This window comes from Notamacropus eugenii, chromosome 2, assembly GCF_028372415.1.
Source record: "Notamacropus eugenii isolate mMacEug1 chromosome 2, mMacEug1.pri_v2, whole genome shotgun sequence".
In the NCBI taxonomy this organism is placed as follows: Eukaryota; Metazoa; Chordata; class Mammalia; order Diprotodontia; family Macropodidae; genus Notamacropus; species Notamacropus eugenii.
This window is the reverse complement of record NC_092873.1, coordinates 304,500,768-304,644,946: the sequence shown is the minus strand read 5'-3', so window position 1 is coordinate 304,644,946 and position 144,179 is coordinate 304,500,768. Positions and strand designations below refer to the sequence as shown.

Below are 144,179 nucleotides of genomic sequence, written 5' to 3'. Positions count from 1 at the left end.
TTCTGATTTCAAGCTGTTCCCGCTCCTTCCCTTTACACACATGTAAAAAGGGGACTCGACTGGGTGCATGGCTCCCAAGGGATAGGAAAATTTCCATGAAAAATTCCTAGTGTCATCAAATATAAACTACTGGATCAGCTTGTCTAGGAGGCCCTGTGCTTATACCCTCCCCTTTTCCTCCTCCCTCCATGATCCTCTCTGGAGCTCAGTCATTTAAGCCTTGCCACAAGCATGAAGAGAGGAAGGAAAAACCGTCCTGTTGTAGCCATCTGTACACACATATCATCCATGCTCAGCAGCCAATTAGAAGCACTGCCAATGGTCATAGAATACTTGCATATTCTCTGATGGGAAGAACAGGCCCTTCATTAATCTTTTCCAGTAGCCAGCAGATCATCAGCCACAGGCATATCAGACTAGGCTTATTCAAGGGACTAAGCTCTCTACTGGATAGTCCCTCATTAGACTAGTTCATCCAAATGGCTCAGGCCCTTCTCCAGTTGAGATTCTAATTTCCTTGCCAACTTTGCATGTCGCAAGAAGACTACTTCCTCCTAAGTAGACTAAATTCAAAGCAGCAGCTATGCTCCTGGATAGTGTGAGGAATCTCAATTCCCCCAGACTCTTCACTGCAGTAAAAATAAAAGCAGCACCACCAGCTTCAAAAGTTTGAAATCTCTGCTCCCCCAAGTCCAGTCTTTTGGCTGAGTATTTCCTAGATGGGCCAGCATAGTGTTAAGGGAAGCTTTCTCTAGGAAATAGCTTTCTAAGTTTTATAAAAGGAAGGAGAAAACCATCTCCCTTCTACCCTGTCCCTATAGTAACTGTTCTTAACTCCTAGCTGCCAGACCACCTTATCCTGCTGCCCTGGGGAATGCAGTTAGGTACAATGCCAGGCATATTTCCAAAGGCCTTCAGTGTGTGTCTCCAGCATTCTGGCCAATCAAGCTGTTAGGAATACAAGCAGCACTGTCCCAGACTCCTGAGAATCAGAGAATTCCCAAAGGTAGAGAAAGAGAAAAAAGTAAAGGGCTGCATCATGCTTTTAAAAGTTCTTACCTCAGTTCCTGTCATGACCCTGCCCTTTCACCCTCTATTAATTCCTAGCTCTGCCTACATCACCTTAGGCAAATCATTTACCTCTCTGTATCTCCATTTCCTCATATGCAAAATGAGGCTGTTGGAGGAGATGACATCTGAGGTTCCTTCCAATTCTAAATGCATGATTTATGGTCAGTAACTCAAATTAGCTTGTCTTTCCACTCACCTTTTCTGTTTCCTTGGTAGCTAACAGAAAATGAAGAGGGGAAAGGTGGAATACTAGGCACATGCTGCTTGAGAAGGATTGCCTCAATCATACATTCAGAAATCTGGAAAGACCTTTATGAAATAATGCAGGGAAAAAGGAGGAAAAGAACATGGTACACACCATGGTCCTATAACAGGAAAAATAAATGACAAGGAACAGGTAATTAAGAATCCTGTTAGAGATGGAATGATTAAAAACTTGATATTTTTACATCAAAATTAATTTAAATCAGTTACTAACCATGTTTAATTACTTACTTTAGTAAGTCTATTTAAAAACCACAGGTCAATGTTTCTGAGATGAAAACCAGCAGGATAATATGATTCATAGCTCTTAAGGAGATCTGGAGCTTAACAATGAATAGTTGTCTATCTTCCCTGTTCCAAAACAAGGGATGTTTTTTAAATGATTTTGGCTAAATAACTATAACCACATAATTTCAACATAGTAATGATAAGAAAAACAAGAAAAAAGTAAGAGAAATCTTATCTGTAAAGTCATTTACAAAAATACAGTTTTTCTTTGTATTTTTAATATCTCACTTTTTGACTTTGCAAATTATTATAAACACAAATCATAAAATCCATGTCAAAATCTTAATTAAGAGTCATTACATGATCACAATGGAGGGAAGGTTTTAGAAAAATGTGCCAATGACTTTAATTTTATGTGATTATGATTTTGGTTTTCTTTTCTTTCAGATTTATTATTTATTTTTAGCATTCTTTAAAAAAATTTTGAGTTCCAAATTCTTTCTCTCCTTCTAATACCTGCCCATTGAGAAGGCAAGGAATATGATATCAATTATACATGTGAAATCATGTCAAACATATTTTTATAATAGCCATGTCACAAAAATAAAGTAAAAAAATATAATTCAATTTACACTCAGAGTTCATCAGTTCTCTCTGGAGGTGGATAGGATTTTTCATCATGAGTCCTTCAGAATTGTGTTGGATAATTGCATTTATCAGAGTTAGCTTCCACAGTTGATAATCATTACAAGACTGCTGTTACTATATACAACGATCTCATTCTGTTCACTTCACTCTACATCAGTTCATATAGGTATTCCTGGGTTTTTCTGAAACCATCCCACTCATCATTTCTTATAACACAATATTAATCCATCACAATCATTTACCACAATTTGTTCAGCCATTCCCCAGTTGATGGGCAGTTCATCCATTTCTTTGCCATCACAGAAAGAGCTGTTATAAATATTTTTACAAACATAGATCCTTTTCCTTTTTCTTTGATCTCTTTGGGATACAGACTGAGTAGTGGTATTGCTGGGTCAAAGGTTCTTTGGGCCTAGTTCCAAATTGTTCTCCAGAATGGCTGGACCTGTTCACAACTTGACTAACAATGCATTAGTGTCCCAATTTTTTCACATTTTCTCCAGCATTTGTTATTTTCCTTTTCTGTCAGTCAATTTGATGGATGTAAGGTGGTACCTCAGAATTGTTTTATTTTACATTTCTCTAATCAATTATGATTTAGAACATTTTTTCATTTGACTATCCATAACTTTGCTTTCTTCTGAAAACTGCCTGTTCCTATCCTGAGGTCATTTATCATTTGGGGAATGGTTCTTATTTTTATAAGTTTGACTCATTTACCAATATACTTTAAAAATGACCCCTTTCTCATATAACTTTGCTGTAAAAATTTTTGATACTTCATTGTCTATGGCACTTTTTTGAAAAATGCACTTATTCTGATTACCTCTTTTAATTAGATATCTTTTTGCTCTTGCTTTGTCTGAGATCATGATTGCTACCCTATCTTTTATGTCAGCTGAAGCATAATAGATCTGCTTCAGCCCCATATTTTAACTGTGTGTGTCTTCTGTTTCAAGCATGTATCTTGTAAACAATATATTGTTGGATTCTGATTTCTAATTCATTCTGTTAATCTGCTACTATTTTATGGGTGAGTTTATCCCATTCACATTCATAGTTATGATTACCAACTGTGTATTTTCCTCCATCCTATTTTCTTGTTTATCCTTCTTTTTTTTAAATGTCCCTCTCCCAAAAAAAGTCTGTTTTGCTTCTGACCACCGCATTCCTTAATACACCCTACCCTTTATTACTCCCCCCCATTCTTTCTATTTTCCTCTTCCCCTCCTATTTCCAGGTTGGATAAGATAGATTTCGATATCCAACTGAGTATGGGTATAGAATATTCTTCCCTCTTTAAATGAATTCCAGTAAGAGCAAGGTTCATCCTTGTGCACCACCATTTCCATTTCCCCCTCTACTTGTAAAAGCTCTTCCTTGCATGCCTCTTTTATGAGATATAATTTTCCCCTCTCTTCCCTCATCCTTCTCTTTCTCACCTTTTTTTAAGATCATCCCAACACAAACAACTCATACTTGTGTCCCCTGTCTATATATATTCCTTCTAACTGCCCTTTGATAATGATAAAATCCTTTGGAGTTACATGTATCATCTTGCTATATAAGAATTTAAATAGTTTAACCTTGTTGAGAACCTTATTGTTTCTCTTTCATGTTTCTATTTTTACTCTTCTTTTGATTGTGTCTGAATGTCAAATTTTCTATTCAGCTCTTGTCTTTTCATTAGGAATGCTTGAAAGTCCTCTATTTCATTAAATATTCATTTCTCCCCCCTGAAGAATTATACTCAGTTTTGCTAGCTAGCTTATTTTCTGTTGTAATCCTATCTCCTTTGCTTCATAAATATCACATGCCAATTCTTTCACTCCTTTCAGGAAGAAGCTGCTAAATGTTGTGTGATCCTGACTGTGGGTCCATGATCTTTGAATTGTTTTTTTCTGGCTGCTTGCGATATTTTCTCTTTGACCTGAGAGCTCTGAAATTTAGCTGTATTATTACTGGGAGTTTTCATTTTGTGATCTCATTCAGAAGATATTGATAGATTCTTTTAATTTTTATTTTACCCTCTGGATCTAAGATATTGGAGCAGTTTTCCTTTATAATTTCTTGAACTATATCTACTAGGCTCTTTTTTTTTTATCATGACTTTCAGGTAGTCCAAACATTCTTAAATTATTTCTCCCTGATCTATTTTCCTGGACATTTGTTTTTTTGATGAGATATTTCATGTTTTCTTCTACTTTTTTCATTCTTTTGACTTTGTTTTATTGTTCTTGATGTTTCACGTTATCATTAGCTTCCACTTGTCCAGTTCTAATTTTTAAGGAATTTTTTCTTCAGTGAATTTTTGCACCTCTTTTACCATTAAGCCAATTTTGTTTTCTAAGGTGTTATTTTCTTCAGTATTCTTTTGTGCCTCTTTTACTGTCTGACCAATTCTGTTTTTTTAATGCCTTTTTTTACCAATGATTTTGGATTTCCAAACACTGATCAATAGAGATAAGTTATATAAATTTCAAGGGATCTGTATGTGGCATTTGAATAGAGGCCAACAAAAAGGTACACAAAAATTCATTGATCTGGATTCTTTGGTGGAAAGGTCCATTTAATCTATAAGAATCTATTATTATTATTTTTACTTTATGAGTTACTTTATACTCTATAAGTTAAATATAATACAGGATATTCCAAAGTTTTAAATTATTAAAGTTTCTCTTAAGCTTTATACTTAACTTTCAATAACTTAAAACTACATTAGCACAGTGCTTTTAGAACATCCTATATTGGTACAGCTATGAGTTAGTGTGCTAAATAAATAATACAAGTTGATATTTTAGAAATTGAATATGCAATGATGAGGATTAGAATAAAATAATGAACATAGTGAAGTTCAATTAATTAGGGATAGTTTCTTAGACTAGAAAAATTACATATAGTTTGATGAAGATTATGGGTAGGGTTTCTTATGCAAAAGCAAAGGACTGATGAACAAAGGCACAGACAGAGTTAGCAAGTCATTTCTTTCTCAGTCTGTTTTCTTATTTGTATGTAATGAGGGTGGTCAGGGGAAGCCTTGCCCCCATCTACCATGGTGCTAAATGCCTTGGCTACTTCCAGTTATATATGTGCACTGGCTGGGACACAGGTGAATTCCTTCCCTGCCTTGATAACTAGACAGAGTTGGAGAGTCAACTGGCAGGTGAACAGAAGCCTGAAAATCTGCAATTTGATGGGATAAAAAAAAATAAGGTGCTACTATAGATTCAGTTGAGCATCTAAGCAGCACAGTGGATAAGAGATCTGGGCCTGAAGTCAGGAAGACTCATCTTCCTGAGTTCAAATTCAGCCTCAAACACTAATTATCTGGGTGATCCTGAGCAAGTCCCTTAATCCTGCTTGCCTCAGTTTCCTCATCTATAAAATGAGCTAGAGAAGGAAATGGCAAACCATTACAGTATCTCTGCTAAGAAGACCCTAAACGGGGTCACAAAGAGTTGAACATGACTGATAATGACTGAACAACAGCAATAAATAGGTTCAATTATATGACAAAAGTTGTATTTGTCATGTAAAATAGTGTAGCTAGTGGACAGAACATTAGAGTTAAAGCTGGGGAAACTTAGTTCCAATTTTAACTCTCTTGCTAACTGTATAACCCTAGAAAAATCACAACTTCTTTGCATCTCAATTTCTTCAGTGAATGAAGGGGTTGGACTAAATGATCTTTTAAGATGCCTTTGAGTTCTCAATCTCAGGGCAGCCCAGTCCTTATGAGCTTGCTCACAGTGCTTGGCTGATGAAATCCTCAGGTCCACTTAGGAGCATAAGCCTACATTCTGTGAATGATCTTCATGCACTAATCATGGGGTAAGCCTTTGTGATTGGCTATGGAGATGGAAAAAGAATATATTTAAAAGGCCCTAGGTTAGCCAGAATGAGTCTGTTGATATGGGCTCCTCCTTGCTGGTTTAGAGAAGGTGGATGGCTCCTGGGGAGGTGGTGCAGGAAAGTGGTGGGGACAGGGCTTGGAATCTCTATTATGCAGAGCTTGCATGAAGTAGAGGGTTCATGGACTTGTTCTTGTTTCAATCTTCTGCATCTGTTCTTTGCTCCTTCTAAGGAGACTACAGATGGCTACTCTCTCGAAAACTTCAAAAGATCTGGAGAGTAAGCCACCACAAGTCTCAGTCAGTCAATAAACATTTTTTTAAAGTGCCTACTATATACCAGGCACTGTGATAAGTGCTGAGGATAAAAAAAAAAAGAGGCCAAAAAACCAAACCAAAACAAAATCTCTGCTCTCAAGCTCACAATCTAATGGGGATGATGACATATAAAAAATTATGTACAAACAACATATAAAAAATTATATGCAAACAAGCTATATAAAAGAAAAGTTGGGAATAATAGAGGAAAGGCAGTGGAATTAAATGAGATGAGGAAAGCCTTCTTGTAGATGGTGGGGTTTGAGCTGGGATTTGAAAGAAGCCAGGGAAGCCAGGAGGTGAGGTTAAGATATGGCATTCCAAGTATAGCAGCAGACAGAAAAAATTCTTGGAGTTGGGAGATTGAAGGTCTTGAGGAAGAAGCAATGAAGGAGGCTGGTATCCGTGGATTGCAGAGAATACGTGGGAGGGAGAGACACGAAGAGTAGGATGGAGCCAGATTGTGAAGGGTTTTAAAAGCCAAACATAGGACTTTCTATTTAATCCTGGAGGTAACAAGGCACCGCTGGAGTCTACTGAGTACTGGTCAGACCGGTGCTTTAAGAAGATCAATCTGACAGCTGAATGAAAGGCAAAAGGGTGTGGGGAGAAACCTGAGGCAGGGAAACGGGAGAGGTGATGAGAGAGTCTGCACCAAGATGTCTGGCAGTATCAGATGGGAGAAGGGCACACATACTAGCAATGTTACTGAAGAAAGAATTGAGAGGACGTGGCAACTGATTATTTTTTGTGAAGGGATGAGAGTGAGGAGTAGGTTGTGAGAGTCTGGGTGACTGTGAAGATAGTAGTATCTGCTGCAATAATAGAAAAATTAGGAAGAGGGAAAGCTTTGGGGGGAGGGGGGAAGATAATGAGTTCTGGGAGCTTGAGTCTATCATGCTTCTGTGACCTAGCTCAGCAGTAATAGTCATTAACTCCTCAGTCCATCAGTCATGTCTCATTTGGAAGTGAACTCAGAAATTGTGTTAATTGAGCCTGCTCTTTCTCCAGAGACCAAGGTGATGTAGGGGAGAGTGTGCCCATAGGTGTTGGGGGAAATTTGCTCCTTCTGTTCTTACTATATTTTCATAGTAAATATATTATCATGAAAGCTAATTGATGTTAATTGGTTAAATAAAACTGGGGCACTGTCACTGACAGTTTACAGTGAGGGAAATTCACTAGACTAGGAGCTCAAGTAGAAAACATTAGAAAAGAGATATCCCTAAGCCTTCAGGTATACCCCCTTGTCCCTGAGAGGGGAAATCTAGGTGCCCATGCTATGGGAGAATGATTCCAACATCATTACTACACTAAAATGGATTAGATAAGAAAGTTCAGATTTGAGTTGATGAAAACTTGGGCAGGGAAAGTGGCTGTGAAAATGGAAAGGAAGGAACACATCTAAGGAACTGCAGAGTAAAAACTAAGGAGTTTTTGTGATAGGAGGATGGTGTAAAAAAAAAGAGAGAGAGAATTTAAATATTATTCTAAGATTGGGATATCATGGACATGAAGGATGATGATGGAGAAATTAGGGAGGATTTTGCTAGTTTGGTGAGGATAAATGAGATGAGTTCCATTTTCAAAAAGCTCTATATCAGTAGAACATTCCAACAGATAGTCTATCATACTGTGATCCTCAGATATTTTTGTATTCTCTTACTAGTGAAATATTAGAGCTGAAAGGAATCTTTGGGATCATTTAGTCCACTCTCCTAATGTTACAGATGAATAAACTAAGGGCCCCAAAGGAGGAATAACTTCAAGATCAAATAGCTAATTGGTGACTGAGTGAGAATCTGAACCCAAGGCTCTTAACTTTGATTTCAAAATCATTTACAGCATATTACATCATCTACATATCAATAGATCAATAAATCTTGATTTTTACTATGAATTTCAACTTCTTTCTCCACACCAAAACTTTTACCAAAACCCTTTCCAAAGGCCAAACTGATTTTGGTCATATTTTCATTGTTATTACTGATCCACAAATCATATATGCAGATCCTGAACAAGCAAGAACTGGCTTTGCCATTTTACAGTTTTCACCAAACATTTTTTCAGATTTTAATAACTTAAAATTTTCTCAAGTTTCTTAAAATTTCTTAAAATTTCAAGGACACCTGCTTGTGGATCCTATAGTTTTTATCAATTTTGTGTTTTGTCTAATTTTTATGAAGAGATGGTTCCCTAGCCTAGGAGACAATGTAAATGGTGGTGACCTTGATAGAAAGAGTGAAGTCAGAAGGAGAAGCAGGTTCGATTCGACAACAAGCAATTGTTATATACCTACCACATGCAAGACATTGGGTTTAAATTGAGCATGTTAAAAAAAAAATGTGAAACAATACCTGTCCCTCCAGGAGTTTATATGAGGGGTGGGCTGAGGAAGGGGAGAAAGATATACATAGACAATAAATACAAGGTACTATAAGGTAGAAGAGAGAAGTAATTGAAAGGGTCTAGAAATGCTTTATGGAGGAGGAGGCAAAAAAAGCTTGGTTTTAGACACGTTGAGTATTTGGTACTAGTAGAGGCATCCAGAGAAAGATATAAAAAAAACAACAAAACTGATATATAAAAACAAAATATTAAGAATGTTATGGCCAATAACAAAAATAAAAGTGGGAAGGAAGGGTGCCTATCATACCAGATCTCAAACTATACTACAAAGTAATAATCACTAAAACAATTTGGTATTACTTAAAAAAACCTAGATCTTGATTAGTGGAATGTGTTAGGTATATAACATAAATAAGGAAACAAACATAGAGGTATGGTGTTCAGTAAACCCAATGACCAATTGCTACAATGAAGACTCATTATTTGACACGAACTGCTGGGACAACTGGAAGGCAATCTTGCAGAACTTATGTAGACCAATATCTCACATTGTATACTAAGAAAAATTGCAAATGGGTACATAATATAGACAGAAAATGTGACATCACAAGCAAGTTAAAGGAACAGGGAAGAAATCACTTTTCAGATGTTTGGATGAGGAAAGTTCATGACCAAACCAGAGATGGAGAGGATCAAAGAAGACAGCAAGAAACAAGACTACTTAAAAAATCCAACATCACCAAAGCAAATTGAACAAGCTATAAATGAACTCCCAAAGGAAAAAACTCCAGGACTTCATGGATTTACAAGTGAATTCTATCAAACATTCAAAGATAATTATTATTATTATTATTTAAACAGTTTACAATAATAGAAAAAGAAGAAATCTTTCCAGTCTCTTTCTATGGAACAAATATGGCCTTGATAGTTAAACCAGGGAGAGACAAAGCCTAGAAAGAAAAAACCAAACTATAGACCAATATCCTTAATGAACATGGACACAAAAATTTTTAATAAAATTGTTAGCAAAAATCTACAACATGGCTACAGTGAATGGCTACATCACACAATATAGATGTTGGATTTACATTAAGAATGCAAGGTTGATTCAGTATACGAAAGACCATGAACACAGTAAATCATATTAACAATATAAATAATAAAATAAGGTTGGTTATATCAGTAGGTACTAAAAATATTTTTGACAAAATCCAACAACTATTTTTGTTAAAAAACACTCAAAAGCACAAGAAGTGCTTTCCTCAATAGAGTAAGTGATACCTATTTAAAACCAAGTGCAAACATTATAGGTAAACAAACAACAGTCATGATCATAGAAATTAAAACGAATAATTTTGATTGCATAAAATTCAAAACTTTTGCATAACCAAAAGCAATGCAAGTAAAATTAAAAGAGAAACAGCTAGTTGGGGGAAATCTTTTTAGTAAGTTTCTTTGGTAAAGGTTTCATATCTAAGAAATATTAAGAAATTGATTCAAATTAATAAGATTAAGAGCTATTCTCTAGTAGATTCATGGTCAAAGGATATGAACACGCAGCTTTTAAAAGAAGAAACTATCAACAACTATGAATAAATACTTCAAATCACTAATAAAGAAATAAAAGTTAAAACAACTCAGAGAGTCTACCCCACATCTATCAAATTGGCAAAGATAACAAAAGAGGAAAATAAATGTTGCAAGTGTTGTGGGAAAACAAGGCATACCAATGCCACTTAGTGGCGTGAATTGGTCCAGCAATTTTACAAAGCAATTTTTAACTGTGCTCCAAAAGTGACTAAACTGTACATATCCCTTGACCCAGCCATACTACTAAGCTTCTACCCCAAAGATATCAGAGAAAGAAGAAAAAGACTCATATGTACAAACATATTTATAGCAACTCTATTTTGTAGTAGCCAAAAACTGGAAACTAAAGAAGTGCCTACCTATTTTCAGCCATTGGGGAATGGCTGAAAAAATTGTGGTACAAGAATGTAATAAGCATTTTTGAGCCACAATAAATAGTGAATCATAAACTGGGAAGAACTTTATGAATTTGTGTAGAATGACGTGAATAATCAAAACAATTCATACAAAACAACATTAGAAAGGGAAACAACCTTGAAAGGTTTTAAAACTCTGATTAATACAGTGATAAATTACAAGTCCACAGGACTAAAGGTAAAACACCTAGCTACCTACCTACTTAAAATAAGAAAGACACATATCTGTAGGCATGGCCAACATGGAAATTTATTTGATGAACTATGCGTAATTTTACTTTTCGAAACTGCAATTGGGGGGAGCTGTGGGAGAAGTGATAAATGTTTGTCAACAATCCAAAAAAAGAATATGTTAAGTGCCTACTGTTTGCCAAGCTCTGTGCTGAGTACTGGTAATACAAAGAAATGCAAAAAAGAAAAAAATGTTCTTGTTTTCAAGGAGGTAATAGTCTGATTGGGAGACAACATAAAGACAAGCTATATAATCAATAAATTGGAGATGATCAACAGAGGGGAAGCACTAGGATTAAGGGGTATCAAAAAGGTTTCTTGTAGAAGGTGGGTTTTTAACTGGGACCTGAATGAAGTCAGAGAAGCCAAGAAATGGAGATGAGAAGCGACAGGACTCCAGGCATAAGGGACACACACAGAGTTGGGAGATAGAGGGTCCTAAGTGAGGAACAAGCAAAGGGCCTGTCTCACCGGATTGCAGAATATGTGGGAGGGAGAGAGTAAAGTTAAAGGAGACTGGAAAAATAGAAAGGGGCCAGGTAGCGAAAGGCTTTAAAAATCAAACACAAGATTTTGTATTTAATCTTGGAGATAATAGGGAGCCACTAAAGGCTACTAAATGGAGATGGGCTGTGGGGAAGGAGGTGACATGATCAGTCCTGAGCTTTAAGAAGATTAATTTGACCCTATACCAAGATAAAGTCAAAATGGGTACACAATTTAGATATAAGCAAACTGGGAGAGCAAGGAATAGTTTACCTGTCAGATTTATGAAGAACAGAAGAATTTATGACTGAACAAGAGACAGAGAACATTATGAAGTGTAAAATGGATAATTTTGATTACATTAAATTGAAAGTTTTTGCACAAAGTCAATACAACTGAGATTAAGAAAGGAAACAGAAAGCTGGGAAACAATTTTTACAACCAGTGTCTCCGATAAAGGCTTCATTTCTAAAATATAAAGAGAACTGAGTCAATTTTATAAGAATACAAGTCATTGTCCAATTGACAAATGGTCAAAGGATATGAACAGACAGTTTTTTGATGAAATTAAGGTAATCTATAGTCATATAAAAAAATGCTCTCAGTCACCGCTGATTAGAAAGATGCAAATCAAAACAACTCTGAGATACCACATCACACCTATAAGATTGGCTAACATGACAAAACAGTGTGATAAATGTTGGAGAAGATGTGGGAAAAGTGGAACACTAATGCACTGTTGGTGGAGTTGTGAACTGATACAACCATTGTGGAGAGCAATTTGGAACTAAAAACTGTGCATACCCTTTGGCCCAGTAATACCACTTCTTGGTCTATAACCCAAAGAGATCATAAACATGGGGAAAGGACCCACATGTACAAAAATATTTTCAGCAACTCTTTTTGTAGTGGCCAAAAATTGGAAATTGAGGGGATACCCATCAATTGGGGAATGACTGAACAAGTTATGGTATATGAATGTAATGGAATGCTATACTATTATTCCATAACAAATGATGAGCAGGCAGCCTTCAGAAAAACCTGGAAAGACTTACATGAACTGATACTGAGTGAAATGAGCAGAACCAGGAGAACATTTTGTACAGTAACAGTCACATTGTGTGATGACATTAGAGCTCTGATTAATTTCAACTCCACAGAACATCAGGTCCTAGTCTGGGTGATCCTACTGGTGCCTCCCCCTCATCCCCACTATCAATTATCAACTTCTTTTTGTGGAGTGTCTTCCTTCATTAAATCATAATCTCCATGAAGGCCGTAGCTGTCTTTTTTTTTCTTATTTGTAACCCAAGTGCTTGGGCAGCTAGGTGGCACAGCCCATAGAGAGCCGAGCCTAGAGGCACTAGCTATGTGACCTTAGCACATAGTTGTTGTTTAGTCATGTCTGACTATTCATGACCACGTGGACCATAGCACTCCTTGCCCTTCTATATTCTATCATCTCTTGAAGTATATCCAAGTTCATGTTGATTATTTCCACAACACTATCTATCCTTTTCATCCTCTGCCATCCCCTTCTCTTTTTGCCTTCAATCTTTCCCAACATCAGGGTCTTTTCCAATGAGTTCTATCTTCTCATTATGTGGCCAAAGTATTTAAGCTTCAGTGTCAATATCTGACGTTCCAGTGAATACCCTGAATTAATTTAAGTATTGACTGACTTAATCTCCTTGCTGTCCAAGGGACTCTCAAAAGCCTGGATTTTGTGGAGTTCAGCTTTCCTTATGATCCAACTCTCACAGTCATACATTGTTACTGGGAAAACCATAGCTTTGATGATACGGACCTTTGTCAGCAATGTGATATCTCAGCTTTCTAGTATGCTGTCCAGATTTGCCATAGCTTTCCTTTCAAAGAGTAAGTATCTTTTAATTTCATGACTGCAGTTGCCATCTGCACTGATCTCTGAGCCCAGGGATATAAAAGCTGACACTGCTTCCTTTTCTTCTCCCTCTGTTTACTAGGAAGTGATGGGGGCAGTTGCCAAGATCTTAGCTTTTTTTTTTTTAATGTTAAACTTCAAGGCAGCTTTTACATTTTCCTCTTTTACCCTCATCAAGAGGCTTAACTCTTCTTCACCTTCTGCCATCAAAGTGGTATCATCCGCATATCTGAGATTGCTGATATTTCTCCTGGCAACCTTAATTTTGGCTTTTGATTTATCCAGTCTGGCATTTCACGTGATACGTTCTGTATGTAAGTTAAATAAATAAGCTTACACTATACAGCCTTCTTGTGCTACTCTTCCAATCAGTTTTTCCATGTTTGGTTCTAACTGTTCCTTCTTGACCACATACAGGCTCCTCAGGAGACATATAAGGTGATCTGTTACTCCCATCTCTTTGAGGACTTGCCACATTTTGTTGTGATTCACCCAATCAAATGCTTTGGTGTAGTCAATGGAGCAGAAGCACATCTCTCTTGCTTTCTCCATAGTCCAGTGAATGTTGGTGATTTGGTCTCTAGATCTTCTGCCTTTTTGAAAATCAGCCTGCTCTTCTGGTAATTTTTGATTCACATGTTGCTGAAGCCTAGCTTGCAGAATCTTAAGCATAACCTTGCTAGCATATGAAATGGGCACAATTGTTTGGTAATTTGAACATTCCTTGGGATTGTCTTTCTTTAGGATTGGGACACAAACTGATCTTTTCCAATCCATTGGCTACTATTAAGGTTTCCAAATTTGCTGGCACATTGAGGGCAGCACTTTAACAGAATTATCTTTTAGGATTTTGAATAGCTCAGTTGAAATTCTGTAACCACTATTACTCTCATTATTAGCAATACTTCCTAAGGTCCACTTGACTTCCTTCTCTAGGATGTCTGGCTCGAATCAGTAACCACACCAACAGTGACATTAAGTTCTTTTTTATATAGTTCTTCTGTATGCTAATACCACTTCTTAATCTCTTCTACTTCTGTTAAGTCCCTACCATCTGTATTTTTGTTTTATTGTGCCTACTTTTGCAGGCAATGTTCTCTTGATATCTCTAATTTTTTTGAGGAGATCTCTTGTCTTTCCCATTCTATTGTTTTCTTCTATTTCTTTGCATTGCTCTTTTAAAGAAAATCTTCTCTCTCCTTTCTGTTCTCCGGAATTCTGCATTCAGTTGGATAGAACTTTCCCTTTCTTTTCTCAGTTATTTATGAAGCCTCATTAGGCATTTTGTTTTCTTGCTCTTCTTTTTCCTTGGGCTGTTTTTTGTTGTTGTTGTTGTTGTTGCTGCCACCTGTACAATATTGTGAACCTCTGTCCATAGAATTCAGGCACTCTACCAGATCTAATCCCTTAAATCTGTTCATTACCTCCACTTCTTATTCATAAGGGAAGTTATTTAAGTCATACCTATATAATCTTTTCCCTACTTTATTCCATTTAAATCTAAATTTTGCAATTAGAAGCTCATGATCTGAGCCAAAGTCAGCTCCAGGTCTTGTTTTAATTGACTGTACAGAGAGTTTCCACTTTTGGTAGCAAAATATATAATCTTTTCTGATTTCAATTCACCTCTTGAGTGTTTGCTATGACCAGTAGGTTATCTTGACAAAACTCTGTTAGTCTATTCCATACTTCATTTCATACTCCAAGGCCAAATTTGCCTACTATACTTTATCATTCCAATGCCCTGTGATTAATCTTTTTCGGTGTTATTTCTAGATGTGACACTGAGCAGTTTGCCTTAGATTAAAAAAGACGTTCTTCTGTCATTTTTGAGATTGTTCTGCTTTTCTTATTCTTTTATTGACTACTTGGGCTGCTCCATTTCTGTGCAAACTTCTTCACCATGACAAGGAAGGGCTGGCACATAGTAGGTTCTTATAAACATTAACTGAATTGAATTTGGAAAAGAGAAATTTGGCAAAATTTGGGAGAAATTGAGGAAAATGTAAAAAAAAAATCTCTAAGTCTAGATACTAGTCCAGATTCTATTTTTGGGTTATAAAAGTGGCAGAATCACGAACAATTAAGGAGGATATATAAAGATTAAAGAGGATCAGGAAATAGAACCTAAAACTGCAGACTCAAGGAGGATAAGGTAAAGATAGTTGGTAAGATAAGGCAAGGTTAAGTAAGAAAAGAATAACTGGAATAACTGAACAGTTAAAAAAATTGATAGTGAGAGGGGATAGATTGGTGAAACAGATAAGAGGCTAATGCTGGGATGAAGGGCTGTTGAAACAAGGAAAAGAATTGAAAAAATTTTGAAAAAGTCATTCGCAAAAGTTTTAAACAGATGCTTATAACAGAGGTGTAAACACTTGCAAAGAAGAAAAATCTAAACCTCAAGGGAGAGTAGGGGAATTTGTGCAGTGACTTGCATTTAGTGAGCAGTGTTTCTATTTCTGCCACAGCCGAGTGGTTGTTATCCATGTTCCAAGTGTAGGCTGATCAATCTCCTTTCTGGAGGAGAAGGTGAAAGAATTTGAAAAAAAGATTTCTCTACACTCCAGGTTGTTAGGAAGAAAGAAGGATTTTGAAAGGAAATAGAAGTTTAGTTGACCTGGGAAATAAACGGCTCTGGGGTTGAGGGAGAATTGACCCTTACAAGTAAGAATGATGAAGAGTGAGATAGTGTTACACAGAAGAAGGGGAGGGGAAAAGGATAGCTAAACAATTAGAGCTTAACAACTTTTGAAACTCTTCCTAAAGAGAGGCCTAGGTATTCTAAAAAAAAAAAAAAAAAAAAAACTGTTTATCCTCCCAAGAATAATATAATAAAGCCACTGAAGCTATCAGAAGAGAGACCATCTACTATGCGTCAGAAAGAGAAGAGAAGCATAGTGGTGGTACTTAGTTATTCCCTGTTCAGCAGTACCAAGGCAGATGTTTGTACAGCTGATCACAAGAGAGCAATACCATTTAAGACAATTCCAAAACTCTCATGATAGAAAATAATATCCACATTCAGAGAAAGAACTATGGAATCTCAATGCAGATTGAAGCATACTATTTTCACCTTTTTTTGTTTTTTTCTTTCTCATGTTTTTTTTTCTTCCTTTTGTTCTCATTCTCCTTTCACAATATGACTAATGTGGAAATATGTTTGACGTGACTGTGTATAACCTGTATCAAATGGCTTGTTGTCTTGGGGAGGGGAAAGGGAAGGTATTTTGAACTCAAAATCTTACAAAAATGAATACTGAAAACTATCTTTACATGTAATTGGGAAAAAAATACTATTAAGTGCAAAAAGAATAAAAAAGTATGCTCATGTGAGGAAACGCAAGAAACAGAAAGGGAAGGCCTGATAGAGTGGGTATAAGTCAAAGGGACAAACAAAAGTTGGTTCCCCCCCACCTTCTTGGAGTGTACTGCAGAACACCTACACACAGAAAGAGGAACTAGATAGCTGGGAAAACAGATCCAAAGCCTGCCAAAGTGATAGTGGTGACAAGGGTTTTCAATTATCCTGACATCTGCTAGAGCTTTTCGTTCTTTCTTTCTGCCAAAATCCTAGCATCTAATAACTTCACTTAAGTTGGTGATAATTTCATCCTTCAAAAGGAGGAGAAACCAACAAGTATATCTGATTCTTGCTAACTGAGAGAAAGTGGTTGTTGGGATAAAAATGATGGGAAATTTAGGGGGGAGTGACCATTTAATTTTAGAGATTGTGACAGAGACAGAAAGGAAATCTGGCCATAGTCTGTTACGACCCTAGAATTTGGGAAAAGTAGATGTCAAAGAGTTTAGAGGAAAGACAGGTAGGATACCATGGAGTAAAGGGCTTCAGGGAAAGTTATCCCAGATGGGATGGCAGGTGTTCAGGAAAGAAATTCTGAAGAAACAAAAGGAAATAATTTCAATGAGGAAAAAAAATAGGATTTATCTGAAGAGATCAACACAGATACACAGGAAATTCAGCAACTTTTTAAAAAGTCGAACCAGAGGTTCAGCAGGGGATGTGCAATATTGCATTTCCTGGTCTTGGCTGAGCACATGTGAAAGCTCAGCATTTGGGAATTTTAAGTATGGCAAAATCTCTGGCCACTTCTGGTGACTCAGCACTGAAGGTTTGTTGGGGATGATGAATCCAGCTATCTTTAAAAAGGAAGTGGCTCCACCCTCTGCCTTTCTTTTTCTTTGGACTCTTCATATATATAGCAAGTAGCTCCTCTGCCACAGGTAGGTTGAGGGGTTATTCTTCTAGACACGCTGCAGAAATGGCTGCCATGGACACATGAGAGCTAAAGGCTACTTCTTGCTCATGTGATCTTGGTTCTTGTATTGGTCTTGTCCTTTCCTGATCTCAGGTGAATGAGTATGTATCCCAAAGTGGGCATGTTCAAGGGTGGAGCCACCTTGCAAATTTTAGAGGCGTGCTAGCCATGTATCCTTTAGTTAGAGTAGACCTGAAGCAAGGGGAAGAATCCTCATCCTCAGCATCTACCCTAATGCTTTTGTAGCATACGACCACCAAGAGAGGGACTAACCCAAGCCCTGACCCAGCTTGCCAGAAGACATCTACCATGAGAAGGAAAGAGAAGAGCTGACAGGCTGAAATGCTACATAAAGAAAGCTTTATGTTTAGAAGATGTTTAAATCTATTACTCCCAGCAAACTACAACAATAGCTAGCACTGCTTATTTTTATTTCTGTCACACGTGTTCTGTGGTTAGCATTTATTTTTTATGTAGGAAAGAAATACCTATCTCTTAATTTTTATTATATATTGAGTAGGTTTCTATTTTTCCCTTTGAGGAGAAACTAGATGAACTAAATTTTAATTAAATCATACTTAGGTTGTTGGGGTGGGATTTAACAAGCCCAAATGCCCCTCATTTGCAGCCAGATTTCCCCAGAATTGATCCTGGTTTATACCAACTATGTGGATCTAAAGTGGATGGGACCCTTAGTGGAAAGGGAAGGAGCATAGTGGCTGAGGCCCCTAGGTCCAGCAGCAGATCATATTGTTACAAAAGAAATGTATACAAAATAGAAGCAAAACCAAGTGGTAGAAGATGACTGCAAGATCATCATGTGGTCCCATAAAAATAGTATCAGGAGTGCTAAAGTTCAAAATGGACTGAGACCAGAGAGTCAAGTGAAGACTAATAAAGAAGGGTTGGCTTTTTTTGGTTTATTTACAGTGATTTAGATAAGGGCATGGATGGCATCCCTACAAAATTTGTAGATGACAATACCAAATGACAGCCACGATCCAAAAAGATTTTGACAGGTTAGGACACTGATTTTAGTCTTATTAATAAGGTAAAATTCAGTATACACGTAAAGTTTTACATTTGGGTACATTCATAAAATGAGGAGGCATGGTCAGATCATGATTTGTCTTAGAAAAGATGGGGGGGGGGCAGCAGGGAACGAGGCTACTGGACTGCAGCTTAATATGAGTCATATGGTAGCCAAGAGAGCTGATGCCATCTTGGGCTACATTAAAGAGAAGCATCAATCTCAAGAATGAGGATGTGATAGTTTCTCATGAAGATGCAATTTGGCAGTTATTCCTGCAGGGACTACAGACATCTATTTAAGACCCAGAAAGGAAAGTTTTTGTCACACAAGTGTTTGGTACTGTCAAATGTTTCAACATTAGAAACTGATATAATTTAATCAGTGGAAATGGCATTAAAGAACAGGCATTATCTTCTGCTTTTGAGCATACCCTAAGGACCATGGGACCTTTCTTACTTGTAGTGAAAAATCTTCCATATGTGCTGTTTTCCCTTAATTAGAATGAACTCTTTGAGAGAAGGAACTATCTTATTTTTCTATTTATATCCCCAGTGCATTGCACATAAATGCTTAATAAATGCTTTATTTATTCATCTATGTGTAAATATGCGCACGTGCGTGTGTGTGTGTGTGTGTGTGTGTGTGTACAGAAAGGCAAAAAAGTCACAAAAGAAACAAAATCATTTGCTCTCTGACTAGGCTAACTTATGACATGGCAGGAGAAACAGAAGGGAGCTACTCATGCAGCTCCTATTGAGGAACTGTATCTAATGTTATTTTGTACTTTTTGATGGGTAATTCAGTGCTAGGCAGATATTATTCTATTTGATTATTATTGTTACTAGGGTTGTATTTTATTGCTTTTTCCTCTTTGTTAAAAGCATTCTAAGCAAGTGATATTTTGCATTATATGAGCATCATATTTAACCTTATGGCAGATTTGATGTGTCCCCTCCAAAAAGATCATCAGAGCACTGAAAATTTTAGCAATGGAGAGAAATTCAACACTGACTTCAATAGCTTCTTTCCCAAAATCTATAGGTTCTGTTACTGTGTCTTTGAGTTTATAGAACCTTGAAATAACTGTTCAACTGCCATTCCCAGGGCAGAAATCTGTGAAGACTCTTCCTGTTCTAATAGAAAAGGACTGTGCCAGGTGCAGAGAAAGAGGATGAAAAGAACTCTTTTTCTTTCTTTAGAGGATTCTAATGGGGGGGGGGGGGGAGGGATTGTGCTAATAAAAGTGAGAAGCTGGTGTGATGGTCAAGGGGGCCGTAATCTTTCTCACAGATTCAACATTGGCAATAATGCTTTATCTTGCTTGGTTTTTATTTTTTCCCGGGTTGCCCTGTTAATAAATAGCATAGCCAGTAACTTTAACGTTCATTTAAGCCTAAGAGATCAGGGATTCTGATAGAGATATGAACATTTTCCTATGAGAAAATAAGTTTCTTCAGTTTGTTAAATGAATAATATTTAATAAACTGAGGTGGGGGACTCTGAACTCTTTCAATCAAACGAAATTTAAAAAGCATTTCTTAATCAATAGGCATTTATTATTAAACCATTAGTATGTGCTAGGCACTGTGCTAAGTATACAAAGGAAGGTAAACAGTCTTTGCCCTCAAGGAGCTCATATCTGAGGGATGCAACATATAACACACTAGGTACACACACACACACACACACACACACACGCCACCTCAAACCTCAGAGGTGAAATCATTAGCAGCTGGTGGAATTTGAATTGAAACTTGAAGAAAGCTAAGAGATGGAGATGAGGAGGGAAGAGCAATAGAGGCATAGTGGCAGCCAGTAAAAGGCACCTACTGAGACAGTTAGGTGGCACTGAGACTCCAGATCTCTGGGCTTGGAGTCAGGAAACCGGGAGTTCAAATCCAGACTCTGACGTTCTAGTTGTGTGGTCTTGGGCAAATCACAACCTTCACCTCATTTCCTTAACTGTAAGATGGGGATAACAGCACCTATCTCCCACTTGGCACACTGCTTTATTATTAGTTGGTATTATTAAGTGTCATGTTCAAATAAGCTTGTCTAGCTGGATTATAATGTGTGTTTTAGAAGAGTAAATCATAAAAATACTGGAAAGGCAGGAAGAGGCCAGCTTATGAAGGACTTTAAGTGAAAACAGAGGATTTTACATTTGACCCTGAGGATAATAGGAAGCCATTGTTTACTGAGTAAGAGGGTAACATATACTTATGCTTTAAGAAAATCCCTTTGACAGCTGAATGGGGTATGGCTTAGAGAGAAGAAAGACTTGAGAGGGAAAGAACTATTAAAAGAATATTGCAATAGTTTAGTTGGGAGGTAAGGAAGGCCTGCATTATGATGGGGGTTGTGTGGATAGAGAGAAAGAGGAAAACAAAAGTTATTTTGTGTTTGTATTGCCAGCATCTATCCCAGCAACCTACACATAATGGGCATTTTAATAAATGCTTGTTGGATTAATTTTTATTCAGTGCCTAGTACATTTTTACATTCTCTTATTAAATTACTCATTTGTAAACAATATCCATATATCATTTAACAACTCATTGTAAATTCTGTATGGTCTTGCTACATATGAATATATATCATATGTACATATATCTCTATGTATATATAAAAGCATAGAAATATATGTGTATTGTATACAAACATGCATATATTTAGCTGAAAACCCCATCCTGTGATTCTGTGATTGATGGATCCCGTGCTATTTTTAAATTCTAGTAATTCAGTATATATCCAATGGAATAGCAAATTGAAACACAATTTTTCTTGGGAACTCTAGATATTACTTCCCATTTCAGTGTCATTTACTGAAATAGAAATGAGAAAAACTTTTATTTATGATTACCTTTATAATCATCAGTTTGTTTTGAACTGATACTCAAAGCTATACCTAGATATGTGTATAAAGACAAAAATCAACAATGCAAGTATCATAGAAAGGAAACTGGAAAGGGTGGCAGCAAAGACCTGAGTTCAAATCCTAAATCTGTCACCTGTAAGACCCTTAGAAAGTCATTTAACCTCTCAGTCTTAGTTCCCTCCTCCATAAGATGGGTTTACCTCATAGGACTGCTGCAAAGAAAGTATTTTGTAAACTTTAATAAACAATTGCTAATGGAATATAAAGGGGAATAACCTGCTTTTTCTTCTAACATTGCTGAAACACAGTATAATGTCATCAGATTTAATTAAATATGTAAAAATACAAAAACACATACACTTGCATAAGCTTATTTCTTCAGTTACCAAAATGTTAGCTTACAAAAGAGTACACTTGGAAATATAATTACTGCCTCTGAATATTTGAAAAACTCATCTGGAATAGGGATTAAACTTAATCTGTCTAGTTGTAGAGGGCAGAATTAGAAAGTAAGTGAAAATTATAAGGAGGCAAGAGAAAGGACTTTATTACAATTAAAACTATCCAAAATTAAATGAGCGTCCTTTTAGGTAGTGAATTTCCTATCACCTGCACTTCAAGCAAAGTTCAAATTATCTATCATGGTTTTTGCAGAGAGGGAAAGACAATGATCTCTTTTAAAGTTTTATTGCTACTATGTTTTCGTATACCTCCGTTGTTTCCTTTTTTATACCTTTCATACCCCAGTGAATCCTCCCTAATAATTGCAAAAAACAGTTAAGCAAAACTGATAAAGCAACTGTGTGAGACAGCATATGCCACATTCTATATTTGTAATCCCATACCTTTCCAAAAGGAACAGAGAAATATGTTTCATCATGTTATTCAGAACCAAAATTGATTATTGCACTTAATCTGCATGCTTTGTAGTGGCATTTAAAAAATATTATTGCAGTCATTGTATATATTGTCCCTCAGTTCTATTTCCTTTACTAAGCAACAGTTCATAAAAGTCTTCTCGTATTTCTTCTATGTTCACATACCAGTTTGTTAAATCATTCTCCAAATCAGACTTGCTTTTTCACTTTTTACTACCACGAAAAGTGATGCTCTCAATATTTTTTGTCATATATATCTTTGTCTTTGAATCACACAACTGACAGGTCAAACGATTTGAATTATTTAGTGGCTTTTCTCACATAATTTTACATTTCCCTCAGCTTCCCAGAATGGTACCAACAATGCCTGTCTTCCCAAACATCCTCCAGCTACTTTTTCCATCTTTTATAAACACCATCAGTTTGATGACTGGGTTGAAACCAAGCATTGCTTTCATTTGTATTTTATTACTAGGACTACAAGCATTTTCATATGGTTATTGATAGTTTATACTTCTTTTGAAAACTATTCATATCTTTTTTGATTGAGTATCTTTTGGAAAAGAGTTCTTCAGCTCACATATTTATGCCAAACTCCCATACATCTTGGTATCAGAATTTTATCAGAAATATTTCATGCAAAGATTTTTTTCCCATGTGAATTTTCTCTTATTCTATATATATTTTGATTTTGTTCAAGTGAAAGCTTAATTTTAAGTAACCAAAGTTTTCATTTTATTTTAAATAGCCTCTATCTCTTGCTTAGTTGAAGACTTAGTTCCTAATCATAGATCTAAAAGGTAGCTTTTTCTTCTCCTTTAGTGTTTAAATGTGATTTTTTTAATATTTAGATCATATATCCATGTAGAATTTATTGTGGCATAGGCCAGTGTAAACGTAAAGTTACTTTCTGAAAAACTGCTATTTTTTTTTTTTCAAAAGTTCTCATACTAAAAGGTTTGACCTCTCCAATTTCTAGGACACTGATAACATTTTCTTTCAGTCTTTAGGTTTTCATGACAGCTTTCTATCATTATTATCCAAGTCAGAAGAAATGAAACTAAAGGCAGTATCTTGGCCCAGACACAGAATAGCTTGTTTGCTATTTTAATATTACTTCTGACTGTTCTGTTGACAAATATATTTTATGCTGATCATTTTAAATGAGGAAATCCAATACTAAACACTCTAGTTCTTCCTTTTTCCACTGAAGGAAACACAATACTAAGGACTCAACTCTTTTCCTTTTAAAAAGTGTGGAAGTTCACACCACATTTTATAAGAAATAATCGTTTACTCATCTTAACTAAAAAACTATACAGTTAAGAAACCACATTATATATTCTGAGAGAGAGATAAGGGAGGAGCAAGTAATGAAGAAAATCAACTTGAGATGGGAAAATTGATTGATCATCTTTCTCATATTTAAAGCCTGATAACTGATTATCTTTCTAAGTTGACACGGATGACTATCGCTAGAAAAAGGCGTTCAATGGCGTTGAATTACTTGGGGGAAAAAAGTACGTAATAGGCATTTACTACCTATGTGAACAGTACTGGGCTAAACTCTGAGGCTTCAAACAGAAAAAGCCAGCCAGCCACTGCTCCCAAGGAGCTCACACTAACTGGGAGAGACGACATATAAATGGTGCAAAATTCGTTTTAAAAGAAAAACAGTCCTAACGTGCAGACGCCAGCCACCACTGACCGCTTTGGGCGCATCCTTTGCCCCCTCGATCAGCCGGGGCAGAACAGCACAGACGGGATATACCCGAGCTCCAGAAGATGGAGCAGCGACGGGAGCCCTCGACGGGGCGTCCCCGAGTCCCCCAGAGCCGCGGGAAGCGGACGGAGAAGCGCGTTGGGGCCGATAGGCCAAGTCGCGCCTCACCAGAGAAACGGCTCAGAGCAATGGCGGAACTTCCCCCGGCAAGAAGATGACTACGCGACGTTTTCCCGGCAGGCAGCGGGCTGGGTTCATCGGAAGGGAAAGCGGCCTCGGGATTGGCCCCAGTCCACGCGCTCTGGGCGTTAACCGCTGGGGGAGGGGCCTGACGTAGTTGGGCGCCTGCGCAGTGCGCAGAACCCGCCATCGCCAGAGAAGTTGTCGTCGTTCGTCGCGAGGCTGCTTCCCAGGCATTCTGTAAATTATATATTTACCCCGCTGTTTCCCAACCTCCAGTTACCTGGACTATTCGGGTCTTGGCCGGAATGTCCAGATATGTAGCAAACAACGAAATGGGCGTATGAAAAGTGTTTGCAGATTCAGGTTGTGGCCTAGCTGTAGACCGCCGAAAAAGGCAAATGGAGGCCGCCCAAATGTGCGCCCGGGCGCTGGTTATCCGGGCTCTGGTTATGCGGGCGCGGCTGCAGTAAAACTTAATAAAAGCCACAAGCCTTACGAAATTACAGAAGATTTGCTAAAAAATACCAGGACACTTAAAAAATGCATGTGCTTTGCTTCACTTTGCTGGCCTTGAGGAAATCCCTATAGTCAAATGTGGTCCAGTGTGGTGTTATTTCCGGTAAAGGAAGAATATCCGTCTGTTGTTTTTAACTGCAAACTGAGAGGATAAATGATGGGAAGTGAAATAGTTTTTTGGGCAGGGAGGGCATGAGGGGGTAGCGGGGTGATAACTTTTATTAATAGTATTTATTGAGGAATTTGCCAGTACCAAGTAGACCAAAAAAAAGAATGCGTAGATAAGAAACAACAGGCAATATGTATCTAATTTCACAAACTGTTGAATTTGGCTTTTTACTTTCCCTTATAGGACCAGTCTTGCTAGTCAAAAGCAAGAATAAAAAATGAGAAAATTCTTGAAAGAAGGATTTTTAAAAAGTTATTTAAATTTTGGTGTTTGAATTTTCCATGTGTTGGTCGCTTTTTTCTTAGAAATTCTTATCTGGTGTGTATAGAGACGAGAATTTTGAATAGTAAAGATAAGAATAAAATCTGGAGTTAAAAATTTTTTTTTTTCACAAGATTGGAATACATTGGATACGTTTTGTGAGGAAAAATGGCCACTGCTCAGATGCACAGGAATTATATGGTATGACTCCCGTTATATGAATATTACACTTTACTACCAGAAATAAACCAAGAAGTCAGTGTGGCCGACTGAGCTCCAATCACTTAATAATGAATTTATACATTTATAAAATAATTGGAATGAAATGTTTTGTGTTTGGGCCTTTTATTATGTAAATAAATTGTTTCCAAGAAATAATGATCAATTAGCAAGTGCTTGACATGTTGAGAAGACATTAAAAATGCATTTTAAAAATATTTTAGGAGCTTTTGCTTAAGTTGTTAATTCAAGTTCATTCTGTACTGGTTCTTACTGAAAGTTGCACTGACTTTAAGAAATATAAGTTTGTCAGCTTCAGTCCATCTTTCTGGAAAAGGTGGTCCTTCCCACAAAGACACATACATGTCAGTGGTTTTCTTCTAAGTGTTGTTTGTTATTCTAAGTGTAGAAGCTGTTGTTTCTATCTAAATAGTGACAAAAAAAGAATATTACCTGGTATTAATGATAAATATACTTGCATACAATTGTTCTGCTACCAAATTAATGTTAGATGATATGTATTAAGTGGTGGAAATTTCAGTTATAAAAAAGGCTTCCTCCTTTATTTAGCACGGAATGCCCCAAAACATGTTTTATCGTCAGGGACTTCCTCCTTTCCAGGGTTCTTAATCACTTAAAAGACTAGTAAGGGGAAGTAGATAAACTTATTCAAAATTATTGTTGCATTATTTTTATCATCTTCAGTTTTTACAATGACTTGGAAAATGTTTTAATTCTTCTTAAATTTCAGAGTACAGTGCTATTTCCTAATAAGATTTCAACTGAGCAACAGTCCTTGGTGTTGGTGAAGAGACTCCTAGCTGTTTCTGTATCCTGTATAACATACTTAAGAGGAATATTTCCAGAATGTGCCTATGGAACAAGATATTTAGATGGTAACATAATTTTTATGAACACTTTTTTAAAGGATGTGCCATATTAATTCTTTTCTATTTTAAAATTCTAATTTAGCTTTGATTTACTGAGATTTTGATTTTTAACCTTTTAAAATATACATTGTCCCCTCTGTTTCACCCTTTGAAGGGCAATGAAGACTGTTCAATTTTTGCCTGGTTTGAATTATTTCTATCTGCCACTATACACTAATAGTGCCGTGGACAAAAGTAGTACATTGTAGAGCTTTGTGCAGTAGTAGTATCTGTTCTTGTGCTAATTTAAATAAATTAATTAAAATAATGTGGACATGGTATACTATGCTCATTGACCTTTTTAAAACAGTTAATTTTTTTGAAACCACGTTATATTTTGCTGATGACTTATTATTAAATATTTTGATCAAGGTAATAGAGTATATTTTTTCTCATATTTTAGATTGCACAGTAATCCTCATAATGCCATGTTGTAACAGTGTTAATAATACAGTGTGTTCACATTTTTTCTTTTTAAAAATACATAACAATGTTCATTAACTGAAAATTCACCGCTAAAGATCAACAGTAATATAAATTTAACCCTTCTTGGGGGACAGCTCAGTGGTACAGTAGATAAAGTGCTAAGCCTGTGGTCAGCAAGATTCATTTTCTTGAGTTCAAATCTGGCCTCATATATGTACTAGCTATGTGATTCTGGGCAACTCACTGAAACCTGTTTCCCTCAGTTTCCTCATCTGTAAAATGAATTGAAGAAGAAAATGGCAAATCCCTCCATTAACTTTGCCAAGAAAACCCCAAATGGGGTCAACAAAGAGTCAGACATTGCTGAATAACAAAAAGTCATTGATAACTAAAAAATTTAGAATTTCTCCCCAATTGATAAATGGTCAAAGGATAAGAACAGGCAATTTTCAGATGAAGAAATTAAAGTTATCGTCATATGAAAAAATGCTCTAAATCACTGTTGATTAGAGAAATGCAAATTAAAACAATTCTGAGGTACCACCTCACACCTATTAGATTGGCTAACATAACAGAAAAGGATAATGATAGATGTTGGAGAAGATTGGGAAAATTGGCACTAATGCATGAGTTATGAACTGATCCAACTATTCTGGGCTATAAAACTGTTCATACCCTTTGACCCAGACCACTTCTAGGTCTGTATCCCAAAGAGATAATAAAAAAGGGAAAAGGACCCATGTATACAAAAATATTTATAGCAGCTTTTTTTGGTGGTAGCCAAGAAGGAAATTGAGGGGATGCTCATTAACTGGGGAATGACTGAACAAGTTGTAATGTATGAATGTAATGGAATACTATAGAAATGATAAGCAGGTGGTTTTCAGAAAAACCTGGAAACGTGAACTGATGCTGAGTGAAGTGAGAGAACCAGGAGAATAATGTACACAGTAACAACAACATTGTTGGATGATCAGTTATAATAGATTAGCTCTTCTCAGCAGTACCATGATCCAAGACAATTCCAAAACATTCATAATGGAAAGTGCCATCACTTCCAGAAAAAGAACTATGGAGTCTGAATGCAGATTAAAGCAAACTACTTTCGCTTTTTTTGTTGTTTTTTTTTCTCATGGTTTTTCCCTTTTGTTTTTATTCTTGCTTCACAATATGACTAATGTGGATATATGTTTAACAAGATTGTATATGTATAATCTATATCAGATTGCTTGTGGCTTGAGGAGGCGGGGAAGGAAAGGAGGGAGGAAAATACGGAGCTCAAAATTTTACAAAAGTGAATGTTGTAAACTATCTTTAAATATAGTTGGAAAAAATAAAATACTGTTCAAAAAAAATTTACATTTTCATTCTGTACTTTGTATTTCATAAATACAACTTCATTTATTATTTCTAGGTTTTTACTGTTTTTTCTTCAAGAAGCAAAATAGCATTATAATATTTTTATGTTTAGATCTTTGTGTCAAAATTCTGAGAGAAGACAGAAAATGTCCAGGATCCACTCAATTAGTGAAATGGTAAGCATAAGAGTACCTTCTAGGATAGCCTTTCTTTAAATCACAAAAATTTGTGGTTGACTTTGTTTTAGCTATGCATACTTTAATTTGTTTAACTGAATTTCAGTGACCTTTTTAGACCTTCCAACGTCATAATGTTTCTTCAAGGTTCTGTTTTTCTCAGATCCTATTAAAACTCAATATGCTTAACGTCTTAATTACTTCTTGTTACCCCCTCCCCCAGTAGCTGCCAAAACCTTCATTTTGACTTTATTTTCTCATCTCATTTATTATTTTCTGCTATAGTTTTATAATTCTTTGATAATGTGTAAAAGAGAAGACTATTTAACCTAAAACAGTGTAATGGTTTTAAAATTACTTTTATAATGAGCCATCTTGAAGACTTATGCAAAGAACTTAATTTTCTGAAAGTAAACTCAAATATGCAAGAGTTCAGGATAGAAGACAAATAATATTTGATTTTTTTAGGATGCTAGGATGCTATGATGCTTTGCAGAAAAAATATGTAAGTCTTCCATTGTTATTTCTTTACGTTTTATATCAGTATGTGTACAGTATTGTCATGTTAAAGGGTCATTAATTAGAATTAAGAAAGTTGTACTCCATGTTAGATAGAATATTTATAAAGAAATAGCCTTGTTACTTTAAGTCATCTGTATCAATTGGAATTAATACTAAGCAAGTATTATTCACTTGGAATTAATACTAAGCAAGTATTATTCACAAGTCCTAACAGCCTTGTTTTAATTAATGGATTGAGACCTTTGTAATTAACAGTAATTAACTTAAAAACAGCATATTAAAATATGGGGGGAACATCACCTTCTTTATGTGGTTTAATATGCTTTCCACAATCTTTCTTTCTCAATAACTCACTTAGCATACCCTTTATCCATATATAGTGTCAAGGTGTACCAGTATAGAATGAATTAACTATAGACTCCTAATATACTAACGTAACTGAAAATTGATATAAAAATGATCAAGAGTGTACGTCTACATTTATACAGAAATTTAGCCCTAGAAAAAATTGTGAAATAAGCTGTTTAGAACTTTTAGTCTCCTCTTTTTAGGGATCCCCCAAACTTACTTTTTTTTTAATCTCCATATTTTCTTTAGGCTTTCATTTTCTACCTTTCTTTTCATAAAACCATTTCCTAGGAAAGGAGCAGTCATGTCACTCATGTAGAAGTGTAAATTATTGGTGTCTTAGCATTTTAAGTTTCTCAGAATATTTACTTTTATAACTAGTTTCAAAGTTATTTGATTTTTTAAGCCGTTGGGGTGCAGAAGGGCTTTCCTAAGGCATATGTTTATGTAGCTAACTAACCCTGTACCATAGTTATTTCTTAATGGAAATAAATAGTGAAATAGTAGGTTAAAAATGTTATGATCCATCTTAAAATGTTTTATAAAATTAGGATTTTTTTTTTTGTATTTCAGCTAAGGATGGTTGTTCTGGCTGTGAGTATTTTTGATTCTTTGATTCTTTTCAAGGTCATTTAATTTGGCTTTATCCAAATGATGCCAAAATTTAAAGTAATTTAATTAGTTGTTTCTTTTACTGAATTTCCCTGATGAATTTAATTAAAATAGGCTTAGTCCTAAATAACTCTTTTTATTATTTTCAAATAGGTATACAGCAATCCGGAAGACCCTCAGGTAAGTTTAATTAGTAAAATGTTGCCTTTAATATCTAAAAAGACTATATTTTTCAACTTGTGATATAACAAAGGGGAAATATTATAAAACTTTTTAGTTTTCAGAAGCTTCGCACATTTCTTTATTTAATAAGGAAGCCAGGGCTCAGGGATGAAGTGATTAATGTGGGGCCACAGAGGTGCTCAATAGTGATGACATAATAGAGAACAGCAAACCCTGGTAAAGGACATGTTGTAAGGAGTGGGTTGGACTTGTGTTTATAATGCATTTGGGAAATAAAATGGAAGAGCTATGACATACAATATTACATAATAAGTGCATTGCTGTGAAAGACCTCAGGGGACCATCTGACAAGGGGTGTCAGAGAAGCTCTGTCGATGATCTGGCATGCAAATGGGCATTACAGGATGATTGGAAATACACACACACTCACACATACACACATAGAAAGGGAGAAAGAAAGAGAAAAGGTTGGAAACTATTCCAGCAAAGTTATGCAAGGGAGTAGAGTCAGGACCTTGACAGAGAGAGAGAGAGAGAGAGAGAGAGAGAATGGAAAGACCTGATGGGAACAGAAAATTCAGTGGGGCCGTATCATAGATGCTTTTGAATGCCAGGCAGAGGAGTCTGAGCTTTACTCAGTCAACAAGAAGAAACTACTCAATGTTTTTGTGCAAAGGAGTAACATTACCAGATGCATGTGCAAGAAGAATTATTCTGGAAACAACATTTGAGAAACATGGAAAAGCAAGAAGATGAAGGAAGCTAATGAGGGTGCGGAAGTGGCAGTGAAAGTCTCAGACCCTCAGGGGTATGTAATAGAGGGAAGAGAGAGATATGAGAGATACTGTGATGGTGGAAACAGCAGCAGTGGGGATAGGACCCATAGGACATTAATACAATGTGTGTTAACCTAAAGAATTCCTGAGTAAAGGGATTCCTTTTTTGAAGCTTAAGAGTTTTAGATAGTTCCCTAGGGAGGTTAAGTGGTTTGTTCAGAGTCACATAGCCAGGAAGGATCAGAGGCTAAACTTCAGTCCAGGACTTTTATAACTTCGAGGATATTTTTCCATTTCCTAGACTAGGCCACCTCTCATAACTAATTGGATAAGAGAGGGAAAATTAAGAGTTAAAGAAAAAGCTTTTGAAAATGGAATGTGATTTAAATGACACAGATAGAAATAGTGAAGTAATAAGGTTGAAGTGGAAACGTAAAGATTGGCTTTGAATGTGTGAAGTTTTGAGTCCCTGATGATACACTGAAGTGAAGTAAGCATCTGAAGATAGGAATCCATAGTTCAGAAGAGAGCTAAAAGCTACAGGTGAACAAGTCACTTAACCTCTGTGGGCCTGAGTTTTCTTATCTGTAAAATAAAGGGATTAGGTTATAGAATCTTTAATTTCCCTTCTAGTACTAAATCTGATAAAGTTATGGTTGAGATTTGGGAGTTGCTTGTTGCATAGAGATAGTAATTGAAACCCTGGAAATAGATATTTGCCAAGGCAAGAGGATACAGAAATAGGAAAAAAAAGGGTCAAAGAAACATTTGGAAACACCCACATTAAAAGATTGGTAGGTTTAGGAGCTTGAAAAAAGAGATGAGGGAGGAGGGCTGGTAGAGATGTAGGAAAAACCGGGAAAGTGTGGAATCTCTGAAGATGGAAGGAGAGAGACAGTCAGATTGGAAGAAATGATTAATAGTATTACACCTGCAGAAAGGCCAAGTAGGAGGAGAACTGAAAAAGAGACCATTTGGATAGACGATGACCTAACAGTTTTAGTAGATTGATGTAAGAGTATAGCAATGCCCCTCATGCTGGGATTACCAGTCCACTGCTTTTTCCTATACCATATTGGCTGTCTACAAAATACTGCTTTGCTAATAAACATGCCCAGTATTTGAGGTCAGACAGAAGAAACTAACATGTTTTCTCTCATTTTCAAATTTTGAATAAACACCCTCAGTCCTGATCGTACTCATCATTTGGGGTTTGAAACACATCCTAGTCAGGGAGGGGAAAAGGGAAAAGGTCGGAAATGAAGAGAAAGGTGGAGGGAAAGAAAGAAAGGAATGAAAGAATATAACTAAGGGAAAGTTGTAGAAGATACTTAGACAACTCTGAAGTGAGGGTAGAATGAGAATGAAATTCCTCTTCATTTAAAGTCTTAGATTTTGCAGAAAATGATAAAACATCAAGATTTCTTAAAGGAAGAAAATGTATTTTTTTCTCTGATTCTTTTTGGTATCCAAATGAAAATGCACATGAAGGCCTGTATGATTGTAATCATAAAAGGCTACAGTCCTGAGACTTGATGTTCATAGCCTTTTTTTTTTAACTTTTCTTTTCTTATTCATTTATTTGTTTTCAGTTTTCTACTATCACTTCCATAAGTCTTAGATTTTCTCCTTCTCCCTCCCTCCTCCCTTCCTGAGATAGCATGCAATCTTATATGGGTTCTGCATATACATTCTTATTAATCACATTTTCACATTAGTCATGTTGCATAGAAGAATTAAAATGAATGGGAGAAACCATGAGAAAAACCTAAGCAAAACACAAGAGAAAATATTCTGCTTCATTATGCATTCCAATTCCATAGTTCTTTCTCTGGATGTGGATGGCATTTTGCCTTAAGAATCCTTTGGGAATGTTTTAGGTCCTTGCATTGCTGTGAAGAGATAAGTCTACCAGAAAAATTCCTTGCACATTATGGTTATTACTGTGTACAGTGATCTTCTAGTTCTGCTCCTTTCACTCAGCATCAGATCATATAAGTCTTTCCAGGCCTCTCTGAAGTCTTCCTGTTCATCATTTCTTATAGCACAATAGTATTCCATTACATTCACATACCGTAATTTATTCAACCATCCCCCAATTGATGGGCATCCCCTTGATTTCCAGTTTTTGGACACCACAAAGAGTGCTGCTATAAATATTTTTGTACATGTGGGACCCTTTCCCATTTTTATGATCTCTTGGGGATACAGTCCTAGAAGTGATATTGCTGGGTCAAAAGGTATGCACATTTTTTTAGCTCTTTGGGCATAGTTCCAAATTGCTCTCCAGAATGGTTGGATCAGCTCACAGCTGCACCAGCAATGAGTTAGTGTTCCAGCTCTCCCACATCCTCTCCAACATTTGTCATCTTCCTGTTCTGTCATGTTAGCCAATCTGATCGGTGTGATGTGGTACCTTAGAGTTGTTTTGGTTTGCATCTCTCTAATCAATAGTGATTTAGAGCATTTTTTCATATGACTATAGATATCTTTAATTTCTTCCTCTGAAAACTGCCTGTTCATATCCTTTGACCATTTATCAATTGAGGAATGACTTGTATTGTTGTACATTTGACTCAGTTCTGTATGTATTTTAGAAATGAGGCTTTTGTCACAGATCCTGGCTGCAAGAATTCTTTCTCACTTTTCTGCATCCTTCCAAATCTTGATTCCATTGGGTTTGGTTGTGCAAAACCTTTTCAGTTTAATGTAATCAAAATTATTATAATCTTTCTTATAATTTGACCATAAAGCCCTACTTCAGTGCCTCACCATGATGCAGGGATGACCATGGGTTCTTGAAGACATACCAGTGAAACACGTTTTAGTGGGTGCTGCCAAGCTTTAAATAAGGGCTTGGAGACAGTGTATCCGTTGACCAAAGACTAGCAAAGATAAGTTAGGGAGAAGACCATTGTTACCAGAGGATTGGGCACCAGGTAATAAATATTTTTGGCCATTGTAGTGCATAAAGATTATCTAAAAAGGCATAGAGGGGTTGAAATCATAGATCACTAATATAGTGAAGTAAAGTAAACAGTCAACAAACAATTATGAAGAAGTATCCAAATATATTTATAATTTAAAATTTAAAATAATTGTGTTTATATATTGTGTTACAGTTTACCAAGTGATTTAAATATGTTATTTAATTCCACAACAGCCCAGTGAGGTAGGTAGGGCAAGTATTTTTATGTCCATTTTTCAAATTAAAAAACTGAGGTCTAAAGAGGCTAATTGCTATACACAGGTAGTTTAAAATTTTCCATTATCCATAGAGGATTATACCCTCTGCTCTTTTTTTTTTTTTTGTATATTGTCTTTCTGTATACTTTTAAAAATAGTTGTAGTCAGTATGAAAACCATTTTTTATTCTGCATGTTTTGTTGAACTTACAATCTTTACATTTTAATAGCCAAATCAAAGCAGCAAATAAACATTTGGAAACTAGCATTCTATGTTAGATATATAACTATAACGTTTTGTTTGTATTTTAAGACAATTTCAGAGTGTTATCAGTTTAAATTCAAGTATACCAGCAATGGACCAGTTATGGATCTCACAAGGTACTATCCTGTTAGTTTCTTTCTTCCTCAGTGGATTCCACTTATTCACATTAATAAAACTAATTTAAGAGTTTCTGTGTGAAGCTATTCAAGCTACCCCATCTACTTATAAATGCAAAGCTGTTAGAGTTGTGATCCTTTAGTAGCACTGCACCATAATTGTGTCTCAGAATATATGTCTTATGGAAAACATGGACAAAGAGTAGGAAAATGTTGAAATTACTAAGCTATTATTTTATTTGAGGATTGGGACTGCTTAGTAAAATTCTAATACTAGTTTCTTTGAAAGTTTTTATAAAAAATGAACGAGATTATGAAGGCGTTTTAATGTGTTTAAAATTAAACTGAGAAGTGATTAACTATTAAATGTTAGTAAAGCTCTTTGAAAAAATGTTCATTTTCATGTTATGATAGTTTTTACCTGAATAATTTATTGTTGTGATATGCTTGAACACATTTTAAAATATGAAATTTTATATGTAAATTACTGATACCATAATTTCCCTAATATTTTGTTCTTTCTTAGTAAAAGCAAAGGCAATAGTTCCAATCTGTCATCTTCTGATACAAAGAAAGCAAGTATTCTCTTAATTCGCAAGATTTATATTCTGATGCAGAATCTGGGGCCTTTACCCAATGATGTCTGTTTGACAATGAAACTCTTTTACTACGATGAAGGTACTATTTACATTGCATTTTGTTTTTAGCAAATATATACAGGTTTTATTATTGAAACAACTGGTTTAACTATCATTTAGCTAGATAGTCTTATAGCCATACCACTTATAAACTTTAGGAAACTTCCCATTTAATGTCAGTATTTGAGAAAGTGGCTTGGAATAAATCAACTATGTACAATGTTAGTACTATATATGTTTCTCTGGAGATAAGAATATATATTAAGGGCATTTACCTCTTAGGATATATAATTTATTTGACTATGAGTTATTTGTTTATTATAATACATTCAGTACTCAGGTAAGGCTGTGTGAGTTGTACTGTTAATTTTTTTTGAGTTCATAAAAAAATCAGTTTATTATTATTTTTTTGTAGTTACACCACCAGATTACCAGCCTCCAGGTTTTAAGGAAGGTGATTGTGAAGGAGTAATATTTGATGGGGAGCCTATGTACCTAAATGTGGGGGAAGTTCCAACACCTTTTCATACCTTGAAAGTGAAAGTGACAACTGAAAAAGAACGAATGGAGAGCATTGATAAAGCTATACTAACACAGAAACAGTTTAAAACGCCACTCCAGAAAATCCTGATGGAGAAAGAAGATCTAGAAGAAGAGGAACAGTTTACGAATGTAAGAATTTGTGAAGGCCTGTAATGGATGATAGCACCATATTTTTTACTCTTAACTCTGGTGGTCAGGGTCAAGGCGTGATCAGTGACCTTAATTTCTCCTGTGAACTGCATTTAGTACAGTCTAGGTAGGGGATTGGATAGAGTGCTGGATCTGGAATCAGGAAGAACAGAATTCAAGTCCAGCCTCAGGTACTTACTAGCTGTGACTCTGAGCAAGTAACTTAATCTGCCTCACTTTCCTCATCTCTAAAATGGAGATAATAAAAGCACTTATTTCTCAGGGTTGTTGTGAGGATTAAATGAGATAGTATTTGCAAAATGCATTGTAAACCTTAAATAGTAAATGTTAAATACACCAAATATATTATTACATAAATGCTAGCTGCTATTATTATAACCTCATTTGAGAGAAAGGTAACTCAGATTGGGAAGAAAAAAATTTCCCTAAAAACTTTGTTTTATTAATATATAGTGCTATGTAGAATATTTTTCTAAGTATTTCAAATTCTTTGACATATATGTTCATTGCATATAATCTTAAAATATCCCTCAGATTTTATTTTAGATATTATTGGGGCAAACAAGTTATTGTTCATACTATTCTGTCACTTGCAGCTTCTGAGTAAGGAATAATATAGGGTCTGTAAGAAGTGATTTCCTAAGTGGCAATATCTGGCTCAGTGCTCCCAGTGATGCTGATATTCATTTCAACAAATATTTATTTGATTTATATTCTGATGTAGAGTCTGTGTCCTTTATATCATGATGTCCGTTTGTTCGTTACACTTTATTTATTACAATGTGCAATGCGCTTATCTTAGGTATTGGGGATACAAAAAAGAAAACCAACATGGAAGATGCTCTTAAAGATCTTAGGATCTTGGGTAGGAGAATGTTTAGACACAGGTAACCTATTTAAGGAAGAATGTGATAAATGCTAAAGAGCAATCTAGGCAGAGTGCTCCAAGTAATTTGAGGCAGGAGAGATAATTTTCATCTGGAGAAAAGAAGTAAGACTTCATGGAATAGGTGGAGCCTGAGTTGGGCCTTGGAGGAAGATTGAGACTTCGAAATATGGAGTTAGGAGGAGTATAAAGAGTCCCATTTAGATATGAGGCATCATATGAGCTGGCTTACTATGTACAAAGCACCTGTGGTAAGCCCTAAGGATGTAGATAGAAAAGTTTTCTTTCAAGGAACTCAAATTATAATAGGAAAGACAACCCATATGGAAGGTTTGAGCTGCAGGTCATAAGGTCCCATGATCCTTAGGAGGCAGTGGCAAAGAAGATTATACTCTCTATCTCTCTTTTTTTAATGATGTTTCCACTGATAAAATTATATCATTTTCTGATGTTGAACTATTTGATAATACTAAGGACTTTGGTGGCAAGAACTTACCTTTCTAGGTCTTCACTAGCTGTGGCCATAGCTTTACAGGAGCAGTTGCCAAGTGGCATCTCCATAGTGGTTGCTTCTCAGGTGATACCTGAGGGACATTCAGCTAGAAGTACTGTTTCTCCCAAAGCTTTTGGGCTCAGGGTGGAGCAGGATCTTTTTCTAAACTTTCTTTATTTTTAAAAAAATTATGTTGTTTTCAGTTTTCTACAGTCACTTCTATGTATCTTAGATTTTTTCCCCTCCCCACTTCCTTCCCCGAGATGGCATGCAATCTTATATAGGTTCTACACATATATTTTTATTAAATACATTTTCACCTTAGTCATGTTGCATAGAAGAATTAAAATGAATGGGAGAAACCATAAAACAAAACAGAACAAAACATAACACAAGAGAAAATGGTCTGCTTCATTCTGTGATCCAATTCCATAGTTCTTTCTCTGGATGTGGAAGACTTTTTGTCTCAAGAGTCCATTGGGTATTTTTTAGGTCCTTGCATTGCTGTGAAGGACTAATAGATTTTCTTTATTAAGGTCCAAGGGAAAATGTTGGTCAAGAAGTAGTAGTGATTTGACTTGCTTGGCACATGCCACCTCTCTTTGTTTCGTAGAATACCTTGATCGTTCATCAGACTGGCTTGCCTGTCTCAATGTTAGTTGGGTGACATTTGGTGAGAAAGGCTGGCATATTTTTCATAGGAATCATGTACCCAGCTGATGGCTGTGAAGACTGGGCTTGAGGAAACTGAACCACAGTGAGGTAGCTAGCCACCAAAATGTTCAGATCTGTTTCAGAACAACTACTTTCTATCCATATCTCCTCCATCTTATCCTTGTGAAGTTGAATTTTTTGGACCCAGTGTAAGACTTTATGCTGATCCCTACTAAATATTGTCTTGTTAGGTCCAACTTAAAATTTTAGCCCATCAGGTTCCCTTTGGATCCACACTCTGTCATGTACTATTTAGCTATCCCTGTCTTTGTGTTATTTGTGAATTTAGTGCCTTCTATGCCTTTATCCAAGTCCTTGATAAAAACATTAAATAGCACAGATCCATGGAGAACTCCTCTGAAAACCTTCTGCCATGTTGTTGAACCATTACTCTTTGAGTGCAGTCATTCAACTAGTTCTGAATCTATCTGATTGTATTATTATCTAATCCATATATCTCAGTTTTCTCCATAAGGATGGCTATGTTGAAAAAAATGTTAATATAAATATTGTACTCTGTGATTTAGGCTCAAGTCTGCCAGAAACAGTATTTCTGAATATGTAACCAAGAGATTTCTAAATTGGAAAAAGAGATGTCCAAACTGGCATAATTCCTCATGCTTTCTGACATGCCTCTCTGCCCCAAGAAGATTTCAGGTAACATTTATGGAAATCTTAAATAAGGAAAAGATCATAATATATTAAAATATAGCCCCATTTCAGAGGAAGACCCTAGCTTTTGTTCTTCCCTGAAAAGTTTTTAGTATTTCTTAATATTATAGAAAATTTAAAAAGTTTATTTTTTAAAGTGCTTTAGGAGATACTTTGTTAAAAGCTTTGATAAAATTTAGGTAAACTATATCCACAGCACTCTCATCTCCTAGTTTAGTAATTCTATCAAAAAGGAGATGGGATTAGTCCCCCATGACCTACTTAATGAAGCCGTACTAGTTTTTTGTAATCACTGTTTCCCTTCCTAGATGCTGTATCTTTAGTGATCCAATCTAGAATTTTCCAGGAATTGAAGCCAACCTCACTGGTCCGTCTGTAGTTTGCAGGACTCTGTTTGTTTCCCTTTTTTTGAAAATCAGGACAGTATCAGCCCTTTTCCCAACTTGTGGTGCCTTTAGTTTTCCATCATCTTTCATATATTGCTGTCAGTGGCTCAGCCATCACATTGGCCAGCTCTTTCAGGACCCAAGGATGCCGTCCATCTGGGCCAAATAACTTGGATTCACAAAGGGCAGTAGGTACTCTCTGGGCATCTTCTTATCTTGGGCATCCACTACAGATAAGTCATTTTTTGTTCCTTTCCAGTATAAAAGTAATTTTCTGCAGGGAAAATCAATGAAGAAAGCAGCAGCTCACTTTTGTCTCCATTGTCAGTCATCGTTCCAACCCCCTCTGCACCTCCCCTCGCCAAGAATCACTGGAAGGTCTTACTTTGATCCTCTTCTTTCTTTTATAATTTTAAAGAAATTATTGTTCTTTACTTCACTTGTCAGACTAAGCTCATTTTGAGCTTGAGTGTGCTTTTTATTATTTTTACAGAACCATACATAGTTTTTAATCTTCATCCTCAGTTACCTGGCCTTACCTCTGTGTTCTAAAATTAACTAAAATTAATTGTATAATCTGATCTGGTTTCTAAATTTCTTTCCATCTAGTGGTGTTTCCAAACAAATTCTACTTTTCCTCTTCATTGAAATTGTTTCACTTTGTGTCTTTAGAACTTCATTCTCGAATATTACACCTGGGCTAACTTTCCCTGAAAAATTTTACTCCTTAGGATCATACCTTCTTTTCTTTGAATTCTTTGAACTCTTCACTCCCAAAATCTAGGTATTATGTCAGTGTATGCCCTCGTTTTCTCTCCTGTAGTACAAATTCTAGGAGAGAGTGGTCACCTTTCTCCAGAATTCATATAATTTCCACTATATTTTCTCCCTATTGGTGAGAATAAGATCCAGAAGAGAATTTCTGCTTGTTAGTTCCTCTACTTTTTTGAAGGATGAAATTATCACCAAGAGCAAGGAGGTTGCTCTGCTTTTAGTATAGAGAGCTCCAACATATGGAGTCTCTTTTCACTACTAAAACAGGCCTTTGTGCCAGACTCGTGATATGTTTCCTAAATTCCTTATCCATTTCTTCATCTATAAAGTTTAGGGGGTTGGACTAAAGGATCTCCAAGGTCCCTTCCAGCTCTAAATCTGTAGTCCTATGAATAAGTGGTACTTGAATTGGTTTTTAAAGGATAGTTAGGAATTCAGCTGGTAGAGTGATACAGTGGATAGTGTTGGGCTTTTTAGTCATGAAGACAGGCCAAGTCAACAAGCATTTATTAAGTGCCTACTATGTACTAGGCCTTCTGCTAAGTGCTGACTTGTATTCAGATCCTGCCTCAGGTTCATACCAACTTATCTCAGCCTCAGTTTCTTCATCTGTTGAGATAAAACCAGCACCTAGCTCCAGGGTTATTGTGAGAAGCAAATGAGTTAAGATATGTAAAGACCTTTGTAAACTTTTTTTTTAATATATATAACTGAAAGGGTAGACATTTCAGAAATAAGAGTACAGCATAAGCAAATGATCATAGAATTATAGATTTAGAACTAAAAGAATAGAGGCTTTTGAGCCCAGTTCCCTTATTTTACAGGTGAGGAAACTGAGGCACAGAGAAGCTGTGACTAAGGGTCACAGTATATTTCTAAGACAAGATTTAAAAAAAATTTTTTTTAACATTTTTATGTAAAGTTTTGAGTTCTAAAGTCTATCCCTATCTCCCTCCTTCTCCTCCTTCCTCCCTGAAATGATAAGCCATCAGGTTATCCATGTCTGCAGCAGGATTTAAATTCAGGTTTTCTTAATTCCAGAACCAATATTCTACTGCCTCTACTGCCTAGCTGTCTCTTAATGAACAAGGATAGGCAAATGAGAGTCAAGGCCTTCAGGTAATTCAATTTGAGTGAAGAGTAGAGTGTAGTAGTGGTGGGTAATAATCACTGACTTTTATGTAGACTTATAACGTCTGTAATAAACTTTATTTATATTATCTTAGGACCAGCTAGCTAAGTATAAAGGGGGTTTTCCCTAGTTGGCTGGCCATTTAGTGATGAATTATTTGTCCATGATAACCCTTTAAACAAAGAATAATACAAAATAGCCCCCAGTTTTGTGTGACTCCCTTCTGTTTTTGTAGTAACAATGAGGGAGTAGCAGAAAAAGAGGAGAAAGAATGCTAAGAATCACATTTTCATATTATCTATAAACACTAAACTCAATTACCAGTGAACAGACAAACTACTGGAGGAATTGTATCAATCTTGAAATTTTTTGTTATAAATGAAGCCATAAAACAAAAGGAAATTACAATTAAAGGGAAGGATGGCTCAAGGCTTCTACTTGGAGAGGCAAATAAATAGGTGGAGTTGGTTTTATCCTGCAACCAGAGGCTGCAGGAAACATTTCCTGGATCATTTTGTCATCTAATAGTGTAGTGCATATAATGTAACTATAGAGAAAGTGAAAATGGCACTGCAACAAAAAAAGACAGTTAAAAAGTAGCTGGATTAAACCAAATAAATAGACAGTAGAGAACTGTACTGAAGGTAACCCAATCTGAAGACAACAAGGAATCTATTCTTAAAATATCTAAAGGAGGGAAGATTACCAAGTAAGGAAAAATTCTTGGACCTCCCCAAAAATATGATGGAGAGATTATTAATAGCTATAGAGCCATATCTGTAGTTTTTCATCTATATGAAAAAATTTCTGTATCAGAGATGCTAAGACATCAAGGTATTTAGAAGAGAACAGGCAGGTTTTTACTTTCTGTATTCTTAGTAGACATCTATACTATCACTTAAATGACTGAAAGATAGAGAAAACAAGGTCTTTGTGCTTATTATTTGTTGACTATAAAAAAGGCAACTGGGAGGTGCAATGGATAGAGCACTGGGCCTGCGGGCTTTAAGGTTTGCACAGCACTTTGACAAATATTATCTCATTTATCCTCACAACAACCCTGGGAAGTAGATGCTACGATTTTCACCATTTTATAGATAGGGAACATGAGGCCGACAGAGGTTAAGTGACTTGTCCAGATTCCTACAGCTAGTTACGTCTAAAGTTGGATTTGAACTTACATCTTCCTGACTCCCGACCCAGTGCTGTTATTCACTGTACCACCAAGGTACCTCTTTATAGTCAACGGACAATATTATTTATATACTTCTTTATAGCTCTGGAGTTTAGAAGATCTGAGTTTAAAATCAGATACTTACTACCTGTGTGACCCTCAGCAAGTCATTTAATAAGGAGTTTACCACTGTTAAGGAGAAAATCAAACTGTGTCTTTAAGTTGAAGAGGGATAGTGAAATCTCACAGATAGTCACGTTTTCAGATGACATCGTGCTGATTACACGAAGCCCAGAATACTGCAAAGCTTCCTAAATAAGATTTGTAACTCAAAAAGTTTGCCATGACTATCTACACCAGGAAAAAATCAAATGGATGAAAATGTCAGTCATTCATATTATAATATGTACTTGGGTGGACAACCTATAGAGCTCATCAATTAGTATTTTTATCTTGGACTAACGCTGAAAATGGACAATGACCTGAGCACAGAAGTGAATGGAGGAAACTTGGTTGAATTACATTTGAGACACTGCAAAGTTCTTTTAATAGTCTCAATTTCTTCTTGATATTAAGGCTTATCTGTTTAAAACCCATTTTTTAATGCTGCTCTTGTATGCATGTCATGATAAACCACTGTCTCTGAAAAATTGAGGTTAGAGATCCCAGAAAGGGCCCTTGGACATTGTGCTGTGAGCATGAGTGAACCACATGAGGACTCCATTAAAGAAATCATTTGACTGGAAGAAATATGGGCTGGTCACAAAATGAAAGTCAGGATACCGACAAGAAGCCTCTGTGCTATGTTGTTATCTTTGTGGTAACCAGAAATCTCAAACATATGGGAGACCATGGACTGACAGGGTGTAATCTGCCTCACTAGAGGGAATACTCACATCAATGAGATCACCAGATCTGTTTGAATATTGGAGTAATTAGCCCGTGAGGTATGTACATGCATTCTTATTCCCATTTTACAGATGAGGAATCTGAAACTCAGAGATACTAAGTGCTTGTCTAGGTTCACACAATTATTGTTAAAGGTATGATTAGAACTCAGGTCTTTCTGGTCCATTGAGCTATCTACTACATTGCATTCCTTCTTGCTAAATATGAAAATTGTAGATAAAATTGACAAGGTTAGATGTGGAAGGTGAAGGAAAGAGAAGAGTCAGAGATAACTACAAGGCTTGAGGGTGGTGGTGTCATCAGCAGGAATAGAATAGGTTTTGGTGAAAAGCTAATAAATTCAGTTTTTTGACATGTTGAGTTTGAAGTGGTAATGATTTTGCTAAATGAAGATGTGAATAATCAGTAGACAGCTGAAGATACTGGTACATTTTTTTATCACTTGCAAGAATTGTATTTCTGTAAGCATGACGCAGATATAGTATATTATGTTTAACCTTTGTATAAAATTAATTTGAAATTATAATACATGAATATCATGAGAAAAGATGGAAGGTATGGTTTCAGAGAAATCTGGGAAGATTTGTATAAGCATACATCTTGAAGAGAGAAGAACTAGGAGAACAATTTATACAGTAATAACATTATATAGAAAAACAACTTTGAAAGATTTAAGGATGCTGAACAATAAAATGATCAACCACAACTCCAGAGGAGGGATGATGAAATGTGCTCCATACCTCTAGACAGAGTGGTGATGGACTCAAGATGCAGAATGAGACATGTATTTTATGCTTGACAGCACAGCCAATGTAGGAATGTGTTTTGCTTTGATAGGATATCTTTGTTAACAAGGATTTTGTTTTTTTTCCAAATTTGGGGGAAGGAGGTAGGAAGGGAAGGTAGAGCTCAGGACACAGTCCACTCTTCCCCCAAAAGAAAACTGAAGGAATCACAGACGAGCAGGACCATTTTGAAGGTTACATGTTAAATTTATTATAGACTTTAAGAGAAAAGTAAGCTCTATATAATGAGATTCCAGTTTTATTTGTAATCACTGGTACTACAATTCATATGGAAATGTTAGTTTTATTTGATATTAGGTTCAGAATAAAAATAAAGTTTAAATTTTAAAATTAATTTTTTATGGTAATAAATACTTGTATCTGGGTGGGGTTTTTTGTCTTATTTCATTCCTATTTGTGTACTTTCTATATAGGAAGATTTTATCACTAGTGACCAAGTGAGAGAGCAGAAAAAAAACGATGAGTCTTCAGATGTTGGAGGTAGGTTTATGAAAATAATAGATTAATTCACCTTAATTTCTGTTATACATCATTTTAATCTTATTGTTTTTACAGAAATAAGTTTAGCTTGTGAGGAAGATGAAATTATGAGGTCTGAAGCTGAAGAAAGCCCAACTCTTTCCATCTCTCATTCTCAGGTATAAAAACGCATTTTAATTTCACTTTAAAAGGACCATCTTTTAGTTTTCATAGAAGAAATCTAAGCTATCAATAACCATTTGAAAAAATGCTCCAAATCATTAATAACTAGGGAAGTGCAAATTAAATCAACTCTGAGCTTCTATCTCATCTCTCATAAATTGGCAAAACTGGCAAAAAAGGAAAATGATAAATGTTGTAGGAGTTTTGGGGAAACAGGTACATTAAAAACAGGTACTATTGGTAAAGCTGTGAATTGGTCCATTCTATAAAGCAATTTGGAACTAAACTCCAAAAGTTAATAAACTGTGCATATCCTTCAACATGACAATATCACTGTTAGGCCTATACTCCAAAGAGATTAATGAAAGAGGAAGAGGATCCATATGTTTAAGAATATTTATAGTAGCTCTTTTTGAGGTGGAAAAAGCTGGAAACTAAAGGAATACCTATTAATTGTAAAATGACTGAACAAATTATATGAGTGTAATGGAATACTTACTCTGCTGTAGGAAATGATGAAACCAGTAGTTTCAGAGAAACCTAGGAAAACTTAAATGAATTGATACAGAGTGAAGTGTGCAGAACTAGGAGAATTACTTATGTAATAATGACAATATTTTGAAAATACAACTTTGAAAGACTTAAGAGCTCTGATCAACATAATGACCAACCACAATTCCCAGACGACCCATGATGTAACTGACTACCCATCTCCTGACAGACAGGGATGGACTCAGGGTATAGAGAGAGACATACTGTTTTCGACATGACCATGTGAGAATGTGTTTCACTTGACTATATACATTTATTACAAGGGCTTTGTTTTTCTTTCTTTTTTAGTGAGTGTGAGGAAGAAGGTGGGAAGGGAAAAGAGGGTAGATGTGGGTTAATTTTTAATTAATTTAAAAAATAAAAAGATTGTGTTTCCCAAGAATGAACAATTTCATTTATTTGTTTTGGCTGGATCTATTTCTTTTTTTGGAGGCAGTTGGGGTTAATTGACTTGCTCAGGGTCACATGGCTAGTAAGTGTCTGAGGTCAAATTTGAACTCAGGTCCTCCAGATTCTAGGGCTAGTGTTCTAACCACTGCACCACATAGCTGCCTTTGGCCAGCTATTTCTTATATTTTATTTGCTTATTTTCAGTTCTTCAAGAAGAATATTCACCAATTTGAACTCCTGTTACTTTAATAAAATCTGCAACTATGTTGGCAAAAGTCATTAGTAGTTGCAGGTTCATTTAATAGTAATCTTATATGCCATTCATATATCATTGTAGATTTTTGTGGCTAGAAAGGATTTTATAGGTATATTATCATAACTCTTATTATTTTACATGTGACTCATAGAATACTGTGGCAGGAAGAGTTTTTAAAGATCCTGTGACCTGAATTCAGGATGACCTGAATTCAAATGCAGCCTCAGATACCTACCTGTGTGATCCTGGGCAAATCACTTAAGCACCATCTGCCTCAAATTCTTCATCTGTAAAAGAATAAAAAAAGAACCTACTTTCTAGGTAGATGTGAGTACAAAGTGGAAAAATGATAGTAAATTGCTTAGCAAACCTTAAAGTGTTATAAAATGCTAGTTATCATCATTATCATCATTATTGTTATCATTAACCAACCCCTTATTTTACAAGTGAGGAAACTGAGAGCTGTGAAATTGATTTAACATGTCTAAGATCACACAGTGTCTAAACTGGCACTAGAACCCAGGTTTCCCAGGCTCCTGCCTAGTGTTCTTTTATTTATACCAATACTCCTTCAGTAACACTATTTTCTCAGAACAAAATATTCCTTAAATGTACTTTTCACATATAATGTGTAGTTTTATGCTGCAGTCATAAATATTCTCCATTTTAGGTTGAGCAGTTGATCAGTAAGACATCAGAACTTGATGTGTCTGAAAGCAGAACAAGAAGTGGAAAGGTTTTTCAGAATAACATGGTAAGTACTTCATTCAGAACGATTAGTGTGTATTATTATTTTATAATCTGAATCATAATGAATTGTGTTGCAGTTAAGAGGGTATTAAAGTAAGAGAGTGTGGCCGTTTGGATGACTGCTCAGGCTGAGATTTATGAGGTGTCTTTACTTTAGAGAAATCAACATAAATCGATACGGTATTTAGCTTTGTTGTTTTAGAAACCCAGCTTTACCAGTTTAGCAAAGGGTGATCATGCTGGTTCATGCAAACCTTCCCCTCTCTTGAGCTTCCCTGTTATTGTCAAAAGCACTGCTGTCCTAGTTACTTAGACTTGCAATTTCTGTGTCTTTACAGACTCTTCACTCACTCATCCTACATATCCGGTGTTACCAAATCTACCTTCATGACTTTTCTCCCATGCATCCTGTTCTCCATTCTTGTAGCCATCATGCTGGTTCAAGTTCTCATCACTTTTTATTTGGATTATTTCAATATCATCCAAATTGGTGTTATGCATCATGTCTCTTCTCATGTCAATCTATCCTTCACCTAACTTCCAAAAAGATTTTCTTAAAGCATAGGTCTTACCATGTCTCCTCCCCACTCAATAAACTGCAGGGGCTTCCTTGTATCTTCTAGGATCAAACATACAGTCCTCTGTCATTTAGAAGCCTTTATAACCTGGCCCCTTTCTGCTTTTCATTATTTTAACATGTTATTTCCCTCCATGACCTCTGTGATTCAGCTGTTCTGGCTTACTTGCTCTTTTCCCAGAATGGCACTACATTTCCTGTTGCCATGTCTTTGTTCCCCATGCCTGGAACATGTTCCATCCTCATTTCTGCCTCTTAGTTATAAGTACCTTGTATTTGATCTTCTTGATAGTTATTTGTTATTATTCTCTTTATATTTGTAGCACTCCATTCCCTCTTCTATTGACAGGTTGGGTTTCCACAAGACAACAGACTATTCCCCTCAGAGTTCTAGGGGATAACCCTGAGGTATTTTTTTAATACTGTCACTCATGAGCCCCATTTTGTTCTGTTTTCTACTGATTATCATTCTTCCCAAATTGATCATAGACTCATTTGTACCTAGTTTATACCTTTTATTGATTGAATCAATCAAGAAACCTAGGCCTTCTGTGCTTAAATTAATTGGGGTGAGGATTTCTTTCCTCCTTATTTTTTCTACATATACTTGTTATGTTTGTTATACTATATGTACTTGTCTGCCCTGCTTGAAAGAAGGGATTTGTTTCATTCTTTGTATTTATTCCTCGGAGCCTAGCACAATGGTTGATGCGTAGTAGGTGCTTAATAAATGCTTTTTGATTGATTGCAGTAATTGGGACCTGAAATATTTGATAACTCTGGCTTCTTTCTTACTTTTCCCAAGTTCAGGTTCAGTATAGTTATTTGGAGTAATTAATTATATAAATAATGTCCAAGCCATCATCCTGTACAACATTCTATTAATAGACCATATAAAAATTACTCTATCATATAACAAAAGCACTTAATAAAGACATAAAAGGAATATAAATAACAAAAGGAAAATAACAGCATAATTATTCTGTGCCCCATACACAAATGTATATGGTTTCCCATACTTCCTCAGATGTGAGATGACAATAGAAATCTCTTGAGGAAAACTTACACAGGATGGGGGAAATTGTCAATGGGTCACCAGTCTCTTAGCATGCTCTCAGTAGCCCATATAGAAAGATGCAGGCTGGACTTGATGCAGGCTGAACTTAAAGGCGGCTGGACTCTGTTGAAGTCTCTCAGGTTGACTCTGGGAGTCTTCAGAACTTGGAAGCATGCATCATGGCAGGACTGCTCCATGCATTCTCCCTTCCATCCCTCAGCTCTGTTTGGTCACCTAGGAGCCCAGATGCTTGGCATAGGTACTTCTCCAGGCTACTTCTTGTCTCTTCCTTTTCTTTTCTTCACAGCTTCTCCTCTCTCCTGTTCTTCACCAGGTTTATGCTACCTGACTGAATCCCCACAGTCCCCCTAAAACACCCACAATACCTGCCTAAATCCCTACTTAATTTCCAATGCCCTGGAGCTGTCTTCAGTATCACAGGGTGCCTAGAACTGTCCTAGAGAGTTCTAATTAAGTGGAGGCAATCCCTGCCCATGTTACACAGTGCTCCATAGTTTAGAATTTGTTTTCTTTAGAACAATCATGATTTAGTTTCAGATAGCACTGCTTTCATTTTAGAGATGAGGAAACAGGTGAAATGATTTGTCCAAGTTGGGTAGAATCATCTATGATGTGGCAGAGTCAAGAATCAAATTTAGGAACCCAGTCCAGTGCTCATTTCTCGGTGCTGTGCTCTCCGCTGTGAATGCCTAGAGAATTCTTTCCCACCAGAGAACACTGTGCTGGTGACCAGAATGGTTGATTCCACAAGATAGATAATAATTCTACCTAAAACAAATCTCATGATACTCCACCCATTTTTCTAGACTCTATCCATCATGTTTTTGTCATTGTGTTGTTATCTATGAAAAACATATTACATACATTGAAAATGGGTAACCCCTCCAACAAATACATTCACCATCAGTGGGATCATACATGAGACACTGGTGAGATTTATATTTGGTACAAATGTGAAAAGGCACATACGTATGGGATCCATGTGGCCAGGTCACATATGTGGATAGGAAATTCACACTTACGATATTTCAAGTGCTTAGGCTTCACCAGACTGACTGCCCCAGGGATCTAGGATGCAAAGAAGGCTAAGAACTTAATGTATTATAAGGAAAAAGTAGTCTCTTTGCTTGAGAGGCTAAACTTTATTGCAACACAAGCCAACCAGTCATCTAGTTAGAACCACGAAAATCTAGTCTTTTTAAAAAATTTCCTCCTGAGAGGATTGCTCTGTCCCAGCCCTTTCTCTGATTTAGGGTTAAAATATTTTTGTTAGGCCATTTAACCCCTTATGAATTCCATTTTTAGAGGGTTCTTTCAAGGAAACTCCACAGAAATCATGTGGGTATGAGGCACAGGATTTACCCTGGGTCTCCTAAGCCAATAATGAATAGGCAGAGAAGAACAGCAGCAAAAAGCTGGGGGAAGGGAGGTGTTATATGTGAGATTTTTGCCCTCTTTCCCTGCAATTCAATTCCTTTTTTATAAATTCCTGCCTGTCATATGCAAGTATAGTTAGTAACAAACCACATACTTTAAGCTACCCTCTAATTAGATAATGTATTATTTTATATTACATTTTTTAATCAATATTTTCTTGAAGAGATTTGGGTGACACCATAGTCTCATTAGCATCACATTTACAAGCATCTCTTAGGGATGGATAATTTCCGCAAATGACTAGTCCTATCTTTCTTATATTCATTTTTATTTGTTTCAATTTCAGATCATTTCCCCAAATTCTAAAGGTATATGCTATTTAACCTACATCTCCCTTATGCATCAAATATAAAATTTAAAAAGAAATAATTTTTGTTTTTCATATTCAAAAACATTTATTTTCAGAGTTCATATCAGAATTACAGGATTGGAAAGGAAAATATTATAAAATACAATCCCCCAAACTGTGATTCAATATGTATTATACAGCATGCATCGTATTTTATACTCTCAGTGAGATGAGAGTTGACACAGAGCAAGCTCCTGATCACAGCAAGTGAGAGGAAAAAAAGCATGGAAAAATAAAATCATTAATAGCAAAAACTCTCCCCATTTTCCACTTAGGTTAAATGTTAGGATATAAGGAAAAAAACTGGTGTTTAGAAAATGACATGATAGAATCATTTAAATTTTTATTAAGTTGGGCAAATCTTTGAAGAGTACTGTTATTGGGAATTATCCTTTTAATTTTTTTTAAATTTTAAATAAAGATTATCCTTTTAATAAATTGTGAATGAAAATGTGAAACATAGTAATGAAATGAATCAGTGACTTAGGGGTCTATTTTTAGCTCTTTGAACATATAGCAGGTGTGTACTAAGAGGAATTAGTAAGCTGCTTCTTCCTTCAAGTAAGACTCCTAGAAAACATTTAGAAATAGGGGAGCCAATTCTGTACAAGGAACTACTACTGCATGGCCATAAGTGGAAAACACAGAGTGAGCACACCATGCAGACTTGAAGGTGGGGGCAGGCCAGTTAGTTTATCTAATTTTTAATTCTTATAATGAATTATTTACTTTGAGCTTGGAGTTTTTTAATGTAGTATTTTTGGGTTTGTTTTTTTTCTGTCTCTGCTGTCCCATTCACATCTAGCCTTGAGGGACTGATTGGTTGGTTCCAAAGGTGTTACAGTACTGTGCCACTCCCTGTTTCTGAACCCATGCATATATTGAACCCAACTTCAGTCTTAGATGAGGCTTGGCCTCTAATTGTAGGGATTAGAGCTCCCTTTCTCACACTCAGTGGTTTCCCCATCTTGAGGGGAAAAGAATGCTTTAAACTTCCCAAACTGGGGAGTAAAAGTATATAGTATGAATTAGTTATGGGACAGGTAAATTATTCCATTACCCAAAAGGAAAGCTAAGCCAGAACACTCACAGGCACACATTAACAGAATGAATTAAGTAGGAATCAGTAATTGATAACTACTGTTATAATTTGCTGAAAGAGTAATGTTTAACAGAATCAGAACAGGTGTTTTGTAGTACTGCTAATTAAGCATTTTACATTACACCTTGAGTTGGCACTGAAATCTGCTGGTAAAATGGGCAGACTTGAGCCAGTCCTAGTCTTTTCAGTGGCTGTTCTCTTTAAGAACGCTGGAATAGTTGTTGGGGGCTTCTCACACCTTGCCTCAATTCAGCTCTGACATCTCATTGGACCTCAAGATCATTTGAACTTATATAGTCACTTCCAGTCTTGAACACATTCACCTCTGTATTTTCATTTGCTCAAGATCATAAACGATCAAACAGGAAGAAGGCAGAGACATCCAGGGACCCCTGTGCAAATATCCAGCTGTGGCCTCCTGTAATAGCTACCCTGTACTAATTCCATGATACTCTATCTGGAGGCACTTCATACACCTGGAGAACCAAAGCTAAGAGCATTACAGATGGACTCTGAAGACTCTTGTAACTACTGCAGTATCCCACCCCGACCTGTGGGAAATGACTAAGGGATTACTCAGGATTTATGAGATCATTTATGACACCAACTCCTTTTAAGTTATGAGTTACTACTAAACCAGAAGTGGGCCTCAGATCTCCTGTGTAAACAAAAAGAACCAGGAAGAGCAGTTCTATTTTTCATGGAATAACCCCCATAGAGTCCATTCATTCTCTTCTGCACCCAGTAAAGCAATTTGGTGTACCCAAATTGTAATCCTAATTAAAGAACACTTGCTCTCAAATCCCACAGACATGCCAAAAACATTTGTCACACTTGATACTTCCCAAGAAAACTGTCATGCAAATTTTGTTTTCCTCTCAAAGATTTCATCCTTTTCAGATTGATTTGGGAATGTTAAATTATAACAAGATCATTTAAATATGCTTGGGATATTAAATGAGGATCTGAAGATTAAAAGATTACTTAACATGAGGGATTGCCTTCCTAGTCTCCTTGTTTGACATAGTGAGTCTCATCCTTACAGTCTGAAATATCAGGTTCATGTTTTCCATCTGGATTCTAGGTTTCTGGTGTTTTTGGTCCAAACAGTTCTTCACTGTATAAAACAGTTCTTACAGCTAAGATAGATTTGGATATTACACAGTATGTTTAGTCTTGAGGTATATTTGTCCAACAAAAACAGTAATCTGTTGAATGATCTTTCGTTCTTTTGAAATTATAGAAATTGTAAACATGTAATAAGAGCCCTGTAGGCAGTCAGTTAGTAGTCTAACAAAAAGGATGTGACACAAGTGAAGGGTATGAGCCTCATCCTGATCACCTGTTTTACAACCAGAATATATATATTTTTTTTAAATTTATTTATTTGTTTTTAACATTCATTTCCACAAAATTTTGGGTTCCAAATTTTCTCCCCATTTCTCCCCTCCCCCCACCCCTAAACGCCGAGCATTCTAATTACCCGTATCACCAATCTGTCCTGCCTTCTAACATCCCTCCCTTCCCTTATCCCCATCTTCTCTTTTGTCTTGTAGGGCAAGATAAATTTCTATACCCCATTACCTGTATTTCTTATCCTAGTTGCGAGAACAATACTCAACAGTTATTCCTAAAACTTTTGAGTTCCAGCTTTTCTTCATCCCTCCCTCCTCACCCATCCCCTTTGGGAAGGCAAGCAATTCAGTATAGGCCATATCTGTGTAGTTTTGCAAATGACTTCCATAATAGTCGTGTTGTGTAAGACTAACTATATTTCCCTCCATCCTATCCTGCCCCCTATTTCTTCTATTCTCTCTTTTGATCCTATCCCTCCCCAAGAGTGCTCCCTCCTCCCTCTGCCCTCCCTTCCATTATCCCCCCACCCTGCTTATCCCTTTCTCCCCCACTGTCCTGTATTGTAAGATAGGTTTTCATACCAAAATGAGTATGCATTTTATTCCTTCCTTTAGTCAAATGTGATGAGAGTAAGATTCATGTTTTTTCTCTCACCTCCCCTCTTTTTCCCTCCACTGAAAAGTCTTTTACTTGCCTCTTTTATGAGAGATAATTTGCCCCATTCCATTTCTTCCTTTCCCCTCCCAACATATTTCTCTCTCACTGCTTAATTTCATTATTTAAAGATATGATCCCATTCTATTCAATTCACCCTGTGCTGTGTGTGTGTGTGTGTGCGCGCGCGCGCGCGTGCGCGTGTGCGTGTAATCCCACCAACTACCCAGATACTGAAAAAAGTTTCAGAAGTTACAAATATTGTCTTTACCTGTAGGAATGTAAATAGTTCAACTTTAGTAAGTCCCTTATGACTTCTCTTTGCTATTTACCTTTTCATGCTTCTCTTGATTCTTGTGTTTGAAAGTCAGATTTTCTTTTCAGCTCTGGTCTTTTCATCAAGAATGCTTGAAAGTCCTCTATTTCATTGAAAGACCATTTTTTCCCCTGAAGGATTATACTCAGTTTTGCTGGGTAGGTGATTCTTGGTTTTAGTCCAAGTTCCTTTGACTTCTGGAATATCCTATTCCATGCCCTTCAATCCCTTAATGTAGAAGCTGCTAGATCTTGTGTGATCCTGATTGTATTTCCACAATACTTGAATTGTTTCTTTCTAGCTGCTTGCAATATTTTCTCCTTGACCAGGGAACTCTGGAATTTGGCCACAGTGTTCCTAGGAGTTTCTCTTTTTGGATCTCTTTCAGGAGGTGATCAGTGGATTCCTTGAATACTTATTTTGCCCTCTGGTTCTAGAATATCAGGGTAGTTTTCCTTGATAATTTCATGAAAGATGATGTCTAGGCTCTTTTTCTCATCATGGCTTTCAGGTAGTCCCATAATTTTTAAATTGTCTCTCCTGGATCTATTTTCCAGGTCAGTTGTTTTTCCAATGAGATATTTCACATTATCTTCCATTTTGTCATTCTTTTGGTTTGGTTTTGTGATTTCTTGGTTTCTCATAAAGTCATTAGCCTCCATCTGTTCCATTCTGATTTTGAAAGAACTATTTTCTTCAGTGAGCTTTTGAACCTCCTTTTCCATTTGGCTAATTCTGCTTTTTAAAGCATTCTTCTGCTCATTGGCTTTTTGAACCTCATTTGCCAATTGAGTTAGCCTATTTTTAAAGGTGTTATTTTCTTCAGCATTTTTTTGGGTCTCCTTTAGCAAAATCCTTTTTGAGCTCTTCCATGACCTGAGCCCATTGAATATTTACTTTGGATGTTTGGGATACAGAAGCCTTGACTTTTGTGTCTTTCCCTGATGGTAAGCATTGTTCTTCCTCATCTGAAAGGATGGGAGAAGATATCTGTTCACCAAGAAAGTAACCTTCTATAGTCTTATTTTTTTTCCCTTTTCTGGGCATTTTTCCCAACCAGTTACTTGACTTTTGGGTCCCTTGTCAAGAGTAGGATATACTCTGGGAATCTGTAAGATCTCAGTTCCTCCAAGGTGGCACAATCAAGCATGTACTGGTCTGGATGCAGAGAGGGATCTTTGTGCCCAGAATCTTAGCAGTTACCTCTCCACAGCCACCTGGCCTCCAGTTCAGGCAAGTCAGCATTGGGGGCTGATTTTCAGATAAGCTGGATGGGCAGGCCCTCCATTCAGTGTGAGACAAATACCAGCTGCCTCAGGGCTGAGGTCAGACTCAGCTCTTCAGTGCTCCCAGGGGTTTTTACGTTCCAACAATGGAGTGGTCTGTAAGGGCTGCTGTGCAGCCTCTGTGGCTGCTGCCTGCTGCCGGAGCTATGTGAAGGCCCTTCTCCCTTCCTGGCCAGCTGAAAAAACCCAGTCACTGACCTTTGGTGCCTGTGGGTTGAAGGATCTGTGAACCGCTGCTACTGGGACTAGGGATTCTGTGACTGGAGATTCCACCCCCAAAGGCTGTTCACGCACCATACCACCCGCCCAAGGCTGGGCTGGGTTGGACTCCTCTCTGTGTCCCTTGCAACAGATGTTTCCCGTGGGCCTCTCAGGTCACCCTGGGCTGGAAATTTCCTCCACTCTGTTGTTCTACACTTCTGCTGCCCCACAATTTGTTGAGAGTCCCTCTCTACAGTTCTTTTTATGGGCTGTGTGGGGAGAGCCTCGGTATCTATGTCTTTCTGCTCCACCATTTTGGCTCTGCCCCACAGAATATATTTTCTTAACTGGAAGAGTAAAGTTGTTTGTTTTTGTTTTTGTTTTTTACCTTTCCATATAAATTTATTTATTTTCAATTTTCACCATTCACTTCCACAAAATTTTGAATTTCAAATTTTCTCTTCATCTCCCCTTGCCCCTACCCTAGGGCAGTATTTGTTTTGATTGCCCTTTCCTCCAATCTGCCCTATCACCCTATCTGCCCTTCTATCACTCTCTCCCCCTTATCCCCTTTTCTTCTGTTTTCCTGTAGGGTAAGAGAGATTCCTCTACCCCATTGCCTGTATATCTTATTTCCTAGTTGCATGTAAAAAACCCTCTAACATTCATTTTTAAAGGTTAGAATTCCACATTCTCTTCCTTCCCCCCTCCCCACCCACCCTCATTGAGAAGGCCAGCAATTTGATAAAGGTTATACATGTGTAGTCATGCAAAACACCTCCATAACAATGATGTTGTGAAAGACTTAACTATATTTCTCTCTATGCTGTCCCACTCTCGATTTATTCAGTTTTTGCCCTTGACCTATTCCTCTACCAAAGTGTTTGTTTCCGATTACCCCTTCCCCCAATGTGCCATCCCTTCTGTTATCCCTCCTCTCTTATTCCCTTCCCACCTGCTAGGAAGAGTAAAGGTTTGCTTCACATTTAAAGGACAGCTCCATACACCACATACATAATAAAAATTATTTAGATGATCTACATGAAGCATAATGAGAATTTAAATAATATACCCCAGTATTTACAAAGTACAAGAAATTGAGAAAACAGTATTAGAAACAGTAATGCTATTTACTTAATTTACTTACCTGACACACAACTGAAGAAAAATTTGCTCTATGTTCAAAGTTTCTCTGTAAGACAGTAACAGGTCCCCCAGTCTTCCTTGTCACAAAATAACTGCATCCTCATCCTCCTTCTACCAAATCACACTTTATTACTTATATTACATGTGTAGCAAAGATGCTCTGTCTCCCAAGAGTATGAGCTGGTGCAGGGTTCTAAGGGACACCTTGAGGAATAGGATATTTCTCCTCTTGCGCAGCTTGGTGGTACTGTGGATAGAGTACTGGTGCAGGAGTCAGGAGGACCTGAGTTCAAATTTCACCTCAGATACTTGACACTCACTAGCTGTGTGATCTTGGGCAAGTCACTTAACCCCAATTGCCTCATCCTGGGTTATCCTAATGAATATCTGGTCACTAGATTCAGATGGCTCTGGAGGAGAAGTGAGGCTGGTGACCTGCACAGCCATCCCTCACTCAAAACAAAGTCAAGTGCAAATCATGTCATTATTTCTCTGATGGCATGGTCTTCTTCGGCAACACAGAACAAACACACATATGTTTCTTCTCTCATATGTCATTGACTTGAGCCCCTCCTGGCTGTTCCCTGTTCCATTTAATGATTTAAAATCAACTAGCTTTTATAAAGGGATATTTGCTTTACAGACATAGCAAGAAAACATACATAAATATTTTCCCCAGTACCTCAGGGCATAAATTACTAAATCACTTCAATCTCAAGGGTGCTGGGAGGGGAAGGTAAAGCTCATAAATTAACTCAGTTACTACATAGCATTTGTCCATCCAAGATGTGACATCACTGCTGGGAGTCCCAAAAGTTACTCTTGAAGATCCCTTCTTGCTCTTTGGGGCATTGATGTGAGCTGGCAGCAACTTCTTGCCTCCATTCTGATTCTCAGGTTTCTGTGGCTCATTATTCTGACAACATTGGAGAATCTACTCTCTACTACTAGAAGGGAAAAGAATAAACCCAACAGCCAAGGCCAGGGGCTCCATTTCTTGGGGGCTTTATGGCCTCAGAGGGGAAGAAGGCCCTGTGGCCCTTTTCCTTTATAGCATGGTCTCTCATCATGAGGTCCCTTAGACACAAATGAAGCACAAAGAAGGGACCAGAACTGACACAGGCCTTCTGGAAGATGCCAACTGTCCTGGCTACACAACCCATTGAAAAAGATTCTTCCCATTCAGTTATTGTATATGTACACAAATGCAGGCGTTTTCTACAGCCAGCTTATACCAGGTTGCAAAAGCTGATTGTTAAATTGTTGAATATTTACACCTTGGAAATAGGCAACCACAACAGATCAGGGCTTTATTGCTTTGTTATTTGTCTAGAGATATGAAAGTGATGGAGAAAATGTTAATAATAGAGATAACGTTTGAAAGTGTTATCATGCACATATTTTTGGAGAGTCAGTTGTTAAACATTTGCCAGCACATTGCTGTTTCATAGGTTTAAGTCTTTCAGGCACTTCCTTTTCACATCATCATGATGTGAAGCACCAGCATCCTCCTGGTAGAAAGACTATTTCAGGAAGTTGATGGGATCCATACATATGCCAGATGTTCATTACAAATAATCTAGATCAAAATATCACAGTAATGATGGATGTTTAAGAAATTCCATCTGTACTTTTGAATTCAGCATGAAAATACACAAAATATCAAAAACTTTTTATATGTTAAAATAAGTGACAAAACCAGCCCTAGTTTCTTTGCTGAACTCCAGTTCCACATTACCAAGTGTATGGAGGATATTTCTACCACCTAGATGTCACATGAGCTTCTCAGACTCAACAGTTCTACTGTGGACTGAGTTATTTTTCTCCCTAAACCTGTTCCTCATCCAGTCATCCATCTTCACAACCTTAGAGATACCTTTCACTCTTCCTTGCTCATCCTTTATATCTAATCTATAACCTAGCCTTATTAATTCTTCACCTTCATGTCATTTCATGAATTACTTCTCTCTACTGACATTGAAGCCTTAGTTTAGGCTTTTTCCCCTTTTGGAATTGGATTATTGCAGCCTCCTAAATGATTTTCTTGTTTTTAATCCTCTTCCCCTTTGATCCATGGCTGTTAAAATAATATTTATAAGGCAGAGTCTTAGTCATGCAGCTCCAATGCTTACAAAGTATTAGTGCTTTTCTATTGACTCTAGGATAAAGTAGCAAGCCTTTCCACCTGGCATTGAAAGCTCCCCACAATCTGGCTCCAGCCTACCTTTCTAAACTGAGTTCATATTTACTCTCTTTCAAACATGTTATTTCAGCCAAATTGGCCTACTTTCCAGTACCAGAACTTGGTATTCCATCATCTGTTCTATGCCTTTGAACATGCTGTCTTCTATGACTAGAATGAACATCCTTCCTTACCTTTACTCCTTGAAATCATTAATTTTGCTCAAGGCTCCGTTCAGGTGCCATCTTCTCCTTAAAGCCCTTCTAGATTCCCTCTAATCACTGGTGCTTTCTGCTCAAGTTACTTCACATTTCTTTGTGTATATGTTGGATGTTGCATCTTCTAATAGAGTATAAACTCCTTGAGTTTAAGAACTCTTTTTATTTTTGTCCTTGTATCCTCAAGTGCTTATTAGAGTGCTTTAAGACATAGTAGGTGCATAATAAATGTTTGTTGAAGGAATTATTAAATGTTTACAATTATCTTCACAACTATTTGTTTCAGTATTATTGCTGTATACAGTAATGTTTATATTGCCATATTTATGTATTGTGCTGCAGCAATGTGTGTATCATGGAAATAAAAATTGAAGAAACATTGCAAATGTCTATAAAAAAAGTTTTCCTGCAGGGAAGAATAAGGTGACTACTTACTTCTTTTTTCATAATTCTGAATTTCTGTGGTCATTTTAAATATGAAACTTCATATGATGATAAGGAAATTGACATATGACCAAGCAGTGCCTTCCACTACTTTGAAAGCTAACCAATTATTTTGTCTCTCTTCAGGCTTATGGAAATCAGCCAATGAAGATATGTAAAGAAACTAAGAAGAGAAGTCGACCAGAATCAGGGAGAAAGGTAAATTTATGTTAATTATAGAAAATTTATTGCTGTGGTGTATGTTGTATGAAAGGTGAACTATCAGAATATCTCCATAAACTAGCATTAATATGGTGAATAGGATAGATAATGGGCTTTCTATGGGGCGTCTGGCATATTTTGATAGTTCTTTGTTTAAATGTTGATTTTAAAAGTGAGTTAATTCTTCAGAAAGATACCTTGTCCACATAACGTTTATAATAAGGTTAGAATCTTGTTCTTCTAAATCAGATCATTTAAGTCAGTTACTTATGTCAGATATTATTGCATACTTTGAGGAGCCATGATTTTATCAACGAGAGTATTCACTCCACTGAGCAATCATCATGGTCTCAGTGAGTTGCTGTAGCCAAAAATTTCGTCACTGTTTAGCCAATCTTTTGGGTTTCTCCAAACTTTGGTGCCTGATCATAATATAACAGGCTTACAATCTACTGCTGGTCCAATGCTCAAAACTTTTCAACCCAGTGGGACCCTGCCACAGCTGTGTTTTGTTGACATAGTGTAACAGCAAGGACCTTGGCATACACAGGAGGGCCTGCTATACAGATTCTTAAATCTGCTTCAACAAAAGGAAACCAATTTTTGAGGGGTCAGTGATCACTTTAATCAAACACATTCACCACAGAGAAAATACGAGCAGAGGAAATAAAGACCAACAAACAGGGCTTCCAACTGCCTGACCATAAGCAAAACATACATCACAGATCAACAGACAGATCCAAATGGCTGACCTTTACATACATACATAGTGGTGTGTTCGTCCTTCGTTGTCGAAGAAGACAACCATGACATGCATAGTTAACCAGAGAGAGAAGCACCAACAATTTTCAAAGGAATGGGGGGGAGGGGTAGGATGGGGGGATGGTGGAGGAGGCTCTCCTTAGCGGCTGCCCTGAGTCTCATCTGGCACACCAACTTTCTTCCAAAAAATAGGCCCCAAAATAAGCCCTCACCTCAGAGTATTTATATACTTTTTGGAGCTAGAGGGCATGACCCTCTGACCCAGTGCCTCAGTAGAAATTAACAAAAGGTACTGAGGCCTATTAATGGGCAGGGAAGATTTTTAACTCTTCCTCCCACCCACCATTAACCTTAAGTTAACTTGATACATAGTCTTCTGGAACTTCCAGGGTAACCTTCATGATACAATGAGGCTGCTGAGTAGAATTTTAGGAAAGTTGTGATACTACATTAAAGTTAAAAAACAGCAAATGTTTAAAAAAGAATAAAAGCCTTTCATCTCAGGTTATTTTAAAAAATAAACAGCTTACAACTACTTTCATTTTAAATTAACACTGATTATTTTAAATACATAATAATATTAACTTAGATTTATGTAATACCTTTTCTAAAGAACTAATTAAAGTTCTGAACTCCTTTAACTGTACTTAAAATTAAAATATGGCTTCCCATTTCCTCCCAGTGAAATTCAGTTTTAACAATTTTCTATAAAGTGATTCTTGGACTACAGTCTATACTGAGAGCTTTTTCCCCCATATAAATCTTTAATATAATTCATTATAATTATATATTAGTATATAATTATAATTAATATAAGCTCAGGAAATCATGTTAATGATGCTCTGATTTTAATCTTATGCAACTTCAAAGGAAAGACATTTTTGCATTTGCCTTTCATAAAGTATTTTTCTCTCTTTGCAGTTCAGTTGAGCTAAACATTTATTAAACATTTACTGTGTTAATGGCACTGTGCTAAGGACTTGGGATACAAAGATAAAAAATGGCCCAGTTCTTAACCTCAGATAGCTTAAGTTATTATAATATATAGGGAACACAACATTTACAGACATATATACATATATGCATATATACCCGTATATAGGTATGTATCTGTATATGTATTACCACACATATATGGACCATATATAGATACATACATAAAACACAAGATCTGTGATGCTAGCAAAGGATATATCCAAACAAAATGCTTTAGAAAAATCTGAGATTGGAAAAACACTTTTAAATGCTAGACTTCACAAAGGAGATAGTACCCTAAGTCTGTATGGAAAAATATCTGAATAGTAGAAATAGTTATTTTCTAGAAGTTGGCGGTGTCATGCTAAGCATTGGGAACTGATTTGTAACACAGTGTGGCTTAGTATATAGTTTCTGAAAGGCAATAATATAAAATATACAAGAAACTAAAATTGCTTATTTGGGGACCATGATATTTTTTTTCCTAGTAACTACTTTAAATGTGAATTGTTTTAGCAGCCATGAGGAAATGGAGACATATTAATATTCACATACTTTTAAAGAAGATGTGAGTTGTTATATCATTGAGAATCAAAGTAAAGCCCTGCTCTCTGACCCCAAATTGCAAATGAACGGAAAGAGACCTAAATTCGCAATGAAGTTGGCACAGTAGAATGCACCCTTCCTTAGTTGTATTTTCTCTTGACAGGTCCTCCAACCATTTGAATCTTCCTGTAAAGAAGAGTCAGTGCCAAAAAGGAGAAAGTTTAGTGAACCAAAGGATTACATGTAGAGATCATTTTCCCTTCTGCTTGTTTGTAAAGATCTTCTCAACATTGCTATTTAAACTGAATAATAATATAGTGTAATAATATTAGCATTTTAAGATGTCTCCTCCCCTGCCCCTACCCCCAACCCCCAATGAACTTGAAACTTCATTTATAAAACCCTAAAACTGTTCACACATTTCAGAATTGACTATAGCTTAAAATATTATGAAGAACCAAATTTTGGTGTATTCTAAGGAAGTTTTTGGGATAAAGGCAAATAAAATTGTCAGATGACTGGTTAACTCATTTTCCAAATAGCACTGAACTATCTCTGTGTGGTAGACTATTCATTTAGAAATGCATCCATTATTTTTGAATTTACTTTAATACTACCACTCTTTGAAATAATATATATTGAGTTATTAACATTTGGAGGATTCACAATTATATGTATGTTTCAATTTCACCATATAAATTGTGACTTCTTGTCACTGTGTTTGATTATTAAAACAATGTAATTCAGTATTATTTTATATGGTATTAAAATGATGATATATAATTTATTGCAAATATTGGTACTTTTTTTTTTTTTACAAATTTTTAATACAGCAACAGATTTTATTGTATGACATTATTTTAGTGTTTTCATTGATATTTTCTTTCTTACATCACCATAGTATCCCTCTCATCCCCCTCCCAGAGAGTCATCCCTTGTGAGAAACAGAATTTTTTTAGAGAAGGTCAGCACAATTGATATACATTGTAAAAGTCTGAAAACATATGATATGAGACCTGCGGAACCCTACAAAGGGGCAGGTTGGAGGTGTTTTCTCAGAGCTTTTCATTGGAGCTTTGTTTGACCTTTGTAATTTTGTTACATTTATTTTGGATTTTTTGGTGTGTGCTTTCCATTTATATTGCTGTAGTGACTGTGTATGTTGTTACTTGGCTGTGCTTACTTCACTCTGCGTTCTGTGCTTCTCTGCACTCATCACAGGTATCATTTCTTACAGGGCAGTAGTAATGTTTCATCACATTAATGTTTAGCCCTTCCCCAGTTGATGGGCATCTATGGTTTCCATTTTTCAGCTATCACAAACAGTGCTACTATAAATATTTTGGAGGCTGTGGGGACTTTCTTCTTGTCCGTGGCTTCCCTGGGTTATATATAAGCCTAGTCTTATGTGTAAGACCAGACCAGAGTCTGGTCTCTGGTTCAAAGTGACATTTCAGCCAAAATGGCTGTACCATGTCACAGCTCCACCAACAATTTATTAGTGTGCTTGTCTTTCTTCAGCCCCTTCAATGTTGCCATTTTTTGTCGTTTTTGCTCATTTGTAGAATGTGAGGTGAAATCTCAGGGTTGTTTTGTTTGAATTTCTCTTATTAGACTTGGAGCATTATATGGCATTTCAGTAACATAAATAAAAATCATTGACTGTTCATCATCTTATGACTTTCATGGCTTCTAATTTTTATTTAAATAGAAGAAAAATGGTAAAGCGGTCAATATTTGGTGTTTTGCTAGGAGGTGTGTACCCTTTTAACTGGTGGGAGGGGGGAATAATTACAGTGATTCACATTCACCACTCCAAGGTGAGAATTCCTCACTACAGCCCAGTGAAAGGGGCAAAGCAAGGACTGAGCTCCCTTTTTCGAGAGGGGGGCCTGGAATCTCTTAGAGGTTAAACAAATAGCATGTCTGGAGGATCCCATTTGAGAGCCTAATTGCATGGGTTGGGATTCGAACCCAGGACGCCAGACTTTTGGGGCATCATATGCTTTCCCCTAGGCTCAGTGGTCTCTAGTAGGAAGCCCTCGTCAGTCCGGGGTCTAGCCCAACCCGACAGGGTTCGGGTCTCCATTTGTCTGGAAAGCAGTTTGACCGGCCAGGTTCTGAAAGTATCAGCCCGTCAATTCCTGCACTGACCAGGCTCCGGCTTTCCTCGTCCGCAGGCCCGGCCGGTGACGTCACGCTTTCTGGTCCAACCCCCAGAGCGGCTGGTTTGACCCCCCCCCTCCATTTCCCCCTTTCTCATCACTCCCCTCCCCCTCTTCCCCGGCCCAGTGCAAGCAAGATGCTCCGCCCGCACACCTGCTCCAGGGGTTCTGGTCACGCCCCTCCCTCGGCGGCCCGGGATCGACCCCGAGGGTGGGCTGCCTTCCGTGCCCTCCGGGTCAGGGGTCTGTCATTGGGCTGACGGGCTGTCATACGGAGTCCCGACCTACCTCCTTTTTGTGGGGTTTGTCTGGACCGCAACACAATAGCGGGGGGAGGCCCTCCCCTCGCTGCCGCTCATTGGCTGGAGCTTCGCCCTGACGGCCCCTGATTGGCCGAGGTGGAAACACCAAGCTAGGTTGCCTAGCGATCGCCGAGGAAGCTGATGTGTTAGTCCTTGTTTGCAGCCGAGGATCAGGAAGTAAAGTTGGTGCTTTGTCGGCGCCCGAGAAGTTTCTCACCCCGAAGGATCGGAGGGTGAACAGGTGTCCTGAGCAGGGGGGAGCCTGTCGCCGTCCGGGCCCCGCACCCCGAGTAGCCGCCGCGACGCCAGGTGAGTGCGCCCGAGGCCTCTGCCTGCGGCCGGCCGCCGGGCCGCCTGCTTTCTGGTCGGGAGCGGGAGCTGGAGCGGGAGCTGGCGCGGGCTGCAGTGACCTGTTGGTTGTCCGTCGGCTTCGCCATTGTTTCGCTAGTGAGCACGCACACCCACCTACGTGGCCCCGCACAGTTCCGTCCGGGAAGTTCTCCTCCTTGGTCACGGTCACGCGGGGCTTAAAGTTTCTTGACCGTGGGGTGCGCGGGACGTACGCACGGCTTCCTGCAGTGCCAGATCCGAGCTTTTACCTCGTCCTCCCCCTCCTCTTCCTCCTCTTCCCCTCCCAAGTAGGCTTCCCTCCCGCCTACTGAAAAGACCCCACGAGTGTGCCTACCTGGAACCCTTTGCAATAAGAAACCGTATTTTGAGGGATTCGACCTCACATCTTTTTCCCTTTCAAGTGTTGATTTTAAATTTTTCTTGCGTCCAGTCAATATTTAGGTTCCTCCGAAGCACAGCGCTGCTTTTTTTTTACATACAATGCCCTTTAAGAAAGGTCAGGATCCTGGATGAGGTGCAGAACCTGAGCATCAGCGACCCCCCTCCCCCAGACCTAACTTCTGACACGTGGGCGCATCACTTAGGTCAGCTGCAATGTCCTGCTAGTCCCTACCTGGAAGGAGTGTTGTGTGGTTCCCAAGAAAAAGCTACTCCTGACCTCAGCGAGTCACTTTAGCTGTCTTGGAGATTACAGTTATCCCATCTGTAAAATGGGGGAGTTGGACTAGCGACCCCTAGACAGGCCCCCTTTTAGCTCCAAGCCCTATTCACTAGGGTAATTTCTTTTGACCTTCAACCCAAGAAATATTTCCAGTGCGCTGGTCACTTGCTTTCTTATTCTCACTTCTTGGGTAGTCACGGTGACATACCTATATGTGAATGGGCTGGCTGTCGTTACCCTTGATGGTCCTTACACTTTTATTTTCCTAATATAGTCTTCTTTTATAGTCACTTTTTCTTCAGATTTGAAGAAAATTCCCCACGAACCATCGGAAGATCGTGTACTATGAGTTTTAGCAGTATCAGAATTGGATTTGTAGTGATGAAACTACAAACTATGGACAAGGCATCCAGCAGTACAAAACAAAAAAATGAAACAATTCTGTCTTTAGATTCTTATATTTTGTTGAAGAGCTGTAGCATATGCACAAATATAATACAAAATAATTTGAGGCATGAGTGAGCATTAGCAACTACGTAAGTCTGAGAAAGTCTTCCGAGAAGGAGGTGGCTTGGGAACTGATCTTTGAAGGTGTCCAGGAGAAGAGAGCACATTCCCAGAACAGAGGGTGGCTTATGCAAATACAATCAGGTTGGAGAATGAAACATAAGGAAATACTAATATAGTGCCATTAGGATTGAAAAAGGAAGCTCTATTAGCAGGCTAGTAAAATAGAGCAGGTGAAAGTCTGGACGTCCTGAGTCAAGCTGGTGTTAGTGAATGATAGATGTTGTGGAGGTAGAATCCAGTTGACTGGATGTGAGAAGTAAATGAGAGGAAAGAGTCAAGGATGACTCTGAAGTTACAAAGCAGGGTGACTCAGATGATGGTGGTGCCCTCAACAGATGTAATCTGTCCACATTCCCATGCCACTTTCTCTTGTGACCAGCTGTATGCATTTGCTAAAGCTGGCTAAGATCAGTTTAAGCACTACTTAACATACCGTACATAGCACTCAGTAGGTGCTTAATAAATACTTGTTGCCTGGTCCACCCTAAGTTTTCATTAGCTGTGGAATGAAACAAAGTTGACTAGCCTTCCTGAAGATAGAACCTTGGCCTCACATCATTACTATTATGGATGTACTACAGTTCTCATATATGCAGCCCTTGCTTGCAGCCTTGACTTCCTCTCTTTCTCTCCTTTCTTTTCCATAACTAATAAGACACCAAGTCCTATGAATTCCACAGTTACAAAAATTCTTAAATCTGCTGCCTCCTGATCATTCATACTGCTCTCATCCTAGGCCAGCCCTCCTCTCCTCCATCACAGACTGTCATAAGGACCTTTTCTGTCTGCCTGCCTTCATTCTTTTTTTCCCTTCTCTAGTTCATCCTGCACACCACTGTTTGATTAACTTTCCTATTTCACAGCTCTGATCACTTTATTTCACATGTCAGAAACCTTCAGTAGGTTTCCACCATCTGTCAAATGAAGCTCAAACCCTGTAGTCTGACTTTCAAGGAAAGCTATTTGCAATCTGGTTCTAGCTTACCTTTTCAACTTTATCTCACACTGTGTGTACCCCATCATGAATTCTAAACATCAGCCAGTCCGACTGTGCTGCTTGCCCCATCCTGGAGTACATCCCATGCTTTCCAACTTTTGCTCATGCTGTTTTCCTTCTGCCTTCCTTCATCTCTAGCTGTTGAAATCCTATCCATCTTTTAAGGCTCAGTCACCTCCTTCATGAAGTCTTTTCCATTATTCTGTCTACTCCAAAGTGAAGTTTTCCTCCAAATCTTATAGAATCTTTTTTTAACCTCTTTCACATGCTTTTATATTCTATTTCGTATTGTAGCTATTTGAGTCCATGTCTTATTCCCCCTACTAGAACGTCAGTTTCTTGAAGACAGGTGTTTCTTGTTTATTTTTGGATCTTTCACATTATCTAGCAGCCAGGTACCTAAAAAGTGTATATTAGATGAATAAATGAACTATGTTAATAAATTAAGCTGCCTATCCTTTTTAATTTGTAGATGCAGTGTGAAGGATGTTTTACATTAGGTCATGGAAAGGTCACACTTGAGCTCTAGACAGGAAGGATGATATATTGATCATACTGATATTATCTAGTTGAACAGGTGGATCTATGGTTTGGTCTGACTCATATGAAGAAACTGGGTTGTTGTTGTCCCCCCCCCTTTTTTTTTTTAACAAAGGCTTATCTACTTTATTTTTTAATGAATTTTAATATTTTTTCCAATTACATGTGAAAACAGTTTTTAAACTTTGTTTTTTACAATTTTGCATTCCAAAAATTCTCCCTTACCTCCCTTGTCATTTGAGAAGACAAGCAATTTGGTAAAGATTATACGTAAGCAGTCAGGTCATTGCCCCTTTAAAAGCAAATAGATTTCATTGTTAAAAGTTCACTCTGTCATCAATTTCTGAATATTTCTTGTTTTGAAACATATATTGAGATACTTGAGCTATATAACATGTACATACACAGCTACACATATACATACACATATATACATATATATATGTTTTTGTCCAACCTCCCCTGGGACAGGTGAGAATGTCATCTTTGACTCACCGAGGCCGGCGGCGAGCTGAGGTTGGCAAGAATTCTGAAAAGAGGTTGGAAGGTGAGGAAGACTCCAACCAAGAGAGAGGTCTGGATAATGATGACTGTGGCGACTCTAAGGATATCCGCCTCAACCTTATGGAAGAGGTGTTGCTTCTGGGCCTGAAGGATAAGGAGGTAATGGAGTTCAGGTATCGATCTCCGTGTGCATGATACATATTAGTCATATTAATGCTGAGACATTTAAGGAGAAGTAAAACTCCCAGGATTTTTTTTTCTTTTTTTTTTTTGCAAAGCGTGACTTTTGTACTACTCAATTTTGGAGCTCCAGTAGCCTCTGGGGATGGAGACTGAGGCCTATAAGGTGAGACCAAGAGGTATAACTAACAGAGAAACTCCTCCAGAGTCAGTCAGATTTGATGGGAGAGGAAGGCTTAATGTACTTCCAGTTCCCTGGACAAAACTGTTGATGAAACCATTCACTATTCATTAACAAGCCAAAAGTAATTACCTGCTCTGGAGAGGGTAGGGTCAGCTGTCCTGGACTGCTGCTTGAATTCTGAAGGAAACTGTTTTTACCTTGAAACAAGGAAGGGGTGTGTTTACCTGTTTTACCAATGTAAAGAACAGGTTGAGCCCTATAACCTTTTTGAATGTCTTGGATTCTTTTCTTCATTTAAGTGAAGGATTTAGGTTTGCTTTTGTTTTTTAAAACAATTTAAGCTTTCCTCTTCCTGCTTTATTTCCCTGTATCTGGACTGAACTTTTATTACTTAGTCAAATAATGCTTTGAGATGTCAAGCCTTGGGTTAGAGATTCTTCCTCCCCCTAGGACATTTTACCCTATATTAATCATTTAAATTCTCTTCTGTGTCTCTCTTTCCTCAGGTACTTTTTTAACTTTCACAGAAGGGGGACTATGAGTATACATCTGGAAAGTATTTGAGTATCTTCCATGTAAATACGAGAAATTCTTATTACTAATGTTGAAAACTTCTTAAGAGTGAAATATTGCTTCAACATTGATTTGAATTGAAAATAGTGAATTTGCTTTGTTTTAAAAAACCTTATACTGCTATTTGACTAGGCAACATCACATGGCCAACAGTGAGGTGTTTCAAGGTACTTGGGGAATGTCCCAAGTGATATCGGATCTCCCTTGCCTGCATTCTTCGGTAGAGACGGGGAGAGCCCTTGTTACATCTTTGGCTTGTAATTACACTCTCTTTACTTCCCATTTCTCAGGTGAAGCTGCAGGCTTCTTACATAGGCAGTTGTTATTTGCCTTAATATTAGACAAGTGCCCAGTGTGTGCATAGAGGACATACATAAATAAAAAGGCTCATGGGGAACTCTCTGCCCAGCGGGAATTTATAACCTTTTCCTTAGTTAAAATTATAGGTTTGTTAATTGCATTCACAAAGGAGTTATTAATTTAAAGTACCTCTTTCTTTTCCCTCCTTCTACTCCCAGTTAGCTGAGAAAGTTGAATTGGGGATCTGTATTACAAAAGAAATATTCAGTACAAATCAATTGAGAAAACAAAACTCCTTTGTACTATTAGAGTTAGTTGAAAAAGTTGGACTGGAATCTTGCATTATATAAGAAAATTTTAAAGAATAAATTAAGTAAGCAAAGCTACTGATTGGGAAGGACATTCAGAGCACTGTTTAGCATTGGATAGAAACCTAGTTCCTGGGGTCCCTTAGCACAGTGGCCAGAACACTTCTGACAAAATATATAACAGTGAATAGTAAAGAGATTTATTTGTTTGATGTTGGAGCCTGGCGTCAGTTTTGGTGGTGGGAGAGGCGATTCATTTCCTGCTGCCCTATGGATGCTCAAATTTATACTGCTGCTCTTGAGACCACCTTTATCTGATCTTGTCTTTGTATGGCTTTTTACACTGGTACCAATAGAAATTTTACAGCAGGGGACAAGAGGACTTTACACAACTGTTGTGTCACAGGACAAGGTTCTAGGGGCAGGGGTGATTAGTTGGAAGGGGAAGTCATATAAAAAAAGCATCAGTAAAACACTTTAAAAAATTTTAAGCACTGTACATGATGTTAGGAAGATAAATATTAACTCCTAACTCATCATTGTAGATATAAAGTTGGGAGGGATCTTGGAAAGCACGGAGCCCAGTCCTTTCATTTAACAATGGAGAGAAACAAAGGCCCAGAGAGGCGAAAAGTCTGCCGAGAAGGATGGGCAAGTTAGAAGGAATTCAAAGTCACAGAGGAGAATGGAATCCTAGTGTTGAGGTTTGAGGTGCTCAGGACCCTGCGATACCGACAGGCTGGGTCCTGCCCAAATGGATTCAACTCAGATCTTTCAGCTAAAGAAAAACAAAGTTTATTAGAGATTCACCATATTGGACAGACTCTTAAGCAGCCTGTGACGTTTAATACAAGCAGGCCAGATTGAATCTGAGGACCTTTTTGGAGGCAAGATGGAATTTATATATACAGAAAGATTGTGGGAGGAATCTAGGGGTAGCCAAGTAGTCTGGGCTAACTAGAGGAGGATTTTGGGAGGGTCTTGATGGGGAAAGATGAAGGAGGGCTAGGCAGTTTAAGGCTAACAGATTTGGGCATAGATATTTTAATTGGATCAAGGGTGGGAAATAGCCAGGGGCAGTTGGACAAAGCAATAATGAAAGGCATATGACCTCAGGCAAATGCCAGATTAAGTGGGAAAATTCTAGGAAAGTTTAAGGGGGTTCCCAGAGCCTGTACCCCATCACTAGAGGTCCTTTGGAAAAATGCTGGATACAAATCCTGATTTGGGCAAGTCACATAACCTATTGAAGAGGTTGAGGGGTGATCAGTACCCCAAAATACCGACAGTCCGGGTCGTGCTCGAATGAATTCGACTCAAGCCTTCTTAAAGCCAAAGAAAGCAAAGTTTATTAAAGATTCGCCAAATTGGGATGACTCTTAGGGAGCCTAAGCATTTGTAATGCTTGTATTCACAAGCTGGCCAGATAGAATCCCAGCTAGACAGAGTCTGAGCTAGATTGCATCTGAGCGCCTTCATGGAGGCAAGATGGAACTTAAATACAGAAAAGAGTATAGGAGGGATCTGGGGGGTGGTCTGGTAGTCCAGGGTGATGGGAGGAGGGGTTTAGGAAGGGTCTTGAGGAGAAGTCCTAGGAGGGAATCCAAGGAGGGTCAAAGACTGGAAACAGCTGGAGGCTATCAGGAGACAGACTAGGGGGCAGACAAGGGGGGGGGGGCGCCTAGCTGGGAAGCAGGTGGGGCAATCCAGAGATCTTGATTGGGGCAGTATGGGAATGGATACAGATCTCGATGGGGGTGGTTGGCTGCCTGGGGAATGGAGTTTTGATGGGATCAAAGGTGGGGGGGTGCAACAGAGACCTGGGTAGAATGATAATGAAAAGCCCATGGGCTTCCTGAGACTGCCGGAACAAATGGGAAGATGAGATTTGAGTAAGAAAGGCCAGATTAAGTGGGAAGATTCAAGGGGAGCTCGAGGAGACTTCCAGAGTCTGAACCCCATCACTATCTGAGCCTCGATTCCTCTTGTTGAATGAGAGTTTACCCTAGATGAACTCTCTGGCTTTAAGTCTGTGGTCATCAGTTAGTACTTTCTGTTGGCAACATTATGATCCTGTTAGTCAGCTACTCACCTTTCCTTCCCTGTGCAGAAATCCCCTCTGCACAACCACCCATCCCTGATTAATGATTATCTCACCTCTAACCAACTGTGCTGTGTACACAGTGCCCTGAATGTAGCAGGCACCAGTTAAATGGCCAGTGAATTGGATTTAACAGCCTTTTGGATTGCTCTAGTTGGCTTTCAAAGAGAACTTCATAAATAAGGATTTTAGCTTATTTAACTTGCAGTACAGGAAATATGAGAAAAATTTGTAGGCATTTTTAAGAATCAGAGCATTTGGGACAAAGTATCCTAACATACCTGAACGTTAGCAATTCTGTACTGCCTTTCCTGTCTCTGCAAATGTGTAAGTTAGGTGGCACCTGCACTTTTTCTACTGGTTTTCCAAATTATTGACTTCATGAATATTCATTCAGCAGATATTCATGAGCTTAAGACAACTGTGTGTAGCTAGGCCTTTGGACTTTATCCTTTAAATAAGGGATGGAGAGCTGTGAGTTGGAGGGGCTGTTGAAGCTTTTTAAGCATGAGTCACCATAATTAAATTGGAAGAAGCTCCTTTAAGTGCGTTAGCCAAACCCAGCCATTGACTGTTGTTAGGATTTGTTACTATGTTCATTTTCTTTGGCCAAAGCAACTTGGTTGTGTGGTATTGGGTGTTTGGCATTAATCATATAGGGATAGAGGGGCAGTGCAGGAGTCAGGAGGACCTGAGTTCAAATCTCACCTCAGACACTTGACACTCACTAGCTGTGTGACCTTGAGCAAGTCACTTAACCCCACTTGCCTCATCCTGGGTCATCTCCAGTCATTCTGATGACTATCTAGTCCCTGGATCCAGGTGGCTCTAGAGGAGAAGTGAGGCTGGTGACCTCCCTCACTCAAAACAAAGTCAAGTGCAAGTCATGTCATTAGTTCTCTGATAGCATGGTCTTTGGCCACGAAGGATTAGACAGCTGGACCTGTGATTTCTTTGGTATAAGAAACTTCTTCAGACAGGTCAACATTTTGTCTCAGTTTGTGGTCTTAGAGAGTGAGGGGTTGAGTCAATTGCCTAGGGTTAAACACCCAGCTAAGTGTCAGAAGCAGGTCTTTCTGAGTTGCTAAGGTTGCTGCCTATCAGTTACACACTAAAACAAATATGAAACTGTTTCTTTCCTTGAAAATCTTTATAACTCAAAAGACCTCCCCTTTAAGATAATTTTGTTACTGATTTCCATGTTACTCTGGTCAGAACCTTTGCTTAGAAACAATATTATTTAATGTCACTCAATTAAATTTAGATCTATATTTTAAAAGCCAAGAAGACATTTTTTTTTCCAGATAATTGTTGACCTCAAAGAATACCTTACTTCAAAAGAGGTTAATTCATCTCTCTCCCAGATTAGTTATATTCCAACTGTCACAGAAAGATGGCTAGCTGTCTTCCCTTCTCTTAGAAATCTGAAGTTTAGGAGATATGCTACAACTTTTCTTGAAAATATAAACTCCTTTATGAGAAGTTGGGAAGTTCAAATATAGAAAAACACATTTGAGAAATTTAATATTACCTCAGACAAATAGCATTTGACATCAAATGAGAATACTGAACTGGAGTACCAACGTGGCCAACAGAAAATAGATTCATTTCCTGTTGAAATGTCAATATTGCCTTTGTTAAGATAAGGATTCTTGATATTGAGCTTTCATTGGCTCACTGTTGTTTAGTCACGAAAGACCGGAATTCTGTGACTGGTAACTTATTAGAATCTATATTTTCTAGATGTAAAGTTACTCCTAATAGGAATTAAATCAACTTTCTTGTCTTAATGATTTTGGGGGAGAATTCTTTCAACCTCTTGCAGTTATAGTACTTGGATTGGCTATTCATTTCCAATTTCATTAAAATAATAGAAATGTATTGAGCACATACTATATGCAAGTGACTGTGTGTAAATTCCATCTTGCCTCCAAGAAGGCAAAAAACTGTGTTTACTGAAATGCAAATAGAATAGCCACAGATTTTCAAAAACTTTTTGTGTTCTGGAAGTAGTGGGCATTTAAAAAAAATTTAATGAAAATTTTTAAACCAAATCCCAATTAGGACTAGATAGAAATATTTTTAAAATTAATTTAATGCTTTAGCATTTTGACTAATCTTGCCCATAGAAAAAAGATAAAAGTTTTTGAAGAGCTTAAAAACTATGAGTATGGAATGTAGTGCAAACTGTCAGACATGGTCCATCCATCTTTTATTTTATATTTATAACCATGAAAGCCTCAATGGTGGAGAAAGGTGTATATTTGGAAATAATTGTGATATAAAAGCAAAAGACATCAATAAAATTTGTTTTAAAAGTAGAAGAAGCTTAATGTTTACACTCTTGAAGAATACAAAAAAATGATAAAAGTAATTAGGCAGGGTAAGTAAGAATTTTATTTAAAATTATGAATATGGTACTCCTTGGCTTTGACATTAGACTTGATCAGGCTATTAGCTGCCTCTTGCTAAGAGCATTATTGCTAATTCTTTAGAAGGTCTGAGGAGACTAGATTTTTGTGAGTATTTCAGCCAATCTATGTCAATCATGCAAGCAACTTGTTAGAAAGAACAAATATAAGCTCTCTCCAAAGGTTAGATTCTTTTTTATATTTGAATTTCCTGACATAATAATTCAGTTGAACTTTGTATTTTCAAGGACATTTTAATTTAATAGTAAAATGAGTAATACTTCTCAGGGATTAAAATGGCTATTGCTGCTGTTACGGAGTTAGAAGACTTGTTTATTTCTCAAGTTGTTCTTCATAGTCTGTGAAGCTCTGCTATTTGATTATTATGCTTCATGGAATTATATTGAAAAATGTTACCAGACCCATGACATGTCACAAAAGGATCATTGACCTTATAGCTCAAAAGGCTGAAGTCTTATATGTAGAATAAATATAGTTCAGATGAACTAAGCCTTCTCTGTTTTTCTTCAAAGTACCAGCTCTCTTCTACATCTGACTGGCAGTGAGGAAAAAGCCTCATCCTCATCCTCCTTGTTTTTTGGCTGATTTGAGAGCTTAGAGCACTGGGCCTGACATCAGGAAGACCACAGTTCAAATCTGGCCTCTGGCACTTACTAGTTTTGTGACCCTGGACAAGTCACTTCACCTCTATTTGCTCCCCTGTAAAATGGGGATAATAACAGCATCTATCCCGTGGAGTTTTATCTCGTTACAAACAAGGTAACATTTATAAACCAATGCCTGGCACGCAGCAGGCACTTAACACTGATGCTTGTTTCCCTTCCCTTTCCCCCTTTATGATGATGTGACCGTTGAGTTTAGGAACTTGATGTTCCTGCTACATTACCATCGAAGGTGACATGCTTCTAAAGACATCATCTGTCACCTGTCTTTGTCCTTCTTACTAAGACAAAGGAGCTGTTCAGGCTTGTTACTCTTTTGAGTAGAACTCCCAAGCATCTTATGCCCTGAGGTAGCTTCATAAGTAATCTGTCGGATTAATCATATGTTCTATTAAGCAATAAGGACATAAATCTTCCACAGTAACCTTTAGCAGATAGCTGTTTCACAAGCCACTTGTCCTAGGCTATTGTTCTAATTCACAGCTTCTCCACTTGTGACCCCTTCAATCCGTGTGCCATGGAATCATGGTAAGGAGTCCAAACATTGGCTTATATACTAAGCATTTATCATTTTTTTAATTATTATTTAGCTCCAACAAAATAGGTACCATGGCTCCAGTAATATATCTAATATGTTTTACTATTTTTCAAATATAAAATCCCTCCCTTTTTTTGATCGGGGCCTGTAATCTCATTGGTATAGGGAATGCCTGTGTGCAGCTTAGTCACTGCTCTGCAATTTCTAGTCTTAAAGAAGTCCTTAGGGCATTGACATTCCCAAAATCACACACTCAGGATATGTCCTAGGAGGTATTTGGGTCAGATCTCCCCATCCATTCGAGGGTCTGCTCTCTATTCACTCTACATACCACATGTGAACTCGAGACCACAGGTTCCACTGTAGATACTCAACTACTCCCATGTAGAGTTTTGAGAAATTATTTGACAGTAAAAAGGTCCTTTTACTGAAAACAGTTTGGGAACCCCTGCTCTAATATTGGCATGGTGACCTGTGGCATAAGACCTTAAGAACAAAGCCAAATCTAAGTTTGGAAACTGATAAAGTCTCTATTTTAAGTAATGTCCGGAAGATAATCCCATTGTCATGAGCAGAAGCTCAGGAATACTGCTTTCTCTTCTGAGGTCACATTCTAAAAGAGATGCATTGGATTTTGAGGGCATCGGGAGTAGGGTGACCAAGAAGGTAAAGGGACTTAAAATCATGTCACATGAGGAACAGCTAAAGGAACTAGTAATGTATAGTATGGAGAAGAAAATCTTTGGAGGTGGGGGGATGGGACAGGAGAGCTGTCCTCAGGCACTCAACAACATTTGGTGGTGCCAAGCATCAAGCGCTGGCCTGGAGTCAGGAAAGACATCTTTCTGAGTTCAAATCTGGCCTCAGACACTTTCTAGCTGTGTGACCCTGGGCAAGTCACTTAACCCTGTTTGATTCAATTTCTTCATATGTCAAATGAGCTGAAGAAGGAAATGGCAAACCACTGTAGAAAACCGTTGGAGTCACAAAGAGTCTGAAATGACTGAACCAGAAACAGAAATGAGGAAGGCACTTTATTAGGTCCTGGGAATACCAAAATGAAAATGAAAGAATTGCTGCTCTCTCAGGGAGCTTATATTTTATCAGGAAAGGATATCTAACTTTATGAAAATAGATATGTGATTGTTTGGGGGGGGGGGGTGATAATGCACAGTGAGCTTAAAAAGACAACTGGATCCCAGTTGGGAAGGGCTTTAAATTCCAAACAAAATGCCTGTATTTGGTCCTAGATACAGAAACCAGTGGAGTTTATTGAGAAGGGAATGGCATGGGGAGAATTGTGCATTCAGATGATCACTTTCCAAATATTTGAAATACACTGATCTGAGGAAAGGATTATCTTATTTTCCTGTTGATCCAGAAGACAGAACTGAGACTGATGCTTGGAGGTAAAAGGCATTTTCCAAACTTTAAAAAAAAAAATATGTATCTAACAAGTAGGGCCATCCAAAAATGAAAAGGAGTGCCTTAGAACCAGGTAGTAAGTCATCTCCCACCCCACCCACCCCACCTCCCCCACCCCTGGCCTCACCAGTCACAAGAAACATTCTGTCAGTGACTGGGCAGTCATTGACCAGGATGTGTGGGAGAGCATTCATGGTGTGAGAAGTTACAGCAGATGACCTCCAATCCCTTTCCATCCTACAGTTCTGTAAGAGGACTTGATGCTCTCTAGTTTGCTCAAAGTGAAAAAGAGAACATGAGGAAATGACTCTGACTCTACTAATCACAATTTCAGAGATAAGAGTAGGATGTCCTCTTGGCAACAATTCTGCAAGTTCCACCTGGGAGACACAGCTGAAAAATGTACTTTGATGATCTCTCCTTAATCCCATTTTATCAGCAAAGCATCCATTTAAAAGGGAAACAGAGCAAGGAATCTCAGTAAATATCATGTTTTTCCTTTTGTTAAATTTTGTTTTTAAAATGTTATTTTTTCCCATTACATGTAAAAACAATTTTTAGCATTGATTTTTTAAAATGTTGAGTTATAAAATCTCTCCTTCCCTCTCTCTCCTCCCCACTTCCTGAATTGTTAAACAATTTGATATAGGTTATGCATGTGCAGTCATGTAAACATTGTTAAATCTCTTCTCTAACAGCTGCATTTACAGGCAAACTAAGACATAGTGAATGCTAATGGATCATCCCAGGTACCGTAAATTTTTAGTGAAAGAATAAAAGCAGGTACCGCTTATAGAATTTTCCCAAGGACATAAAATAGGAGAGGCATTATGATGGAGTGAACAGAGAGCTGAGACCTCAGGAAGACCTAAGTTTCCAGTCCCAAGTCTTATACCTGTTGGCTTTGTGACCCTGAGCAAGTCCCTTAACCTCTTAGTGATCTAGGCAATTTTCTAAGTTACTGTTAGTAGGATTTTCCTTTTTTTAGTTGTCCCTATATTAATGAATTCACAAGTCTACTTTCTATTCCCTGTGAAATGGAAAGATCTTAGAGATTGTTGCTATTGATTTTTTTATGCCTACATGGAGTGCAGTTTCTTCTTCTCATTGAACTAAGTTCCATAAGGAAAGTGACTTCCTTCATCTTTGTATCCTCAGCATCTCTCACAGTGCTTTGCACATAGAGGCTGTTGAATTCTTGAATTGAATTGTCATCCAGGAGTAGGGAACCTGTGGCCTCGAGTTCACATGGGCCCTCTAGGTCCTCAAGTGCAGCTCTTTGAATGAATCCAAACTTCACAGAACAAATCCACTTCTATCTGTTCCTACCTAGCTATAATTATCCTTAGAGTAAAGAACTAAGCTGACAAGCGCCACCAAAAACTCTGTAGTTAGGAAAAATACTAAAGTCTCAGACTTTTTGTTTAGTAATCTGTAGACTGTTCCCATTTCTTTAGTAGCAGTCCAGTATGGATTTTTCTCTTCCATAACTGTTTATCAGTAATCACCCTCACAGGGGCAGCCAGTGGTATAGTAGATAGAATGTTGGATCTAGAGTCAAGAAGACCTGAATTCAAATTCGGGTGTGTGACCCAGGGCAAATCATTTAACCTCTGTTGGCCTCAGTTTCCTCAAATTGTAAAATGAAGATGATAATAGCACCTACACCCCAGGGTTATTGTGAGGATCAAATAAGATATTTAGAAAAAGTGACAAGATCTGGCACCCTCTACATTGAGGGATAGAAGGGAATGGAATAGGATATTCCAGAAGTCAAAGGAACTAGGACTGAAGCCAAGAATCACCTACCCAGCAAAACTGAGTATAATACTTCAGGAGAAAAAATGGTCTTTCAATGAAATAGAAGACTTTCAAATTTTCCTGATGAAAAGACCAGAGCTGGAAAGAAAATTTGACTTTCTAACACAAGAATGAAGAGAACCATGAAAAGGCGAACAGCAAAGAGAAATCATAAGGGACTTACTAAAGTTGAACTGTTTACATTCCTACATGGAAAGACAATATTTATAACTCTTGAAACATTTCAGTATCTGGGCACTGGGTGGGAGTACACACACACACACATGCACACACGCACACATACATAGAGACAGAGTGCACAGAGTGAATTGAAGAGGATGGGATCATATATTAAAAAAAAAAATGAAATCAAGCAGTGAGAGAGAAATATTGGGAGGAGAAAGGGAGAAGTTATATGGGGCAAATTATCTCTCATAAAAGAGGCAAGCAAAAGACTTATTAGTGGTGGGATAAAGAGGGGAGGCAAGAGAAAAACATGAGGTCTACTCTCATCACATTCCACTAAAGGAAAGAATATAATGCACACTCATTTTGATAGGAAAACCTATCTCATAATACAGGAGAGTGGGGGACAGGGGCACAAGCAGGGTGGGGGGGAGGATGGAGGGGAGGGCATGGGGAGGAGAATGCAATACGAGGTCGACACTCATGGGGAGGGAAAGGACCATAAGAAAATAGAAGTAAAGGGGGACAGGATAGGATGGAGGGAAATATAATTAGTCCTATACAACACAACTAGTATGGAAATCATTTGCAAAACTAAACAGATATGGCCTATATTGAATTGCCTGTCTTTCAAGGGGAAGGGGTGGAGAGGGAGGGAGCTAAGGAGGTTAGAACTCAAAGTGTTAGGACCAAATGTAATGTTCTTACCACTGGGTAACAAGAAATACAGGTTAAGGGGTCAAGAAAGCTATCTGGTCCTACAGGACAAAAGAGAAGACGGAGACAAGGGCAGGGAGGGAGGATAGAGGAGAGAGCAGATAGGTCACAGGGGCAATTAGAAAGCTCGGGTTTGGGGGGGGGAGGGGATAAAAGGGGAGAAAATTTGTAACCCAAAACTGTGTGAAAATAAATGTTAAAAATTAATAAAAAAAAAAGAAAAGAAAAGAAAAAGTGCTCAGTGCAGTGCCTGACACACAAGAGGTGCTGTGTAGTGCTTACCCCTCGCCTCCCTCCCACTAAGAGAACATTTCTTACTGCACCTCCATCAGATGCCTCCATCTGCCTTCCCTCATCTTGCAGTACTTCTCAACATGAACCTTTTATTTCAGTTTTGTTATTAACCCAGATTTCTTTTCCTCTTTTTCTCTATCAGGTTTTAATCCTACAGTTCTTTTGAGGTGTCCACTTCAGGTCTTAGCTCGTCCTTGAAACCTTCAGCTTCTCCTGTATATGTTGATTTTTCTGTTCCCTAAATTTCAGTGGCCTAAGTCTGTAGCCACACGATATCGAACTTATTTAGATATGTGTATTGTTCTCTGAGGGGCAGCGAGGTGGTGCAGTGAATAGAGTACTGGCCCTGGAGTCAGGAGGACCTGAGTTCAAATCTGGACTCAGACACTTGCTAGCTGTGTGAGCCCTGCACAAGTCACTGCATCCCTGTTGGCCTCAGTTCCTTATTTGCAAAATGAGCTGGCAAAGGAAATGACAAACCACTCCATTGTCCTTGCTAAGAAAACCCCAAATTGAGTCACAAAGAGTTGGACACAACAGAAAAATGACTAAACAACCACAAAATTGTTCTCTAGTTGTGTTTTAATTGTTAAATTGTAGATTCCTTGAGGGAAATTTCCACAGCTCCTATTTTGTTTTTATCACCCATGTTCTAAGTGTTGACACATAGGCTCAAAATTTCGAAAGCAGCAGTATTCTATACTTGCTCCAATTGAAAATCATCTTATGGCTTACCCATTAAGCAACTGATCAATAATGGGATTACCGTGATAGCACATATTTTGTTTACTAGAGAAGAACCTGACCGAGAGAGATTAGTATTTCTATTATTGGGCTTGGCTTCAAAATGTGAACAGCCTCCACAAGAACATGTTAGGGGCATGTTGTGGTGATTGATACAGCCAAAGAGACTGAGCAGGAATGTAAGACAGGGAGAAGGAAGACCCAGAGATCAGTGTCATCAAAATGAATCAATGAGTGAATGTGTAAAGCACCGTGCTGAGCCGTAGGGAGACCAAAAGGAAGGCAGAGCAGGCCCTGCCCTCACGATGCTCCCATTCTCGTGGGGGAGACATCGTTGACTATTTAATGTCATTTCCACCAATAAGATCACCTCAGTTTCAGATGCTGATGTCAAGAACTCCCCTTTCTGGGTCTTCTGTAGTCATGGCTGTAGGAGCAGTTTGCTAGGATGGTAGATGAGGGCACTAGGCTGGAAGCAGTGCTACTCCCCAGCTATCTGTCGATGGCAGTTGGTTAGTGTTATTGCTGGTGGTGACAAGGAAGGCTGGCCCTGTCTTCATAGTGGGGTGGGAGGAGCCTGATCAGGAAGCAGGTTATCACGCAGGGAAGATAGTGGTCAAAGTAGAGAAATTCAGAGGCAGTAATAGCCAGGAGGTGAGAGTAGCTGTGTCTGAGGCCACAGAAGGGTCAAGAAGGACAGGAATTTGAGAAAAAGCCATCAGATTTGGTGATTAAGAGATCAAAGCCACATTGTTCCTAGAAAAGAGTGTGACAGAAGAGTTAATGAAGGTAATAGGTAGAGATGCTTTTTCAAGGGGTTTGGCTAGGAAAGGGAAAAGATAGCCAGGCTAAGTAGCTTGAGAAATGGTTAGATCCAAAAAAGGTTTCTTAAAGATGCAGAAACTTGAACAGGTTTCAACACTCAAGTTACCAATTTTTTTATTAAGCACTTATTAAGTGCCAAACAGGAGGGGGAAGAAGGGGGGACAGGGGGACACAGCCCTGCTCACAAGACGATTATACTGTAATGGGGAATACGACTTACAGACATCACATGCAGATAAGATATATACAGGATAAATTGGAGGTAGTCTCAAAGGGAAGCAACTAGCATTAAGGTGAACTACATAGGGCTTTTTGCAGAAGTTGGGATTTTAGTTTGAAGGAAGTCTGGAGGTGGAGATGAAAATGGAGAATATTCACAGCATGGGAGATAGTCAATGAAAAAACATGTTGAAAATGTTTGTAGGAAGTAGGGAACAAACCAGGGAAAGACTAAAAATTAGAAGGAAAGGAGGAGGGTTGATAGAGGGGGCAGTCTGCTCGGAAAGACATGAGAAAACATTACGTGCAGAGAAGTTGACCTTGGCCAAGAGAAGAACCACTTCATCAGTAGCATGGGAGCTGGAGTAGGGGATGGGCGGAATAGCAGAGTAACCTAGGGTTTGAACTCAGCAAGGTGTGAGTGGCTGAGGTCAGTGAGTAAGGGTTTCAAGAGTAGTACATAGGACAAAAGGGTGTAGAATGAGAAGGGAAGAGAACGGAGCTAGGAAAGCACTGAAGGGCCCAGAGATTAGGGGGATGAAAAATTGGCTTTTAAGTCGTTTTTGGTCCAATGAACTGCCTGTGTGTAGCCGGAGAAGATTCGGGGAGGACAGGTAGCTTCTACAAGTGCTTTAAAGGCTGTCCACATGGAAGCAATTGTTCTACTTGTCCCTACAGGCCAAACTAGTCAAAATGAGTAGAAGTTGAGGCTGAATGTCAAGAAAACTGCTCCCGTGTAGTAGAGACAAGAGGATTCTCAGAAAGATCCGTAGGTGGAATCCTGCCTCAGACGTTTCCTTGCTGTGTGATCCTGCGCATGTCAGTTCATTTCTGGGGTTGGGCTCAAGGGCCTCTGTGGTCCTTTCCAGCTCCAAGTCTCTCATCTTGTGATAATTAGACCTTTCTTAAAGTTGAAACAACTCCTTCAGGAGAGAAAGCAACTCCCCCTTTTTATAAGTCTTCAAGTAAAGGCAGGGTGACTGATATCCCTTGTGCCATGGAAGGGATTCCTTTTCCAATATGAGTTGTGCTAGATGGTCACTGGTGCCCTCAACTCTGAAATTCGCTGAGATTTTTATATATATATATATATATATATATATATATAGTGTGTGTACGTGTGTACGTGTGTACATGTATATGTAATTAGCTGTTACCTCTTATTGTTAGCCTGTGAAGGGTATGTTCTAACGGCAGAATATAAGATAAATTTATCTGAAAAAAAATGTCTCCAATATCTTCTATATGATAGCTTTTGAGCAAAAGAGAATAGAATTTCATTTTTTTTTCTCAGCCTTTACATATGAAAACACAAGAGATAACTTACTTAACTCATAGGAGTCACTCACACAAAGCCTTCCACTTTGCTGGTCATTGGTTTTGGAAGTTGGCTTAGGAATTATTGTGACCTGGTTGGAGGATGAAGCAGATTTATTTTCCATTCTGCAGGATAATAGGGGAATAGAGGAAAGAATCAATTCATTCTCTTTTGAATTCTCATGGATTTAATTGGATGAGTTTTTTCATGTTCCAGTGCTTGATGCAATAAGGACATTGTCATCTGCAAATAGAAACAATTGAAGAACTCCAGCATTGCCAAATCTTTCTTTGTATTAGACTCTGTTCAGAACATCCTGCTTTGCCCTGATAGACACCTGTCTGTGAGTAAATAAGTCTTACTTTTTTTCATACTTTCCTTGCTGTCAATGCTCAGATGATTGATGAAAAAAATTATCTTTCTAGTTGCATCTATCATAGAGTTTTGTATAATTTTGATGTGTGGAAGACCCCTTGTTTGAAAAGAGTCTTCAGTTTGCATTTTTCACTATGGTGTCAAATGCTATTTTAAAATCAACAAAGAGTGGACAGTGTGGGATCTTATATTCTGGTCGATTTTCAGTCAGTTTTGAAACTATATAGATTTCTGCTATAGAAAATAATCATCGGAAGCCTATCCATTCCCTTCTAGTTTCATCAAGGATATCCTTGATTGCACACACATAAGTTATTTTCATAAAGATTTCACAGAAATGAGAAAATAGCATTAAGAATTATTGCTCATTGTTTATACTTTCTCAATCACCTTTCTCAGTGACCACTCTAGTGCAGGCCCTTATCACCTCATGCCTGGGTCAGCCTGCCTCAAGTCTCTCCACACTCCATTCCATCCTCCATTGAGTCACTATGCAGGAAAGATCATGGGCAGCATTTCTTTCTCCTCAACCACAAAACTCCTGTGGCTCCCAGGATCAAATACAAAATACTCTGTTGGGCATTCAAAACCCTACTCTCCAACTTGTACTCTTTGATCCAGTGACACTTGCCTCTTCTATGAACAAGACTCCAACTCTTGGCTCTAAGCATTTTCTCTGGCTAGCTCCCATGCTCTACTGTGACTGCTGACTTCTCTGTCTTCCTTTAAGGCCCAGCTTAAATCCTGTCTTCTACTGGAAGCCTTCCCCAACCTCTCTTAATTCTCATGCCTTCTTTCTGTTAATTATATCATCTTGATAGATAGATAGATAGATAGATAGATAGATAGATAGATAGATAGATAGATAGATTAGATTGTAAGCAACTTGAGGGCAAGGATTATCTTTTGCCTTTGTATCCTCAGCGCTTAGCACAGGGCCTGGGACATAATAGACAATAAATGTTTATTGATTGATCAATCTTTACTCCTACAATGCTACCCAGACCGTTTGCCTTGTCTGCATCTGTGACAGGGGGATTCTTCTTTTCCCTTTCCAGCTATGCGCTGCTAACCTACTTGATTTCTCAATGATGAATGTAATTCTTACTCCATCATACCCTCCTATCCCAGTAATTCTGAACCCCCAGTGGATATTATTCAAGCTCTTCTCCATCCCCTACTGACTGCTCCCACCTTTCCATCCCCTCAATTCCCTCTCCCTCCCCATGCCTCACTCTAAGGCCTCCCACCCCTTCTGCTGTGCTGTCTGGAATGCCTGCTCCATAAATATCGAGCTTGCTTTCATCTTAAACCTTTTCCTTTCTTATTCCTTTCATCTTGTAGTCACTGAGCTCTGTCCTGATGACAGCTTCCCTGGCTACCTTTCCAGCACTGACTGTACTTTCACTCACACACACCCTCACCCTATCCTCCAGCTCACTAGTTGGGGGAAGGGGTGTTGGAATACTCTTTGATTTAAGGTGATAGCTTACCTTTTAACTATGGTACACTCCTAGGAAAGGTTCCTCCTTTCCAGGTAGGCACAGGCAAGGTAGTTAACTCCTAATTCATCAGCAGTTTATACAGAGAACCTACTCCTTCATTCTCCCTCAGCAATATACAGAGAAGATGGTCATTGATCTTGTCATTACATATAAACCGTTCCACTTGCATGTTAATGAACTATGAAACTTCCTTGTTTGATCATGATCTCTTGTCAATTCCACCTCTCCTTTAGCCTTGCAGCCTCTAACCATTTCTTTGTCTTCTCCAGTCCCTTGCTCCCTCCATCCCAATGTTGAGTCCTTTCCCAAGCTATAACCGTTGCGTTAACTCTCTTACCTTCCCCATCTTGACAATTTTAAGTATTTGTTAAGATCTAATTGATTAGATTGGTAAGTGCCTAGTGTGTGCCAGGCAATGTTTTAGGTGCTGGAGATAGAAAAGCCTGGTGGAAAAGATGCTTTTTTACCTTTGTACTCTTTGCCTTGGCCCTTATGGACCACTTGTTAGCACTAAGATTTCCTCAGTCAGTATGTGCTGTTGTGTTGAAGACCAGTGGCATGATACTGCTTTCCACTCATTCCATCATGGAATCATCCACTGAACTTGAATAACTTCTAATATTGGTATTTTCTTAATGATCTCATCAGGCCAGTGTTCTTTATCCTCAAGTATCAGCGATGGGCCCTTGAGAAAGAGCTATAAGAGCTCTGTTTGTGCCAGTTAGGATAAGTTGTAATGGCACTGGACAAAGGGATAGACAAAAGGAGGTCCAGGGGAAGATCCAAAGTGCTTGTATTTGTCTACCCCTTCAGTACACCAGATTAAGAAAAAAAATACCATATTTTTTCAAAAAGTGCTGTTTGACATAATTTTATGAATTAAAATTGTTAATTTTTTCAGTATTCTTTTATATCTTCGGGGGGTTGATGCCTTCTTTTTTACAAATTAAACCAATTTTCAAGTCAAAGCTCTAGAAGATATTTTTAAGGTATGCTTTTAAGATTTTTTTTTTCCTATCTTTAATTCTGTTTGCCCTTAGCAGGAAGCTTTTAAATCCTTGACCTTCATAAAAGGTGTGTCTTCAAGGAAGCTTAGCCTAGGGAAGGGCACTATGTATACATCACTGGGTAGAAATTCAGGGGAGATTATTCTGGTGGAAGATTGTGAAAATTTCCTTTCCTAACATATGACCCTCTTCATACTTTCTATCTTGGTCACTCCACCCCCACCCCCACAAAAATATTCCTATTTAGGCTATTTGGTTTTACAGACAAGAGAGCCGCTGGAGATTTTTGAGCAGTTGAGTTTCATGATCAAAATACCATTTTAGATTAATGTGCCTGTCTCTATAAAAGCAAAAGAATTTACAAATAGGAGAGATTGTAGTTTCTGGAGTCCTGCTAACCAGATTCTAATCTTTAATCATACTCTCCAAAATCAGTGTGATCCACAGCTTGAGTTGCTTTCTGTGACAGTGCAAATGAGTTATCCAGACCCATCTATCGAAGGCTTATAGGAAGTGGTCAAAGTACATAAAGCACCCACTCTCCTTTTCTTCCCAGTCCTCCATCCCAGATCTTTTCATACCTTAATGCTTCTGCCCAAATTTCTAACTCTTTAACACTGACAGGTCTACAGAAGCCTTTACAAACTCCACCTTGCCTTCCCTGACCTTCTGAGGTCTAGTCTCCTTGCCTTTCTACCACTGAACCACATTATCCCTTTTATCCTTTTTTTGTGACCTGTTTTTCTGGAACAGGCATTGAGGAAGGGTTTACTTCTCTTATATCAGAAGGTACTGCTCAGCCTTAGAAAGCAGGGTCCTTCTGACTGCTTATATACATGGATTATAGGAATGTGATAGACTAAATGTGTTACATTTAGAAGGGAATCCCAGGAAGCACCCTTCAGAATCCTTAATGTCCTTAACGCCTTCTCCTTTGCTGCTGCAGTATTGTCTTTTGTTCTGAGACATCACCAGGGAAGGCAGTACCATGGCCTCACTCACACCTGTTCCCGCCCTGCACCATTCTGCTCTTACTTGTCCATATTTATTCTCCTCATGTTCCTGCATAATCTTAAAGAAAGGACTTTTTCTGGGGTTTTATAGGTTTTGTGAGGCTGAAGTGGGAAAGAACACTTTTCAAGGAAGTCAGTCCTCACATCCTGGTTTCTGTCCCTCCTTTATTTACACTGTTGTAATCTTTGACCTCACCATAATGAAAACCAAAGCTGAGTAGTGACTTGGAAAGAAGAAACCCCTGGAAGCCTCTTTTCTAAATACTTCTCTTCAATTTGAAGTGTTTACATACCTAGTCAAAATGTAGGAGGCCACCAAGGCCTCTGATATGCATATACATTTTATTGCCTGTTGAGGCTGCTTTGTTGTTCAGGAATTCGGTTATGCTTTCATCTGAACCGCCAGGTAAAGTGAATAAGCTCCAGTGTTTATAAGAAAAGAATAGATGTGGTTGTTTCCACTGCGCTGCAGGTGCGGTTCAGTGGCAGATAAGGGAGTAGACTGGACCTCAGGAAGGTCAGGAGAGGGGAGGTGGAGTTTATAAAGGCTTCTGCTGACCTGTCAGTGTTAACTGCGGTAAAAGAGTTAGGGTTAGAAAAGATCTGAGAATGTAGGGCTGAGAAGAAAAGGAGAATGGGTGCTTTATGTACTTTGACCACTTCCTATAAGCCTGCGATAGATGGGTCAGGATAACTCATTTGCACTATCATAGGAAGCAACTCAAGCTGTGGATCACAGTGATTTTGGAGGGTATGATTAAAGATTAGAATCTGGTTAGCACGACTCCGGAAACCATAATCTGTCCTATTTGTAAATTTTTCTGCCCTTATAGAGATAGGCCCATTAATCTACAGTGGTATTTTGATCATGAAAGGTTCCAAAAACTTCAGGGACTCTTTTGCCTGTAAAATCAGAATCCTTAGTCTGGTACTCATGACCCTCTACAACCTGGTTCTGACCTATCCACCAATTCTATCCCCATCCCTGCTCCAAACATGCCTTGTGTTTCTCTGCTCCATCCCTTTTGTTCATGCTATCCTCTCCCAGCTTAGAATGCCCACCCTACTTTTCTCTCCCTAGCTTCAATGTACCTCAGCCCGCCTCTTTGTTCAGATTTCCTGAAGTACTCCACAGTAAAAGGGATTGGTCCCTTAGAACTCCTGAGGCACACTGCTGGTACCATTTATATCTCCATCAATTCTGTACTGCCTTGTGATAGCTCTTCTTTCTTCTTATCTCAACTAGATAAAAATTCCTTAAGCACAGAAGTTTATGCCTCTCTAACCCCCAGCACTGTGGTATAGTGTATTGTACTTAATGGTCATTGATTGGACCATGAGAGAACTAGATGCTTTGTGGTTTGTTCTTCTTGACTAATATGTATTTTCCCCTAAACTTTGGAATGTCACAGGATCAAGTTTCTAGAGAGCTCAAAGGTGCCTTTCTACAACTGTAACTTAAATTTCCTGGTAAGCATTGAATTAGAGTCCTAACTTAGGGAGGTACTTCAGAGACCATCTGGTCTGGCTCCTTGAACAGAAATGAGCACATACACATACAGAGTGCTGACAAGTGACCATCTGGTCATCTAGACTTTGCTTTGACGGAATGGAGACTCACCACCTCCCAAACTAGACCATTTCTTGTTGTTCAGTCATTTTGTATCCTTGTCCAACTCATCATGAGACCTTGACCATACTATCCATGGGGTTTTTCTGGTAAAGATACTGGAGTGGTTTGCCTTTTTCTTCTCCAGTGGATTAAGGCAAACAGGGTTTAGTGACTTGCCCAAGGTCATAAAGCTAGTAGATGTCTGAAGCCAGATTTGAACTCAGGTCTTCCTGATTTCCAAGCCCAGTATTCTATCTACTGAGGCATCCAGATGCCCCATTTCTACTTTGGGATTATTTGAATGGTTAGGAAGTTTTTCCTCATATCAAAACTAAATCTATGTCTCAGCATTTCCCAAACTTTGGAGAGTGTGTAGGTTCTTTACTAAGAAGAGAGACTGACAAGCTATTTTTCACCTGCCAGTGGAACCATGTTATTTGATCTTTTCTGGAAGAGCCATGAAAACTCAGGAAGCAGTGGGCTTTCTTGTGCCAAACTTTGTATTGCATCTACACAATCACAGGTTTACTTCTGGCAGGATCTTTGAGGCCTTCTAATCTAACCCCTCTCATTTTACAGATGAGGAAATTGAGACTTAGAGTTCAGTGAGTGGCTCAGGGTCCTTTAGACCTCTAGTAAATGACAGAAAACAGATTTGAACACAAGACTTCTGTCTTCAAATCATGTGCTGGCTTCTGGAGAAAGGAAACTGTCTCATTATTCTAAGAAGGCCCAAAGCTGATGGGGGAAATCTAGCTCCTGTCTAGGAAAGTTTGCAGTATCTTCGGAAAGAGAGAACACACAGGGAACAGAGAGAGCATGTTGACAGGGTTTGGTATGTGCTGCAAAAATGAACCTGAAGAGTGAACAGAATCGTCCTCAAAGATGCCTGTCACAAGTCTGAACCGTCACAACATATTCTTTTTCCCTTTGCCTAGGGTTACACGTCCTTCTGGAATGACTGCATTTCTTCTGGGCTTCGAGGAGGCATCCTCATAGAATTGGCCATGCGAGGTCGGATCCATCTGGAGCCCCCAACCATACGCAAGAAGAGACTACTTGACAGAAAGGTAACTTGTAATTCCCCTTCACACCAGGGACCCCTCCTCTGTTAGGAGAAGAAAACTGGGTGAAATGGGAGTGTGGTCTGGCCCTCTCAAGAACTTTCCGAGCCCCCCCATTTCCACCTCCAAGCTGGGGGAGAGGCCCCAGGGAGGGGAAATAAACAGATGAAAGAAGTGGGCACATGGTTCCCTGCCCTCGCTGCCTTCTTAGCTGCTGTCCACTTTCTTTCCTTCCTTTTAACTCGGTAGACATGGGAATTATGCCCAATGCTCTCATCTGTCTCCTTACAGACTCACCCCTTCACCTCTTGCAGTCAGGCTGCTCTCCTCATCGTCTCTGGGAAACTATGGTCTCATCAGTCCCTAATGATTATCAAATCCCGTGACCTTTTCTTGGCTCTGAAACCAGATTTCTCATCATCTCCCTGGACAGGCTCCCCTTTTTTATTTCTGTGGATTGTTCTCTCATTTACAGAGTCTCAAAACCTTGATGTGTGTTCTCTTTGAATCTCCCCTCCCTCCTGTCCCCTGCATCCACCACCAATCAAAGTGCTTATCTCCATTGTATTGTAACTCTTTGTGGTCCATGTCCTAAGTCCTCTTTCTGTTGGAAACTCCCAAGGGCAGAGAACATGTATTCTATCTTTTTTTATCTCGTATAGTGACGTAACATTATGAATCTAATAGTTTCTTAATAGCTGCTTGTTGAATACTTTTGAGTGAATACATACATACCCCTGGTTCCTTTGCTTTTCTTTCCTAAAAGGTGTTGCTAAAGTCAGACAGTCCAACTGGCGATGTCTTACTGGATGAAACGCTTAAGCACATCAAGGCCACAGAACCAGCAGAAACGGTTCAAACATGGATAGAGCTGCTCACTGGTAAAAGAATTCAGAATGTCTCTTATCTCCACTCTTAGTGGCCAAGACATAGGCCTGTCTCCTTCCCAGGAAAAGAGAATCAGAAATTCACATTATTTGTTTATGAGAGAATAACAACTTGGTTTTGATTGCATAAAATTAATATAATAGTTACCATCATACAGCACCTACTATGAGTCAGGCACAGTGCCATGTGCTTTACAAATATTGTCTCATTTGTTCCTTACAACGCCCCTGGAAGATAAATGGCATTGTTTTTTTCCTTTTACAGCTGAGGAAACTGAAGTAGACCCAGAGGTGAAGTGACTTGCCCAAGCAGCCCTCTCTCCAGGGTTCTACCTGGCAGCCTAATTTGAGAGGTGCCAACACTGCCATCCGATTGTAGCTCTCCCTTCCTCCCTCCCCCACTTGTTTCTGGTGCCTTCTTGAACCTTCTTAAGTCTTCAAGACAATTTGGATGGCAGGGTGATGGCTGCAGGGGAGGGCATGGGGCATGTATATGTAGAATGACAGGGGTCATACTACCCTTTGGGGAATGATGATCCCCCAAACAAAGGAGTTTATCCAAACCTTCAGGAAGACACAGCATGATGTGTTTATGGTGTTGGGAAGCATAGGTGGCGAGGGTAAAAAAGACAATAAAGTGTGGGGAACCTTGTTGAGAGACAAGAAGAACAATCAGATGGGCACCCAAGGGGCCCCTAAGCTGGCCCCTAGGTGGGGCTGTGCCGAAGGGGAAAAGATGGAAGGAAGGTTGGCCACCATTCGGGGTAAATCCAAAAGAATAAAAACCCTTATCACAACTGGTAGCAGCAAGAAGGCAGCCAGGGCTGCCCCAGGGTCCTTTATTGCTACTCATGGGTAGTGTTGTGATTCTTTTACATTCAGACACCAAAGACCACAGGCCTGGGGTCCCCCATCTGGAATAAGAATACCATGGGATACAAGCCTATCAAGAGGGTATGATAAATATTTGCAAATAATCATATCCTATAGAAATTAATTAATCTGCTTTATTTACTTCATGCTCATTCATGGTAAACTTAAGAATTTATTTTCTTTCATGTTGAATAGGGGATTCATAAAGCCAGGAAACACAGAGCTTGAAAAAGTCTGGGAACCTCTGCCTGACAGGCCCCAGAGCACAGGGCTGCCTGCCTGGGGACTGTTGGCCACAGTCTTACCTGTGTCTCGTGATCTGTCTCCCAGCGCCCATCAATGGCGGCCCAAAGAGCAGGGAGATTCTTTCCTCCTCACTCCCATCAGCAGAGTGCTTCAGTCCTTCCTCCTCTCTGGCTCAGACAAGTGGCCATTTCATATCTTCCCTACCACTGAGGCAGGGACAGGGAAGGCATTGTGCTTCTCCACACCCACTGGAGATGAACACACACACTCTGTTTTATTGGTCCTTCCAACTGCTGTTGTCCACTCCTCCACTCCTGCCCACTGCACCAAGAGCCCTACCATGCAGATTGTCATAATGTTTGGAAAAGTCTCAAGAAGGTGCTGGAAACCTGGGGGGTGGGGTGTCAGAAGCTCATAGTTGGATTCTCTCTGTCTCTGTAAAGCCTTTGTTCTTAACACTTATCGCTAGGATTGTAGAGTCTCTCTCATCCAAGGACAGAGGAAGCATGGATAATTGATATTCAAAGAAAATCCAAAAGCTTCACCTTAACTTTCAGCCTCTTTCCCCTGCTTCCCCCCCCCCCCAACATCTTCCTCTCCCTTTTCACTAGAATTTAAAATTGTGCTTATCCAGTGGTGAACCATGGAAGGAGGGTCGCCCCCAGAATGTATGGTGAAGCCTTGGACTAGAAGGACAGATTGGACAGCTCCAGAAAATTTGCCTCAGACACCTAGAATTTAATACATGCTACTGTAAGTCAGAAAGTTAATCTTTTTTTCCTCTGTGTATTGCATTCATTCATCCATCATCACAGGTGAAACGTGGAATCCCTTCAAGCTGCAGTACCAGCTAAGGAATGTGCGAGAACGGATTGCCAAAAACCTGGTGGAGAAGGGCATTCTGACCACTGAGAAGCAGAACTTCCTGCTGTTTGACATGACCACCCACCCAGTGACCAACACAACAGAGAAACAGCGGCTGGTCAGAAAGCTTCAGGAGAGTGTCCTGGAGCGATGGGTGAATGACCCCCAGCGCATGGACCGCAGGACCCTGGCACTGCTGGTATTGGCCCACTCCTCAGATGTGCTGGAAAGTGTCTTCTCCACCCTGGCAGATGACAGATATGATGTAGCCATGAACCGAGCCAAGGACCTGGTAGAGCTTGACCCTGAGGTGGAAGGAACAAAGCACAGTGCCACAGAGATGATCTGGGCCGTGTTGGCAGCCTTCAATAAATCTTAAAGCTGGCAGGTGGGTCCTTCCTCCCCCTGCTGTCGATGACCACCAGAAGCCACGTCGCTCCGTTCATGGGATGAGTTGTTTGTTTGGGAGTTGGTTGATTTTCATCTTTTTTTTCCTTCTCTTGGACCAAATTCTTGGTGAGTAAGGGAACAACCTCAGGGCATCGCCACAGGCCTTGACATGATGAATGAAGACTTGCCACTTTTCCCAACACTTCTTACTCTGTGGAGGAGAATGTGGGGCTCAGCACCCTGCTCTCCTTTTTTGGCTTGCTCCCAAGGCTTGGGCAAATATGACCAGTCAGATGGGGTCTGGATGCTTCGGCCACAGCATGGCAGGCAGAAGGAGTAGAGCAAGCTCTTCATTTTTCTAAAAAAATTGTCCCATCTTAAATATATAGCTCACTCAAGTCCTTTGTCTCTTGGACTCTCTCAGTGTACTGTAGTTTATTAAAGTAGCATCCTACTTGGGTGAAGGGCAGAAATCTAAACCAGTTTTTGAAGCACTTGAGATGTGGTATTTGTATATCCCTGTCATGCCGACGTTTCCCTCTGTCTTTCCATTTCCAGCCTGAAGCATGTCTAAAACCTACCAGCCTGGTCATAAATATTTAGCGATGAGAGATAAATTTTCAGTCTCCTTCCTACTCCACCCTTCCCCCATCAGAAAACCAATTTAAAAATTTATCTCTTAACTACCTCCTCTATGTGTTGCAGCAGTAGAAGCTGTGATAGGGAAGGAACAAAATTCTTACTCCATACCACAGGATTATTTTGGTTTCCTCCTCCCTCCTGTGCCCTCCAGTCCTTCTCATATATTTATTTTGGCTTCAGCCAATGAAGCTAGAATTGAAATTGCTCTTGGAATGCAGCCTCCTGAGTTCAGAGTATGTGTCTAAGCACTAGGTCTTCATTTACACCATCAGGCCTCCTGGCCAGAGATGGTGAGTCCCTAAACTCCATTTTATTGTTTCGGTTATATGGTAGACCCCTCCAGATCACTTATCTTCAAATCTCCCCAACTTCATTTGTAACAGAAAGGTCTCCTGTTTTCAACTTTGTAGAAGAGGCAGGAAAAAACTTTATTGAGGGCTCCCCTTGGGGATTCTGTATCTTAAGAAAGGAAATTTGATACTAGAATTGCAAGTAACGGGAATGAGTTTAGCTAATGTTAGAAATCTACCTATCCCTGCACCCTCCCTACCTCCCCACCCCCAATAAGCACTGCCTCCTGGCTATGGCTAAAATAGGCCTCCTGGTAGTTCTGGAATGGACCTCCCCAGGGGGCTGTCGTGCATGTTCAAAAGAAATTGAATGTTTCAACATAATCTCCTTCCTTCTCCTTTACCTGGCCACAGTGGCCACAAATATTACCAAATTAACATGTCTTAGTTTTTCCCTTAATGACCTTTTGATGACTAGAAGCAAATTATTGGTGATAATTAAGAAACTAGGCTGAATTCCAAATTTGCTTTTCTTGAGATAGAAGCCAAGTCCCTCATAATCCAACTTGGCTGTGCTTTTCTTGCAATTTAAACAGTTCATATGCATGAAAACCAGGTCGTCCTGTGGAAAGCATCAGTTTAAACGGTGCTAGCGGTCATGTTGAGTGTGGTTCTTTTCAGTCCTTGGTCATTATTTTTAATGCTTCTCTCTCAAAAAGACAGGGAGAGGTGAGATATAAATCTGCATTGTGTATACTGCCAGTCAGCTTCCCCTTTACTTGCATATGGCCATCACCTTTGTTCAATAAAGTTTGTATTCTTGGCTCTCGTCTCTCTGAGTACAATTTTATAGTGTCTAGAGTTCTGACTGGAGGTGGGGTCCTTTGTGAACAAGTCCAGAAATGACTGCCCTTCCTGCTCCCTCCAAACTAGCAGTCTGTATTGTTTCATTAGGCAGTTCAGCATTTCAGGGGGCTAGGATCTCATGAGTGTGGCTGTTCCCTTAACCAGCCCTTCAGACACCTTCGTTGCTGTAGCTGAACTCACTGCTAACAACTTGTCTGGTTCTTGGAAGATAAGTATTCAAAGCTTTTCCACTTGGACAGGATCTGTTGATCAGAACTATGTTCTGTTGGCAAAACCTTCAAGACCCCAGGGTCGCCACCAGGCATTTCAGTGAATTATGTGTGGAAAATCTTGAGGTATGCAAAATTTTAGAATTGTAATATGTATATATGTTTAGTGCTTGTATATAGACATGTTATGGCTAAAACACCAACTAATGTGAACCTTCACCAGAGTAATCTATGTAATATCAGCATTTAATGAAAAGATCATGGGGAGAACATAGTAATAGTAGTAATATTATGGAAACTAGTAGAATTATTCTCATCCTAATTATTAATATATCTGCTGGAATTAACTTTAATTTTATTTGCTAGGAGGCTAAATCTCAGACTTAAACACAGCCAGCATTCTAAATAACAACCCTTGGAAAGCTAATGATTGTAATGATTATCCTAGTAACTAGCTTATTTTTCCTCTCTTGTTCTAATGCCGATAGCAGAAAATAACAGAAATATTGTTAATTAGAGTCCTGTTTATATTTATGTGGCCATCTGTAATTTAGACATTTGTTTGAACAAAGTTCTTTTCTCTTGGGGTCATGGATGATAGTGTTTATATTTCACAGATATTTAAATTTTAGATATCTTAAATTCCTAGAAAAGGACCTTAAACTAAAGAAATTGTCTTTTAGCAATGAAATTATATAGACATACCTATATTTCTAATTAACAAAGGCACAATTTGTTCTCCTTTGTAGACTTTATTACCTCATCACCATCTCTCCCTTCCTCCTTTCCCCCCACTACATATAACTCCTAAGAGAGAATATTTCACTTCCTAGAGCAAAAAAATCACAGAAACCCACCTTTTAATGTCTACCCATAGTTTTTTCAACTTCCTTTTGCTGGAGTCCTGTGTCTTTCTGATTTTGTCTCATTTGTATGCATCTGTATCTTGGTATATGAATATCTCACACTTCTAGTATGATCAAAACTTTGAGTTGTATTCTGAATTCCTCCCCTCAAGGCCTTCTTTTTTATCTCAGTAGGTGCCAGATTGCCCAAGCAGTCTGAAAGGAGACAGACAGCATTGGCTGCTGCTTCTTGGTGACTGGTGAGTGGGGGTGGAAGGCAAACCATCTTTCCCAGAAAGAAGCAAAGGTCTCAGTAACATATATAGAGCTCCAAGCCAGACACATATAGGTTCTCTTCCTTCCAGGAAAGAAATCTTGTTATTGTTCAATACACCTATTAAATTTTGTTTTTTACACCATAATAAATTAATAATAATAAATTAATGGGAGGAAAGTTCAAACTGAGTAAATCAAGTGCCTTTCAGAATTTTCTACATATAAACAATAAATCTGTTTTATTTCTTAATCAAGCTAAAATGAATTGTTAGCTGTATTTTCCTGGCAGTATGCTCACTTTGGAGGGTTAGATGGGGGTCCAGAAAGCTCCTCTAGGGCTTTCCAACTCCTAGCTAGAAGACAAAACAAAGGTTGATTTCTCTTACATTCCACATTTCAATGTAATTTAATTTGTTTTTCTTTTCCCCCATATCTCAAAATAAGCAAAGACTTCAGAAGGTACTATGCTAGGTGTTGAAAATATAGAAAGGAAACAGGGCCTGCCCTCAAAAAGCTTATTATTAGGATTGGAGGGAGTGGAGAAGGTGGGGGAGAGGGAGGAGTATACAGCAAGCGTCTATACAACTAAGTATCATGCAAGGAAAATTGAGAACAACTGACAACAGGGTATCAGGTACAGCTTCATGGAGGAGATGACCCCTGAGCCTTAAAGGAAAACAAAGTTCCTGAGAGGCAGATAGAAGGAGGCAGTACAGTTTAAAAATAGCCACTAGTTCAGTTTGGCTAGAACATAGTGTTTGTACAGGAGAACAGAATGAAATAAAACTGGAAATGTAGGTGGGCGCCAGATTGTGGAAGGCCTTAAATGCCAGGCTAAGGAGTTTTTAAAGCTGAAGTGCCTCAGAATGTTTTAGGGTTCCCTTCCTGTCCCCCACCCCTACCTCTAGTTATAGAGATAAATCTCTAATCTGTCCATGACTGTTTTGTCCTTTGCTTCAAACTCCCAGGTAGAGACCAGTCTTTTCATAACCTAAGTTAAACAGTGTCTGTCTACTCCAGGGTAGGATTGGAGAGCAAAGCAAGATGGGTTAAGACTGAAGAGAGAAAGGGAGCTTTTTCCCAGTTCTAAAAATAAGCAAGACTCCCGGAATCAATTCAATATTCATTACATTCCTGCTATGTATGTGCAAGGCACTGTGCTGAAATATTGGGGATACAGAAACAAAGGAAAATTCCTGACTGGATTTTTAATAAGCTTATGTGTATCTAAGAGACAGAGCACAAATGCCTTTTATTGAATGTATTTAGTGCGGGTACAGGTATCATTGCCAACTATTTTAAAAACCAAGAGTACTTTTGCCCCCTTCCCTACCAGTGTTTTCTATTTTCTCCCCTCCCTGGATCCCCTGTCACTGCGTTAAACAATCATCTCATAGATTTTATGTATGTTTGTGCTGGGAACAGCTGAGATAAATAAAAGCAAACCACTAACTCCTATGTTACTATGGTTCATTTAAATAGGCCTGCCTGGAATTTAAGCCTTTCCAACTAATTAAATTCAGATAATAGTTCATTTCAGCAGACACATTAACAGGCTGCCAGCAATCCTATTAGCTTCAGTAATACTACTATTCATCTTAATTTATACCAGAAGTTACTTTCTAAAATATACTAGTATCTTCCAAAGCAAAGTATTTAACATGAACATTTTCTTTTTCTAATGCTTGTTCTTTTCTAATTATTAAATTTTGTTACATCACACAAAACTTCAAGGTACTTACAATTAAATCCCCCATAATGTGTAATTCCTCCAGTTAAGTGAACTCTGGCTCACTGATTGTGATCAGTAATACTTGACTTTTAAAGCTGTCATTGTATGAGTGTCATAATTTATGTATCTTCTTCTGGATCTGCTTTATTTACTCTGCGTCATTTCATATAGATCTTCCTATAGTTTTCAGATAAAGATTTCAGAAAAAGAAATTTTGCATTAGAGTCCCAATTTTTCCCACGTTTCCAACATTTATCATTTTCCTTTTCTGCTGTATTAGCCTTCAGATAGGTGTAAGGTGGTACCTCACAATTGTATTAATTTGCATTTCTCTAATCAATAGTGATTTAGAGCACTTTTTTTTCATGTGACTGTAGATAGCTTTGATTTCTCCTGCATTTACATTTAGTGCTGCTATGACTTTTCATCAGATAGGGTTTTCCTTGTTTTCAATAAACTCCTTTAGGTATAAACCCAATCAGCTGCTGGCCAGTAAAATGTAAGCCTCTTTGGACAAGGGGTTATTTCAGCTTTTGGTTGTATCTACTGTTGCCTTGCTTAAATTGTCACTTAATAAATGTTTGAATTGTTTTGTTGAATTGAATGAACACTTTTATAACTTCTCTTGCATAATCCTAAATTGTTTGCCACAATAGCTGGACCAATTCATGGCTCTACTAGCAGTTAGTTACTGTTTTCTTTTCATTCCTGTCATTGAATTTTTTCATCTTTTATCATTTTTTGCCAATTTTTGAGCATGAGATGATACCTCAGAATTTTAACAATCTGCATAAACATAAAGCTTTTGACAAGGTATTTAAATTGAGGTAGTCAAAAAAATGTTATAGCTGGAAGGGACCTCAGCTTAACCCCTCATTGTACAGTTGAGGAAACTGAGGCCCAAAGAGATTAAAGAGCTTGCTCCAGGTCACATAGTTTGATATGACTAAGGTGCCGCTTACCCACCATTCATAAACCTCAATTTTTGCCAGAAGTTTGCATCCCCTTTTCCCAAATCAAACTTAGCAGTGCCATGGTCTACTTTTCCTTTCTCCATTTTTTGGTAGATGTATATGAACAGGGAGCAAAATGGGTGAATCAGCAACGATTACTTCTTGTATCATTGAGGAAAGAGCTGGCCCTAAATAATATTGGAAAGGAAACATTTGATTTAGGGCCCCCCCCACTCCATGTACTTTTTATTTTCCCTTTAGGGTGCTCCTCCATCCTAAGAGACTCACTGTTCTCTTAATATTTTCTGAGTGTTCCCAACCGCAAGCATGGCACTTACCCGAGGCTTTCCTTCCAATAGAAGCCTCATGTTCCGAACTGTTCTCTGATGTCATCAAAGTAATTTTGCATAAAGTCAGCTTTATGCATAAATGAGGTCAACACTTACCCCTTTGGTATGATTTTTAGGTGAAGAGACCCTGCCTTTAAAAATTTCTCCCATTTGCCTATGATAATGTTTGAAATTTCACTGTTAGAGATGTATATTCCTTTATTGTAAAATTTGCCAAACATTCTTTTAAATACAAATATTCTGAAGCACTCATGATAGCACTCACCTTTAGTTTTATAGAGCTTTTCTTTGCTAAATAAATTGGCTAGCAGAGGTATTTGAGAGGAAAGAGAAAGGTAAGGAGCACTAAATAAAGGCTCTATCTAATGCAAGGTTTTTCAGAGCTAGTCACACATCCCATTCTCTCTAATGACTGAACAACTAGTCTGACTAATGCATGGTGAAGCTTCAGTGGTTGGTGAAGCTTCAGTGGTTGGTAATGTCTTAATGAGGTCCTTCTTTCAGGTGACATGTTTGCATTTTAATGCTTTAACCCAAAAATTAGAGATAGTGGGTTTGAAAGTATCCTTCAAATACCCCTTCAAATCTCTTAAGATGAACTATGATTGAGCTTTAGTTTCTGGACATAGAAATGAGCCAATTAGCAGAACTGGGTTGGCTTCTGTTCGGTATTCTCAACCTAGCCATGAGAGGGCACTGGTCTCTTGTGTTAGGTGTGGAGTGGCATCAATACACAACTTAACTTTATATGTTTAACCTAATATAGAAGGGTGACTGGAAGCTGATGAACTTTTACATGTTACTGTCCTAGAATGGGAAAAATTGTACTAGAGAAGGGTGTTAACAAAGTTATCACAGAGGTGTATGACTGAAAAAAATGAGGTGGGCAAGTCATATGGTGAGAATTGACAGGCTATTCCATTGATATATCTCAGCATGTTGGGTGGTCATCATAGGAGAATTTATGGGAGGACAGAAGGAAAAGTTGCCCTGAATGAAAGAGTATGCAATGGGCTGCAATCTGCATGGTTGAAGTTCCAACCCTAATTATCTTGTGGATCCTTTAAAGTATGAAAGCATTATCCCAGAGCCTGGGGAAATGGGAAAGGAGTAAGCATTAATACAGTGCCTACTACATGATTGGCATTTTTTACAAATATTATCTCATTTGATCCTTACAACTCTGGAATATAGGTGCTATTATCTGCATTTTACAGTTAAACTGTAAAATTTACATTTTTCTGTAAACTAGTTTAAACAGAGGCAAATGAATTAAGTGACTTGCCCAGGGTCACACAACTGGTAAGTGACTGAGGGCACATTTGAACTCAGGTCTTCTGACTCCATGCCTAGCTCCAGTTCATGAGGTCACCAACTACCTCATGAACCTTTTCAATGTCATTGGTGGGTTTTGGTTTTTTTTCATCATTCCAGTGGATATTAGTGACTTGTATCTCAGGTAGGAATATACTCTTCCATAAATATAATTATCATTCCCTTATGCATGTCAGTCATATCTTTAATGATTCCCTTGAAATCTGTGCCAGAGGTTTTTCTGTGTTTCTCTCCCCTCAGATGACTTCTGTGTTGTACTACACTCTTTTACCAAACCTCTACAGCATCACAGGGGTGGTTTTGTCCCAGCCAGGAGCTGGATCCAACTCCATCAGCTTCTTGAGAGTCTTGGAGAAATGAATCCTCCCTCCCTGCCTTACCGCAATCCAGACCATAAGCATTGAGAAAGCTAGAAGGAACCATAAAAGTAATTTAGAAGAATCCCCAAATTTGAAGACTAGAAAGGACTTTATAACCTAATCCAATCCAAACAGAAAAAAGAATCCCCACCCACCCATAGCATACCCAACAAGCGTTCATCCACCTTGTTTGAAGACATCTGAAGAAGGGAGGAATCCACCATCTCCCTGGGAAGTCCATTCCATTTGGGGATCACTCTAATGGCTAGCAAATTCTTCCTGATGTCAAGTTGCCTCTTTGCATCTTAGGCCCACTGCTACTGGTTCTACCTTCTGGGGTCAAACCAAAGAAACTTAATTCATCCTCCACTTGACAGCCCTTCAGGTAGAAGGAAAATCTGAAGACTCAAAGGGAAAATAATTACGAGGAGGAAGAAAAATGAGGATTTATCTGAAGAGGCTAATGTAATTGTACCATATGGAGAGTAATCAACTTAGATTTAAAAAACAAATATACAGAAGTTGGAAGCAAAGCCAGGTAAAGGAAGATGGATATAAGACCTTGGCATGATCCTGTGAAAATCCTATAGTGACATTTAGCCAGTTCCTTCAACTGATCCTCATATGAGGGGGGCTCAAGACCTTTTACCGTACAGGTTACCGTGTTCTGGATACTTGTCAGCTTATCAATGTCCTTTTTAGACAGTGGTGCTCAGAACTGAACTCTTCTCTAAATGAAGTCTGACCAGAAGAGAGTACACAGTGGGGTTTTCAGCACCCTGTTCCTGGAAACTATGCCTTTCTGAATGCAACCTAAGATCACATTAGCTTTTTTGGCGGCCACCTCATACTGCTGACTCAAATGGAATTTTCAGGCTTCTAAAACCTCAAGTCTTTTTCAGAATGCTGCTATCTAAACATGTCTCCCCCATCTTGTATTTAGGAGCTTGATTTTTGTACACAAGTCTTAAGATTCTCTCCATATTTATCCATATTGAATTTCATAGTATTAGGTTAAGGCCAATCAATGTTAAAGCCTGCCTTCAGAATTTTTTTTTATCCTAATTCTGGCATCCTATCTTTCCCAACTTTGTGTCATCTACAAATCTGATGAGTATGCTATCTATGCTTTTTATTCAAGTCACTGATAAATACGTGAAACAGTACAGAGCAAACACTGGCCCCTGAGATTCTCCTGATTTTGTGCTGCATTCACGTTGAACCAGCTACTCTTTGAGCCTGTCTGTTCAGTTATGTCTGAATCCCATCTAATTGTATTTTCATCTAGTCTGCATCTCTCCATCTTCTCACAACTCTGCTAAAATCTAGATATGAAAGCATATGTACAATATTTGCCTTTTCTACCAGTCTAATAACTATAAAAAGAAAGAGAGAGAAAGAAATGAATTGTTGATGAAACCATGCTGGCTCTATATAATTACCATCCCTTTCTGCATATCATTCCACACCATTCCCTTGTCAACTATATCTTTAATGATCCATTCTAGAATTTTTCCAGGAGTTAAAGTAAAAAAAATGACTAGCCTATAATATGCAAACTGTTCTCTTCCTTTTTTTTTTTTTTTTGGATAATTGGGACATTTGCCCTTCCTCAGGCTTGTGTACCTCTCCTGTTTTCCATGATCATTCAAATATAGTTCAGCTGGCCATTGACTTCACCAAAGGAGACTATGCTTTCTCATTGTCCCCTTACTTATCTTGAGTTTTCAACTTTTTAGTCATTCTGTTCTTTCATATCCAGGACATAGGTAATTCTCTTTGACAGAAAAGACAACAAAATAAGAATTGAGTAGCTATCTTGCCTCTTTTTGTCAGTTATCATCCTGTGCATCCTGAAGGTCCTCTCCCTTCTTTAATCCTTTTTCAATCATCATCATCACAGCATTTATACGTTTATGTGGAACTTTAAGACTTGCAAAGTATTTTACCTTATATCTCATTTTATCCTCACAACAACCTTGGAAGATGAGGAAACAGAAGGGCCGAGGTTAATTGCCTTGTCCAGGATCACTGCTAATAAGTGTCTGAGGTTGGATTTGAACTCATCTTCTTGACTGCAAGCTATCCATTGCACCACTTGCCTGCTTCCCAATTGTTTGTCCTTCATTCTCGAAAAGGACCATGGCATCAAGGGTGAGATGCCATGATATGCAAGTGAATTTGATTTAAGTGAGGGAGGGCTGTGCAAAGTCAGCAGCCTCACTTTCTTCTCAACAGCACCTGCTTCCTAATATAGCTTTAAAAACAAACCCCTCATTGTCCTTAACTTTGTCAGCTTAAACTCATTCTGAGCTTTTGCATTTGTACCATTTTCAGAAGATCATACCAAGGACTTATATCTATTCTCTATTACCTGGCTTTGTCTTCATCTTTTGTACATTGGTTTTAAAATCTATTGATTACTGAATTACTGTAATTAGTCTCTTATGGCACATCCTGGGTTATTTTTCCTCCTTGTTAATTGGTTCTCTTTGAATCTTCAGATTTTCATTCTTGATCATCTGTCATCTATATTGGACTAACTTCCCATGCAGAATTTTAGTACATGAGATTCTACATATTTTTCCTCTAAACTTTTTGAAATTGACTCTCCCAGATTCTAGAGTACATGGCAATCCACACCTGAACTTTCTCATCTGTCACGAATCAACAGGGTATTGTCACTTTTCCCCAAATAGTTAGTGAAAAATGTTAGTGAAAAATCAGATCCAGAATAAAATTTACCCTTGTCAGTTTCTCCATCTTTTGAAGGATGAAATTATCATTAAGGAAATTCAAGAAATTATTAGCTGTTCTGCCTTTAGCAGAGAGAGCTTCAACAGATGTTGGATAACTGAAGTCTCTCATTATTAATAATATTCTGCCTCTCTGCCAGGCTTTTGATCTGTTTCCTAAGCTCCTTATCTATTTCTTCCTTCTCTCCAGGTTGTCTGTAGTATGCTTTGATAACAGTATCACTTCTGTTTCTCATACTGACTTTTACTCATACTTTTTCTCTAATACCTTTTCCTGTCTGCTTCAGCCATCTCATTTTGCAGGTGAGAAAATTGAGACCCAGGAAAGCTGTGACTTGCCAAAGGTCCCAAACCTAGTGGTAAAGCTAGTAATTGCACTGAGGTCCCCCTGTCAAAATCCAACAATCTTTCCATTATACCATGATAACCCTCCCTTTTCATGGTCTCAGGAAGTGATTGCTAGATTGAAATACAAAATTCTATCCTTCCCACTGTTGTCTCAACCTCACATTTCTGGAGAGTTTAAAGTCTCTGTTACCTTTCAACAAGCATTTTTAAAATGTCTTCTATGTACATAACTGTGTGACTTGGGGAAAAAGGAAATTTTGATAAGACCACTTACTGAATTATAATACAAAATAATACCCATTATGTGCATAAGGTACAAACTAAATAATAAGGGAATATTTTGTGATCTATATTCCTTGTTTCTACTTCCATACCTCCCCCCTTGCAAATTTCCCACTCAACTGAAACTGCTCTTAGGTAACCAGGAAATTCCTATTTGCTAAATTTGTAGCCTTTTCTCAGTCCTCATCCTCATCTCTGCAAAATTGGGTACTTGACCATCCTCTCTTCCTGAAGACTTCTTTGGTCTTTTTATATTTTAAAAAATATTTTTGTTGGTATCTTTTTATGTTACTGTTTCCCAGTATATTCTTCCCACATTCTCTGCCCCCCCCATCTTCCAGAGCCATCCTTCATAATAAAGAGTAGGAAAGAAAAAAAACAGTTTAACAAAACCAACAATGGAAAAAGTTTGGTAATATATACCCAATTTATGAGTTCCACATACTCTACACTTATGTACATAAGAGGGGGATTCATCTTCTCATATCTCTTTTTTAGAGCCAAATTTTGTTATGATGTTATGATAGCATTCAGTTTCCATTGTTTTGTTGTTCTTTCTATTTACATTCACTATATATTTCCTGATTCTACTTACATTTTTATATTAGCTCATTATAAGTCTCTTCATGATTCTCTTAATCATTTCTTACAGTACAAGTTGTATTCATATCTGATATTCTATTACAATATTCCACAATTTGTTTAGTCATTCCTTAATTTATGGGCACCTACTTTGTTGCTGGTTCTTAACTGCTACAATATTTTGATGTCTGCCTTTCATTTTAATCATTTTATATATATATATATATATATATATATATATATATATATATATATATATATATATATATATATATATATATATATATATATATATGTAATTTAGCAGCCTCCAATATAAAGGAGGAAAGAGTTTGGAATACAACCAAGAATGCCCAGAAAAACTAAGCATAAATCTACATGGAGAAAAATGGATCTTTAATGAAATATAGGACTTCTAAACACTTCCTCATGAAAAAACCAGAGCTAAGTAGAAAGTCTGACATCTAAACACAGGAGTCAAGAGAGCCATAAAAAGATAAACATAAAGCAATCATAAAGGACTAACCAAGGTTAAACTGTTTACATTCTTACTGGGGAGATGATGGATGTAGCCCCTCAGAACTCTATCACAATGAAGAGTTGTAGAGGTAGTCTAATTTGACAGAGAGACTGAGAGTGATTCTCTTATGCTTTGATTATCTTTTTGTTTGAAAGGAGTAAGATTAGGAGAGAGTACAAACAGTCTCCCACTACCACAAATTATGCAATCAAGTTTCCTGAATTTGGGGAAATCACAGAGGTCAGCCCATCTGGAGTGCAATGCGTAAGCCTCACCCTGGGGAAACTGCCTTCGTGATCATGAAATCACCCCTAAAAGAAGAATGGAAATAATAGGAAAATGGAATACCCTGGGAGAGTGGGGAAGGGGGAGGAAGAATGGGGAAAAATTTCCAACATAAATAAGGTTGTGTAAGTAGAAATTTATACAAGAAAGAAGAAGGGAGGCTCACTCATCTAATTCTAAACTAGTCACAGGAAGGAAGATATACAGAGAGAGATGGATACAGACATATATTTCACAGGGAAACAGAGGGAAAGGGAATAAGGGGGAGGTAACATTAGAGGACTACAAATAATCTATTAAAGAGGGGGTGGAAGGGAAAAGAAAAGCCCTAACAACGATAACTGTCAGTGTGAATAAGATGAACTCACTCATAAAACAGAAAATAGCAAAATAGATTAGAAACTGGATCTAACTATGTTTTTTAAATGTTTTAACACTTGATACAGAAAGGTACATAGATACTTTGTACACCAGATACATTAAGATAGATAAAGTACAATGATAGAGCAGAATCTATTATACTTCAACTGTAGTAAAAAAAAAAAAAAAAGGCAAGAGTATAAATTATAACCTCAGACAAACGAAAAGTAAAAATATACTTAGCAAAAAAAAAAAAAAGATAAACAGGGAAACTACATTTTGCTAAAATGTACCCTAAACCAGGGTTTCTTAAACTGTTTAAGAAGCAAGGGGGGCCTAAACAATGAATTAACATAAATACTAAATATAGATGCACCACATGGTATAGCCTCTAAGGTTTTAGAAGAAAAGGTAAATGAGTAAATAGTGAGAAAAATAAAACTGCAACAGTGGAGAATATCAATTTACTCCTTTTTATCAGCTGTGGCCAGTATCTTCACAAAAAAACTGACTGTGCAAGGATGTAAAAGTCTCATAAACAAATGGAGAAAAGCAAAAAGATTAAATGCATCTTTTACTAACCATAATGTGATAAAAATTACATCCAATGAAAGAGGATGTAATCCTTTGAAGCAAGGATTAAACATTAATTGGAAACCAAGTAACTTAATCTTTAAGAATGAGTGGGTTAAATACAAATCATAGAAACATTCATTAGCAACATTCACTAATTTCATTAAAGATAATGACAAAAATGAGACAACATATCAAAGTCTTTGGGAAGCAGCCAAGGCAATACTTAGAGGAAATTTAATATCTCTTAATGTTTTCATCAATAAAAAAGAAGAGCAGATCAATGAACTGGTCATGCAAAAAAAAAAACACCTAGAAAACTAACAAATTAAATGTCAAATTATAAATCTTGAAAATCAAAAGAGATTAACAAAATTGAAAGCAAAAAGGCCATTAAATTGATAAAAATAGGAGCTATTTTTAAACAGATAAGCTCCTAACTTTAAAAAAAAACCAAACCAAGTAACCAATATAAGAAGTTAAAAAGATGAATTCACAATCAAGAAAAATAACAGGTTCTTAGGAGCTATTTTGTTCAACTATATGTCAGTGAAACTGATGATCTAAGTGAATGAGATGAATGTTTATAAAAAATATCAGTTTCCTAGATTAGCAAAATAGGAAATAGAGTACTTAAAAAAAACCCCCCAAAAACAACACCTATCTTAGAAAAAGAAATTGAACAAGCCTTAAGTGAGCTCCCAAGAAAAAAATTCCCAGGACCAGATGAATTTACTAATGAATTCTACTAAACATTTAAATCACAATTCTAAAATTACACAAACTTGTGGGTGGGGGGAAGAAGGGTTCCTACCAAGCTCCTTATATGATAAATGTGTGTGTGTGTGTGTGTGTGTGTGTGTGTATATATATATATATTATCTTGGTACCTAAACCAGAGAAAGCCAAAACAGAGAAAGAACACTATACGCCACTACACCCTAATGAATATTGATGCCAAAAAAAATGAAATATTAGCAAGGAGAGTAAGCAGCGGATCACAAAGATTATGTGCTGTAATTAGACTAGATTTGTATCAAGAATACAAAGCTAGTGCAATAGTAGGGAAACTATAAACATAACTGACAGCATCAACAACAAAACAAAAAAAGTGATCTTATCAACAGATGCAGAAAAAGCTTTTGACAATTCCTATTCCTTTTAAAAACAAATAGTAAATATAAGAATAAGGGGAACTTTTCTTCAAATGATAAATAGTATTTATTCAAAACTAAGAATCAGCATTATCTATCCAGATAAACAAAATATTTTAAAAGCTAAAAATAAAATAATAATAAAATCAGGAGTAAAGGCAATCAGGTATCACCATTACTATTCAATATAGTGCTAGAAATGCCAGCCATAGCAATAAGACAAAAAGAAACTAAAGGAATAAGTATAGGCAAAAAGGAAACTAAATTTTCTTTCTTTTTTTTTTTTGCAGATGATATAGTGGTTTCTTTAGAGAATCCTAGAAAGTCAACTAAAAAACTAATGAGGGCAATGAACAGCTTCAGCAGTCATGAGTTATAAAATAAACCCATACAAACCATCAGCACTTTTTATATTACCAAAAAAAATCCAGCAGGAAAAGAGAGAAAATTTTCATTTAAAATAACTACAGATAGTATGAAATACTTGGGAGTCTTCCTGCCAAGTATTTGAAATTATATGAATGCAATTACAAAAGATTGTTTACACAAAAACATCCTAATAGTTGGAGAAATATTAATTGTTCCAGAGAAGGCCAAACCAATATAAAAAATGATAATACCACCTAAATTAATTCAGTTGTTCAGTGCTATACCAACCATGCTACAAAAAGATTACTTTAGAGAGCTAGGGGGAAAAAATGACAATTCATTAGGAGGAACAAAAGATCAAGAAAAACAAGGAAATTAATGAAAAAAGAGTGAGAAGGAAGGGGGCCTGCCAGTACCAAATCTCAAACTATGCTACAAAAAGCTATAATTATTAAAATGACTTGGTACGAAGAAATAGGTTGATCAGGAGATCAAATATGCAGAACCAAAAGAGCTTTAGTTTTTGGTCTAGTTTTTGATAAGCCCAAGTATTAGGATATGACTTCATTATTCAGTAAAAACCATTCAGAAAACAGGAAAGCAGTCTGAAAGAAAGTAGTTATAGACTGACATCTCACACCATATATGAAGACAAGCTCTAAATGTTATGTAATTTAGGCAAAATGTGACATAAATTAGAGGCGCATAGAAGAAATTACCTGTGAGAATGATAGATAAGGGGAAGAATTCATGCCCAATCAAGAGATAGCAAGATTGATAGAAGATAAAATGGACAACTTTGTTTACTTAAGTTTTTGCACAAACAAAACTAATGTAGCTAAAATTAGAACAGAAGCAGGAAATTGAGGGGGGAAATCCTTGCAGCAAGTTTATCTGATAAAGGTCTCATTTCTAATATCTATAGGAAACTGATTCTAATTTATAATAATAAACCATTCCCCAATTGATAAATGATAAAAAGGTACAAACAGGCAGTTTTCAGATGAAGGGAGTTAAACCATCAATAGCCATATTAAAAATGTTCTAAATCACTAATAATTAGAGAAATGTAGAGCTATCACTTCACACACATCAGATTGGCAAAAATGACAAAAATGGAAAATGGCATGCAAGAGGGACTGTGGGAAAATAAATACCTTAATGCATTGTTGGTGGAGCTCTAAAATGGTCCAACCATTCTGGAGAACAACTTAGAACTATGTCCAAAGGGTTAGTAAGCAGGGCATACAAACCCTTTTACTCAGCAATACCACTACTAGTTCTGTACCCCAAAAAAGATCAAAGAAAGAGAAAAGGGATCGTTATGTACAAACATATGACAGCTTTTTGTGGCAGCAAAGAATTAGAAACTGGGGGGAGGGGTGCAGTGCCCAAAAAATTAGAGAAGAGCTGAATATTGTATGGTGTATCTATATGATGGAATGCTATTGTGCTGAAAGAAATTATGAAGGAGATTGGTTTTAGAAAAACCTGGGAAGATTTTTATGAACTGATGCAAAATAAAGTGAGCAAAACCAGGAGAATAATTTATTCAATAACAATAATACTGTAAAGGCAAAGAACTCTGAAAGATTTAAAAACTCTGATCAAAATATTGAAACTAATCACAGTTAGGGAAGACATGATGAAAATATGTTATCCACCTCTAGACTCAGACTAGGCTCAGAGTAAAGACTGAAACATGTTTTCCAAACATTGCTAATGCATGAATTTGTTTTGCTCAACCATGTCTATATCTATCTATCTATCTATCTATCTATCTATCTATCTATATATATATACATAATATATAAATACATATTGTATATATAATATATAAATACATATTGTAAATATATATTTGTAACAGGCTTTGTTTTTCTTGTTTTCTCAATGGATAGAAGAGGTGAAGGTGGGAGAGAGAGAATTCATAACTGAAAATAAAATAAAATTTAATTCAAAAAACCATTGTCTTAAAAAAAGCATTCTTATTCTAATGTTTAAAATATCATTAGAATAAAGTACTTTTATTACAAAAAAAGAATTATTTAATTACTTGAAAGCTATGATCATAAAAAATAACAAATATATTTTAAGAATCATTAAAGAACTGTTGCTTAGATTCTCTCTTAGAACCAGAGGGCAAAACTAAAATAGAATCTACTGGTTACCTTCTAAAGGAAATCTCAAAATGAAAACTCCCAGGAACATTATAGCCAAAATTCAGAGTTTTCAGTTCAAAGGAAAAATTACTGAAGCAGACAAAAAGAAAGAATTCAAATACTAAGGAGCTAGAGCAGGGATCACACAAGACTTAGCAACTACCAATACTAAGAAATGAAGAGCTTGCAACATGATATTCCAGAAGGCAAAAGATAGAAACTTATGACCAAGAACAACTTATCTAGCAAAACTAAGTATAGGCTTTCAAAGGGGAAAATGAACCTTAAATGAAATAAAGGACTTCCAAGCATTGTTGATGAAAAGACCAGAGCTGCATAGAAACTGAAATATAAACACAGGACTCAAGAGAAACATAAAAGGGTAAATATGAGCAAACAACCATAAGAGGCTAAACAAGGATGAATTGGAACTGTTTACATTCTAATTTGGGGAGATGATACACATCTCGTCAGAACCTTCAGTTATAGAAGGTGTTGAGATTTTTAAAAAATATTTTGATATTAAAACTAGGAAGAAAAAAGAAGGAAAAAGCAATACACTAGGCAGTAATAAAAGGACAGGTGGGAGAAATTATCTCAGTAATTTGGGTGTATAAGTAGATTATAAAAATAAGGGGTGGAGGAAGTATGAAACACTTGAACCTTATTTTCATATAAACTGGTCAAAAGAGGGAAGAAAATAAAAACAGTTGGGTGTAAAATACATTTCATTCAAAAGGGAAACAGGAGGGGAAAGGGAGAAAAGAGAAGGGGAGAGAAAAGGGTGGGGCTGTGGTAGATTAAGGAAGGGTTTAGTCCTAAACAAAACAAACTCTAACCATGGAGGGTAGAAGGTAATGAGGTTTTTAAAAGAAACAGAGAAAGGAAAGAAAAAAGGAAAGCTAAGAACCTGTGGTTAGGTTTTAGTCAAAGGAAAGAGAAAAGAAGCAGGAGAGCAGAAACAGATTATTTCTAAACACACAGTGCTGGTGTTTGGCATACTATTCTCTCAATGCTGTCTTTCTTTTAAAAAAGAAGGAAGGGAAAATGATCAATACAGTGATCAATCACTATCCCAGAGGACTCATGATGAGACATACTATTCACCTTCTGACAGAAAGAAGATGGATTCAGGGTACAAACTGAGACCTTCTTTTGGATGTGGCCAATGTGGGAATTTGTTTTGCTAGACTATGCATATTTGTTACAATGATTTTGTTTTTCTTTTCCAATGGGAAAAGGAGCAGGAAGACGGAGAAAATATGGATAAATAAATAAAGCTAATAAATGGTCAAAGGACATCGCCAGACAATTTTCAAAGGGACAATTCTGGGCTAAAATATACACATAAAAACCATCCTAGATGACTAATAGTAAGAAAAGTGCATATTAAAGCAATTCTGAGGTTCCATTTCACAACTCTCAGATGAAAAATTGACAAAAAATAAATGACAAATGTTGGAGGGGCTACAAGAAAACAGGTATGTTAATGCACTGTTGAAAGAGTTGTGAACTGGTCCAGCCTTACTGAAAAGAAATTCGGAACTACTCCCTAAAAGTTATATCCTTTCACACCACACCACTACTAAGCTTATATCGCGCCCCCTCCCAAAGAAGGGGAAAGTACAAAATATAGCAGCAAAGGGCAAAGAACTAGAAACTAAGATAATGGCAATCATTTGGGAATAGCTCAACAAATTAATTTATATGTAATGAAACATCATTATGACCTAGGAAATGATGAAAGGGATATTTTCAGAGAATCCTGGAAAGATTTTTAAGAACTGATGAAAAATAAAGTGAGCAGAATGAGAATAATATATACAGTAACAACCTTGGAAAGACAAACAACTTTGAAAGATTTAAGAACTCTTATCAATGCAATAAACAAAAAGGATTTCAAAAGACCAATGATGAAGAATACTATCTACCTTCTGACTGAGAGGAAATGGATTCAAGATGCAGAATGAAAGGTGCATTTTACATGGCCAATGTGGGTATTAGTTTTGTTTCACCATGCATTTTCTTACAAAGGTTTTATTTTTTAACTTTTTTTTAATTCCAGGGTAGGAAGAGGGAGAGAAAATAAGTGCTTGTTAATTCAAAGAAAAAATTTAATAGAACATTAGATCTTTTTTAAACATATGATTCCAATTTCCAATGAGATTTTTTTAAATGTATAATTTATTTTCAGTTCTCAACATTCACTTCTACTAGAAATTTGAATTCTAAATTTTATCTCCATCTCTCCCTACCCCCCACTCTAGGACAGCATGCACCCCATCCACCCCTTTCTTCAGTCTATCCTCCCTTCTATTACCTCCCTAACCCCTTCTTCCATCCCCTTTCCCTCTATTTTCATGTAGGGTAAAATAGATTTCGATGCCCCATTGCCTGTGTATCTTATTTTCCAGTTACATGCTAAAACAATTTTTAACACTCATTATTTAAAGTTTTGAGTTCGATAATCTCTCCTTTCCTCCCTCGTCACCAACCCTCATTGAGAAAACAAGCAATTCAATATAGGTCATACATGTGCGACAATGCAAAACACTTCCATAATAGTTATGTTGTGAAAGACTAACTTCTGTCCTATCCTGCCCTCCATTTATTCTGTTCTCTCCCTTGACCTGTCCTCTCACAATAATGCTTGCTTCTGATTACCACTTTCCCAATTTGCTGCCCCTTCTATTATCTTCCCTCTCCTATCCCCTTCTGCCTTGCCTTCCTGCAGGGTAAAATAGATTTCTATATCCAATTGAGTGTGTGTTATTCCCTCATTAAGCCAAATCCCATGAGAGTAAGGCTCACTTATTTTCTTTCATCTCCCCCTTCTTCCCCTCCATTATAAAAGCTCTTTCTTGCCTCTTTTATGTGAGATGATTTGCTACATTCTACTTCTTCCTTTCTCTTCTAGTATATTCCATTCAATAGTAAATTTTATTTTTCAGGTATTCTCCCTTCATATTCAGCTCACCCTGCACCCTCTATGTATATTTATATACACATACACATACACCCATGTACACATATAAACCTACACACACACACATATATATAATGTACACATATATACCCATACATATATGTGTGTATGTGTGTGTATACATACATATATATATTCCCTCTAATACTGAAAAAGGTCTCATGAGTTACAAATAACATCATTCCATGTAGGAATGTAAACAGTTCAACTTTAATGAGTTCCTTAAGGCTTCTCTTTTCTGTTTACCTTTTCATGTTTCTCTTGATTCTTGTAGTTGAGAATCAAATTTTCTATTCAGTTCTGGTTTTTTCAACAAGAATGCTTGGAAATCCTCTATTTCATTGAAATTCCATTTTTTCCCCATTTTTCTCAGTTTTGCTGAGTAGGTGATTCTTGATTTTAATCTTATATTCAAGCCCTTTAATCTCTTAGAGTAGAAGCTGCTAAATCCTGTGTTATCCTGATTGTATTTCCACAGTACTTGAATTGTTTCTTTCTGACTGCTTGTAATATTTTCTCCCTGACTTGGGAACTCTGGAATTTGGCTACAATATTTCTAGGCATTTTCCTTTTGGGATCTATTTCAGGAGGTGGTCAATGAGTTCTTTCCATTTCTATTTTACCCTCTGGTTCTAGACTATCAGGGCAGTGTTCCTTGATAATTTCATGAAAGATGATCTCTAGGCTCTTTTTTTGATCATGGCTTTCAGGTAGACCAATGAGCTTTACATTATCTCTCCTGGATCTGTGTTTCAGGTCAGCTGTCTTTCCAATGAGATATTTCACATTGTCTTCTATTTTTTCATTCTTTTGGCTTTGTTTTATAATTTCTTGGTTTCTCATAAAGTCATTAGCTTCCACCTGTTCCATTCTAATTTTTAAAGAATTATTTTCTTCAATGAGCTTTTGAACTTCCTTTTCCATTTGGCCAATTCTGCTTTTTAAAGCATTCTTCTCCTCATTAGCTTTTTGGACCTCTTTTGCCATTTGGGTTAGTTTATTTTTAAAGGTGTTATTTTCTTGAACATGTTTTGAGTCTCCTTTAGCAAGCTGTTGACTTGCTTTTCATGATTTTCTTGCATCCCTCTCATTTCTCTTCCCAATTTTTCCTCCACCTGTCTTACTTGATTTTCAAAATCCTTTTTGAGCTCTTCCATGACCTGAGACCATTGCATATTTTTCTGGGGGGAGGCTTTGGATGCAGAAGCCTTTGCTTTACTGTCTTCCTCTGATAGTATGCTTTGTTCTTCCTTTTCACCAAGAAAATAACCTTCTATAGTCTTTTTCCCAGCCAGTTACTTGACTTTTGAGTCCTTTGTCAAGTGGAGGGTATATTACTCTAGACTTTAGAGGTTTTGTTCAGAAGTTATCTGACATATCTCTAGGGACCTGTAAGTTCTCAGTTCCTCCAAGGTGGCACAATCAAGGGAAAGGAGTTTACTCTTCTGAGTACTGAGGACTGAGACCTAGATCAGCTGCTTGGTTCCCTGGGGGTCTTTAAGCCAACAGCTCCAAAAGTGGAAACTGCTGCTGCAGTGTCTGCCACTGCCCTGGGGCCAGGACTGGGGCTGTACCATGTTCCCCTTTCACCCAGGTGAAAGAGTTTTCTTACTGACCTTTGAAGATGTCTTTGGTATTTGTGGGTTGAAAAATCTGGGAACTGCAGCTGCTACCTATGATTTCATGCCCTGAAGCTTGCTCCAGTCCTGTCTGTGCCATGCTGCGCAGCCAAGGCTGAGTTGCGCTCCACTCTGAGCCCAGTGCAATAGACCTTTCCTGTTGGCCTTCCAGGCTGTCTTGGGCTGGAAATCTCTTTCACTCTGTTTTTTGCCTTCTGCTGCTCTAGAATTTGTTGAGTCATTTTTATAGGTATTTTATGGACTATGGGGGGAGAGCTAGAGGAGGTCCATCCTTCTACTCAGACATCTTGGCTCTGCCCCTGAATATTAGATTTGTTAAGAGATCATTGGGGATTTCTGGTGATGGAGCCAGGAGGCAGAGTAGAGAGGGCACTGAGTTCTTCCAAACAACTTTAAAATAACACCTCAAATTAAATTCTAGAATGGCAGCTGCAAGAAAAGGTCAGAGTGAAAGATTCTTCCAGCCCAAGGCAACACAGGAGATCAGAAAAAGAGATCTATGATATAGGGGAGGAGGCTGCCCAGTAGCCCACATGGATGAAACACCAGTGATGGGAATCAATCATGGTGACAGAAGCAGCAGAAGCTTTAAGAACTCTCAGTCGAGTGACAGTAAGAGGACCTGGCAACTGGTCAGAAAGAGATTACAGGGTACTTTTGTGCTAGCACTTGATGCAGGACTATATACTGTTTGACAATTCCCACTTCTGGAGAAGAGCACTTTCAGTCAAGAGGGATAATAATGCAATAAAAATACATTTAACAAAGGGCCATAGGTTAAAAGCTAATTGGAAACTAAATAATCTAATCCTAAAGAATAAGTGAAGCAAAGAACAAATTATAGAAACAACAATTTCATTAAATAGAATGACAATAATGAGAAAACATTCAAAAATTTGTGGGATCCAACCAAAGATATACTTAGGGGAAAATATGTATCTCTAAATATGTACATCAATAAAAGAGAAAAAGAACAGAACAACGAATTAAGCATGCAACTAAAAAAAACTAGAAAAATAATAAATATCTCCAATTAAACACCAAATTGGAAATCCTAAAAATCAAAGTAGAAATTAATAAAATTTAAAGAAAACTATTGAACTGATAAAAAAAAATGAGGAGCTGGTTTTATGAAAAATAAAAGATAAACCATTGATTCATTTGATTTTTAAAAAGAAAGAAGAAAACTAAAATCCCTAGTATCAAAAATGAAAAGAGCGAATTCGCCTCCAGTGAAGATGAAATTAAAATTTATTAGGAATTATTTTGCCCAATTATATGTCAATAAAACTGACAATCTAAGTTAAATGGATAAATATTTATAAAAATATAAACTGCCCAGATTAACAGAAAAAAAATAGGATACTTAATCCTATCTTACAAAAAGAAATTGAACAAACCATTAATAAGCATCCTAAGGAAAAATTCCTAGGATTGGAAGGATCCACAAGTGACTTCTACCCAACATTCGAGAAATGATTAATCCCAACATTACTAAACTATTTGAAAAAAACAGGTAAAGGAGTCCTACCAAATTTCTTTTATGACACAAATATGTTTTTGAAAACTAAACCAGAGAGAACAGAAACGGAAAAAGAAAACTATTGATTAATTTCCTTAATGAATACCAACACACAGAAAAGCCCGTGGGTGGGCGCGGCAGACTCACTCGCGGGTGGGTTCACCCGCCTCGGAGTTACAGTTCTTGGTCCTGCTGGCCCAGTTTTCTCCCCAGCGTGTTGGACGCCGTGGGGCCATCCCCGGAGCTTAGGCCGAGCTTCTTCCTGGCCCGCTTGGTGCATGCTTAGCCCCTGCCGGACTGACACTTTTCTTTTCCGTTCGAGGAGGCTTACTGAAGTAGTAAGAACTGCAAACAAAGCTTGCCTCCCAGTTGTGGTTTGTTGAGTAGAGGAAAAGTCCACGAATTGCGGTGCATTGGCCTTACAGGCTACGCTCCATAGTTTTCGTGCTGTGTGTTGGTGTAACTGAAAGGCGCAGCCTGGATTGTCCTCCCTGGCTGGTTGTGCAATCACATTTTTGCAGAAGCTGGAAAGGTTTTAGCTAGATCCTGGAAGCATGGTGTGAGGCTTTAATGCTTTTATTGTCGTGAATGGTTTGGCCCCAGTTCCCACCCTATCATCAACCCCTTCCTGATGCTGATCCTGCGGATGCTCCCAAAAGAAATCCTGAAGTTGACCTGGGTTTGGGTGTCCTCACTACCTGAAAGTCTGAGGATATTCTCTGGCAAACGATTGTGACAAGAGATTTGGTGGCAGGCTGGAGTCTAGAAAAAATGGCTTTTACTTTGGAAAGAGGAAAATACTAAAGGAAAAACAATTTTCAATCAAGTAACAACATGTCCATAATTCAGTTTCACACTATGCCAAAAATGAATCCCATCCTGGAGACGGAGATGGGGTGAGAGTGGTGGGAAGAGACAGGAGGGGGACAGGGAGAGCCAGAAAGAGAGTGAGAGAACACAGGAGAAAACTGAATACAAAACTGTCCAGTAACCTGACATTTAGCCAACAGAAGGGTGCCTGTATCATTTCTTCTCAGCATTGGCATCAGGGCAAAGGATGCGCAGCACACCTAGGCTAACTGTCCGTGTCAAGATTAGGGTCCTCTCTTCACCACAGGCAGAATGAAGCCGGGAAAAAATCCCTGACAGCTGCTCTATCTGGACTGTGCTTGGACTAGATCAGACCACACTCTCTGCCATAAAGAAGGTGCCATCCTCTTCGCCAGTTCCAAACTTCGCCAGTTTTCCACACCCTGTATCTTCAGAACTCGACCTTTCTCCAAGAGGGAACACAGAAGAACGTAAAGAAGAAAATGAATTGTGAGTCTCAGGAACTGGTGACATTCATGGATGTAGCTGTGAACTTCACCCAAGAGGAGTGGGGGCAACTGAACCATGCTCAGAGAGACCTGTACAGAGATGTGATGCTGGAGAACTATAGAAACCTCATCTCCCTTGGGCTTCCCATTTCTACACCCAATATGATCTTCCAGTTGGAACAAGGGAAGGAGCCTTGGGTATTTGATCAGCAGAGAACTGAAGAGAAAGAGATCCCAAAAAATATCTATCAAGACTTGGAAAGTAGAATTAAAGTGTAACAGTCCCCTCTGAAGCAGAACATTTCTGAATTAGAATCACTAGGAATTTTAATAGAAAGACTCAGAGTAGAAGATTTTCTAAGAGTAGGTTGGAAAAAAAAGAGGAAATGCTAAAAGGGAACCATGGGGAAAATCCCTTTGCCATGAAAGAGGTTTCAAGCAAATATCAATGAACCTGCTTAAAAATCCCTCTAAAGGCAGAGGGCCTGAATGTGATAAATGTGGGAAAACCTTTTTTGATCGCTCATCCCTTACCAGACATCAGAGAACTCATACTGGAGAGAAACCCTATGAATGTCATGAGTGTGGGAAAGCCTTCAGACACAGCAGTAGCCTAAGGAGACATCAGATGGCTCACACAGGACAATGTCCTTATGAATGTTATGAGTGTGGGAAAGCCTTTCTTGATCGTTCATCTCTTACTGTACATGAGAGAATTCGTACTGGAGAGAAGCCCTATGAATGTGATGAATGTGAAAAAGCCTTCTTTGATCGCTCATCTTTTACACAGACATCAGGAAATTCATTCTAGAGAGAGTCCTTATGAATGTAATGAGTGTGGGAAAGTCTTCAGCCAGAAAATTCTACTTACTAGACATGTTAATACATACTGGAGAGAAACCTTATGAATGTCATCAATGTGGGAAAGCCTTTTTTGGCCTCTCATCTCTTACTCAACATAAGAGGATTCATAGTAAAGAGAAGCCCTTTGGGTGTAGTAAATGTGGGAAAGCCTTCAGCCAGAGAAGCCACCTTAGTCAACATCAGAGAACTCATACTGGAGAGAAGCCCTATGAATGTAGTGTATGTGGGAAAGTTTTCAGTTGAAAGTCATCTGTTATCCAGCATCGTTATGCCAAAGAATAGAAACTGGGAATGTAATGAATTATAGGAAAACTGTAGTCAGACTTGTCACTTTACTAAATACTCAAGAGTCAAAGTGGGACAAAAGGCTACATAAAAACTCAAGGCTGATTACTCTTATTTTAAATAAAATTCATCTTAAAACTTGAAAAAAAATGAATACCAACACAAACATTTTAAAATACTATCTTATTTTTTCCCAAATTACATGTAAAAACAATTTTAACATTCTTTTTTTAAATTTTGAGATCCAAATTCTACCTCTCCCTCCCTGAGACAGTAAACAATCTGATATAGGTTATAGATGTGCAATCATGTAAAACATATTCCCATATTAGTCATTTTGTCAAAGAAAACATCCATTCAGAAATTTTAAATAAAATACTGGAAATGAGATTACAAAAATATATCACAAAGATCGTATACTATGACCAGGTGGGATTTATATCAAGATAGCAGGGCTGGTTCAATATTAGGAAAACTATCAACATAACCAACCATATCAATAACAAAAAACAACAAAAATCATATGGTTAAATCAGTAAGTATAGAAAAAGCCTTTGACAAAATACAACACCCACTGTTATTAAAAACACTAGGAAGCATAGAAATCAATGGAGCCTTTCTTAAAATAATAAGTAGCATCAATCTAAAACCAAAAGCAAGCATTATCTGTAATGGGAATGAATTTGAAGCTTTCTCAATAAGATCAGGAGTGAAGCAAGGATATCTCTTATCAACACTATTATTCAATATCATAACAGAAATGCTAGCTATAATAGCAAAAGAAAAAGAAATTAAAAGAATAAAAATAGGCAATGAGGAAACAAAACTATCACTCTTTGCAGGTGATATAATAGTATACTTAGAGAATCAACTTAAAAAACTAGATGAACAACAACTTTAGCAGAGTCACAGGATATGAAATAAACCTACATGTAAGTCATCAGATTTTCCATATACTACTAATAAAACCCAGCAGGAAAAGAAATTTCATTTAAAATAACTACAGACAATATATAATACTTGGGAGTCTACTGCCAAGACAAACCCAGGGAATATATGAACACAATTACAAAACACTTTTTACACAAATAAGGGCAGATCTAAACAACTGGAGAAATATTCATTGTTCATGGGGAGGTCAAACCAATACAATAAAAAAGACAATTTTACCGAAGTTAATTAACTTATTCAGTACCATATCAAACTACCAAAGAATTACTTTAAAGACCTAGAAAAACTGTTACAAAATTCATCTGAAAAAACAAAAGGTCAAGAATATCAAGGAAATCAATTTTTTTAAATGTTAAAGAAGGTGGCCTAGCAGTTTCAGATTTCAAACTATCTTACAAAGCAGTAGTCATCAAAATAATTGGGTACTGGTTAAGAAAAATCAGTAGGATAAATTAGGCACACAGTGCACATTAGTAAATGATTATAGTAGTCTAGTGTTCAATAAACTTAGAGTTCTATGCTTTTGGGGTAAGAACTCAACATTTGACAAAAATTGCTAGGAAAACTAGAAAGCAGTTTGGCAGCAACTAGGTATAGACCAATATCTAACACCATATACCAAGATAAAGTTCAAAATGGATAAATTATTTAGACATAAAGAGTGATTTCATAAATAAATTAGGGGAACATAGGAAAATGTATTTGTCAGATCTATGGAGAAGGGAAAAATTTATGACCAACCAAGAGACAGAAGGGATTATTAAAATAGATAGTTTTGATTACCTGAAATGAAAAAAGGTTTGTACAAATAAAACTAATGCAGTCAAAATTAGAAGAAAAACAGGAAAGTGGGGAAGAAATTTCATAGCAAGTTGCTCTGATAAAGGCTTCATTTCTCAAATATAAAGAGAAATAAGCCAAATTTATAAAAATTTGCAAAAATTTGTATAAAATAATTTATAAATATCTTTATTCTATATATTTACATATTTGTATATATTTATATAAATTTATAAAATATTTCTAATTTATAAAATATATAAATTTATTAAAAATAAGTGCCATTCCTCAGTTGATGAAAAGTCAATGGATATGAACAGGCAGTTTTCAGAAGAAATCAAAGCTATCACACATGAAAAAGTGTTCTAGATCACTATTGATTAGAGATATGCAAATTAAAACAATTTGAAGACATGACCTCATACCTATCAGATTGGCTAACATGACAATAAAGGAAAATGACAAATCTTTGAGAAGACATGGGGAAACTGGGATATTAATGTACTTTTGATGGAGCTGTGAACTAATCCAACCATTCTGGAGAGTAATTTGGAACTATGCCCAAGAGGCTAAACTGTTCATACCCTTTGATCCAACAATATCACTATGATGTCTGTATCCCAAAGAGATTTTTAAAAGGCAGGGTGGGGCAAAGGGGAAGGACCTATTTGCACAAAAATATTTATAGCAGTTCTTTTTGTGGTGGCAAAGAATTGGAAATCAAAAAGGTGCCCATCAATTGGGAAATGTCTGAACAAGTTATGGCATATGATTGTGATGGAATTCTATTGTACTGTAAGTAATGATCAAAATGGTTTCACAAAAACCTAGGAAGACATATGTGAACTGATGCAATGTGATATAAGTAGAACCAGGAGAACACTGCACAGTAAAATCAATAGTATAAGATGATGAACTGTGAAAGACATAGCTATTCTTATCAAGATAATGATCCAAGACAATTCCAAAGAACCCATGATGAAAAATGCTTTCCATCTCCAAAAATAGAACTGATAAACTCTGAACGCAACTTGAAGCATATTTTTCAACTTTACTTTTATTGCTTTATTTTGTTTGTGTTTTCTTTTACAACATGGCTAATATGGAACAATGTTTTACATAATCATACATGTATAATTGAAATAAAATTGCTTGTCTTCTCATAGAGGGGGATGGGGCAAGAGAGAGGTAGAGAATTTGGAACTTAAAATTTTAAAAATGATTGCTAAATTTTTTTTGTACTTAGGAAATATCTAACAAATTTATTTTTTAAAAAGATTTTTGAAGAGATCATTGCTGGGTTTTTCTAGACCTGAGGTACTCCCTGAGATCTCTTTTTCCTCAGGCAGAAAACATTTCTTTTTCACAACAGAAATTCCACCAGAAAAAGCTACTTTATTATCTGTTACTCCCAAGGCCTACAAGACTGTTCCTTTGATTTCAGGGAAATAGGAACTGCTTGAAGAAAAGATGAAAAGGGGCAAGCAGATTCATGAGAAGAAATTTTTCAAAGACTAAATTTAGACAAATGTACAGATCAAGGATCTCATCAAGGTGATGAATTCAGTAACCAACAGAAGAGAGACAGAATCAGGAACACAGAGCAGGACAGAGAATTTATAAACCACAGAGACATACTGTGAAATGGAGAAATTAGACTGATATGTTAGTTGGAGGTTAATTTCTATGGACCTCAGAGTCACACATCACCTTGTTATTCTATGAAATACTAATTAGCTCTACATCAAAAATCCTTTTTGAAATAGGAAATAGTATTTCTTGGGGTTTTTAGTTCTAAACTTCAAAATTTATTTTGGTTTTATTTATTTTCCCTAGAATGAGGGGAGGGAGAGTTGGAGAAAGAGACCAATATTAATTTTGGAGAGAGGAGTTTTACTTGAATGATGGGGTCAGAAGCCAAGTTGGATATAGGGTTTGGAAGAGAGTAAGAAAGGAAGAAGTTGAGGGGCCTAGTTGGCTTTTTTCAAGAAGTTTAGCTTAAAAATGAAATATAGGATGATAGCAGGTAAGCAGGTGGGGTCTAGTAAAAAGTTTTTAAGGATAGAGAAGACTCTATCTATATAAATCAGTCCTGCATGACCTACTGGACATTTCTTTTTTTTTTTTTAATTAATTTATTTAACTTTTAACATTCATTTTCACAAAATTTTGGGTTCCAAATTTTCTCCCCATTTGTCCCCTCCCCCCACCCCAAAACACTGAGCATTCTAATTGCCCCTATCACCAATCTGCCCTCTCTTCTATCATCCTTCCCTTCCCTTGTCCCCATCTTCTCTTTTGTCCTGTAGGGCCAGATAAATTTCTATACCCCTTTACCTGTATTTCTTATTTCCTAGTTGTATGCAAGAACAATACTCAACAGTTGTTCCTAAAATTTTGAGTTCCAACTTCTCCTCATCCCTCCCTCCCCACCCATTCCCTTTGGAAGGCAAGCAATTCAATATAGGCCATATCTGTGTAGTTTTGCAAATGACTTCCATAATAGTCGTGTTATGTAAGACTAACTATATTTCCCTCCATCCTATCCTGCCCCCCATTGCTTCTATTCTCTCTTTTGATCCTGTCCCTCCCCAAGAGTGTTGACTTCAAATTGCTCCCTCCTCCCATTGCCCTCCCTTCCCTCATCACCCCTACCCTGCTTATCCCCTTCTCCACCACTTTCCTGTATTGTAAGATAGGTTTTCATACCAAAGTGAGTGTGCATTTTATTCCTTCCTTTACTGGAATGTGATGAGAGTAAACTTCATGTTTTTCTCTCACCTCCCTTCTTTTTCCCTCCACTAAAAAGTCTTTTGCTTGCATCTTTTATGAGAGATAATTTGCCCCATTCCATTTCTCCCTTTCTCCTCCTGATATATTTCTCTCTCAACACTTAATTTCATTTTCTTAAGATATGATCCCATCCTATTCAATTCATTCTGTGCTCTCTGTCTCTGTGTATGTGTGTGTGTGTATTTGTGTGTGTGTGTGTGTGTGTGTGTAATCCCACCCACTACCCAGATACTGAAAAGTTTCAAGAGTTACAAATATTTTCTTTCCAATTAGGAATGTAAACAGTTCAACTTTAGTAAGTCCCTTATGACTTCTCTTTGCTGTTTACCTTTACATGCTTCTCTTCATTCTTGTGTTTGAAAGTCAAATTTTCTTTTCAGCTCTGGTCTTTTCATCAAGAAAATTTGAAAATCCTCTATTTCATTGAAAGACCATTTTTTCCCCTGAAGTATTATACTCACTTTTGCTGGGTAGGTGATTCTTGGTTTTAATCCTAGTTCCTTTGACTTCTGGAATATCATATTCCACACCCTTCGATCCCTTAATGTAGAAGCTGCTAGATCTTGTGTGATCCTGATTGTATTTCCACAATACTTGAATTGCTTCTTTCTAGCTGCTTGCAATATTTTCTCCTTGACCAGAGAACTCTGAAATTTGGCCACAATGTTCCTAGGAATTTCTTTTTGGATCTCTTTCAGGAGATGATCAGTGGATTCCTTGAATACTTATTTTGCCCTCTGGTTCTAGAATCTCAGGGCAGTTTTCCTTGATAATTTCATGAAAGATGATGTCTAGGCTCTTCTTTTGATCATGGCTTTCAGGTAGTCCCATAATTTTTAAATTGTCTCTCCTGGATCTATTTTCCAGGTCAGTTGTTTTTCCAATGAGATATTTCACATTATCTTCCATTTTGTCATTCTTTTGGTTTGGTTTTGTGATTTCTTGGTTTCTCATAAAGTCATTAGCCTCCATCTGTTCCATTCTAATTTTGAAAGAACTATTTTCTTCAGTGAGCTTTTGAACCTCCTTTTCCATTTGGTTAATTCTGCTTTTTAAAGCATTCTTCTCCTCATTGGCTTTTTGAACCTCTTTTGCCAATTGAGTTAGCCTATTTTTCAAGGTGTTATTTTCTTCAGAATTTTTTTGGGTCTCCTTTAGCAAGGTGTTGACCTGCTTTTCATGCTTTTCTTTCATCTCTCTCATTTCTCTTCCCAATTTTTCCTCCACCTCTCTAACTTGATTTTCAAAATCCTTTTTGAGCTCTTCCATGGCCTGAGCCCATGGTATATTTATTTTAGATGTGTGGGATACAGAAGCCTTGACTTTTGTGTCTTTCCCTGATGGTAAGCATTGTTCTTCCTCATCAGAAAGGAAGGAAGGAATTATCTGTACACCAAGAAAGTAACCTTCTATATTTTTTTTCCCTTTTCTGGGTATTTTCCCAGCTAGTGACTTGACTTCTGAGTTTTCTTTCCACCCCCACCCTGGCCTCCAGATCCGCCCAGCCAGCCCTTGGGGTCTGAGATTCAAATGCTGCTTCCCAGCCTCAGGGCTTTGGGCAGGGGCGGGGCTGCTATTCAGTATGTGCAGGTGGGGGCAGGGCCACTACACGGGGCTCAGTTCCCTCAGGGGGTTTATGGGGAGAACTTCAACAATGGATCCAAGCTCCTGCCTGCTTGGGGAGCCCCTGTCCGCTGCCACCCCCCCCACTGCTGCCTCCCAAGGGGGCCTGAGTTATGGGGACACCCCACTCCCCTCTCGACCAGCCAAAGAGACCCTCTCACCGACCTTTGGCACCTGTGGGTGGAGGGACCTGCGTGGCTGCTGGAGATTCTGTCCCTGAAGCCTGCTTGGATCTGCTCCTCTCAGATCTGCTCCTCTCAGTGCCTTGCGGCCAAGGCAGGGCTGGGCTCTGCTCTGGGTCTGATGCTCGATGGACCTTTCACATGTCAGGTTTTCAGGTCTCTCTGGAACAGAAATCTCCTCCACTCTGTTGTTCTGTGGCCTCTGCTGCTCCAGAATTTGTTGGGAGTTCTTCTTTACAGATATTTTATGGGCTGTGGGTTCAGAGCTAGCATATGTGTTTCTTTCTACTCCACCATCTTGGCTCCTCCTCCCTACTGGACATTTCAAACTCAATGTCCCACAGGCACTTCAAACTCAACATGTCCAAAACATGTCATCATCTTTTCCCTAAACCCCCCCTTCTTGCTCCTCATTTCCCCATTCCTCCCAGTCACAGAGGTTTGCAATTTTGGCATTATTCTTGACTTTTTGTGCTTCCTCACCCACATATTCATTCAGCTGCCAAGTCTAGCTGATTCCACTTTCACAGCATCTCATGCATTTACCTCCTTTCATCCAGTCATCCAGTCACTGTATAGGTCAGGCCTCATCAACTCTCACCTGAACTATCCTAATAGCATCCTCATTGATCTTTCCCCTTTCCAATCAATTCTATGCATAGTTGCCAGTATCCTGTGTAATTAAGTCAGTGGTTCCCTGTTGCCTTTAGGATCAAGTCCAAACTCCTGACTGGCATTTAAAGCCCTTCACAACCTAGCTCCAACATATCTTTGCAAGTTTTACTCTATATCAGTGGTGTAGACAAAGCCAAATAGAAACAGATAGGCTGCATATTGACTTAGAAAATCACAAATTAATGTGTTTTATTGTATTATTTATTTGGTTAACTTTTTTCCCATTGCATTTTAATCTGGCTTAGTCCTCAGGAATCTGGAAGACCTCAAATTTGACACCTCTGCTCTACATTATTCTCCCACTGAGTTGGGCCCTACAGGTTGACCAAATTGGTTTTCTTGCTGATTCTCAAGCAAGACATTCCATCTTTTATCTTTATTCTGTCTTTATATAGACTGTCCCCCATCCTAGAATGAGCTGTCTCCTCACCTACACCTTTTAGCATCCTTCAAAGCTCAGCTCAAGCACCACAACTAAGTAAAGTCTTTCCTGTTTCTCCCTGGTGACTAGTGTTCCCCCTCCTCAAAATACCTTGTATTATTTTCTGTATTTTTATATGGATAGACATTTCCCTTGATAGAATGGAAGCTTCTGAGAGCAGGAACTGTTTCATGTTTTGTCTCTATATCCCCAGTGCCTGGCATATAAAAAGTTTTGAATAAACGCTTGGTGATTGATTCCTTAGTTGCGGATGACTCAGAAAAGCATACAATTCACTCACTTCTGCCTTTTCTATAAAAATAGCATTTTTATTATATAATAACATTTTGAGTAGTACCTAATTTCTACTTATACTATGGTATACAAATTAAAGCAAAATTCAATTCAGTGTCATACCCAGATGTGAGTTATGTAAGAACTCATGTCACTAGACTTCAGTTTTACAAAGTTTGACTAAAAAAAAAAAAGTCAGGTGTTGATAGTTTATCTAACAATCCTCCTAGCTCTCAGTATGATGTGGTTCAGAGGAATCTAATTCAGATTTTGCTCTGCCATGGCCATACTTTCTCTTTGGAGCTCTGAATATTCTTGTGATGCCACAGGCTCATCATTCTGGGATGTCTTTCTCTAAACCTTGGCCAATCCTCTGAAGCTTCTTGTAAGGATGATTTAAGGGGCAAAACTTCTCCCCTCACTACCCCCCATCATAATAAAACCAACAAAGCCAAAAGAAGTTATTACAAGTGCATTATAGAGATTTTTTTTTCCTCCATGAAAAGAGCCAGAACATTTTGATGTGAATTCATTCATATGGTTCTTTGTGCAAGTCAACTGACAAGAAGATAACAATCACCTAGGAAGCAGAAGTCAAAGTTCCATCTTGCAAGTATTCAAATTTGAACTTCTGAGTTGGATAATTTCTTGACTCTTCCCTCAGCAAAATTTTCCTATCTCAGCATCACTTTCTCCATTGTCATTGTCCTCCTTATTATCATCATGATGTATTGCTTTTGTTCTGGAACTGTCTGTGTGAATAATTTCCAATAGAAGAGTTTTCCCATACTCCCTCCATCAATGCAGACTAGCAACTCATCTGTAACTTGTTTACTTTAAAGTGTAATATGAGTGGGAAAATAGGAAAGGGCCAGATTATCAAGAGTTTTAAATGCCAAACAGTTTATATTCAATCTTAGAATGAATAGGAAGCCACTAGGGCTCATTAAGCTGCTACAAGGTCAAACATTTAATGATTAGGAAAAAATCACCAGGAGTAGAAAGATGAACCTGTAGAAGCTCCCCCAAATAGCCCATAAAATACCTGTAAAAAAATGACTCTAAACAAATTCTAGAGCAACAGAAGCCACAAAACAAGAGAGTGAAAGAGATTTCCAGCCCAAGATAGCCTGGAAGGATGAAAGGAAAGGTCTATCACACCAGGTGCGGAGTGGACTGCACAGTGCAGCAGGGACAGGACCCAGAACAGGCTTTGGGGCACCGCCAGCAGCAGCAGTTCTCAGATTGCTCAACACACAAACGCCAAAGAAACCTACAAAAGTCAGTTAGAAAGCTCCTTCACTCAGGAGAAGTGAACGTGGTCTGGACCACTGGCAGCAGCCACTGCAGTGGCAGCATCCATTTTTGGAGGCCTCCACCTAAAACCCCTGGGGGAATTGAGCAGCTGATCTGAATCTCAGCCCTGAGCTGGGTCCTGGGATGAGGAGGAACACTGGCATAGTAGATCTGGAGGTGGTTGTGGAGAAGAAATTCTACTTGCAGATTCTGGGCAGAAAAGTTTTTGGTTGCTCTCAGACCAGTGTGCAGGCCAGGAGAGGAGTAAACTGCTCTTAATTGTGCCACCTTGGAGGAACTGAGAACTTGCAGGTCCCCAGAGTATACGCTCTTCTTGACAAAGGGCTCAAAAGTCAAGTAACTGGCTAGGAAAATGCTCAAAAAAGGGAAAAAAATAAAACTATAGAAGGTTACTTTCTTGGTGCACAGATAGATTTTTCCATTGTTTCTGATAAGGAAGAACAATGCATAATGTCAGAGGAAGTCAAGGCTTCTGCATCCAAAACCTCCAAAAAAAAATATACAGTGGTCTCAGGCCATGGAAGAGATCAAAAAGCATTTTGAAAATCAAGTAAGAGAGGTGGAGGAAAAATTGGGAAGAGAAATGAGAGGGATGCAAGAAAGTCATGAAAAATGAGTCAACAGTTTGCTAAAGGAGACCCAAAAAAATGCTGAAGAAAATAACACCTTCAGAAATAGGTTAACTCAACTGGAAAAAGAGGTCCAAAATCCAATGAGAAGAAGAATGCTTTAAAAAGCAGAATTGGCCAAATGGAAAAGGAAGTTCAAAAGCTCACTGAAGAAAATAGTTCTTTAAAAATCAGAATGGAGCAGATGGAAGATAATGGCTTTATGAGAAACCAAGAAATCAGTAGACAAAACCAAAAGAATGAAAAAATAGAAGATAATGTGAAATATCTCATTGGAAAAACAACTGACCTAGGAAATAGATCCAGGAGAGACAATTTAAAAATTATGAAACTACCTAAAAGCCATGATCAGAACAAGAGCCTAGACATCATCTTTCATGAAATTATCAAGGAAAGCTGCCCTGATATTCTAGAACCAGATGGCAAAATAAATATTGAAAGAATCCACTGATCACCTCCTGAAAGAGATCCAAAAAGAGAAATTCCTAGGAATATTGTAGCCAAATTCCAGAGTTCCCAGGTTAAGGAGAAAATATTGCAAGCAGCTAGAAAGAAACAATTCAAGTATTGTGGAAATACAATCAGGATCACACAAGATCTAGCAGCTTCTACATTAAGAGATCAAAGGTGTTAGAATATGATATTCCAGAAGTCAAAGGAACTAGGATTAAAACCAAGAATCACCTACTCAGCAAAAGTGAGTATAATACTTCAGGGGAAAAAATGGTCATTCAATGAAATAGAGGACTTTCAAGCATTCTTCATGAAAAAAACAGAACTGAATAGAAAATTTGACTTTGATTCAAACACATGAATCAAGAGAAGCATGAAAAGGTAAACAGGGAAGAGAAATCATAAGGGACTTTCTAAAGTTGAACTGTTTACATTCCTACATGGAAAGATAATATTTGTAACTCATGAGACTTTCATCAGTATTTGGGTTGTTGGACGGATTACACACACACACACACATACACTCACGCATGCATGCACACACACACATATAGATGGAAAGCACAGGGTGAGTTGAATAAAAAGGGATGATATCTAAAAAAATAAAATTAAGGGGTAAGAGAGGAATATATTGAAAGGAAAAAGGGAGAAATGGAAGGGGGCAAATTATCTCATAAAAGAGTCAAGAAAAAGCTCTTTCAATGGAGGAGAAAAGGGAGAAGGTGAGAGGGGAAAAGTGAAGCTTACTCTCTTTACATTTGGCTTAAGAAGGGAATAACTCAATTTGGTATGAAAATCTATCTTACACTACAGGAAAGTAGGGGAGAACGGGATAAATTGGGTGGGGTGGATGATAGAAGGGAGGGCAAATGGGAAGAGGGAGTAGTTAGAAGTAAATACTCTTGGGGAGGGACAAGGTCAAAAGAGAGAATAGAAGAAATGGGGGGCAGGATAGGATGGAGGGAAATATAGTTAGTCTTATACAACATGACTATTATGGAAGTCTTTTGCAAAACTACACAGATATAGCCTATATTGAATTGCTTGCCTTCTCAGTGGGGATGAATAGGGAGGGAGGAAGGGAGAGAAGTTAGAACTCAAAGTTTTAGGAACGAATTTTGAGAATTGTTTTTGCATACAACTGAGAAATAAGAAATACAGGTAATGGGCTTTAGAAATCTATCTTGCCCTACAAGAAAAGAGAGAAGATGGGGATAAGGGAAGGGAGGGGGTGTGATAAAAGGGAGGGCATATTGAGGGAAGGGGTAATCAGAATGCAGGGCATTTTGGGTTGGGGGCAGGGGAGAGATGGGGAGAAAATTTGGAACTGAAAATTTTGTGGAAATGAATGTTGAAAACTAAAAATAAATAAATAAACATTAAAAAAGAAAAAAGAAAAAAATCACGTAAGCAACTAGCTCTGTGAGAAACTGGGATTGTGGATAGTGAGAATAATCAACTGAGGTTGGGCAACAGATGAGCATCAACAGGATACAAGGGCAAGGAATTCATGAGTTTTTACTCAGGAGTGTAAGAGTTAAATTGGCTAACTATAGGATCAAGAGTGGAATAGGATGAAAGTGAAGTCAGATCAGGAGAGTAGCCTAAGAAAGCACTGAGGAGTGGAGGAATTGGAAACTTAGATGAGGAGAAAGAAAAGGTGGAACAGGACTCAACATCAACAGAGATCAGTTAGTCAACTCCCTCATTTTAGACTTGGAAACTAAGGCCAAGAGAATTTAAATAATTTGCCTAAGGTCACCCAGGTAGGTAAGTGACAGCTGAGATTTGCATTCTAATTCTCTGCCAAATTTAGCATGTTTTCCACTATTCCATGACTGTATCCAGACATTCTGGAAGCTGATATTAAAATACCCAAAAATGTCAATCAGGATAAGAGCTGTGAAAAAGCCATTGCATTAATTGATCAATCATTCTCTTCTTTAAGATGAAGTTACTCCTTATGTCCTCTTCCCTCTATGTTCCAACCTCCTAAGTTTTTACATTTTTCTTCAAGATTTTCCCATCTGTCCCTCATGTGGATGGGGATACCTCATGCATATCCAACCTCCTCTATATAGCCTTCCCATATGACCCCAGCCAGAGTGAAATTAAGAGGCAGAAGGATGTAGTAGAAAGAAGAATGGGTTTTGCTACAGGACCTTGTGTCAAAAACCATTACTGGCTGTGTGACCACAGGCAAGCCTTTCAACCCTTCCCAGCATTCTCTAGGCAGTTTAGAAGATAAATGCTGGATCTGGCCTCAGGAAGACTTGAGTATGAGGCCTGTCTCAAACACCTGAACTTTGGGGTTGGATAATCTAGGAAGTCTGACCTCAACAAAATGCTGCCACCTCAGGTTTGCTTCCTCTGACATCAACCCTCATCTTCATCATGAGATGACCTTGGGAAAATCACTTAACCACTGAACCTTTCTCCTCATATGTAAAATGGGGGTCACATATGGCACCTCCTTTTCAGGATTGCTGTGGGAGGATCCAATGGGCCAAGACCCTTAAAAAGCACTTTGCCCATCTTCAAAGGGTTCTGTGTGCTGGCTACATGGTCCATAACCCCCATGATCTGCAAGATGAGGATCGCAGAGCTTGTGCCACCTGCCTCCCTGCTATGGTGTAAAAGAATGCAAATGAGAGTTATTACTGACAAGCCTTTGGCCGGACGAGATTCAAACAGATTCATCCAGCCAAGAGGTCCTTGGACACCGCGAGGGATCGATATCAAGGAAGGGCCTGGCCCTGAGTCTGGGGCGCCCCACATGAACATACACAAAGCAGCCCCTCATCATCGTCATCCTCCTCTCCCCGGCCTCCATGCCACGTGGTGCCCGCCTTGGCCGGCAGTCCAATCTGACCTCCCGATCTTTTTCTGCTTTTCCCGAGCTCCCACCTCCTCGCTACCTGGAAATGAAAGCACTCATTACAGCCGGACTGGGCTCCTCACGCTAGATAACGCCCTGAGGATTTTTCTGGCCTGCCCTCACTACCTAGTCGACCAAGGGAACTAAGAGCCCAGCAACAGCAGCCCCGCCTCCGATACCGCCTCCACAGGCTTCCTATTGGTCACTGTCCTTAATTCTCTTACTCTGTTGGCTTTTCGAACTATCCATTATTAACGGAGAGCCCACCTTCGCCCAGCGGCTATTGGCGTGTCGTGACGTCATCTCCTGTGCCTGAACCTCATTGGTTCTTATGAGCAGAGGCCGTCAAACGTCACGGGAGCGGGCCGCCATTTTGACTGAGCTACCCCAGTGACAGGAGCCGGGCAGGCAGACGCAGCTTCTCCCCGCTTCCCCTCCCCCTTCCCTATTCCTTTCGCCGCCTCGCGCGCCCCGTACTCCCGTCGCCTCGGCTTTGCCATGTCCCAGAAACAGGAGACTGAAAACCCGTCGGAGGAGACCGGAGAGGAGAAGCAGGTGAAATGGAGGGGGGTGGGGGGCGAGACGGGGCGACTGTGTTGGAGCGAGAGACGGCCTTCCTCCGGCGTCTATTGGTGGGTAGGGTCCCAAGCTTTGCTCGGGTTGGCCACTTCCCTCGTCGTGTACGGTGAGCCTCACCACCACCGGTCTTTTGAGCTCGGGTTAGCCAGGCTGACTGTCGGTCAGGACCGTGCTGCGACCCGATTGGTCGGTCGCTCTGTCGCTCAATTGGAACAGCCTGTGCTGTGATTGGCCAGACTTGGGCTCCGGGCGGGTACTGGGAGAGGCTGAGTGAATGAAGTGGGCTGGAGGTCTGGTGTGTTGCGGGGGCGGCGTGGTACCGGGACGCGGGGCAGGCGTGTCGGGGCTCGAAGGCCCACGCTCTTGGGCTCCCTCTCCTCGTCCTCCGCCCACTCCCCGTCGAACGCCCGGTAAACAGTCGGCAGCACTGGTGGGGGCGGCGATCTTCGTCATGTCTATTTAAGGAGGAGGCTTTCACAAGTGAGACATTCGTGTTTGTGGAGGACTGAGACAATCTGTTCTCCACCCCCAGCAAGACGGCGCAGGATGGAAGGGGGCCGAGGCCCGGGGGGAGATGGGGGGCCGGCAGGAGCGCGGCTGGGTGCGGGCCGGGCAGCCCTCTAGCCAGACAGACTGATCAGCAGCTGTTGATCAAGGCCCCCGATGTGGGCCAGGCCCCGAGGCCACAGAGATTGAGATGACCCAGGCTAACGGGGGGCGCAGGGAGACGTGCCCTCAGATCCGAGGGAGAGGCAGAAGTGCTTAGGCGGCGCTGTGAGAGGCGAAAGTTATCACCTGGCAAAGAAGGCTTCGGGCTTCATTGGGGAAGTGGCGCCGAGGTGGGCTTTGAAAGAAGCAGAAGGCTTGGGAGGACCTTCCCTTCCCTCTGCCCGTCCCCTTCCCCCACCCCCCCAGACCAGGACCAGCTAAAGGTGTGGAGAGGAATATAGCACCCCAGTACCGCACAGCTAGCCCCATTCCATCTTTCACAGTCTCCAAATGTCAACCTTTGTTAGGAGCCTCCTAGTTTAGTGAAACGTTGTGAGTCAATTCTAACAAGACCTTTTTGTGCCCATTATGCAGATGAACTTAAGGCAAAACATGCAGATTGCCAGCTACCATCAGCCAGTCAATCAGCACCTATTTACTATGTGCCAAGTACCGTTGCCAAGCCTTGACAGTTTTACTTCAACAGAATTTCTCAAGTCTGACCTATTTCTCTCAGCTCACCTGGACCACCACCTAATTTATGGCTTCATCACCGCTCACCCGAATTAATACTGTAGCCACCTAATTGATATTCTTGCTTCCTCTCTCATTTGTCTTCCATACAGTTGCCAGTATAATCCTTTTAAAGCACAAATCTGCCTGGGTCCTTGTCAGAAACCTGAAGTGACTCCTTATTTTCTTTGGGATAAAGTACAATTTCTGGTGGCATTTAAAGCTCTCTATAGTCCAGTTCCAGCTGTCATATTATATTCTTCCCCATCCCCAGTTCAGTTAAATTAGAGTAAAGCTATACCCCTCAACTTTATTACATCTCCCTCTATGCATGTGTATAAGCTACCCTAATTCCTGCCTGGACCTCCTTGATCCCTGCTGCTTCCAAGGCTGAGAGCTCAGGTGCCTCTGGTTGTTCCTTCTTCCTCCCCCAATAAAATGGAAACTGAATGTTGCTCATCTTTATCTCTGTATCCCCAAGCACCTGGCATAGTGATTGTAGGTCTCCTATTAAACTGAATCAACATACAGTTTAATTAGCATTAATTAATGAAGAGGATACTATGCACCCAACCCCATGGGAGGCGCTGTCATACAAAGGCAAAAATGAAATAGTTTTGCCTACAAGGAGCTACCATTCTAATAGGAGAAACAACATGTACACAGAGAAGCAGATACAAAGCATATACACAGTAGAAACCAAGGCAGTTCAGAACCCCCCCAATGGGGGGGTGGGGGTGGGGGTGGTGGCTAGGGATTGGGGAAGGTCCTTAATGGAGCCTTAAAGGAAGCTAGGGGTTCTAAGAGATAGAGGTGAGGATAGAGCATCCCAGGCAGGGAAACAGGAGGTAGAATGTCATGTAAGAGGCATGGCAAATAGATGGGCCCATTTGACTGAAAGATAGCACTCCTTGGGGAAATTGAGTAATTGACTTGAAAAGATACATAGCACCAGAGTTTGCATTTTGTCCTACAGGCATTAGGGAGCCACTGAAGCTTTGAGAATGAGGAGTGGCATGTTCAGATCTGTGCTTTGGGAATATAAATTTGGCAGTTACGTGAAAGATTGATTGGAAATGAGAGAAACAGATGTAGGGAGAGCAATTAGAATGCAGGTGAGAAATAATAGAGCATGAATTAGGATGGTGTTGATGAGAAGGTATAGGAAAAAGCTTGGTAGCATTCCCATTGGCTCCTGGAGGAACAGTGCTTCCAGCCTACTTCGCATGTCTGTGATGGTTATTGTGTGAGTAGAGAAAGGGGACAGATATGAGAAATGTTATGGAAGTAAAATGGATCAGACTTGGCTGCTGATGGTATGTAGAGAGTGAGAATGCAAGGATGATACACCAAGATTTTGACTGGGTCACGGACAGGATTCTGGTTTCAGAGCTGTAAGAGACCTTAAAGGTCATACAACCTAACCCTTTCATTTTAGTTTAGGAAATAAGACACCCAGAGGTTATGTGACTTGCTCAAGGTTACATGGCTATTAAGGTACAGAGCTGGTATGATGCTGCCCTGGACAGAAGCAGGAAAGTCAGTCAGCCATCAACCACTTATTAAATGCTTCCCGTTGTGCCAGACCTTGTGCTAAAGCCTGGGGATACAAAGAAAGACAAAAAAAAAATAGTCCCTGTCCTGAAGGAGTTTACCATCTAATTGGATGTAAATTAAAAGGAGGAGTGGCTAAAACTGATGGGTTCAGTTTTCTTCATAGACAGAGTTGTAGAGAGATTAAGTACCTTGGCCCTGGTCAAGGAAAGATTAGAAATGAATTGAGTTTTGTGGTGAGACTTTTATTGTCCCAGGACTGTTAAAACTTCTGACAGTGAGAGGACTATAAAATCTGCCACTTCATTTATTTTTCTTATCCCTTCCTGTGCTAGCTTAGACACTCAAAGTTTGTCCTTGGCTTTTGAGTTGCATGCTGGGAATGAGCTTTGTGGCCCCTTCTATTTAATGTGAGGATTGCTCCATGGTTAAAAGTGCCATTTTTGTATATTGACTCCTGCCTAGGCTTTATAAACCACTGGAGTTGGCCTGTGGGCATGGTGTGAAATGCATCTCTTCTTACCCTTGGTAGGGCCGGAATTGTCTTGGCCCTTGTGGATTTGAACAATCTTTGAGAAGCATTGTGGAGCTCTTTAAACAAGAGTAGGGAGTGGGTGCTAATGTTGGTTGTTAACTCCTGCTGCTACTTGGTCACTAGTTTGACAAAATGGTTCCTGTTTATTTCCCCAGGACACACAGGAGAAGGAAGGTATTCTCCCTGAGAGGGCTGAGGAGGCAAAACTAAAGGCCAAATACCCAAGCCTGGGACAAAAGCCTGGAGGCTCGGACTTCCTCATGAAGAGACTCCAGAAGGGGGTATGAGGCACCGCCTATTCTCTATTTCTGTTATGTGCTTGTCATTTGAACCCTACAAGCTGTGAGGGCAGGCTCAGGGAAGGAGGGTGAAGGAAAGGAGAGGAGGAAGAGGTCCATAGATGTCTTACTGTCCCTTTTTCTGGAATCAGCAGCACTATAAAATGTTTTTTATCTTTTTTTATCTTCCACCTGGAACAGTCAGGGTTGGAACCCTAAGGTGTCAGAAGTTTCAAGTTTAAAAGAAGCATGATAGGATATTGTTAGCTTTGTTATGATAGCAGTTCACATTAACCCTCCCAGAAAAAAACAAAGATAAAAAGAAGAGGTCCAAGGAGGCTTCATTTAGGTGGGTGGAGGAAGGTGGGAGAGAACAGAAGTCTGACTTCCCTAAAAATGGTTTTTGTTTCCATTGTGTTGTTCTGGGTATTTGCCCACTTGTGTGTATCTTAGTGGTGTTTTGTTAAATCTTGGGGTGCCTCACTGAAGGGAATGCCAAACCATCCCTACCATAGAAATCCCCCTTCTTGCAGTGAATAATAAGACTCCTTCAGCCCTTTGGAGGTAGCTCCAGCCTTTGTTAATACTCCTTCCAGAGGCCCTTTTATCTTACCCAGAATGATTTCCACCTAAGGAAGGAGAGGTTCTATCTTTATAGCTACCTTGGTGGGATTCTTTGGCTTCCTAGGCAGCTAAAGAGCTAGAAGATGCTTCCTCTTGTAAGTAGAATGGGAAGCTTAGTTCGTGAGTATTAGTCACAGCTGGTGATAGGAGGCTGATTTTAGACTCACTTTGCTATAAATACAATGCAAGCAGGGCATTTTTCAGCAGTGGAAAAGTGTGGAGGAAAGAGGAGAGAGATCAGATTTTCCTCAAAGACGAGCTCAGTTTCTCACTCCCTGACCTAGGGAGTTTGTTTCAGCTTTGAACCTGTTCTGCAAGCCCTGAGTTTGTCTCCAGCTGACTGATGAGACTACTGGCCAGTCAAGCTCCTTCCCTCACTCCCTTGGTCATTCATCACTATTGATTGTACTCTCTTTTGAATGTTATGGTATAGAATAAAGAGGAAGAAGGAAGTATGGTTCCTGACTTGGGAAATGACTGTAAAGTAGAGAAATTAGATGTGATTACAGGAAAAAGTTAATCAGAAACCTCCTGAACAAAATATGTAAGCAAGTGATGAGAGAAGAAAAGGTGATCAGAACTTAATGTGAGTTTTGACCGTTTGGAAGGAAGGTCAGAATGCCTATTTCTGCCATATTCCAGCCAGCACAGAAGTCCTAGGCCCCACATTTGCCTAAATTTTCCTCTCTTGTCTTCTAGCAAAAGTACTTTGACTCAGGAGACTACAACATGGCCAAAGCCAAGATGAAGAACAAACAGCTGCCAAGTGCAGGACCAGACAAGAACTCGGTGACAGGCGATCACATCCCCACACCACAGGACCTGCCCCAGAGAAAGTCCTCTCTCGTCACCAGCAAGCTTGCGGGGTAACCTGTGCCCCTCCCCTCCCCCTCTTCCACCATCGGACTTCTGTATTATAGGCTGGGCTGGGCTGAGCAATTAGTCATTCAGATCTTCACAATAATCTAACCAAAAGGGAGCAAGCAAATCGAGAAATGACTTTGGACTGGTGTTAGTAGCTGGAGGCTGCTGAGGAAGGGGGCAGGTGGGTTGAAGAGAGGCTCTCATCTTAGTTCCTGACCTTTTGTTTATAAGAAAGATTTTCAGGCTGTCACCTGCAGCTTTGGAAATCCTCCTTAGTAAGAGGTATTGGCACTAGATGATGGTATAACTTAATAGCTCTTTTAAGTTGGGTGAGGAAAGCAGTCCCCTCTTCTTTGAGAAGGGGTCATCCTGGATTTGTTCAGCCTGAACCCTGAAGAGATGGGAAGGAATGAGTCAGAGATCCCTTTGTGACAGGTATGGCATTCCTGGGGGACATGATCTGCAGTAAAGGGATGGAAATCAGGTGGATGGAATGCACCCTTTGGACTGGTCACCATTCTTTTACTGAGGCAGATTAGGACAATTCTCAAGAGAGGGAGAAAATTCCTTTACTTGTACAAAACTCTCAGCCTGGCTGTCTACTCCTCCATCAGATATTATCAGTTAAGACTGGCCTTTGCTCTGTCTTCTTGTGGCAGTGTGCTGGTGTGACTTGGAGTGCCTGCTTTCACTCTTGACCCATTGCTTGAGTTCTATTACCATTTTGGTCAACAAGTAGTAGTGTGACCTTGAACAAGTTATTGAACCTCTTTAGATTCATCTCCTTTTCCTTTTAACAACAGGAGTTGGACTAGCCAATTGCTTCTAGCTCTCTGAGTTTCTGCTTGAAAAGCTTTTTGCTGTTAATCATGTGACTTTAAAGTGACAGACTCTGCAGTTCAGCAGTTGCTTGATGTGGGTTTCAGCCAGGGCAGATCTATAGGTTGATTCCAGTAGGAATTGCATATAGAGATTAGAAAGTGAGGTTTGGGGGTTGTAGTAGAGGGATGAGGCCCCCAGGTGTCAGGACCAGGGGGAAGATGATTGAGAAGCCCATTATGGATGCTTGTCTCTGACTCATCTTCTTTCCTAGCCTATGTTAGCTCCAGGCCTAAAAAATAGCTGAGGATATGGTTCTTGGGCAAGTGGGAGCCTGTTCTTCATAAAAACATGAAGTCCTTTGCTTTGCATGTATTGTTAGGGAGCTGGAATAGGAAAGGAATGGAGGGACCTGCTCTTCCTAGGCAAGGAGTGGCAGCAGGATCGAAGGTGTGGAGCAGCCAGTCTTAGCTTAGAGGAGGCTGGGAAAAGGGAGTAGTGGAGGGAAGTACAAGAAAACAATTTCCTTAGGGGTCAAGACTCCCAAGTACTAAGAAGTAAAAAGGGCTGGCACATTTTGGAGCTTATTTATAAACATATCAAGAGAAGGGGGAGCAAATGGTCAAGGAAGAGTAAGGCATACTGAATAAAAAGCCTGAATAGAATTGTCTAAGCAGGTCAGGCCTCATTGCTGTTTCATATTGGAGAAGGTCAGGGTGAATATTGTTCCCTACCTGCCTTTTTATTGTATAAATCCTGATAATCCGTTCACTCAACTTATGTGAATGATTAACTGATCAACTTGATACTGTGTGTATATAGATACTATGTGTATATATACTTCCCTCTTGCTTAGCCGGTCAAATTTCTTGCTGCCACTTGAGTAGATAGAGTATGGGAGGATCAGGGCCACAGTTTTCCTGACCCACAATTTCACTGGCTCTCACTTGTAAATGTATATAATTATTTTTGTGTTTTTTGCTCCATTTCCTCATGCTCTCTTCTAGGTCTAAAGCCCCATGTGGAAGGGGAGAAAATTGCTAAGCACCTTGTATAGTTGCCTCACTTGTCCCAACCACTTTGTACATAAATATGTCGCATATATTATTATATATATAAATATATATATAATTTTTGTACGTCTTTCATCTCCAATCTTCTTGAGTTCTCTGTTCATTTCTTTCCGTTCCAAGTTAATCTTTCCATTGCCCGGTGTGAGGCCTCAGGACTGATGATCATAATGAAGTTTGGTGTATAGGGAATACATAGAAGAGAGAGGAAAATTAGGCCTCCATTGCCCTCCTCCATGTCCATATCCCAGAACTATGAAAACAGGGAACCATGTAATTTTCTGAACTACCTGTCCTTTTTCACAGTATGAAGTTCCATAACTTTGTTAACAAGGAAAGGTATTTTTCAAAATACGTTCAAATATTCTTGGTCAAAAGTTGGATTTTGATTGTGTTCTCTCCAAAAAACATTTTTGTATAAGATCTAAACAAGGGAACTGTCAGCTTCCATCTTCTACTCAGGTGTCCCCACTCCATCAGTCCTGCTTCCTCAATCAGCTTGACCATTTTGAATGGTTTTAGTCCTACCTCTGAAATAGAGCCTGCTCTGAACCAAGAAATTACCTCTCAGATTTGAAACCCAGATAACTTTTGTTCTTTGTCTAAAGGGTGATTTTTGTTTCTTTGTTTGAGCATCCCCTGGTGTTGCAGAGGGTCAAGGAGAATGCTACTGTGGGAGAAATAAGATTGGAGATTTCTCTCCTCCTTTCCTTTTCCCTTTGCTGCTCTGGGAGCAATAAAAGAATTTCCCTGTATGGATGGGAATGGGGAAAAAGCCAAGTGGTTTAACAGTTGTTGAGTATGGAGCAGAACCATGGGGTGGGGAGAGGTATGGGGCTGGAAACTTTTTCCCCTGTTACTTGACAGTGTTTTTATTTTTTCTTCTGTGTTCGTCCGCAGTGGCCAAGTTGAATGATGCTTCCCGGGGCTCCCGACAGATCCTGAGACGCTGCCCCCCTGGGTCCTGTGCTGGCTCCTGCCCCTCCTTGCCTTAGTGGCTAGGGGGTCAGGAGGTGGCCTGGGTGCGGGCCGGAGAGGCAGAAGCCCCTGCCCGACGGTGTCCCAGCGCATGGAGCCCCTCGGGTTGAGCACCAAGACCTTGAAACTTTTTTTGTGTTTTATTTTTCCAAACATCTGCTGGGAAAAATCTCTATGAAATCCTGGTGTGGGGTTGAGAGGGTGGGGTTGGGTGGGTGGGGGAAATGGGGTAATATGAATTGGGGATTGGAGCAAAAGAAAAATTTCTGACTACCCTCTTTCTGTAGCCCTTGGTTGGTTATGGCTGGGTGTTGGGGTTGCTATAGGGAAAAATAGACTAAAGATGGAAGGATCAGTCCATTTCTACAGAAAAATGCCTTGTGGGTTGGGATTGGTGCTGGGTGACTGAGTCAGGTAAATGGGACTGTCCATCCAGATCTGACTGCTGCAAACACAGCTCTCTTGTCTCTGTAAAGCAGGCTGGGAACTTGAACTCTTATATACCTGTCTTTGAGGATTGCTGCCCCTTTAAAGTAGAGCTATTGTGGGAATTGGGGCTGTGAGTTTGGGGAGGAGGTATAAATGTGTGGGAGCCCCAAAGAGCCTAGGGAACTTTTTCAGTATTTGAAATAAAAAAAAAAATACCCACAAAAAAACCCCAGAAGTCCTCTGAAGCTGCTGATGTGTTTTATTGAGGGGGGAGAAAGTGAGACCATAGAGACCATCAAAGGGAAAGTGGGCCTAGAATGTTGGATGGGTATGGATAAAGTCTGGATGGGTTCCTAGCTTCTGTTGTTGAGGGGTGGGGTAGGGAATGGAACAGGGACCTAGCTCAATAGGCCAAGGCTTTCCCAGCCTGCAGACAGTTCTCTCTTTTGTTTCTATGGCATATATGGGAGGGCCAAATCAATCGGCCATCTTAGGTAGTGGCTTACACAATCATAGATTCATGGTTCTAAGTATTTTCATGGTCCTGTTTCAGAGTTCTAATAGGCTGACCGTAGAAGGAAAGGAAACCTCACCCACCTCCTTTCACCTTGAGTTTTTCTAGTTTACTCCAGCTCTCATTGTTTTCTGCTTGTGACCCTCAAGGTGCTAGAGAGTATTTTCCCAAAGCTGTCCCAGGCCCAACCTTGGCTCACTGCCACTGAAGAGCCCAGAAGCTGTCTCATGTCTTCAAGAAACACACCCCACCCCCACCTGATTTTACCTGAACTAGCATATTTTGCTGGTATCTGGTAGGGGTGAGTGATAAGCAGAGCATGATTGAAAGTGAAGTGAGGATTCAAGGGATAAATGCCTGTCTACACAATAACGTCTTCCTGCATGGGAGAAGCTGAACTGCTAGGCACAAAGAAGCTTGTTCTTTGCTGTCAGCTCAGTCTGCCCAGCCTAGACTTTCCAGACAAATGAATTCTTTTCTTTGCATCTGCAGAGAAAGTGTATGCTCAGGCATTTCCCACCTGGTACTATTCAGTCAGTACCAGCTGGATAACTTCTATGTGCTGTGGACTGTTGGTAACAACAAGATGAGTAATTCACAGTCTCTGCCTTTAAGGCAGTTGTGGAGTCAGGGTGGGGAGTAGGTAGAAGAAGAAGCAAAACATTCAGTTATAATGTAGGGCAGAATGTCATGAGGTAAGATAGGATCTAAGTGCCACAGAATGCTTTAGAGCATAGGAGGGCATATTTTGTTGTGGATAAAGTGGAAGTTTTCGTAAAGTGGCCTTTGAGAGGCATTCAAAAACTAGTCACATGTGTGCTTCTTCCCCTTCATAGGAACTGAAGGGAATCAATGCTTAGGGAAGACAATGTTCCTGCCTTCATGGAGCTTCAAATCCAGTCAGGGACATGACCTAGACAAGTTAATGATGTTGCAAGTTAAATCCATTGAAGAAATGTGAAAAGATGGGATGGAGGGGAAGATCAAGGGTCTGGAAGAGAGAGTGATGGGCTTGGAAGGATGCTAAACCAGCCATAATGATAGAGAGCATGAAACAGCCTAGCGATAAAGTATAAAACATTTAACATCAAAGGAGCCCGGGTTAGAGTGGGTAGAGGGGATTGTGAGCTGAAAAGGTAAGTGCCAAATTAATGCCAAGAAGAGGAATTTTAATTTGGAGTCAGTGGAGAGCCACTGAAGATATTTTTGAGTTGTATGCTGACTAGATTTAGGCTTAAAGAAAATTAGTCTGACAGTGATATGAGGGATGGATTGGAGGGGAGCGGTGGGAAGACATGTTTGGTGGCTACAACATTGATTCATATAGGAAATAATGGGGTCCTGTTAATAGAATGGGAACAGGGGAAGTGAATGTGAGAAATTGCAAAGGTAAAATCTATGGAACGTGGTCATGGGTTAGACAAGAAAGAAGCAGAGAACATACTGGTTTGGAATATGGAACACAAATGATTCAAAACCAACATCAGAACAGGTTTTGAGAGAAAGATTGGTTTATACATGTTTGAGTTATAGGTGTTGGTGAGACATTCAAGAGATGGCCTGTGGCTAGCATTTATATCTAGTACTCTCAAGTTTTACATTGTCAGAAGTAGCATTTTGTCATGACTGAATTCATTCAGAGGGTGTGCACAAAGGATTGTTGTTATGCCAGGCTCAGGGCACAGCTTGCTTGCTGGACCTTAGCTCTGGAAAATGGTGTTTCCTAATACTTTGAAAAAAACAAGGTGACCTTGGCATGGGGATCCTGACGTTTCCCCCTTTGGCTGAAGGGAGGGGGCTTAAAAGAAAACCTATTCTGGCGAATAAAGGAGAGGCAGGTATAAGCCAAGAAACCATGAAAGACCAGTTGACGTGAGATGAGAAAACTGAAGCAAACAGATTAAGTGACTTGTCCAGGGTCATGAAACTAGTGTCTAAGACTGAATTTGAATTCGGATCTTATTTCAGGTCCAGCTCTTCACTATACCCCCCAGGTGCCTATTGGTAGTTGGAGGTGCAGCTCTGGAGCTTAGAAAAGAAGGGCTGGAGATTTAAGTTTGTCATTTACACAGAGATAAGAGTTGACAAGAGAAAATGAGATTGCCAAAGAGAAAACTGGGAAAGGCTAAGTGCAGAACCTTAGGGAACCCTTACCTTAAAAGAGGTTTTAGAGTGGGGAGAACCAAGAAAATCTATCTGGAATTCAAGGGAAGAGAAAATGGAAAAGCAAAGAAATAATTGGTTGAAGATAAGGGCTGAAAAAGGCAGTTAGATGTAGCAATTAGGTTACTGGTATCCTTTAAAAGAAGCAATTGTAGAGCGATGGGGTGGAAGCCAGAGCACAGGAATTTGAGTATTAGGAAGGAACTAGAGGGCTTGAATGTGTAGTGTTTGGGAAATGGGAGAAGGAAGGTGACCATTCCAGGTGGTGGTGACACCATCAGATGTACAGAGTCAAGAAGGCCTGAATTCAAATATGGCCATAAGAGACTAGCTGTGTGACCCTGGGCAAGTTACTTGACTTCTGCCTTATTTTCTTCACCTGTAGAATGGGAATGATAGTAGCACCTACCTCCAAGAGTTGCTGTAAAGCTCAAATGAGATATTTAAAGTACTATACAGATGCTAGCTGTTCTTATCCTCAAAACAAACCCCTTAAGGTAGCAAACATGAGTACTTCCTACTTGTGACAGACTTGGTCAGCAAAGATGTGGAGGTGAGAAATGGGGAGATGAGTTTGAAAAATGTAGTTGTCAGGTTGACTTCAGTGTAGGATAGTCAAGGAGAATAGATGTTATATAGGTGGAAAGATGTACTGAAGATACAGTTATGAATGAATACCCTTCAAAGGCAGGCTAAAAAATTACAGTGCCATCTACCCTAGAAGAGGTTAATAAATATAGGAAATCCTATAGTAAGTACCATGGGAGGTCTATAAAAGAAACTCAGTTCATGCTTTTGAGCCCAAAAACCAGATGGGAAAAAACAATAAAGTAAGAGCCTAAAGGACATTTAGCAAAGCAGTATTAGCATGCAAATTAACAGAATCCTAAAATTGTCATGAACTGAAAATACAGTATGAAGGGGAGTCAAGGGAAGTTCGTTACTATTCCACCAAACCCTGTTCCAGTATGAACTAATACCATAACTACTGTTTAGTCCTATCAGGTGTGATTATTAGTGGCACATTTCAAACTAAGGAATGTCAGCAGTAAAAATGAAAGCAGGTGGCAGGGAAACTCCTTCCAAAACTTCTGGGCCTTATTCATTCTGTAAATCCTAAGCACCATGTACAAACATTGAGAGAGCAGTAGAAGCCACATTGATCCCAAGAAGCTCATATGATTGTAAAGGACCTAAGGCACTAATGAATGAAAACACAGTGCCAAGGAGAGGTGCAAACTGCTATGCAACGTTCAAAGGAAATTTCCAGGTTGGGTGAAACAAGGAAGACTGCATGGAAGAGGCAACATTTGAGCAAAAGGCAGGAGGGATTTCAGCAGGTGGAGATGCAAGTGCCCAGATGAGTGTGTGAAACCATGCAAAACCCGTTTTTGTTGGAGCATAATTGAAAAGAAATAGCCAAGATAATTCTGCAAAGCCCAGTTGGAGACAGACTGGAGGACCTCTAACACCAAGATAAAAAGTCTAGACTTCATTTGCTGGGCAGAAAAGGAGCCAACAAAGATTTTGAACTCTAGAATGATTTGATTTGTAAATAAGATATAAATATACCTACACGTATCTTGAAATGTAAGGGAAAGAAAATTAGGGAAGCTCAGCTTGAATCACCTCATTCTCCATTAAGTAGTCAAGAGTGGGGAGAGAATGTGGTTAGGGGCCTCTGGAAATGAGGAAAGAGTTTAAATGAAACAGGTGACTGGGCATCAGGATCAAAGTCTAAAGGAACTGGGGACTCAGGATAGATAGGATTCAGGGTGAGATACCATGAATTTACTTTTTTGATCCAGACCTGTGATTTTGTTAGTCTAGGGACTTCCTAGTATGGCAGCTTTCTGCACTGATGCAGTT

At 38.6% G+C, this 144,179-nt stretch overlaps 3 protein-coding genes, 2 long non-coding RNA genes, 1 other non-coding gene and 1 pseudogene across 8 annotated transcripts; 4 read left to right on the top strand and 3 right to left on the bottom strand.

Annotated features, from left to right (window-relative positions):
• Positions 1-24,480: 24,480 nt before the first annotated feature.
• On the top strand, positions 24,481-62,766 carry HORMAD1 (HORMA domain containing 1). 3 transcript variants are annotated; one of them, XM_072644719.1, is made up of 15 exons: positions 24,481-24,567; positions 25,411-25,477; positions 26,247-26,391; positions 28,322-28,385; positions 28,854-28,890; positions 29,829-29,849; positions 30,021-30,047; positions 34,325-34,392; positions 34,919-35,070; positions 35,446-35,702; positions 44,083-44,149; positions 44,225-44,307; positions 46,180-46,263; positions 58,732-58,803; positions 61,253-62,766. In XM_072644719.1, the coding sequence occupies exons 2-15, from the start codon at positions 25,445-25,447 to the stop codon at positions 61,334-61,336; spliced, it is 1,194 nt and encodes a 397-aa protein (XP_072500820.1). In that variant the 5' UTR covers positions 24,481-24,567; positions 25,411-25,444; the 3' UTR covers positions 61,337-62,766. The 3 variants fall into 3 exon arrangements, with proteins under 3 accessions (XP_072500820.1, XP_072500821.1, XP_072500822.1); XM_072644720.1 differs by lacking the exon at positions 24,481-24,567 and adding an exon at positions 24,574-24,949; XM_072644721.1 differs by lacking the exons at positions 24,481-24,567; positions 25,411-25,477 and adding an exon at positions 24,574-24,949.
• A 996-nt stretch (positions 62,767-63,762) lies between these two features.
• On the top strand, positions 63,763-93,578 carry GOLPH3L (golgi phosphoprotein 3 like). Its single transcript, XM_072644722.1, has 5 exons — positions 63,763-63,865; positions 67,147-67,338; positions 88,436-88,567; positions 89,328-89,442; positions 91,383-93,578. The coding sequence occupies exons 2-5, from the start codon at positions 67,153-67,155 to the stop codon at positions 91,808-91,810; spliced, it is 861 nt and encodes a 286-aa protein (XP_072500823.1). The 5' UTR covers positions 63,763-63,865; positions 67,147-67,152; the 3' UTR covers positions 91,811-93,578.
• Positions 82,081-83,970, bottom strand: LOC140527655 (uncharacterized). Its single transcript, XR_011974887.1, has 2 exons — positions 83,854-83,970; positions 82,081-82,228 (listed from the first exon to the last, which is right to left on the bottom strand). It is a non-coding gene; the product is annotated as an uncharacterized lncRNA (long non-coding RNA).
• A 5,033-nt stretch (positions 93,579-98,611) lies between the features above and the next one.
• On the bottom strand, positions 98,612-131,003 carry LOC140527654 (uncharacterized). Its single transcript, XR_011974886.1, has 3 exons — positions 130,723-131,003; positions 99,865-100,012; positions 98,612-99,729 (listed from the first exon to the last, which is right to left on the bottom strand). It is a non-coding gene; the product is annotated as an uncharacterized lncRNA (long non-coding RNA).
• On the bottom strand, positions 104,332-104,491 carry LOC140530477 (U1 spliceosomal RNA). Its single transcript, XR_011975917.1, has one exon. It is a non-coding gene; the product is annotated as a U1 spliceosomal RNA (small nuclear RNA).
• LOC140527649 (zinc finger protein 2-like) lies at positions 115,599-117,873 on the top strand (annotated as a pseudogene).
• Positions 131,004-131,038: 35 nt separating the features above from the next.
• Positions 131,039-139,860, top strand: ENSA (endosulfine alpha). Its single transcript, XM_072644723.1, has 4 exons — positions 131,039-131,237; positions 134,727-134,852; positions 136,173-136,339; positions 139,127-139,860. The coding sequence occupies exons 1-4, from the start codon at positions 131,181-131,183 to the stop codon at positions 139,140-139,142; spliced, it is 366 nt and encodes a 121-aa protein (XP_072500824.1). The 5' UTR covers positions 131,039-131,180; the 3' UTR covers positions 139,143-139,860.
• Positions 139,861-144,179: the final 4,319 nt, after the last annotated feature.

What these genes read in the sequence shown, in the direction of transcription:
- GOLPH3L (XM_072644722.1), top strand. Translation starts at nt 67,153, where the DNA reads ATGTCATCTTTGACTCACCGAGGCCGGCGGCGAGCTGAGGTTGGCAAG. An exon ending in TGGGCCTGAAGGATAAGGAG is followed by an intron (nt 67,339 to 88,435) that starts GTAATGGAGTTC and finishes CCCTTTGCCTAG; the next exon opens with GGTTACACGTCCTTCTGGAA. An exon ending in ATGGATAGAGCTGCTCACTG is followed by an intron (nt 89,443 to 91,382) that starts GTAAAAGAATTC and finishes CCATCATCACAG; the next exon opens with GTGAAACGTGGAATCCCTTC.
- ENSA (XM_072644723.1), top strand. Translation starts at nt 131,181, where the DNA reads ATGTCCCAGAAACAGGAGACTGAAAACCCGTCGGAGGAGACCGGAGAG. An exon ending in AGACCGGAGAGGAGAAGCAG is followed by an intron (nt 131,238 to 134,726) that starts GTGAAATGGAGG and finishes TTATTTCCCCAG; the next exon opens with GACACACAGGAGAAGGAAGG. An exon ending in TGAAGAGACTCCAGAAGGGG is followed by an intron (nt 134,853 to 136,172) that starts GTATGAGGCACC and finishes CTTGTCTTCTAG; the next exon opens with CAAAAGTACTTTGACTCAGG.
- HORMAD1 (XM_072644719.1), top strand. Translation starts at nt 25,445, where the DNA reads ATGGCCACTGCTCAGATGCACAGGAATTATATG. An exon ending in TCCACTCAATTAGTGAAATG is followed by an intron (nt 28,386 to 28,853) that starts GTAAGCATAAGA and finishes TGATTTTTTTAG; the next exon opens with GATGCTAGGATGCTATGATG. An exon ending in AGGTTTTTCAGAATAACATG is followed by an intron (nt 46,264 to 58,731) that starts GTAAGTACTTCA and finishes GTCTCTCTTCAG; the next exon opens with GCTTATGGAAATCAGCCAAT.